General features: G+C 40.6%; 2 protein-coding genes across 2 annotated transcripts; both read right to left on the bottom strand.

Annotated features, from left to right (window-relative positions):
- Positions 1-17,266: 17,266 nt before the first annotated feature.
- LOC105035935 (signal recognition particle subunit SRP54 2) lies at positions 17,267-41,874 on the bottom strand. Its single transcript, XM_010911649.4, has 9 exons — positions 41,505-41,874; positions 35,374-35,473; positions 33,557-33,710; positions 31,597-31,747; positions 31,360-31,508; positions 21,981-22,081; positions 21,747-21,904; positions 18,187-18,301; positions 17,267-17,937 (listed from the first exon to the last, which is right to left on the bottom strand). The coding sequence occupies exons 1-9, from the start codon at positions 41,733-41,735 to the stop codon at positions 17,612-17,614; spliced, it is 1,485 nt and encodes a 494-aa protein (XP_010909951.1). The 5' UTR covers positions 41,736-41,874; the 3' UTR covers positions 17,267-17,611.
- A 5,860-nt stretch (positions 41,875-47,734) lies between these two features.
- Positions 47,735-101,680, bottom strand: LOC140852368 (scopoletin glucosyltransferase-like). The gene is made up of 2 exons (XM_073245305.1): positions 101,618-101,680; positions 47,735-48,067 (listed from the first exon to the last, which is right to left on the bottom strand). Exons 1-2 carry the CDS (start codon positions 101,678-101,680, stop codon positions 47,735-47,737), a joined length of 396 nt encoding a protein of 131 aa, XP_073101406.1.
- Positions 101,681-113,459: the final 11,779 nt, after the last annotated feature.

Raw genomic sequence — 113,459 nt, 5'->3', positions numbered from 1 at the left:
AGGACTCCGCCCGGACTCCTACGGAGCCGGGCTCCACCGCCGACATCAGCAACAGCGCAGCTCCGCCCGGACTCCTACGGGAGCCGGGCTCCACCGCCGACATCAACAACAGCACAGCTCCGCCCGGACTCCTACGGGAGCCGGGCTCCCCCGCCGACATCAACCACAGCATCAGCTCTGCCCGCGGACTCCTACGGGAGCCGGGCTCCACCGTCGACTTCAGAACAGCTCCGCCCGGACTCCTACGGGAGCCGGGCTTCCACCGCGACATCAACAAAGCGCAGCTCCGCCCGGACTCCTACGGGAGCCGGGCTCCACCGCAGACATCAACACATCACAGCTCCGCCCGGACTCCTACGGAAGCCAGGCTCCGCTCTCAATATGAACTGGCTGAAGCTCCGTCCGGACTCCTACGAGAGCCAGACTTCACCAACTTTGATTGCAGATCCGCCCGGACTCCTACGGGAGCCGGGCTCCCGCCGACATCAACAACAGCGCAGCTCCGCCCGGACTCCTACGGGAGCCGGGCTCCACCACCGACATCAACAAGCACAGCTCCGCCCGGACTCCTACGGGAGCCGGCTCCGCCGACATCAACTGCAGACAGCTCCGCCCGGACTCCTACGGAGCCGGCTCCGCCTCGATCAACTGCTGGTAAGCTCCGCCCGGACTCCTACGGGAGCCGGACTTCACCTTTAACTTTGATTGCAGAGGCTCCGCCCGGACTCCTACGGGAGCCGGGCTCCGCCTCCGACATCAACTGAGCACGGCTCCGCCCGGACTCCTACGGGAGCCGGGCTCCGCCTCCGACATCAACTGCAGCACAGCTCCGCCCGGACTCCTACGGAGCCAGGCTCCGCTCTCAGTATCAACTGCTGGTAAGCTCCGTCCGGACTCCTACGAGAGCCGACTTCACCTTTAACTTTGATTGCAGAGGACTCGCCCGGACTCCTACGGGAGCCGGGCTTCCGCCTCCGACATCAACTGCAGCACAGCTCCACCGACTCCTACGGGAGCCGGGCTCCACCTCGACATCACTGCAGACAGCTCCGCCCGGACTCCTACGGAGCCGGGTCGCCCGCAACTTCAGCTCCGAGAGGTTCCGCCCGGACTCCCACGGAAGTCAGACTCCACCCACGACCCCAGCCGCCAGGAGGACCTCTACAGAGGCGGGCTCCGACCGCTGTCGAGCTTCAATCAACAGATCCGCGCCCCCTGGCAGGCCACCAAAACGGCCACGACCCTGCTCCACTTCCTGTGGCGGATTCCGCACGCTCCATCATTCCCTGACAGCCGCAGTAACCATCGCCGCCTGCTCCACTTCCTGTGGCGGATTCCGCACAGCTCCACTACCCCCTGGCAGGCCACATAACGGCCACGAACCTGCTCCACCTCCTGCGACGGATACCGGGCGATTCTCCCATCCGCTGGCAAGTCACGACAACGGACGCTGCTCCACTCCCTCGTAACAGATTCCACGTGGCGAGCTGCGGTGATGGCCACGATTCCGCTCCACTACCTCTCGCAATAAATTCTCCTGACCAACGGGCGGCCCACTACCAGACGGTTACAGGTGTCGCCATCAATCCGTTACCTCCTCCGTCTATAAAAAGGGGGATCCAGATACGTTATTCTCTAAGCTCATTTTCTTATCTCAAAACTCTGCTAACTTCTCCGTTCGAGCACTCCATTCTTGTTGAGGCAGAGAACTGACTTGAGCGTCGGAGGGTCTTGCCAGAGCAACCCCACCTCCGGTTTAGACTTCCTTTGCAGGTCCCGGCGGTGACCGCGGCTTCCCCGACTCCAGCTTCTCCGGCGCAGACAGATTTTTGCACCAACAGGATTGGCGCTAGAGGAAGGGCTGAACCTTCGCAGCACCCTTGTTCTTAAAGGAGTGTTCAATGGAGCCGTCCCTGACCGTCTCTCCATCACCCGCTCCTAACCTCCTTCACGAGATCGACACTCGATGCCCTCCGCGCAGGCAATCCCACCCGACGGTCCTACGGCCTCCGCGGCCAGATCTCAGGGCTCCGGTCCCCCTCCAGTTTCTCAGCCTCCTCCTCCTCCTCCTCCGGCGGCGGCGGTCGGCGCGGAGCAATTTTGACTTGCTGGCACAGCAGGTCAGAGGCCTCGTCGAAGCCGTACAAGCAATGCAGCAGTAGCAACCGCAGGCGTCGGCGCATCCGGAAAGGGCATCTCCGGAATGCCAGAACCCGACGGCAGGGCGGGCCACCTGGGCCAGCCGCCCCGTCCTTCTCGGGAAAACAAATCCGAGGGTAGAAGCCCTCAATCGGATCACGACTCCACCCCTGGAAGATCCCTGCCCCCGTTCTGCCAAAGGACCCTCGAGACTCGGAGTCGAGAGGATTTCCTGGACCGGAGGCTCCAGGAGATGAACCGACGGATCGAAGAACTCCGCCACGCGCCTCCCACTTATGGTGAGGATATTTGCACTGACCCTCCCTTCTCCCAAATGATTATGCAGGAACTGATCCCGCCAAACTTCAAGCTCCCCCAGTTCGAAAGCTACGACGGGACTTCAGACCCGGTTGATCATCTGGAGGCCTTCCGGACGATGATGCTGCTTCACGGCGCTCCTGACGCCATTTTATGCCGGGCTTTCCCGTCTACTTTGAAGGGAGCAGCGAGGAACTGGTACTCGGCTTTGAAGCCGGGTACCATCTTTTCCTTCGATCAAATGAGCCACCAATTCGTGGCCCATTTTGTCAGCAGCCGACGTCCCCGGAAGGGTTCGGAGTCCCTCATCAACATCAAGCAGAGGGAAGGGGAGTCCATACGGGCCTACGTCAACCGCTTCAACATCGCGGCGTTGGAGGTCCGGAACTTGGACCAGTCAGTTGCCATGGCCGCCCTGAAAGGTGGCCTTCAGAAGAATGATCTTTTGTACTCCCTGGAGAAGAAGTACCCCAGGAATTTTGTCGATTTACTGGCTCGGGCTGAAGGATACGCCCGAGCGGAAGAAGCCTTCAAAATGAAGGACGAGGAGACAGCAAGGGAGCGTCAAGCGGGAGATTCGAGTAAGCCCGTAGTAGAGAAAAGGCCAAAGGAAGCCCGGCCACGTTCCCGATCCCCTCCTGGACATAAGCGCACCCTTACTCTACCCCGGGCACGCAGGCAGAGAAGCCCGGACCGCAGGGTTCGGCGGGGCTCCCCACCAGGGAGATTTCGCAACTACGCCCCCCTCAACGCCTCGAAGGCCCAGGTACTGATGGAGGTTAGGGAGCAGCTCCCTAGGTCGGAGAGGATGCGCACACATCCGGGAAGTGCAACCCCAACAAGTTCTGCCTCTACCACCGCGACCACGGCCACAACACCGAAGAATGCATCCAGCTCCAGGACGAGATCGAGGAGCTCATTCGGCGAGGTCGACTCGACAGATTCATCCACCGTCGGCCTGAGGGTAGAGGAGACCAGCCAAGAGCCCTCCCACCGCCTGAACCGCAGAAAAGGGAGGAGCAGCCCGGGGACTGGCCTCCCATCGGGACCATCGACTCCATCACCGGAGGGCCTCAAGGAGGAGCGGAAAAACTGTAAATGTATCACTTACGATTTCACCTTGAATCTACTTTTCTTTCTACCTAACGTGCCCCTCCCACCTAGCGTGGATGTATTATGACTGGATATGATCCCTTCAAAATACAGCCATGTCAGGAACAGGAGGAGAACCTCGTCCTGACGTGAGCAAAGTCAAAGGCCCGGTTCTTTTAGACCGGATGGGGGGAGAGGCCTTACAACGCCCTAATGTGCCCCCACAGCCTTGTTAGGGACAGGAGGAAACCCTCGTCCTAACTTGACCAAAGTTAAAGGTCCGATTCTTTTAGACTGGATGGGGGGAGAGGCCTTACAACGCCCTAATGTGCCCCCACAGCCCTGTTAGGGACAGGAGGAAAACCTCGCCCTAACTTGAGCAAGGTCAAAGGCCCGGTTCTTTTAGACCGGATGGGGGGAGAGGCCTTACAACGTCCTAATGTGCCCCCACAGCCATGTCAGGAACAGGAGGAGAACCTCGTCCTGACATGAGCAAAGTCGAAGGTCCGGTTCTTTTAGACCGGATGAGGGAGAGGCCTCGCAGCGCCCTAAAGCACCCCCGCAAGCCAGGCTGGTAACGTGAGGAGGACCTCACGCCGGCCCGAGCAAAATGAAAGGTCCAGACTCCTACGGGAGCCGGGTTCCAACGCCAAGGCAGACTTCATCCGGACTCCTACGGGAGTCGGGTTCCAATGCCGGGTAAGACTTCACCCGGACTCCTACGGGAGCCGGGTTCCGACGTCAAGGCAGACTTCATCCGGACTCCTACGGGAGCCGGGTTCCAACGCCGGGTAAGACTTCACCCGGACTCCTACGGGAGCCGGGTTCCAACGCCAAGACAGACTTCACCCGGACTCCTACGGGAGCCGGGTTCCAATGCCAAGGAAGACCTCGCCCGGACTCCTACGGGAACCGGATTCTGCCTACAAGGAAGACTTCGCCCGGACTCCTACGGGAGCCGGGCCCCATCCGCGACTTATGCAGCCAGGGTCAATGGCGACGAAACTCGGCCGCCTAACAAGATCGGATGAAAGGAAAAAGTCCCCCCATGACGTCTACATCAGACAAGTCAAACGTCAAAGGTTCTGCAGACAACGATATTAGCGCGGCGCACGGACGAGGTAACGCAAAATGCTCTTTCCATTTCATTTTCGATATATACATACTACAAGACCAGGACGGCCAAGGAAAGAAGGACAAAATGACAAAAAGAAAGCAACTACATGATAAGACATAAAGACAAAAGAGCTCTAAGGAGGCCCTGCTCCCTCCGACCTAGGGTTATCTACTTCATCCCTCAACCAGGACTGCCTCAGGTTCTCCATTGCTTCTTCTAGTTCTTTCCTCTTCCGCAGCGCATCCTGGAGCGCCCGATGAAGTTGCTGGCTCTCAGCCTCCGCTTCTCGACGCCACTTCCGCAAAACTTCGGACTCCACCTCCGCGTCTGCGACGGCCTTCTGCTCAAGTGCCAGTTGAATCTTCACTTGTGCAGCTCGGCTGTCTTCTCCCCAAGGGAGACAGAAATCCCTTCGACGGTGCCTCTCAGGGCTTGGAGCTCTTCGGTATCTTGGGCGGAAGTAAGCTGTGCCCTATTAACCAGCTGCCTCTGGAGACGAACGACCTCGTCAGCCACCTTTCGGAATCTCCCTTTGTACTCTTCCACTTACCGGCGCCAGCTGGCCCGCTGCACGTCGTGGCTCATCTCAGCATCTTGAAGCTGCTTCTGGAGGTCGGAGACCTTCTGCGACCACTTCTGTTCATCATCAACCCGGGCCAGGAGCTGGGATGAGTTTCCCTCCGACTGGCCGATCTTCCTCTTCGCAGCTGATAGCTCCACCTTAAGGGCGCTGATCCTGGCTTCTTGAGCCCAAATTCGGTCGCTGGTACTCTTCTTGCATTCCTCGAGCTCTTTTGTGAAGTTCGCCTTCCTCCGACTGTAATCCATGATTGCCTTCACCTGGAGACTTCTAAAGTGGGCGGCCTCAGCGGCGGCTTCAGAATGGTCTTCTCTCGATTTGCGGAGCTCGCCTTCCGACTTCTTCAACTTCTTCGTCAGGTGGAGGACCTCCTTTTTCAACCGCTGGATTGTCGATTTCAGCGGGACCCCTAAGGGCAAGGGGAGTGCTTCGGCAGGGCACTGCCATCGGAAGGTGCAAGCATTAAAGATCGGCTCATTGCAAGAAGAAAAGCAGAAAGAAGGAGGAGGGGGAAGAAGAAGCCATCCACAACAAGAAATTCGACTTTATTGGTTGAATAATTTTGAAGACAAACAGAAAGGAAATATGGCGACAAAATAAGGGCGCAAGATCAGAGGTCTCAGACCTCAGGGGCAGGAGGTGGAGAACTCGGTGCGGGGGGTGCGACTGCGGTGGCGGCGGACGAGGGGCCGGCCTCGTCTTCAGACTCCTCAAGAAAGCCGAGGTCGAGTTCGGGGAACTTGCTGGCCACCTTCTCTTGGCAGAGCTCGAACCCCTTGGTGAACGCCTCCTGGCCGAACTGGACGTTCAGTTTCCTCATCTCCGCGGAGGCCTTGAACTCCTCCACCGCAAGGGCCCTGGCCTCCGAGACCAGAACCGAAGTTTGCTCGGCCAAATGGGCGACCTCGGCCTCCGCCTTCCTCGCCGACTCCTCCAAGCTCCGTCTCTCCTCTTCCCGGGCTTGTCTCTCCTCTTCCCGAGCTTGTCTCTCCTCTTCCCGGGCTTGCCTCTCTCTTTCCAGGGCCTCCTGGAGGGCGGCTACTTCGGCCGTCTTCGCTTGGAGGCGAGCCACCTCGGCCTGGCAGCGTTCCTCCGCCTGAAGGAGGTCCCTTCTCATGCGGCTCGTCGCCTCGACATAGGCAAAGAGCTGGTGCCCAATCTGCAAGGACGGATAGAGAATTACAACAAAGGCCGGGTGACCGTGTAAATAAATATCCGCTTACCTCGAGGAAGGACCCCAAAGAGTCCCAAGCCCGCTGCTCGGGATCGGCGCGGTCGATCCTCTCCACGACGTCGGACAGGATACAGCCATCGAGCAGCCGCCTGATCAAGTCCTTATCGTTGAAGGGGTTCTCCGATCCCCCCTCGGAGCAGACGGACTCGTCTGCAGCAGCTCGGTGGCTACTCGCCCTGTGAGCCACCGATTTCCTCCTCCTCCCCACGGCAGGTGCCTCCGTGGGGCGAACCCCCAGAGCGGGGGCCCCAGTCGGCGGGCTCCTAGAGGAAGCCCGGGGGGCCACTGGCTCGGCATCTAAAGGAATGTCGATGGCCGGGGCCGCCTGGACGGGCACGGCCAAGCTCGTCTCCTCCGCCCTGGCCCTCTTCACCAATCCGGAGGCCGCCGCGCCCTTTCTCTTCTGAGCTCTCATGCCCCTGGCGAGCGTCCGCGTTGCTTCGGCGTCCATTGCTAAAAAAAAAGAATAACAATGATGAGAAAAGAAAAAGGGAAAAGGAAGCAACACCGATCAATCAAGAGTCAAAAAGAAAAAAAAAAAAAAGAAAAGAAAAGAAAGAAAGAAAAAGAAGAGAGTGGGAAGGAAAAGAAATAAAGAGAAGGAGAAGAGGAAGGCAAGAAAGATAAGAAAAGATGAATACTCGCTGGATCCTGAGGGCTCAGGCCGATGTTGAAAAGAAGCTGCTCCCTCAGAAGATTAGGAAGGGAAGGAGCGGGATAACTTAGAAGCTTCTAGGCGGCCTGGAGGTCGTCCTCTCCCAGGCTGGGAGCCCGACGGACGGAATCCCTTAGAGACCCCCAAGGGGGCAGGCCCAGTTCCAGGGTCGGGCAGTGGACGAAGAGAAATTTCTCCTTCCAATTGTGAATCGAAGAAGGGGCGCCCTTCAGCAACCCCTTCTTACCAAACTGGGGGGAGAAATACCACTAGTCCTTCGCCGAAGGATGGCGTTTGAAGGTATAAAAATGCCTGAACAAGGAGAGGGACGGCTGGACCTCGACTATGTGGCAGAGGGAGAGAAACCCTATCAAAAACCTAAAGGAATTTGGGGCCTCGGAGGCGAGAGAAATGTCCAAGAAGCGGAAGAAGGCAGCAACAAAGACAGGAAGCGGAAGTCAGAGTCTGGCACGGAACGCTTCCTGATACAAACAGAAGCGACCGGGAGGAGGAGTGCTGGCCCGGTCAGAGGGGCCAGGTAGCTCCAGGTCGTACTCCGGAGGAACCCCATACCAAACCCTTATCAGAAGGAGTTCATCCGAAGTCGACGAACATGGAATAGCGCCCGGTGCAAAAACCGGGCGAGGCCCTACCCCGGACGCAGGTTCGTCCGCAGAGACAGCGACCTGGGGGTTTGAAGCGGAAGAACTCTCAGAACTGCCGGGAACAGAAGAGTCAGAAGACATTTTGAGTAGTTTCGAAGGGAGGATCTAAAGGACCCTAAAAAGACAGACCGAAAGGGGAACGAGACGCCGAAGGCTAACTCGGAGGGAGGCACAAAAGTAATGAAGAGAGGAGAAGCCCCTAGGCGGTGAGAGGAAGGTTGGCACTAACCTATATTGCTCTGAGGGACCTGGGAGACGAGAAACGGGAGGCGCCTACGGCTCGAGAAGACGTTCACTAGAGCAAGGCTCTCGAAGAGAAGACAGACACCAGCGAAAACTCAGGAATGGAGTAGGATGCCTGAAGGGGGGAGGATGGGTTTAAATAGACCCTGGGATCCGGTGCCATAATGATCGCGAATCCCCCAGGCCAGTCCGCATCCGACACGTGTCCCACTCCCCCTGACAGACGGCTAAAAATGGCTGACGGTTGGCAGGATCATAATTGTGCCATACCTAGATCAGTGTACCTACGGGATTTTCGAAGCGTCCCCTCATACCGCTCCAATTCGAAAAGACTCTGGCACGCGCTCATTTAATGCCAAAATATCTGGAGGCGGCAGTGCGCAGGATTCGAAGGGACGGTTCCGACTGTACCCATCTCTCTCTCTGTGTACTTCCTTCGCTTGAAATTCAAACTCAGAAGTAGGGGGACTGGTGTTGGGTATAAAATACCCACAGCTGAAACCCACGGCGGAATCGACCACAGCACAGCTCCGCCCGGACTCCTACGGGAGCCGAGCTCTGCCGCCGACTTCAGAACAGCTCCGCCCGGACTCCTACGGGAGCCGGGCTCCACCGCCGACATCAACAACAGCGCAGCTCCGCCCGGACTCCTACGGGAGACGGGCTCCACCACCGACATCAACCACAGCACAGCTCCGCCCGGACTCCTACGGGAGCCGGGCTCCACCGCCGACTTCAGAACAGCTCCTCCCGGACTCCTACGGGAGCCGGGCTCCACCGCCGACATCAACAACAGCGCAGCTCCGCCCGGATTCCTACGGGAGCCGGGCTCCACCGCCGACATCAACAATAGCACAGCTCCGCTCGGACTCCTACGGGAGCCGGGCTCCACCGCCGACTTCAGAACAGCTCCGCCCGGACTCCTACGGGAGTCGGGCTCCACCGCCGACATCAACCACAGCACAGCTCCGCCCGGACTCCTACGGGAGCCGGGCTCCGCCGCCGACTTCAGAACAGCTCCGCTCGGACTCCTACGGGAGTCGGGCTCCACCGCCGACATCAACAACAGCGCAGCTCCGTCCGAACTCCTACGGGAGCCGGGCTCCACCGCCGACATCAACTGCAGCACAGCTCCGCCCGGACTCCTACGGAAGCCAGGCTCCGCTCTCAGTATCAACTACTGGTAAGCTCCGTCCGGACTCCTACGAGAGCCGGACTTCACCTTTAACTTTGATTGCAGAGGACTCCGCCCGGACTCCTACGGGAGCCGGGCTCCACCGCCGACATCAACAACAGTGCAGCTCCGCCCGGACTACTACGGGAGCCGGGCTCCACCGCCGACATCAACAACAGCACAGCTCCGCCCGGACTCCTACGGGAGCCGGGCTCCACCGCCGACGTCAACTGCAGCACAGCTCCGCCCGGACTCCTACGGAAGCCAGGCTCCGCTCTCAGTATCAACTGCTGGTAAGCTCCGTCCGGACTCCTACGAGAGCCGGACTTCACCTTTAACTTTGATTGCAGAGGACTCCGCCCGGACTCCTACGGGAGCCGGGCTCTGCCGCCGACATCAACAACAGCGCAGCTCCGCCCGGACTCCTACGGGAGCCAAGCTCCACCGCCGACATCAACCACAGCACAGCTCCGCCCGGACTCCTACGGGAGCCGGGCTCCACCGCCGACTTCAGAGCAGCTCCGCCCGAACTCCTACGGGAGTCGGGCTCCACCGCCGACATCAACAACAGCGCAGCTCCGCCCGGACTCCTACGGGAGCCGGGCTCCACCGCCGACATCAACTGCAGCACAGCTCCGCCCGGACTCCTACGGAAGCCAGGCTCCGCTCTCAGTATCAACTGCTGGTAAGCTCCGTCCGGACTCCTACGAGAGCTGGACTTCACCTTTAACTTTGATTGCAGAGGACTCCGCCCGGACTCCTATGGGAGCCGGGCTCCACCGCCGACATCAACAACAGCGCAGCTCCGCCCGGACTCCTAGGGGAGCCGGGCTCCACCGCCGACATCAACAACAGCACAGCTCCGCCCGGACTCCTACGGGAGCCGGGCTCCACCGCCGACATCAACCACAGCACAGCTCCGCCCGGACTCCTACGGGAGCTGGGCTCCACCGCCGACATCAACAACAGTGCAGCTCCACCCGGACTCCTACGGGAGCCGGGCTCCACCGCCGACATCAACTGCAGCACAGCTCCGCCCGGACTCCTACGGAAGCCAGGCTCCGCTCTCAGTATCAACTGCTGGTAAGCTCCGTCCGGACTCCTACGAGAGTCGGACTTCACCTTTAACTTTGATTGCAGAGGACTCCGCCCGGACTCCTACGGGAGCCGGGCTCCACCACCGACATCAACAACAGCGCAGCTCCGCCCGGACTCCTACGGGAGCCGGGCTCCACCGCCAACATCAACAACAGCACAGCTCCGCCCGGACTCCTACGGGAGCCGGACTCCACCGCCGACATCAACTGCAGCACAGCTCCGCCTGGACTCCTACGGAAGCCAGGCTCCGCTCTCAGTATCAACTGCTGGTAAGCTCCGTCCGGACTCCTACGAGAGCCGGACTTCACCTTTGACTTTGATTGCAGAGGACTCCGCCCAGACTCCTACGGGAGCCGGGCTCCGCCTCCGACATCAACTGCAGCACGGCTCCGCCCGGACTCCTACGGGAGCCGGGCTCCGCCTCCGACATCAACTGCAGCACAGCTCCGCCCGGACTCCTACGGAAGCCAGGCTCCGCTCTCAGTATCAACTGCTGGTAAGCTCCGTCCGGACTCCTACGAGAGCCAGACTTCACCTTTAACTTTGATTGCAGAGGACTCCGCCCGGACTCCTACGGGAGCCGGGCTCCGCCTCCGACATCAACTGCAGCACGGCTCCGCCCGGACTCCTACGGGAGCCGGGCTCCACCTCCGACATCAACTGCAGCACAGCTCCGCCCGGACTCCTACGAGAGCCGGGTTCCGCCCGCAACTTCAGCTCCGAGAGGGTTCCGCCCGGACTCCCACGGAAGTCAGACTCCACCCACGACCCCAGCCGCCAGGAGGACCTCTCCCGGACCTCTACAGAGGTCGGGCTCCGACCGCTGCCGAGCTTCAATCAACAGATCCGCACCCCCTGGCAGGCCACCAAAACGGCCACGACCCTGCTCCACTTCCTGTGGCAGATTCCGCGCAGCTCCATCATTCCCTGACAGGCCGCAGTAACCATCGCCGTCCTGCTCCACTTCCTGTGGCGGATTTCGCACAGCTCCACTACCCCCTGGCAGGCCACAATAATGACCACGAACCTGCTCCACCTCCTGCGACGGATACCGGGCGATTCTCCCATCCGCTGGCAAGTCACGACAACGGGCGCTGCTCCACTCCCTGTAACAGATTCCACATGGCGAGCTGCGGTGATGGCCACTATTCCGCTCCACTACCTCTCGCAATAAATTCCCCTGACCACGGGCGGCCCACTACCAGACGGTTACAGGTGTCGCCATCAATCCGTTACCTCCTCTGCCTATAAAAAGGGGGATCCAGATACGTTATTCTCTAAGCTCATTTCTTATCTCAAAACTCTGCTAACTTCTCCGTTCGAGCACTCCATTCTTGTTGAGGCAGAGAACTGACTTAAGCGTCGGAGGGTCTTGCCGGAGCAACCCCACCTCCGGTTTAGACTTCCTTTGCAGGTCCCGGCGGCGACCGCGGCTTCCCCGACTCCAGCTTCTCCGACGCAGGCAGATTTTTGCACCAACAAGCATTTTAAAAGAACAAATAAGAGAAATTCTCAACAAATAAGGGTCAGTGAATTGGTTTGAAAATTATCTTCCTAAAATTAAGAACAGAGATGTGAACTACTTTCCAAAGATTAACAATAAAATACTAAAATTTATCATAGGCTATCTTCCTAAGATTGACAATCCAAAACCATTCAAATTTGTCAATCCAATATTTGATATGGGATAGGTGAGAGAATCAGCATGGTCTAGCTAAAGACTGTAAACTTAGTGCTTTCTGGGAGGCAACCCAGTTTCAATTTTTGCTTTTGCTTTTTGATATTTTTTAGATTTTGTTTAGATTAATCAAGTATTACTTAGTATCTTTTATAAGGATTTGAAGACAATATTGGCTAAGTTGGGGGGAGAACTAATTTTGAAAAGGCTTCTAAATCATGTGATATCTCTTTTTTTCTTTCTCTATACATGCATCCTTCATTTTTTTTACTCCATTGAGGACAATGTCGATTAAATTGAGGGGAAAGAATAATAAAAATTTTTAAATTTTTAAGTCCTCAAGTAAATTAGTATTTAATATTTAAGTACCTGATTATACTTAAGAATCGAATTAAACCAAGCATTTTTTAAAAAAAATTAATATATAGATCAGAGAGTTTGTGAGATATTGAGGAAATAAGTATTAAGAAAATTCAATAAAGAGTTAAGTTTAGAACTTAAATAGTTTTTTTGAGCATTTCTAAATTTTTCTACCAATATCAAAGAAGAGTTTACTTCCTATAAACTTGTGTAGAGTAACTATACATTTTTTTATATAAAAAAAAAGAAGAAAAAAAAAATTCAAGTACTTCATGCTAAGTAACCAGGCCTCTTTGCCTAAACAAGCATTGAGTTTTACGTCAAAAGGTACAAAGGACAAAGATGTTTTATTGTAAAGCTAGTTTTAACTCGTAGCCTGTTTGATTCAAGCAAGTAGGTCTGAGGGGTATTCTATATCTAGTGCCCTAAAGCCATCTGGTTTGAGAGTCATTGACTGAAAACTCACTACACGGATCAAACAGAAAGCTTAAAGGATTAAGACATTCAATAGCGGTACAACGTTAAAAAAAAAAATCTAAACATTGGTCTCCCACCGAGTAACTGGACCCCTTCGTCTTAGGTAGCGTTGTGGTTCACGTCAAAAAGTGGATAATGTGAAGATATTTTTTATAATAAATGAAGGATGGAAGTAACAATATACTTATCTATATGAAGGTTAATGATTTAGAGATAAAGGTAGGGGTAATTTAGAAAAAGTTCAGAAAAAATTTAGTGTTCTTAGTCTAACTCCTATATTGATTAGTATTAATACTCCAATGACATACTTCACTCACGCTCTACTGAATATCAATGGTCCTTTTTAAAATTACTTGATAAAATTCGAAACTCTAAGTTAAACGATACTTAATTCTAAATTTTTTCTTTACTCGAGGATGAGCAAAGTTCTAACCATAATGTATTATGAATGGATTATGGAACAATCAGAATAAAAACTATATATAAGAAGGATCATTATATAATACATATCCTTAACTATTTCATGCAAATAACAAAGTTTAAAATAGTGAGCAATCATAAAAAATCACGGCCTTACACCATTATTCAATGAAAGAGGAAAACAACGGCATGACTTTAGGTCGGCCACTAAAGAGACAAATAAGGAAAAAAATCGTTCAAAGATAGACTTTCACTTCCACTAAAGAGACAAACATGATTTAATATGCAAAAAATTGAAGAAAAAAATGTATTACCTGCCAACGGAGCAACACTTGTAGACTGAGAGAAATAGGACTTCCAAATGGGTACCACACTCATGCAAAGAGTAGGAGAGAAATGCCGAACCAAATGGAGAGTTGAATAGTTGTCTTCGCTAGAATTTTGCTGGCATTTTGTCGGAGGACTGACACCGAAAGCAACGGATGGAAGTCATGGGAGCGAGCCCTCAAAATTGGGAGCATCACGTCGAAAAACACTTGAAATGAGGGAGGGGTATCTCGATCTTTTCCTAACAGTGTTAGCACTTAAGTTGATGAAAGGCCACATTGAATTATTTCGTTAACTACAGAGATTCGATTGAGACATTTTAAATATAAGGGAGTGTAAATGAAATCGAATGAAACTTGAGGGGATATTTCTATAATTTTTTCTAAATTTTTGCATAGACTTTCACAAACGTACCATGAAAGATCCATTCTGATGATATGTTATAGTCATTCGAAAGTCTCTTTTATTAGCTTTATTTAGTTCTATTCTATACTGTATCCATATCATTTATCCCTATGAGATACCATACTAAAATATTTTATTTTAGAAGGAAGAGATATAATGAAATTCTTGATTGGATCTTCTCATAGGAACAATCTATTTTATTTGATTGATGGATCCAACACCCAATTTTAATGAATTAAACAAAATAGTGGTCTTATTCGAATTCGAAACGTTTCATGATCTTCAACCAATTATGTTCTTCAATATAACTACCTGGAGTAAGCGCTATAGCTTGTTTCCAATACTCAGCAGCTTGATCGGATCAAGCCTCTGCAATTTCGAAATCACCCTGTAGAATGGCCTGTTCTCCCCGGTCGGAATAGGTGGTTCCTTTCTTTAGAACCGATACAGTCCTTGTTGGGAGAATCCGAAGAAAAAGAATCGGACTACACAGATCATGAAAGAGACCAACATACTAAACAAGGTTTCTTTTCGAAGGGCATGATTTGCCCCTTGTGCTAAGGGTTGTGCCCCTTCTCATTCATAGTAGTCAAGTGCCGTGCCGATCAAAAATGAAGTGAGAATTTGTTCGACCTACCTTTCTTGCTTTCGAATCAGTGAACTTGAGGAGCTACTTATGCTGTAAGTGGTTAGGCTAAGAATTTGCTGCCATCATGGCATTGCAAACTTATACTTTTTCACCATATTTTGTCAAAAGTGACAAGGGATCCTTCATTAGATTGAACGGTGTGGCAGTAAAGGACTTTTCGTTCTGGTATTGTAAACGTTGTATTATAAGCTGAATACAATGAGTAACACACTACGGATGGAATGGACATTCGCAAGTGCACTCAGAACTGCCAGCTCCGGCCCCTATGTGGCTAGTTTCGTAGCTTGCAACTCGGGTTTAGGACAGATCTTAACCTAACCCAACCCAACCCAACGTCTGTGTCTCCCAATGATAGATCTTAATCCAACCCAATCTCTATACCTCCTAATGCTAATCCAGGATTTCTATAAACCAACCAAACTGTCTCAAGCTAAATTCAGATTGGATTGGATTGGATGGATCAAGTCCAGTTGTGACACATTAATTAAATAAGCATGAGACCCGTGTTGTGTAGTGGGTTTGCCTGAAATGGAAAAAAAAGATAGTCAAAATATTGTAGAAATTTTTTTTAAGAACATATAGTATATAATTTTATTGTAGAAACTTACATAAATGCTTATTCTTCTTGGATATTGTTTCGCTATTTATGCTGAAAAAATGAGAAACAGATATTGCATTAGTATATTATAGAATTATTAGTATATCATAGTAAAATAAAATATTAATTGCATTAGAAAGAAAAGGTTTAATCAGAGTTAAATTATATGGCACAGAGTTTTTTTATTGATGGCATTGTTAGTGGTTCTCAACACTTTTTTTTTTTTTTTTTTGGCAAAAATCAATAAGTAGATAATAAAATATCTGTGATAAAAGTTTGGTACCAAATTGTGCTAGGCGATGCTTTTGCAAAAGTGGCTTGCTAAAAGGTACTGAATGGATATGTTACTCCGGAGTCATAATTAACCTTTTTTCTAGAATTTGTAACGAAGAGGATCCAATACTAGAAGTTTGATGTAAGTTTTCCGTTTGAGGAAGTAAAAGAATTAAAAGAGGAACCAACATTTTTTGCAGTATCTTCTTGTTCCAACAAACTGATAAATAAAAGAATTAAAAGAGGAAGCAAAAAACAAAATAAATGCTAGATTTACCCTCCTTCAGTGAACTCTCATAATCTCACTGCATTTTCATGGCTCAGTTTTCCCCCCTACATATACCCAAATCCACTCTCTCTACTTCATCCCATAAGAGACCAATTTGGAAAATGATCCAATGGGAAGAACATCTAAAATGACCTAGATATGATCAGTCCTCGCATAAAATTCTCCGTGCAGGAAAGCTGACCAATCATTCTCCTTCCTTTCATCCTCTTTCATCCCTAGCATTCTGAGGGTGGAATACATATTTTTTATTCTTTTTTCTCATTCACTAGATGTCTTATTTCAGATTAAAAGATCCCTGTCCATTTAAAGTTCATTGACTCGAGGGGGTATTGGATGTCCTATTTCATATTGAAGGCCTTCCCTCCGTTTAAAGTCGGTTGATTGGATATGCTATTTAGACTAAAACCTCTTCTTCCGATTTAAAGCAGATTTAATTTAATAAAGCATTGGTCACTCACTTTAAATGCAGTATGACAGCACTGCTGCACCATACTCCCTTAATAATGAGGTAAAAGGCCTCTTTGTCACACCCTCTTCCAACTAACAGGTGGCTATTTTTTTTGCAGCGCAAGTGGCTAGCTGAGACAATCATCGAACAGCAGCAGATCACACGTGAAACATGTTGTGGACGTGATCGCAAATGTGGAACTTGTGATTACGATAATTCTCATGCAAGCGAAAAATGCTGATCTAGCAACTTAGTTGGAAAGGTGACATGCATCATGATAAGTTACTAATGTGGGTACGTGATAAGGAAGAATGGGCTAGTCAGATCAACTGACGTGAGCGCCAATAAATGTGCAACAGTTTGTGGATGACATGGATAAGTAGCCGATGTGCATGTTGCACCTATACATGTGGCTATGTTGATGTAGCAACTTGAGAGGTATGGTGACACGTGGTGTTACAGGAGAGTTTTGAACTCTCCTTTTATCCAGCAACTTTACAGAAACGATGACATGCACCACGATAGATTGTTGACATGGATATGTGACGTAGGAGAATAGACCGACTAGATCAACTAACATGAATGCTAACATTGAATGCCAACGGACACGCAATAGTTGGCGGATAACCTCAATCAGTAGCTGACACGCATGTTGTTGCTATGATGGGGCGACATATGGCATTATGAGGACTTTTGAACGCCCCTTTCTTTAAGAAAAGAAAAATTCAAGATCTTTTTTGTTAAATTAATTTGTTGGAGCTGTCAACCATTCATCAACTTCAGAAATACACTTGCATACAATTCAGTCAGTCTAAATATATAACTACATAACTATATAGGTCTGTATGAAAATATAAATATAAAACATTTATATATCTATATATTGATTTGTCTTAGGTTAAGTTACATTGGTTCACATCGAGTCGTGTTTGGTTCAGGTTAGGTCCACGTAACCTCAAAACCCGAGCAGTCAGTTTCATCAACAACCATCAAAGAATGAAACAATGATTTACCCAGTCTCTTATCATACTACTGAAAACACCATGCAATTATTTCAACTAAACTTTTGTGAGTTACATCCTGATTCAACAAATTTCTCTATGAAACTACTTTGAGGCAGAAGGAACCACTAACGCCAACTTGGTTATAGGAACGTACAATTCCTTGGCTACACCTAATTACAAAGCCCAAGGTTTCCCTGGTGAAGAAAACATGCATTCTAGTGCAACAGAATTCATTCAACCATTGCGAGATAAGCTAGATATACATTCAGATAATGAAGAGGTCTGACATCTCTGCAGAAAACTCATCTGGATGGCCATCTTGGCATCACAGCAGATCTCATGTCGATGTGTTGAGACAGCTGAATTAACTATCTGTCCCCTCCGAACATCCCACTCATCATGTCTTTCGAGCCCATCTGCTTCATCAAACTTTGCAGGCCACCGACTCCACCAACCTGCTTCAGCAACTGAGGGGGAAGGACTTTGCTCATGTGTTGGACATTCATATTCCGGGACAGCGCACTCATTTCACCTTTCTTTGGGATCTTGAGCCCCTTCATCTTACTCCAAATCTTGGCAAGGCGCTTGTATTCCTCCAGCATATCCATGACATCCCTGACAGGCCTACCTGAACCCCTCGCTATTCGTATGATACGTGATTCATTCATGAGCTTTGGATTCGTGCTGTCCAGCTCTGCATTGATGCAAAGTCAGAACACATCATCACTCCAGGCGTAAATAAAAGTTGCATATAGTGCAATATGCCGCAAGGATTCCAAATAAGCAACGGCAGAATTCTGGTTAGTGAATCAACCCATCCATGGGTGTGGAATACCAAGGAAACTAATGTGGTTTCCTCAAGGGAATCTTCATGATAGCATGGTGTCATCATTTTTCTCCAAAGATTAATGCTATATGGCTGTCTAACAAGGACCACAATTACCTGCATTTGTCATGGAATCCATCATTGTCATATAGCGCTTGATCTTAGCCTGACTTTCCTTTTCATGACCTTTTGGCATCAATTCTGCACTAAATCCAGGTAACATCGAGAAGACCTGCTCACAAAACTAGAAGTGAAAATTTTTCCCAATAAAAATAAAAATTATAAAAAAAAAAAGGACAGAGAGATACAAAGAGAGAGGGGGTGGGGAGGGGGAGACACACACACTCACACACACACACACAGAGAGCAAGCACAGAACCACAGACCATGAAGACATGCCAAACTGATGACTTGCACCTCATCGAGGTGACACTCTACCATTGAGTTATATCCCTTCCCAACCCCATCAAGAAATAAAACTAATCCTAAGATGAGGAGTCATGAAATTCTATATATATATATATAGAAAGGAGTGGCTAACTTGTTCCTAGGGTATATCCAATTTAGATCCTCGTTTTGCATAATGATACAAAATGACCCTGAAAATTTAATTTCCATGGATAATTTTCCAATATCTCATGCGATTTTTCAATATTTCATGAGATATCTGAAAGGGCCCCAAGACCTTTTCTCCACCCTTTTTCCTATACTCCTTCCACCTTCCATCTAAATCCCACCATCCTTCTTGCTCTTCTTTGTCCCCTTTATCTAGCACAACATCATATGTAGCTCTACCAGCATCTCCCACCAGATGAGTGCCTAAATGGAGGAGCCAGCACCAATGACCACTGCTGGGCTCATTCCAAGCCTCCCTAGATTAACATACCAGCAGTTTCCAATACTCCTCCCTTCCCATCTAGGCTGAAGTTTGACTTGGGGGAAACCAATTTTGAACTCTACCTTCCAAGTTGTCCCAATATCCAATATCAGCAACTCCAACCGCAAGCTCCCAGAATCCAAAATGGGTTTGCCCTCATGCTTGCATTAAGAAAATCATGTTATCTTATCTATATAATGAAACGTATTTTTCCAAGGAGTGATGGAATTTTGGTCATTTGCTAGGTTATTCTATCTCTGCTGACTGGTCAGGTATGCTGAAATCTATCACTCCACTGGAAAACCTGTATGTTCTGGTAACTTATTTGGGAGTGGGTTGTTATTGGACAATAGTAGAATTCACCAAATTTCTGCCCTTAAATCCTTGAATGCTCTTGTTCATTGGTTCTTGCTTTTTTTTTTTTTTTTTTGGTAGAATATCGGTTCTTGCTTTTAACGCATATGATTTCATGTCTAATGTTCTATAAGATTAAAATTTGAATTTTCTTTCTTCATCTAGATTTCAAGAGTTTTGTTTCAACGGTCAAGATCAAGAAGCTATTCTTATATAAATTTTTCACTTAGGAGAGTATGGTAAGATTGCAAATATGCAACTCAATCAAAGAATACTATGCTCCCAACCCTGCCTCTAACTCCCCACCTCGAGCCATGTCACTAGTGTTGTCATAGGAGAGAAAACTAACAAAGCTGAGTCAACAATTCTGTACTTCCATTCAAGGATTCAGGTCCTAGCGGGATGTCCCGTTAGACACCAAGATGGGATACCATTCCATGTGTTGGGACAAAACCACCCGCTAGCGTTAAATGAGATGTCAAGAAATTGAGACAATACCACCCAGAAAGAAATGTGAGATGATTTGAAAATTTAGGGGCAAACAATTTACCACTTTTTTTAGTTTAACAATCTTAATTCCTCTCCATATCCCACATCCTCAAACAAATTCAACTAGTTACAGTGGGTGAGGTATCAAAATTCTCTATGACTGATTTGAGTGATTATTTTGAACATCCTCTTGCTTAGTCTGATATTACCAATGAACTGAGCTCGTGAGTATAATGTGTAGTGAGGTTTTGTCCATAATATTTTGATCAATGTGAATCAATACATCCTACATAATTCTTTCATGTTTTGGGGATCTATGCTCTTGACTCACTGTGATCTATGTATGTTTGATCCACACGATACTTGAAGTAGGAATGCATGGATTGAGCAAAGGTCACAAACTAAAAGCTAAACTTCAGCCTCTTCTAAAGGTGACATTTTAGGAATCTCCTGAAGCTGTTTGTGCTGAGTTGGACACTGACCTGAGCAGAGCTTCATTATTTTTGATCACTTGGACTAGAATTTGAATTTCCAAATGGGTAGCATTTGCACATATATTTTACCCAAGACATGCTGTTAAATGGTATGATCATGAACCAGTGATTGCAAGGTTTTAGGTGTTCCGGTATCTCCATGGAAAGGAACGCCCCATTGTCTCATCCCATCCTGACAGTCGTCTTGGTTATGCATCCCAATAGATATTCTTCATCTCTCTTCCCTTCTTTTCTTTCTTTTTCTTCTACCTTTCTTTCTTTTTCTTCTTTCTTTTTATCATCCCTTCTTTTTTTTTTCCCTTTTTCTTCTTCTTTCTCTTTCTTTTCTACCTTCCTTTCTTTTTCTTCTCCCTTCCTTCATTCTTTCATTTTTCCTCTTACCTTTCACTTTTTTGTTTTTTTCATCTTCCTTTCTTTCTTTTCTCTTTCTTCTTCTTTTCCTGCATGGATGGGTTTCGGAGTTCCAACCCCATCCCGGTCCTATTTTCTTACACAAATGGAACAGGACGGCCGAGATGCCCCCCGTCCCATCGGGACATAAAACCTTTAGTGATTGTAATATTTGAAGAGGTGGGTAGTTTGAATATGAAATGCAAAACAAAGGGCCGATTAGAGTAACATGGGGTGGGAGAAGAGATGGAGCCTGGGTAGTTTGAGAAAGAAGGGGGTGAGAGAGAGAGAGAGAGAGAGAGAGGGCAAAAAGGAGGGTTTGGCTATTAGTGTTTGATAAGAGAACGGAGAGAGGCAAGAGGAAAGATGGCTTGGGTTGTATTGAAAGTTGGCAAGAAGAGTCAAGGTGGGTTTGGCTGGTGGGAGGAAGAATGAAGTAGAGAGGAAGAAGAATTTGGTTGAAGCTTGAAGTGGAGGGGTGGGAGGAAGAAAGAGAAAGGGGCACGAGCACCAGCATGCAGTGACCAGAACTGTGAATCTTTTGAATATCTCATGATATTATAAAATATCATGAGATGTCAGCATGAAAAAATTATGAGAACAAAGAGAGGCAAGAGGAAAGATGGCTTGGGTTGCGTTGGAAGGTGGCAGGAAGAGTCAGGGTGGGCTTGGCTGGTGGGAAGAAGAATGGAGAGAAAAAGGAGGATTTGTTGAAGCTTGAAGTGGAGAGGTCAGAGGAAGAAAGAGTGAGGAGCACAAGCATCAGTATCCAGTGACCAGCTCCATGAATCTTTGGAATATCTCATGATATTATAAAATATCATGAGATGTCAGCATGAAAAAATTACCATAGTTACCCTTTGTTAAACTTTCTCTGGGAAATCTCTGGGAACAATCAAATTGTATGTCCCCTGGGAACAAATTAGCAGCACCACACACACACACCCACAAAATTCCTCATGATGCTCAAATAAGATAATCAACAACTCATAAAAGAGCAATGCAGTATAAAGAAGAGAGAAGCATTATTTTCATAGAGACTGTAAAAGGTTTCAGAAATAGAATAGTTGAACCTGGCCTATGGGGCCCATCTTGAGTATGTTCTGGAATTGTTCATACATAAGTCGTAGAGTAAAGCTTCCTTCTGAGAGCTTCTGCAGAAGCTCAGGTTGTTGGTCAGTAGGCACAACTTCATGAATTTTGTCCATAAATCCGGACCAGTCACCCATGCCTAGAAATAGCACGAATGATGAGTATGCTAACCAGCAAAAGCAAAGATTACAATATAACCAGCAGTCATAGCAGACCTAAGAGACGGCTAACAAATGGCTTGACATCAAAAACTTCAAACTCATCTATGTGTTCTCCTGTTCCAATAAATATGACTGGACTTTTAGTGGCTGCAACCCTGCACACAATACAAGGTATAATAATATTAATATCTTTGCAAAAATATTAGCCACTGATCATACATTAGCACTAAAAACAAAATTCATAGATATCAAAAAAAAGAAACTACTAACTCAAAACGAAAGGTTAAATGTAGAAGAACAAAAGAAAATAAATAAGACAAGCGAATAACAAACAACAAAGATCTACTTGACAATTGAAGATGGCATCAGTCGAAAAGAATCATTGCCTTTATTGTTCATCCGTTATAATCTAGTCTCAACAGTTAACCAAGGATCCAAAGTCTTCGCAGAACGTCTTGTAGGACAATGGGATAGGGTACCATCCTATATGCCAGGATAAGATTGTCCCCCCATCATCCTAACATCCCTCTTCAGCCATCTCCTATCTCAAATGTCGGGACAGAGAGGGACAGCAACACATCCCATTCCATAGGACAACTGGGACAGCCCTGTCCCAAGAGATTTAAAACCTTGAATCACGACCAAGCTGTTTATCATTGTTATTATATAGGTAGCTCATGGATTCCTTTTGAGTTACATCTACTCTTATCAACCTCTTTAACTGAGATACAATTTCCTCCTTAGGATACGAGTCCCACTTCCTTATCAAGGTTGGTTCTCAATTTTCATTGCAAACTCAAGAATCATCTCCAATCATACTGCATCAGCTGTTATCATACCTATATGACCACTGATCCACCAAAAAGTATGCCTCCTCAAGGAGAAGCATGCAGTTTCCTTTTCTTTTTTTTTTTCACTTTTGTTTCCTGGTACAGGTTAGCAGGGTGAGTTACCTTCATGCTTATTTTGGATGGAAACTCCAGCATGCAGTTTTCCTTTTTTTCTTGCATTCGTACAATACTAGATTATCATGCTACCTATGTGCATTTGCATGACCGTAAAATTGTTGCACAGGTTTACCCCAAGATGACATGCACACAAATACAAGCACATGTGCACCCAAACATACATACACACATATGTATGTATGTACGTTATATGTAGGTATGCATGGACGTATGAATGTATGAACGAAGCAGTTATAGACTACAATGGTTTTACATGGGGTACTTCTGTCATTTGCCTCATGTCGTCAATGCACTTTTATTATGCATTATTGCTGCAATAACTGCTTCATGTTTTAGTACATTGATGGCATGGGGCAAATGATAGAAATACCCCATATATGCAAGGCTATCTAGTATAATACATGGAGGTATATTTGTCATTTTTCAATAGGAGAAACTTGCGCCCATAGAAACATCATAAGTACTGCATATATCGTGCACATGTGCGCACATGCATGCACGCACATCTATATCCATGTGTGCGTGCGCGCATGTGTAGACACTCGTATATGTGTGTGTTTGTATGCGTCTATGTATAAATAGTGTGTATGTATATGTACCCGTACCAACATCGGATCGATACAGTATGGTACCGGTACCGTACCAACACATGATACACTCTGGTGTACCCGTTCAGTACCAGTACAAATTTTATTTTTGTTTTGTTTCATTTTTTTTTTTGGAGATCTCCACGTTATTAATTCATAATTATAACCTCAAAATTACATTATATTGTATATTATTGACATATTTGGATTCAATTTTTGAGTTCGATAACGATATAGAGAATCTTGATCAAAAATTTTAAATATATATTTATTTACATTATATTACAATTCTATCATCCTAAAATTAAAAAATATATATATAAATATGCATTAAAATGTATCTAAGCTTTTAAGGTACAAAATACAAAGCACAAAGAATGATATACTAACTTCGAGATCTGCTCTGTATTTAATATCTCGTCAAGTGTCTGTAACGCTCGTAGATATCTGGATCACTGACATAGTCTGGAGGAACATCAGTCCATCCCTCTAACCAAAAAGCACTGTACTTCTGAATATTCATCACATAAAGTATCCTCTCTGGATTCTAAGATATCTCAGATCTCTCACTCAAACTCTGGCTCTGAAAAGTATTCTCAAGATGATGGTATGGCTGTGAAGGAGCCCATCCAAATATGCCGGTAGTAAAATCTGATCCGTAAGATGCTCCAGACTGCATAGAGTAGTAACCACTAGAAGACGATGTCTCGGATGCACCATATTCATATGGATCATAAAGTGGCTGCAGGTAATAAGATCCATAATATGAGGATAATCCAGATACATCCATAGATCCTACTCTACATGCAAGATCGTCTGCAGCTGCATCGTGTGCTGGATGACCTCTAGGAGCCCGTTGTCTATATGAAATCGACTCCCACGATCTCTACTGACTCATCCACCATGATCCCTATCTTGTGTGGCATGTGCAAACTGGAACTCACCGATGAATCAAATATCATCCTGCGACTGTCTCATAAGTAGTGATCTCCTGTCCTCTAGTTCCTCCCTGATCATCAAATCTGACTACTACTAGTACCATCATCACTTTCCTTGATCTCCGAATCTGAGCCAGATAGCTTCTGTACTCTCGAGAGTGATGCACGTGCAACTGTCTTTTCTTCCTCCCTTGTGCCTCTCTGTGACTAAGTTTCCTGTGATTAGAAGAATGGATATCTTGTTGCGGATCGCCAACCTCATCTAAACATTTCTCGCTCAAACCTCTGCGAGGATGTATCGGACATCGAGTCATGTGATGAATGAGTCCTCTGTCCCCTCAGGCAATGGCTGATCAGCTGAAACCTTATATGAAATATTTCTTTCTGCCCATTGCCCTGGATCCATCCTGATCTCCCTAGCTACCACACTGGCTGGTCGTAAAGAAGATCCCGACTCATCAAGCTCTAGCTCCTGCTGCTGACCTGCAAGCCATCCAATGATCAGATTGTCATCTTCGTCAGCATAATCATCTAGTGTCGGATCAGTGTACTTCAGTTGTACTTCCTTCTAAACGCATTTTAGCCTCAACCTCAGATTATAATGAATATATACAAGATCATTGAGACGCTTTTGTGTCAGACGATTTTTTTGTTTGCTGTGGATAATGACGAAAGTCGACCAATTGTGCTCACGGTCACTAGCAAAGACCGTCTGAAAAAAATACAGACAGCCACACCTCTCAAATGTTCTGCGGACATTCGAAAATGAACCACCATTCAGCTGCAAAAGTAAAATTATATATCAAATTTCATGATATTATTGGGCATATAATGTCTATCTATGCTGCTCATTATTGATATGTAATTTATCTGGATTTATCTTCTTTTTGCTTATGACAGCTGATGGGACTTCAAAACTGTCTGATCCCTCTCTAAATTGTTTCATCTGTAAAAAATATATTTATTAAATTTATAAATATATCGTTGAGTACAGATCGAATTCAATTGAATCATCACATCTTTTTTAAACTAGCATACCTCTTGCAGATACAAAGATGCAATTTCTGAATCGAACATCATCTTATATATCACATTACGAAGAGCAGCAAGAAGCTCGTTATCCGTATCTATCTCAGGAATGGTATACTGAAATCTCGGATTCAAATAATAAGCTGCAAATAAATTTTATAATTGATTAAATACATTTTTATAAATATAAGAAAAAAATATTTTAAAGTATTCTTGAATCCATGCTTACCGACTAGATGCAAATCTCTACACATCTGATAGTCCCAATGGTGCTAAATGATGTTAATGAATTCCTGAGCATGGTTTGGATCATTCTCATTGATCTGTTTTTTTACCCTCTCCATCATGTAATATAAGAAGCCCATTTGAAGATATCTTTTACTATCCATGATGCGAAGCACCTCGTATAATGACTTAATAGCTTTCACTATCTTCTCAACCCACTGCCAGAATGACTGAATCGTCACCAAATTCTCCACATGACTTCCATCAGTGCCGACCCTCGCATATCTGCTCTCCTATCACTCGGCACTGATAAATATTTGACGTAAAACTGCTTTCTTCTGAAGAATACTATCAAGTGCTATATAGTTAGTAGCAAATCGTGTGACATCCGGTCTCAAAATCTTCTCCTCAGTATACGTCCACATCAATGAAAGGATCCATGTGTGATTGTAGATGAATCTAGTAAGTCTGGACAATCTTCACTACCTGTTGCACCCTACGAATCTTTTCAGTATCCATCAATATAAGATCAATGCAATGTGCAGCACATGGGATCCAGTATACCTGCGATCGCCGCTCCATCAGCAACTCTCCGGCAATCTTATATTGTGGCCCATTATATGTGATGACTTGCACGACATACTGCTCACCCATTGAGTCAATCACCTCTTCCATCAGATCAAGGATATATGCGGCATCGTGCATCTTATCTAAAGCATCAATTGATTTGTGAAAAATATTTTTCTATCACAATATATCAAAAAATTAATGATGCTCCATCTAGTAGGATCGGTCCAACCATCACCATCACTGTCAGTCCGTATGTGGATCATTTATTCTTGTAAGAAGCAATCCATCTCTGCAGATCCTCCTTGTTACTGTCAAAAAGCTGACCATAGATGTCCTTAGATCCTGACGGATCTACATCCTGACCGACAGCCTCTATGGCTGAAATAACAGATCGATAGTAAGGATTGCCTGCTGCATTTGTTGAAGTATGGTTGAAATGAAACCATAATCCAATAGCTCACCACATATTCTTCTTCTTATCTTTTTTCACTTAATGTCAATCATCTACTGCTTTGAATCTTTGTTGGGAAAAATATGTGAATCCAAATCATGGATGGTGACTCCTGCTGAAATATCTCTAGAGGACTCCTACTGCCAAAAGCTCCAAATAAAGATGAAATAGTGTCTGCTCCCTCTACCACCAGACTCTCTGACTGAGGTAGTCTTTCTGAACTCGAATTCTCCCCTATCGATCGCTGATCTAGATCTCAATTCGTAGCATGATGGTCCAAATCGCTCTCTTTATCTGACCATCTCTTCCTACCGATACTAATCATCCAAGCTCACCTGAATGGCAGCCTCAATCTATACCTCCTTATTATCTAGAGCGGAAGCCTCCTCTGACTCTCTAGAGTAATAGGAAGATGACTCTGCAGCTTGATGGTCCACCTCCGTCCTCTTCTGCTTTGTCTTTTTCTTCGCTGCTTTCGAATCAGCGTACTTCTTAATCAACTGTCGAACCTCCTGTAAGCATTTCCGACACAGACACATCAGGATAACCACCAGTCAGATGCTGTTTCAACCTAATCATCCCTTCTCCCTTGAACTCTGTGTTGCATCATTTACATTTCCAATGATGCTGAGCCGAAAGCATCTCACCATGATCCCAACCAATGTCACACTCTGAATCTTTCTCCTTACTCATTTCTACAAATATAACAACACACGACAGTTTAATAATTATTAAAAATATTATATATAAATTCAAAAAAATTCAATAATAATTTTAAAACTCATAAATTCAAAAAAATATGTTATATACTTCAAATAATATTTCTAAATTAGCTAAAATATAATAATAATTTTACATATTTTTTATTTGATTATATTTTTTTAATTATTTAAATAATTATAAAAATATTTTTTAATTTTAAAAATAAAAAAAAAATCCAAGATTAGATTCAAGTAGCTTGAATCATTCTAAACATGATTCTGAATCTCTGATTTTATATTTTTTTGAATTTATTTTTTAATAATCTTTTTACGAATAAATATATATATTTAAAAATATATAATTAATGAAAATCAACAATTTTAGTGTCATTATGTAGATCTTCCAAAGATCTATCACATATGATCAAATCATATCAAAATCATAAAATTTTGACATAATTTTTTTTTATTTTCTTCTTCGTTCTTATCCTTTTTTAGCCATAAAAACATAAAAAATAAAATATTTACTAAAATAATAATACATTACCTTACTTTCGATCGAAAATTATCATCTCCTCGAAGAAGTGCTGCAATTTAACAAAATTCTCTTTTTCTAATTTTTTCGGCTCATGTCGTCGAAAGCCTGAGGTGAGAGCGCTCGGGAGTTCTCTGAGAGAGCTCCTGGGTTTCTCTCAGAGAAGCAATCTTGGGCTGCCACTAAATGACAGCCCAAGTCCCACCACATCCCCATGTGATAATGTCGATATGGTTCGGTTCAAGCAGAATCATACCGAACCAAGCCATACCGTCCGATTTTGGGCGGTATGGCTCCGAATCATGTCAAACCGTCCGGTTCGATGCGGTTCGGATATTTTTTCCAAGAAAAGGTCTGAACCAGATCGACTGGCCATCGATCCAATTCGGTACGTCCCGTACCGAGTGGTTCGGCCTGGTACGGCATTCTTTGGTACATATATTATATACATACAATATATATTATTTGTGTATTTATATGTGTGTACATATATACACATATATTCAATTTGAATGGCCTACTTCAATTTTAAAAGCAATGACTCCTTTTACAAGGAGTTAACATGAAGTGTGTAGTCCAAGTCACACATATACACAAACACACACACACACATACATATCTATATACATGTAGTGATACATATATATACATATACAAACACATATATATGTATGTATGTACATGTGCATAAACACATACATAGAGGTGAATTGGGTTTGGCCAACTAAATTTAGGGCCCCAACTTACTGACTCCCTAGCCACAAGATCCTATGTGCATCTTGAAATGCTAACCCCAAGTCAACTCCCACCATGTTCTGCTATAGCAAAAAATAGAAAAAAGTGTGATTGGACAAATCAAGATAGAGGCACTCCCGGGTTTTCTCTACCTGCCACATCTCTCTCCCCCTCTCATGTAATGCATAATTAATAAACCCGTATGGAGACCAACCTAGTCAAGGATCCAAGTCACTACTCCAAATGGATTTATATTCAAACAATAAAATCAAAAACTATTTAAGATAAAAATACAATACAAAATATTAACAAACTTTTTGTATCAAATACCATTATTACTCTTTAATTACATCATAAACAAAAAATAATCCTGAATTGTCTATTTTTAATGGTTTGCAAGAAAAAGATATATATAACATGGGAATATATAAAAGTTATTAATATTTTTAAATATTTTTAACCAATAAAATTTTAAAATATCATTAAGAATAAAATAAAATATAAGATAAATTATAAAAACAGACCCTCAATTTTAGTCCAATTTCACTCACTCCCTTGATTTTAAAAAATGTCAAACTAATCCTTCAAGTTTTTGAGATGTTCCAATGTGGTCCTACTGTTCACTTACCAACAAACGATGTTTGCTTTCTATTTTAATGGACGAAAATGCCTTTGCTTATAAAGGAAGGGTACAGGTGGAGGAAGCCATCGTGGAGGGGGAAGGCATGGTTGCGGAGGTCAGTATGGAGGGAGAGGACAACATCAAAGGCCTCATATGTGAGATTGGAGAAGGAAAAGGAGGAGGAGAAGAGGTTAGGATGAAGGGGAGGGAAAATGAGGGATGATCGGCAAGGAAGAGCTGAAGGTGGAGAGAGAGGCCTCATGGGTGGGCTTACAAGAGGAAGACGAAGAGAAGTGGGTGATGAGGAAGGAGAGGAGGGAGAAAGAGAGCCTACCGGCAAGGATGGGCAGACGAGGGAGCCAGTGAGGAAGAGGAGAAGGAGAAGTGGATGAGGAGAAAGAAAAAGAGGGAGAGGGGTCATGGGCGGGCTTAGAGGAGGACGAAGAGATGTGGATGAGAAAGAGGAAGAGGAAAAGGAGAGGTCGCAATGAGAAAGGAGCAGAAGTAGAGAGCCATCGTGGAGAGAGACATGGGTGGGTTTGGAGGAAGAGAAGAAGTGGGAAAGGAGGAAGAAGAGGGGAAAGAAGGGGTTGCTAGTGAGGTAGAGGGAGCCACCATGGATGGGGAGGGCTCATGGACGGGCTTGAAGAAAGAAAAGTAGGTGAGAAGAAAGGAGAGAAGGAATGAGGGATCACCAACAAGGAATAAACGGAGATAGAGGGAGCCGTCGTAGAGGAAGAAGTCTCATAGATGGGCTTGGAGGAGGAAGACAATGAGAAAAGGGTGAGAAGGAAGAGGATGGGGAAGGAGGGAGGAGAGACATCAGCATTGGAGGTGAAAAAAAGAAGAAATCAGAAAGGGAGAGAAGAGATGAGGATAAGGATAGTTTGATCACTTTATAAAATAATGATATCATGTGATAGTCACGTGATATTATTCCGTTAACGGAGATAAATTATAAAACCATGTTAGAATATCTTGAAAATTTGAAGAACTAATTTGATACTTTTTAAAGTCGAGGTATAAGTGAAATTGGACTAAAGTTGAGGAGTGTTCCTATAATTTATTCTAAAATTTATTTTCCTTTTTTCATCAAAAAGAGAAGGATTTATTTTTATAAAATAATGAAATGTCACAAAATACATCAAATGGTTACTTAATGACCTGGATAATATGAATAAGTAAAGTAAATTACTTATATAAAATAGAAATGCATAATGTAAGTTGGTGGTCTAGTGCTCGTCATCCAAGTGAAAAGTGATTGGTTCGAATTTCGAGTGTGACAGCTTATTTTAGAGAATTTTTTATTAGACCTAAATCCAAAACATCTTTAAAATCCAAATTTCTAAGTGTTATAGTTTATTTTAGAGAATTTTTTACCATATCCAAATCCAACAAATCTTTAAAATCCAAATTTCTAAGTGTTACGATTTATTTTAGAGAATTTTTTACTGGATCCAAATCCAAAACTTCTTTAAAATCTGAATTAGAATCAAGATCCAACAAGATTTTCAAGAAGATATCTGAATTCATATCCAAATCCAAATCAAATACCAGAATTTTTATCCAATTCAATCCAAATCGGATTCAGAAATGCATAAGATCGGATTTTATCCAACCCATTTTCAGCCCTAGGATCCATATGAATTTAATCAATGAACCACCCCAAGCACAATATACTAAGAGATGATTATTACGGTCCTGTCTTATCATACATAAGATGAACAATTACAATTCCATAAAATGGATGTACAAATTGCAACTGAGTTACAGGCTTACAGCAAAGTGAACTTCATTTTTTTGGGTACCATATTCTGAAAGTTGGCTTTAGAATCCTTTCAACAACATCAAGAATCAGCTTTCAAGACATCTCCATAACCAAAAAAACATCTAAAGATAACTATGACTAAACCACCAAGAGTTGTAGAGTACATGTGCAGGCATGCAAGCATGAGCATACAAACATGAAGCATCATTTTTTCGGAAGACAATGAAAAAATGATATCTTGAAAGTATGTTGAAAATAAAAATCCAATGTGAAGAACTGCTCAAGTATAATCAACTGAACTTACGCGCTAAGTGCACCACCACCTTTTGCATGACCATCCATTTTCGTAACAATCACAGCTCCAACTGCAACACTTTGTTTAAAAGCTTGCGCTTGATCAAATGCAGCTTGGCCAATACTACTGTCCATGACAAATATCACAAGATCGGGTTTCTGAGACAAGAAGCTAAAAAATTAGTGCACTTCAGCCAATATATTATAAAATTTGTGTGGGTATACTTGGAGGTAATGACATGTGTACCGTTGCTTCTGACACTTGACGCATTTCCTCAAAGAGGGCAGCTTCCTGTTTGTGCCGTCCACTTGTATCCACAATAATTAGATCACAGTTCTCTTTCTTAAATCTTTCCACACCCTCAATAGCAATTTTTACAGGATCTGATTCTGTGTAGCTGTAGAAATAAGTGACTCATCAGCGGTAACTCAAAACACAAAGTGATATGACCTCAAGAATATTATAACTTTGTTGCAGGATAACAGACTTGCTTCTGATTTGAAGCAAAATCATGCAATTGATGGTACTCATATATAATTCAGGAGAAAAAATGGGATAAGTGGAAGAAGAAGAACAAGAAGAAAGTTTGCATGGTTGAAAGTGTGTACAGTTTAATTAACATGATTTGCTCACTGCCCCAGATAAAGAAACACAAAGCAGGGCAAAACCATAAGTAGCATCATACAATCATGAAGCAATCAACCACCAACCAACACCAATCTAACCACCATCATTGGGTAATGAGAATGCCCACAAAGTTTGCCTTCCTGCGTGAAAACCCCCCATCCCCATCGTCTCCACCTTACTCGCCCCAGCCACCAACACTATCTTGCCGTGTGAAAACCCCATCCTCCCCATCACCATCAATTCAGCGACATTCTATTCTTTTGTTGCAAATTCCAACATAATCAAGCCAGTTTGAGTCCTAGTCAGGCTCAACCTAGGATTTGGGGCTCTGGGCTAGGCTCAAGCCTGACTTTGTAGAACTTCCTCAGGCTTAGGCCCAATATGAAACCTAGTAGTAGTAGTAGTTTGGGCCTTGGTCATCCAAGGAATAGGTAACACAAGCCCAACCCACCCTCAGTCCTAGAGTTGTCTTCTAGGTCTAGAAACATTATAAACCCAACTCAATCCTGCTAAAAACATATAAACTAGTACTCAATTTTCATAGCCACAGAAATTTTCCATATAAGAGAGGCTTATCAGACATAGATAGCCAACAGGTGGTTTGCTAGTTCTAACTTATTGGTACACAATTCAGCTCATCCTTCAAATCTACATGAAGAGAAGGCACATTACATGTTAAATATTCTAGCTGGAAAGCACTGTCCACATCCATCTTGAATAATCAAGTACACCAAAAGGCAGAAGCGGCAGGCTAGCAACAAAAGGCTCAATCACTCAAGCGGTAAATTAGACACTAGTTGTGTGTAAGACAGCTCAATATTACAACAGAATTACCAATGCAGCACCCCAAATCCAAAGCAAATAATCGACATAATAAGACTCTAAACTCACTCTCTATCAAGACTGAAAAGCTGAAGCACTCCAAGAGTTATCTCACTGCATACATGGAACCACACCTCAGCTAAAATTGTATTGTTGTTCTTCAAGTTTTCCTTACCAACAGGTGTGTTTCTGAAGCAACTACCTCACTTCATAATACTTTTTCTTTTAGCAATTATATGTCCTTTAATTAATTTAAAAATTGCTTGTGCTACATTGTTCCTATAATTTCTTTAATATATGCAATTTAAGCTTGCAAGCATTCATTATTTTGATTCTCCAACAAGAATCAAACATGCATTCAAATGCACCTATATACCAAGATCACACAAACAAAAAAAATATATAAGATGACTCTAACATGGAGACAAGGAGTTGCAACATGTGACTACCACATATAGTCAGACCCATTCAATAAACTTATCAATACCATAGTACTATCTAAAAAGTGATTATGTTGCTCGTAATAACAAAAATACATTTAAAGCAGGAAACAACATAAAAACTAGAGAAAGTTTCATTAAAGATTAGATGGGAATATTCCAACATGAGAAGCAGCCTTAATAATTCCTTTTCTTAACACGTTGAAACATTGTACTCGGTGAGGGATCAGAGAACTATTGCCAGCATGCAATGAACCCAACCTGATTCTAAAGCACACAGCTTGTGCATATCACAAATAAAGTAGAATGAGTAATACCTTCCATAAAAAGGAATTTTAGCTTTAGTTGCATTTTGCTTTAATTGATCGAAAGCACCAGCTCTAAATGTATCTGCACAAACCAGTGCAGGTTTCCATCCCTTCTTTTGATGATAATATGCATATTTGGTACAAGTTGTGGTCTTTCCAGAACCTGGATAGACAATATTGAGAGCAAAGCAAGCAATAGTGCAATCAGAGAAAGTGAAAAAATAAAACAAGAATCTGCAAATAAAGTCAATTGTGAGAACTGAAAGCAACAATCATGGGCAATTAGGTTTAGCAAAAATATTTGCAAAATAAAGAATTATAACTTAGCCTTGTTTAATTTAAAATGGCCTAATAACATTCAGAATATTTATCATGTCACATTTTATTAACGATGAGCATTATAAATGTAGCTTTTGCTTATTCATGTGTTCATGTCTAAATATACATATTTAAAGTTATGCAAAAGGTTGAAAATGGCAAATATATATTGAAGAATAAAGGAAAAATGCAAACAACCATAACATAACATAAATCTTATAATATGTAAAAATGCTGATACTCCAAATCAAGCTGACATTATTTGCCCAGTCACCTCCTTTTCAGAAAAGCATTCACAATGAAAGATATATAGACCGAAGTAGGCTACACCCTCAAGCATGTGGAAATTAAGGAACATGATGTATCAAGCAAGGATTTAGGTTGCGTTTGGTGCATTACCAGGCAATCTTGGAAGGTAATGTGAATTGCCTTCAGGATAAATTGCCACCATTAAATTTTTAGTAATATTGATTACTGTGTTTGGTACACATAGGTAATGTTGCAGTAAAATTACTGAAAATCTTGATTGACATATTTGGTATGACAATCAGATTATCAATAATGTAAAATCAAATTTTCAAAATACCCTCAATAATTTTATCCTGATGCTCTTCTTTTTTCCTGGTGAGAAGTAACAGGAGTGATGTGAGTTTGGTGGTGGCACAGAGAAGTGGCGGGCCAAGAGATGTGGAGAACCGTGGGCACTAGGGGGTGGGGAGGAGGCGGACGCATGTGGAGCCGTGGGGGTGGTGAGGACGGGTGTGAAGGAACCACGGAAGGTGGTGGGAGACAAGGGCGGAGGAGCCGCGAGCAAGCAAAGGGAGATGGAGCTGCGGGCCAAGGGCACATGCGGAGAGAGGTGAGGAGGAGGGGGGAGAGTTGGGCAATGGATTTTGTGTGATTTTTTTGAGACATAATTTTGTCGAAAAGTTTAATTGCAACATTGCTAAAGATGTAGTAATTTGGATAGCCACCCCTCTCCAAGACAATCCAGATTGCTTCTCATGAAGCAATCTGGATTACCACCCAAAAAGCATACCAAACATAATAATCCAGATTACCACATTAAATTGCTAGCAATCTGAATAGATTGCCAGCTACCAAATGCAACCTTAAAGATTTGAACAATGATATTGCATGTGGTTTCATGGGCATTATGGAACAAAGAGAATACATAAATTATCAAGAATAAGTTTTCGAATATGTAGTGCACAATTTTTCCTACATGACCACCAACTGGAGAACTCATGGCCAAACTGTACCATCTTCCTGGCAATCACAGATTCAAAGATTTCGTAGAGAGGCACTAAGGGCATCTGTCATGTCTTCTACTTTTAGGCTGCCAGCATTTACACATAATGGCTGACTAGGTGTTCTTTTTTCTTTTTTCTTTTGATTGGAAATTCAAGAGGTTAAGTATAAAAGTTTATCTGAAATATTTAGTGGTGTAACCACCTCTCCACTATAATGATGATGCAGTATGTCTGGATGATTGCCAAGTAATTTACCTTGTAAACCCACAAACATAATCACGCTTGTTTTTCCCTTCTTGGGTGTGAAGGAAGGCTTCCCAGGATCCAACATTTTGCAAAGTTCATTAAAGATAGCCTGAGAAGAAACTGACATTGAAATTTACTACAACAAGGCAGGTGAAATGAAAATAAAACAAATCATATTGGCAAGCAACAAGACAAAAGGGGATAACACAACAAAAGAGACGTAAAATTGCCACACTTGCAACAAATCTTCACAGAAAAAAAGCTTCCAAGAATGAGTTACTAATGATTTACTTATTTGTGGAATTGTGATCTCTACTAAACGATAATATAACCTTTAAAGGTTCAGGGAAGTATGACAGAAGGCATGGTAAAAATAATTACTAGAAGCATGAAGAAGAATAGTCCAATCCGAAAAGGAGAAAAAGTTAACAGAAATCATTCCCAATCACAATCAAAAAATATATGACAAATAAATAAAAGTAATCAAAAGAAGAACCAACTAGCCATGACAGCAGCTAGTCAAGATCCACAAAAACAAGTCCAATCACCACTAAACTTAAGTTCCAACTAGATGCATCTTAGTGTCTTCAAGAATTCCTTAGTTTTTTCTCCTCCAACCCCAATTCATAAAGCAAGTGGGCCAAACAAACAAAAAATCCTCTCGCAGTAATATTATTTGAAGCAATCAACCATTTCTCCACGTAAGCAATCAATAAGAGTAAAGTCATAGTTCCTCATAGTAAAGTCATAATGAAAGAGCAGAAAAATTGTTCCTTTCTCCTTGAATAATCAACAAATACCACATTAATTTTGTTGCTTAAGTTCCATAGTTCTCCACAAAAATTACCAATCAAACAGTAAATTAAAGTCTTAAGGCTGTTTGGTTGTCTGTGAGGTTTCTTAAGACAAATAACAATAAACATGATCTTCTCTAGAATAGGTATATAAAAAAAAGGGATGCCCTTTTCTCAAAGAAATACTTACTTTCAAACCTTATGACCTGCCAATTTGTACAAAACTAGCTTTGCAGGAAGTAAACAAGCATGTTTATAAAACTCATTCATTTCATGCTTTATATAAACATTTTTAGTAAAAGCTGAAAACTAGTGTTACCGGGAAACTTGGAACAGGTCTCGAGTGGCTAACTATCCCATAGTGTCAGACATGGCAGGGTAGTGTGCGTGCGTGCGTGCGTGCGTGGGTGTGTGTGTCTTGGACTAAGAAAGAGAAATGGGAAAGGAGAGACAAAGTACATATGTACATACATAGTGTCCAGATAACAATGATTTGACTTTATATAAAGAACATGATAATAGCGTGTGTGCGTGTCTTCGACTAAGAAAGAGAAACGGGAAAGGAGAGATAGAGAGTCCATACGTACGTATATAGTGTCCAGATAACAATGATTTCACTTTATATAAAGAACATGATAACAGCATTTCATACATACATACATACATATATGCAGATGTATATGTATATGTATGTATGTATGTATGTAATGATAATACACTGTGGTGTCCAGATAACAATGATTTTACTTTATATAAAGAACATGATAACAGCATTTCACTTAAAGTACCCAGCACTTGAAACTAAAAGTCACTAGAGACATACAAAGTGTTGGTACTTCTTGCTGACCACTTCAAAGTGCAATGTCCTGTTGTGTCCAGGTGTCCAGAAGTGCAGATGCTTCCAAAACCCTAAAAAATGAAACGTTGAAGAAACATAGGCTCCAACCAAACAACCCCTTAGATTCCAAGTGAATCATGCAATTAGGCCCTCCTCTCCCTAGAAGACTCAATCTACGTGGGGTCCATAAAAAAGGATATCAATGACATCTCTCCTCCTATCCATCTGTAACATTTCATCTACTTCATCATTGTTCAAAGACTCATCATAAACTACCCCTAAGAAAATTAGGCCCGGCCCACCCAGCCCAATTTTCAACAACCTTGGGCAGAAGTTTCCAGCCCATCAGACCAAGCCAAATCCAAATTTAGCAGTCAACTAATTCTCAAGCCAAGCCTGTCAGCTGGCTAGAACTTAAATTAGCATGGCTCAGCCCAAACAGAAGTGAGATAATTATTTTTGTTCAACTTTAGACTAAATCATGTTTAGGATTGTTTATTAGAAAGCAAAGAATTTAGTTGCTTGCTAAGTGCTTCAGTTAAAAGCTTGTAGACATATTAATTTAGAGAAAAGATAAAAAAGTGTTACTATTTTTTTCCTTTCTTTTTAGTTATTTTTAGTGATCAACCTGCATCACAGCAATTGCAATTACAACCTTCTTTTCAGAAAACTTAGATATGCTAGAACCCTTATTCAACATTATGGAAAAACATAAATCATATTGGTTGGCCATGATGATTATGAAAGACCATTATCTCTCATATATTTTCAAAATGACATTTTGAATTTATGTTCTAGTATTCTCTGGCAATTCATGGTAGGTCCCATGTAATTATCTCCCTAACCTTTATTATGGCATTGACCAATGGTCTAATCCTCGATTTGCCTTGTTTCTCAAAAAATAATTTAGTCAAGTATAATCTTCAAGTGAATTAGACTAACATATCCATTTAACAATAATAGACATCAAAGCAAGCCAAACAAATATCATGATTTTGTTTTGAAACTATTAACAAGTTGCAAGAACAATATGTCATGTTGTCATTGGAAGAAAGATGGTGGTTTTTACTTTTTACAACTCATCAATGTTAGTGGTTCTGAAAAAGCAAATATCTGATTTTGTGGGGAAAACTTTGACAAAGTCAATTTGGAGGACGAAGCAAGATCCTTTTGTTCAGGAACCTCACAAAGAAAATCCTAAAGAGATGAAAGATTAAGGCCATGTTTGGTACGGTTTTTTCCCTTTTTCTAATAGAACATGGAATCTGACGTAGAAAACATGTTTGGTTATCCCGTTTCTGTTTTTATTTAAACAACTTCCATTATTTTTGGAAAAGGTGGAAATGAAAATTTTTTACTACCACTTTTTTTAAAAAAAGTGGGTTTTCACTCCTCTCCTCTTGACCCCTTTTATTCCGCCTAAGCTCACGCTCAGCCCCATCGCCATTAATCCGACCGTGTCAGCTCCCCAAGTTTCGCCGGCCGCCTCTCCACCCAATACTGAACTATGTTTTATCCCTAGCCATGTGGCCAGCTCCATGCCCCCTCCCTCTCCCCCTATTGCTCCCTCAGCCACCTCTCTGTGTAGCGCTGAGCTCTCCCTTGTCCCTAGCCACATCGCCGGCCCTATCTCCCCCACCCCCTAAAATCCCTTGCAGGTGAACCCATTCACCTTCGTGGCTGCCTTTCCTCCCCTTCTCCTCCAAAGAATTCCATTGTTTAAAGAAAAAAAGGAGTGAACCGAACACGGTTTCTATTGTCAAAAATCTGAAAAAATGGAAATAGAATTCTTGTTTCCAAATTTTTTTTAAAGAAAAGTACAATGCCAAATGAAGCCTAAAAGAATAAGCAACAAGCTTTGTCATACCAATGTGCACCACTCCGTACAAGCATACTATACCAAATTGGTGTTGAACCGAGACTCAGTATGGGGCTTACAGAGTCTTGGTATATGCCAAAATGACTAGAGAATACCTATACTAGAGAGAGCAAAAGAGAGATCAAACCAAAAGAGTGCAGCTCATCAAATCAAAGTAGTCCTGTTTGTTTTTGTAGCACTTAAGAGAAAAAATCAGTAGAAAACCAACTTGAGAAATAAGAAGAGGTATGAATCTGAATTGATCACGACGTCAGGAAAACAAGGCATGAGTTTGGACTAAATATTGTATGACATTAGCAACAGGCATGTGGTAAAAACGTGACATAATAGCATTATGAAAACCACGAGGAGGAATAACATCTAACACGACATTCAAGAAAGCATGATGTAAGGATAAAGAAGATGATGTTTGAGAACCAACATGGACAGCAAAATTCACATAAATTTCAATAAACAAATTGTGTCCCTTGACTCAAATGAACAGTGTTATCTTCCACATTCAATAACAAAAATGTCTATGTTTGTGAAGGATTTTCCATCCAATATGCAGTGCAAGGATATCTTTTATCTTCCCATGAATAGCATAAGGGCCAGGCATCACTTTTGTTAGGTGTGCTACTAGGAGCACATAAGATCACTACACAGAAAAGGTGGATTGCAGATTTGGAGCCACGTCAAATTTCCAAGAGAATCATTGCTTCTTGCAAGTCAGATGACTAGATTAGATTTCTTCATCCCATCCATGGAAAATCATCAAAGAATATTTATTGTGGGAAAGAGATACCAATTCATGAAGATCCAAAAAGCCACTAAACCAATCCTTTTTCTGTTCACTCTCACTCTTCTTTATCTGAGCATGTCTCTCCATTCAACATCATCAAGCTTCATAATCTCTACCAGAAAATATTCTGTCAAATTGATACATTAAACTTAAGCTAAACAGATCCCATCTAGCCCCTCCCTCCCCCACCCCCCCTCCCCAGCATGCCAACCCGAGAGAGAGAGAGATCCCAAGAAACATCTATCCCTTAACTCCCTTATTAGTCTAGCACTGTCCCTGGACCTAGGCCCAACTCAAGTTTGATAGAGTAAGAAAAGATCTCAATAATTGGATCAGATTGCTTATAGGGTACATAATGGAGATAAAAAACCTCCTACATAACAAATGCTCTAGCACCCAAAAGCCAAGCTCATAGAAGATCTGAAAGATCAAAAAGCAGCCAAATTAGCAAGTTCAGAAAGGCCTGTAATATGGTATAACTTGGTAGGCCTTGAAAGTACCTGATGCAAAATCAACAGCATAAAATAACACCGTAGATAGCATCAACATCCAGACAAAGTTGGCGTTAGATGAAGCAACATCCAATAAATCCAATTCTAACACCTTCTAGAGCCAAATTGACAATATCATGACATCAGCTAGAATATTTCACTCATCAATTTTGGCTTTTTTTTTTTTGGTTCTTAATGCATTAAAGAATTTAGTCAATTGCTAAATGCTTCAATTAAAAGCTCACAGATCTATGAATTTAAAGAGAAAAAAAAGGTAGGATTGTCTTTTTTCCTTCTTTCCTTTTTAGTGATCAGCCTTGCACCATAGTAACTGTATTCAGATCCCTAGAAAACTTGGACATGTTAGAATCCTTCAAAATAATGGAAAAGCATAAATCACACGGGTTGACAACGGTGTTCTTAAAAGATTATCTCTCATAAATTCCCAATCTGAAATTTTAAATTTATGTTCTGGTTTTATTTGCAATTCGTAGCAAATCCCATGTAATTATCTTCCTAACCTTGATCATGACCTCGACCAATAACCCTATCCTTTCTCTTTATTTGTCAAAACTAATCTAACTCGGGTTAATGTCCAAGTAAATCATATGGCCATATTTACTTAACAACAATTGGCAGCAAAGCATGCCTAAATGATATCATGAATGTTTGTTTTGAAAAGCTATTATGAAGAACCGCTGCAAGAACAGCACCTCTTGTAATCCTTATCCCCCCAAAAACCCTTAAAGGTCATGATTCCTTTTTGGCAAGCCATTAATTCTTTTAATTTTTTTAACTCTGAAGTTCTGAATAAAACAAATCATGGCAGATCCAGCGTAATTATAACATTCTTCTTCTGATACCGTACTCAATTAAAACAACACACCTCTCATTCTTTTACTATTCTCAATCTGCGAAAAAAGTTCTTCGCCCTCCTTTTCCTTCCAACAAGTCAAATTCAGAAGAAAACATCGTGATCCGAAACCGTTCGAATTGCAACAGAATAACATACCCATCACCCAAAAGGAGATACAGTTCCTAACACCTCAACATAATCCGTGCACCCAATCCCAAATAGCAAGAAGAAAACAAAAAGGGGATCTTTTTCACTTCATCGGTAAATTGCGGTAGTTCTATGTGGTTACCCAGTATTTCCACCTCAAATTTCAGATGCAGCATACGAAATTATTCCATTTTTTAGACATCAAAAACGGTGTATAAAAGATATAAGAGACATCAAACTTTGGAATAAAACTGAATCCAATTTCGGAAGGGTTAGAGAGGGATTGAGGGGATAAAATTTTGGGGAACGAGGACGATAGTTAAAAATAAGAACAGGAATAGGGATAAAGCGTACCTGCTGGATGATGCGGCGCTTGTTGTGGCCGGCGGCGAGGTCATCAAGGTTGACGATGCGCTTGATGTTGGCCTGCATGTCGCGGACCATCTTGAACTGGACATCAGCCTGCAGCAGCGCCCGCGAGATCTCGTTCAGGCACTCGCTCAGCACCTTCTCATCGATGATCGTCGCGTTGCTCATATGCTGCAACGCGCGGGAGATGCTCCCGCCCAGCTGCGCAAGAACCATCTTTGCCCACCTCCGGAAATGAAATTAGGGTGTTTATTTTTTTTGCCGATCGGAGTTTTTTTTCTTTTTTTTTCCTTGTAGAATCCCCGATCGGAGTTCCGAAGGACGATACCGAAGGGAGGGGACGGAAGGAACGGGGGGGAGCAGGAAGGGAGTTTTCGGAGGCTGCTCTTCTTACACGCTACTGCTGGTCACGTGCGATCCGCGTGGATTATTAATATGATTAGCGTTTTCTTTTTTTTTTTCTTTTTTTTTTTGTTGGTTAAAATACCGCTCTCCTTTATTGCCGACTCGACGGTTGCCTACGCGAGATTCATTTTCTTGCTAAACTAGCTTGCAACTCGATGCTGGGATCTAATGTTTTAGAAAAAAATATTTTATTTTATTAATTTAATAATATTAATTTATAAATATTTTAAAAATAATTAAAATAATAAAAAATATATATCATACATAATATGGATTATAAGTTATTTTATTTTTTTCTAAAAATTGAGTTCTCCCATTTTATTTTTTTTTCAAATTTTATTTTTTTAAAAAACAAGCATTATTTTTAACTAGCTTAAAACTCCGTACGATGCATGGCATATAATTATTTTTTTAAATAATATTTTTATAAAATAAAAATTCAAATGATATAAAGGACATGGATGATATCAAATTTTTTAAATAAAAACATAAAGTCGGATTGTTTAAATAATATTATAATAACCAAAGAAGATAGAAAAACTTGCGGATCCTCTACTTGCATATTATTTTTTATATAATATTTTATTTTTAAAATAATATTTTTATTATTATTATTTTCATCTCTTCTCCCTCCTCTACTTTTATTTTTTAGAATATTTTTTTTTCTATTTTTTAAAATTACTACTTTATTATTATTCAAAAATAATATTTTTATTATTATTTTAAAATAATATTTTGTTAAATAATATTTTATTTAAAAATATATTATTTTTATTAATTTATTTATATCTATTCTTTATATTTTTAAAATAATTAAAATAATAAAAAAATATATTCCATGCATAATGTGTTTCTCTCGTTGCATTATCAATTCAATTTCTAATACTACACTAAATTTCAAACATCAAAGTAACTGATTATAAGCACGCAAAAAGGTTTAAATACATTGAAAGAGTTTTTATCTTTCCCAATAGTTCAAAATCTTTGTCGTACCAGTACCTTTTATGCCTCAACTTGTGCACTGATATCAAATACCCCAAAATCTCATCAAGCTCTTCCTATCTCAATGGTTGTCCATTGACGATCAGTTGCTCAGGTCTGAGCTAGTTTGCAGAGCACTTTCTTTTCGTCTTTATGATCTACTAGATCTCCAATAGACTGTATAACTTAGACAGCATTTTTGAACATTTACCAAGACTCATCGATCAGACAATCAGTACAGCTCACACACTTCCTTCCTTCCAACATAGACCCCATAGCCTTCAACACATAATTACTGTAGTATCTCACGTTGCTGACCAAACCGATCTTCCTCTCTTTCAAGATGTTACCTTTCCTGCACTTGCTATAGACCCCTCTCCTCTCCCTCGATGGAGTCGTCGATGCAGTGCAGCCATTGGAGAGTCACCAGAAAGGTCCTCCTTCTCGGACTCCTCTGGAATAATATATTTTTAACAATATTTTATTTTATTTATCTATTCTATATATATTTAAAAATAATTAAAATAATAAAAAATATATTTTATACATAGTGAGAATTGTAAGTTATCAAGAAATCTTGTGAAGACCGACGATCTTGATTCTACAAAACTTCTTAATAAACCCATTATTTTTTATTATTTTTATCTTTAACCATTTTTAAATCTTTCCATCTCTTCCTCTTTTCCTTTGATCATCTTCTCATACACTCCCAACTCTCTCAATAGTAAAGCCGACAATGTTGCCGATGTCCTTTGATCATCTCCTTGCACACTCCCTAAATCTTCCAATAGTAAAGCGGACAATATTGTCTAGCAGCTATCACTGCCACCAATGACAGCAGCATCTTCGTGCTTAGAGCAGAGCGAAAATATATATGAATGTGCCTCCAACTGATGGCTCGTGAGAGATTTAAACATTAAAAATCGAGAAAAAATCTTTCTTTTTTTTCGATATTGAAATTTTAGTGATTTAAATTTTATTTTTTTTAAAAATAAAAATTTAAACTTTAAAAAAAAATTCTTTTTTCTTTTTTTTTCTTTCTTTTCTTTCTTCCATCTTCTTCTTCTCTCCTTTTTTTTTTTGATGCTTGCTCAAGCGTTGCCGCCCTTGGCGGCGCCCGCCCCTTCCCGCCTCGCCTCACCCCACCCCTCCTACTATCGAGGTCCCACCACCTCCCGCTTTCTTTTTCTTGCTTCCTTCCTCTTCCTCTCTCTCTCTTTTTTTTCCGATGCTCGCTCGAGCATCATCGCTATCGCCTTTGGCCGCATCCATCCCTTCCCTTCCTGATCTCAGAGCCCCACCACCTCCCACTCCAGCATGTAGTACTCCTCTAAGCCTCCTCCGGCACCAACAGATCCCTCGATAACCCCTCTTCCTCCAACGGTGGCGATGAGCTCCACCACACCCTCCCTTGTCACCGCGCTCAGAGAAGGGCACATCGGTTTTCGTCACACTCCCCATGGATGCCGTCGAGGCGATGGGGTAGATGGGTTTTTGCATCGTCTCAATTGGGGAGAAAGTGGCCAAGGGAAGCTTAGGCACAGATAGGTTTTTGTATCATCTCATTCGGGAAGGAAGCAGTCGATGGAAGCTTAGGCAATGGGCTACAATTTTGTGGCGTCTAGCTCCTTGTTGGCCCGTCCATGGCTCTCTATCGTACCAAAGTCAAAGAAAAAAAAATACTGCCTTGGGCACGTGGCAATCTATTATTCAAGAAAAAATACATACATGGCGAACAGAGGCTTCTCCTCCGAGAGGCCTTCGATGCATGGCCATATATTTAGTTTTTCTTGAAATAATATTTTTATAAATTAAAATTTTAACATAACATAAAAGACATTATGGATGATATCAAATGTTCTAAATAGAAATATAAAGTTAAATTGTTTAAATAATATGATAATAAGAAGTTACATAATCATTTTTGTTATTTGCTGACAAAGAAATCATTCTTTGAATCATTATTTTTATATCAGTTATTTTGGAATCTTCATCATTAAGCAAAGCACGACTATTTATTTGCATCCCATGCTTGTCTTTTTTCTTTATAGTCATATCAATACCAGAAATTTCATCCTCATCTACTTCAATATGCAAAAAAAATAATTATCAATTATTAAAATAAAATATATAAATATAATTATCTATATGTAAAAGAATAAAAATATATCACTCACAATGGATTTTTTTTGATTTATCTTATTTTTCGCTTCATTGCATGCATTATTCAAAATCTAATTTTCTTGTTTGAGATTATATTCATCAACTTTAATTTGAAAGATATAATTTTTTTTATAACTTTTTTAATTTTCAAGGGAACCATAGAATCATCATCTTTCTGCATGAAGAAAAACACATGATGATAAAATCTGATAAAAATTCAATCAAGCAGTCTCCATCTCCATCACCAATATCATCATTGTCAATTTCAATATCTAATTACTGAATTGAAAAATATCTTGAGCATTCGTGATAAAATTTTCACCGTTTACTAATCTCATATTAATTTATAGTTTGAATACATGACAATGGTTCTATAAATATGATCTATTAATAAAAGCTTGAACAATATCTTCTCTTCGATCTTTAGGAATAACAGGCAGAATCTACCTAAAATCTCTACAAAAAAGTATTACCTTTCTTTCAAAAGGTTTATATGTATTCTCAGGATTTACATGTAGTAAAATATCTCTTAAAATTCTATCTACAGCTTCGAAACAATATCTGTGAGTCATTGGAGCTTCATCCCAGATAATAATAATAATTTTTATATTTATGATTAATTCTGTAATATGACTATCATATTTAATCTCATAAATTGAATTCTTGTTGATAATGGTTTCATAAATATGATCTATTAATGGAAGCTTGAACAATTTCTTCTCTTCGATCTTTAAATATAACAGACGAAATCTACCTAAAATCTCTACAAAAAAATATTATCTTTCTTTCAAAAGATTTATATGTATTCTTAGGATTTACATGTCGTAAAATATCTTTTAAAATCTTATCTACAGCTTCGAAACAATATCTGTGAGCCATTGAAGCTTTATCCCAGATAATAATTTTTGTACTTATGATTAATTCTGTAATATGTCTATCAAATTTAATCTCACAAATTGAATTCTCATTGATAACTATCAGAATACAAAATCTTGAATGTGCAGTTCTCCCAAAAAGGGATGCATTTCAAAGGGTGAACGACGGTGGCTGCCCCAACCTGGCGGCCCCCCCTCCTCCGACGATGGTGAGGATGGATCGATGAATGACGGCTGACGGCCGTTGCCCCATCCATCCATGTGGTGTTTTTGAAACCCAGTCCGGCCTTAAAACAAAAGAAAAAAAAATTAAAACAGGGGAAGAAAGAGCAATGTAAGAATCTCAAGGTGGGCTGGGTGTTTCCTTTTTTTTCCATTCTTGGAGTCAATTAAATGGGAGGCTTGGAGAGGCCGAACGGGGAAGCTTAGATGATGGCTGGGCGCATGTTGGGTGTTTCCTTTGCTATTTTCATTCTCAGGGTCTCAATTGCGTAGGAGGCTTGGAGCGGCCAAATAGAGCTCTCAGGGTGGGAGGATTGGAGCAGTTGGAAAAGAAAGCTTAAACGATGGCAGGGCTGGGTTTTTTTTTTGTTTTCCATTCTCGAGAGTCAATCAGATGAGAGGCAAGGAGAGGTCGAACAAGGAAGCTTAGACGATAGCTGGGCTTTTGTGTTGGGTATTTCTTTTGTTTTTTTCATTCTCAGGGTCTCAATCACGTAGAAGACGTAGAGATCTAGAAGTCCAGTTGAGCACTTTTTTCACTATTCCTTAGGCCACGTGGCTGCTTTTCTTCGTTCCCAAGATCTCATGCGTCAAACAAAGGCTTCTCCATTGTGAGACCTTCATTTTAATATATATATATATATATATTAGATTTAATTTTTTTTTTAATATTTTTATATACTATTATTGAAAAATTGGAGAAATATTTGAACTTAGCTAATTTGTGTTGGACTCATTCAAATTTACATCTGCCTATTCTTACTTTTCTTTCGTTTATCTTTTTCTTAACAAAAAAAATTAGTTTGGCATCTTTCATTATAATCAATCTATAAACATCAAACAAACTAATGGATACTTCCACTAAGAAATAAAATTCAAGAAGCTATTGCAAGAAAACTAATCATTTAAATCATATCCATGATCTCTCAAGCAGCTATCTATCCATCAATTCTTGTATCAGATTTCTCATATCAACATAGGATAACCCACCCTCCTCCATCGCCTTCTTTGCCATTTTTTTAACTCTTAGTGTACCTCTTCATACCTTCTATCTCCTCTCCATCATCCACCAATCAAAATGGATTCTCTGCGGTACTCAAAAAGTATCGTAGGTACTGGTGTGTATGTTGGTGCCATCCATCATAAGATAGACGGATGGCACGTTCTGTCTAAATTGTCCAAATACCTCTTGAGATTTATAAATTTTTTTTTCTAATATTTTAACATGTATGCGTGATTGTCCAGCTTATGATGGATGATGTCCAGCTATACATAGCGTCCTACAATATTTTTGAAATACCTTGGAGGATCCATTCCCTCGTCAATCACCTCAAGGCCCTCTCTATCCGTGGCACCCCAACCAACTCCCTGTAATCGAGCTTGCTCCATAATTCTTGGCCCCGACCCCAACTCTGATCCACAGCACCTCCACGACCAGCTTCTCATTGTAGAATTACTCGGCAAAAAGCAGCCGCGTGATTGGGCTGCCGATGGTCATGCTTTCCAGTGTCAAATTCCAGCCATAATGGGTCATGAAATACCCGACGCCTCATGGTTCAGAATTAGTATCTACGGTGCCCATCCCGTCGCAATCAAGCCCCTCCCTCCAATCCTCTCCTTGTATCCATCCGGCATCCACCCATCCACCTGGCTTCTCACCACCCAAAGGCAAGGATGCCCACAGTTGTTGAGGCCCAATGCTCGCTCACGCAACTCAGCACTGCTGAACAGGCACAGGCTCGCAAAACAAACATAAACAAACCATTCGGGCTCCTTCTTATTCACCCATTTCAAGCACTTGCCATGGTCCACGGGACCCCCGTTCCCTCTCAAAAATTTGTCCTCCAGCTCCTTGTTGCACGAGGCCACAGGGCTGACGTGCCAAGCCTTTTTGCCGTGGTCCTTGCAAAACGATCATGCCACCGAAGAAAGCGATAGCGGGACGGAGAGAAAAATCGGAGAAGAAATACGGACACCTATCTCGATATATGTTGAAGGAAGGTTCTGACGATGCAGAATCTTTATTTTAATATATATATATATATATAATTTATTTTATTTTAAAAATAAAAATATTAATATTAAAAATTTATGAATCAAATATATTTAAAAAGTATAAATATATCGAAAAAAAATCAGTAATAGATAGAAGAGCAAATATATCAGTTCTTATCTTTATCAACAAATTATATATCTAAACACATTTTAGCTGCTGAGCAAGTTTATCAAAAATAACAAATTAATTATATTAAGATCATCTTCGATAGTAGTATTTAGTTTATACTTTCTAAGATTTGTTAAACAGTTATTAGTTTGATCAAATATAAATATTTTTTGGTTCTTAACAAATATTTTTTTTCAAAAAAAAAAAAAGATCATGCTATTTTACCATGGTTCTGATCTTTTTAACCTATTAACTGCAACAGAAAGTATCATCATAAATTTTAGCTATAGTCCTACAATAATAATAGGTTTGTACTACAAACTATATGAGCTATCAAGTACTTCCAATTTTTCTTTATAGATGAATTTCTTCTCCTTAAAAAAATAATAACTATGTGAATTGTGTCTCATTTTTCTGGTGATCTAATTTCATTAATCCATCAATTTTTCTTGTGCTGATGATAGCTTCTTATCAAGGACCAATAATTGTTTGATGCTCCTATGCCATAAATATAATCTGAACCGCAATAATTTTTAACCTATACATGAGTATGCAGTTAGTTGTATTTAGATTATAAATATAGATTTTGATATCAGCTTAATACAATTTTCTGAAATGTTGCTTAAGGACCCATTCCAGTACTGTGCAATTTCTAGAATTTGCACATCCATGTAACATATGGATGCAAGAGGATATAGATAAGCACAATTTTTCTGGAACGTAGAAGAAAAACAGACTTTAGTGATCATAATATTAATGTCAATAAAATTAGGAATCTATGTAAGAAAATTATCTCTATATATTGGTATGATCATCCCCACAAAAAATAATAGCAATAGGGCCAGTTTTTCTTTTTGAATAACAGGTTCATTAAATTCTAACAAGTTTGGCCTATAAGGTGATAGATATTTTTTACATACTACAAATTAAAGGTAATAGCTGTTGATATTTGTGATTCCATATTGTTCAAAGTCAGTTAACAGGAAAAAAAAATAAAACACCCAAATCTAACAATAGCATACCTCAAATTTTGTATCTCCAAATTTTTTTATAGATCAATTTTTGTCTATCACTGGTTCACTCTAGAGGTCCAACAAAAGCTATATGGCATATGATATATGCAGAATAAATAGATGAATATAGCTAAGTTATAAATTTTTTTAGCACAAACACTGATGGATGAAGTGCACATACACCTATTAGACAAAGGTCATTATAATTTTTCAGACCGAGTTTGCTAAAATCAACAAAATTAAATATTTGAAATAGTATAGCGGTGGTGTCATTATCAACTTCTTGCATGGTTGTCCATCTATTAAATTAGTTATGTGGTGATGGATAGTTACTCCAAATTTTTTTCAGTTCAAAGCAACATTAGACTATTCAAATAAATATATACTTCCTTCAGTAAGCTGAGCTCTAAACTGCATAGTATCTTCCTTATTGAATATAAACCCCCTATACGTAAAAAAAATATATTAGTATCGTATAACTCATATATGAAAAATATTGATGAGAATTTATATAATCAATAGTTCATTAATTTTTCCTACATCAAAAAAAGAATTGCTTCTTCCACACCCAAGGATGGAAAGAAGATTGCATAGAAAAATTGACATCATGAAATGACATACTGGAATATTTAGCTGAACAATTTTTAATAAATGATCGATCAAATTCTTGATAACCAATTGAAGCAACAGTAAGATCTCAATTTTCACGAACTTTTTAAGAAACAATAATATACATGAGCATCTTAAAAAAATTTATATAATATCTAAAATAGCTATTTAGATTGCAAATAAATAAATTGTACCTTCATCAGTTGTTGATGCCACAGTCATGGATGAAATATTTTCTTGAAGACCAAAATTGTTGGTAGCCATTCCCTTGCTCCTAGTGTCAATAGTGGTTTCAAAATTATCAAATCCAAATATTGATATACTTATTTTTCTTTGAATGCTAAATGGGTTATGTTCATCATGGATCATAAAATCTTCATACCTAACTATATTGAAAGTTTCTTTACTATTGACCATCAAATTTCAATACAAATATAAAGCTGTTTGTTTGCTACAAATATGAGTCAAGCAATGCTTTTCCTTTTTTGTTCTCTGAACTTTTCACTAATAATATTTATTCTTCTTGGTCTATTTTGCCTACCTACTTCGGAGGAGTAAATTATATTTTCTAAAAAAAAAGGTTCATAAATCCAATAACAAATAAAGGCAATTAGAATTTAAATATATCATTATTTTGCCCTGAACTAAAGCATCCTCTTTTTTCGACATTACTCATAAAAATATATTACAAAAAGGTTTCAAATTAGAGAGGAATAATACTCTAACATAGTAGAAACTTTTTTTTTTTTTTTTACATCATAAAAGGTCAAAGCTTTCTATGGGGAATGCTACCCCTCGAATGACTCTGAATCTGATTTAATCATTTTTATTATTTATTGACTTCCCTATATAGATCCTGAAATTCACTCATCAATTTTTAGACCTCTCAAGCAGTAACTGATGTTCCCAATTTAATTGATTGTGCTTTGCTTGAAGATCTTACTCAACATTATAAATCATCCCAATCAAATATTTACAGTATTTTTTATCTTCAAATTGAAATCTATAATTTCTAAATTAAATTTGTTCCTTAATTTTTTTATCCCAAAGGCCGCAAAATCTTCCTCCATTAACTCTCTCCGATCTCCTCCTATCTGACCCCATGCCCTGGCCACCCAACCACTTCTTCCTTCTGACATGGTATTATGTTGACAAAAGACATTGAATATTAACCATCACATACTTCGATGCCATAAATTGGTCTTGGGAGAGATATTTTTTTATAATTTATTCTAAAATAACTTTGGATGAAATTTGAATCCTTTGCATCTCTGCAACTCTATTTAATGAAAATACAAAGATAAATGTTTTTCAACAAATAGAAAAAAAACTATGGTGAAGAAAAATCAAACCACAAATTTTGCATTAAAAAAAAGATTGCTATAATAAAAAATCAAAAAGAATATTAAGAATAAGCATAGACCATAATATACTCATTCCTTATTATATAGACATAAATATTTTTTTATCTATATATTAATTAATAATCACCAAAAGAATACCTCAAAGCAACAACCAAGCTATTGGATCAATTGTAATTCAAAGATGTGACCTATATAAAAAAATATCTAAGCCAGTATTTTTTCTTCAAGATAGCTTATACTGTTGGGAATTGTATCCTAAAACCAATCGTATGATGATTGAGTTCTTTTTGTATATGAATTATTCACTAATAAATAAAAGTTATTTTAAAATTATTCATTACAAAATTGCATCTTCTTTGTAGAACTCTTGTGTTGTGATGAAGTTCTTAGAACTATCTTAGTAAGCGATAAAGAGAAGATTTATCGTATAGTTCTTAAACATATTCGCGATCAAATGATACATCATTATAGGATGATAATGTTTATCAAGTGGAGATCGTTGTGTGCCATATGGGTTGGTTGTTCTCTTAACCAAGGAGTATGATAACACTAGTATGGTATACAGATGAGATTAGGGTACATCATCACTGAATAGATGACTCACCTACTGAATATTCTGCTGTCAAGAGCTATTCGCAAAACATATGAGTATAAGTATCCCTCAGACCTAAGATTACCACAGTGACTTGCTAACAACTCACTGTGCTTTAGTGTCGGACCATCTGAATTTCTAATACAGTGACTTGCTAACAACTCACTGTGCTTTAGTGTCGGACCATCTGAATTTTTAATACAGTGACGGAAGGCTATTGGGTATAGTCAAGTACTTATGAAGTCTGTGTGTGGATCAAGATGGGATTGACTCCTTTGGATTATAAGAACTGATGTATCACTGTATTTCAATTTAGTAAAGCTTTAGCCAAGATAATCCATGAGATAGATTTGAAAAGTTCAAATACAATATGGATGAAATACTCAGGGTTAACGGTTAACCCTTGGTCATCCTAGAGCATTCAGGATCAAAGGGATGAATTATGCAGTAACCATATGTATAGGTTCTGAAATATTTCTTTATGATTATTCGACCTATCTAGACGTCAGAAATCATTGCTACATGGTATCTTCGATTAGTGCAAAAAACTATTCCTACACTACCGACTTAGTGTTCGAATGTATGGAGTCACGCACACAAGTTAGACGACGTAGAAAAGTATTGACCTATATTTATATATTCAATTTTGAAGTACTTGACTTGATTGAATATATAGACTAACTTGATTGAGAATTAAATTATGGGTCAAATGAGATTGAAGAGTTGACTATATCTAGCTAGCACTATACATGAGGTTCAGGTTCAATCTCGAAGATGAACAATTTTTGATCTATGATCTAAGGAGCCTATGAGAGATTGGATTAAAGTACTAATTAATTTTAGATTAGATCTAAATTAATTAGACTTAATTGAGTTCAAAATTTTAAATTAGACTTGATCCTAAATCCTAAACAGTTTAAGATCGATAGCTTTTCGAAACTATTTCAAATCAGCTTCGAATTGGATTCGAATTGATCCAATTTTGGATGAGATCCTTAGAGTTCATTTTCACTGAAACTCTCTCACCTTCATGACCAACCAGCATCTGGTATGGTGCTGGTTGTGGGCCATCCCACATGGGTGTGGGCGTGGCTGCAAAGTGGGTGCCATATTAGGTGCCAATCTTTTCTCATGTAGGAATTAGGGGTGGCAATCAGATCGGGTCAGATCATAAATGGATCAGATCAAAAAATTATCAATTCAAATCTGATCTATTTATTAAATGAGTCAAAAATTTAAGTCTGAACTCGATCTGTTTATTAAACAGATAACTCGATCTGATCCATTTAATCCGTTTATTGAATAGGTCAAATTAGGTTAAACGGATTAAGTGAATTAAACAGGTTAAATAGATTGGGTTAAATGGGTCAGAAATAGGTTAAACAGATCTTAAATAGATTAAACATGTTAAGCAGATTAGATTAAATGGGTCAGAAATAGGTTAAATAGATTAAACAGATTAAATAGGTTATCTGACTTAACCCTATCTGAATATTAAACGGGTTAAACGGGTTAAATGGATTAGATATATAAAATTTAAATCTGACCCACTTATTAAATGGATTAAATGGGTTTAAAGACCTGTTTATGATCCAAACCTATTTAGCCTAAATCCAAACCTATTTATGATAGGTCGAACATGGGTCGGGTTGGTGGGTTGGGTCATATTTTGTCAGTCCTAGTAAGAATCCTTCTTTGATAAGTTGTAGACTGATTTAAAGCTTGTTTGAATTAGGAGTTCTATTCTTATTGGATCATGAGAATCATCTATAAATAGAGAGGGTCTCTACCTATGGATGCATAGCAATCAAAGTATGAGAAAAGAAAGAAAGAGAGAGAGGCATCTGGCAGTGTGGGTGTCCCATCCTTGGCATGTCTCCCTCCTTGCCGCCCCTCTTCTCCAAGTCATGGGCCCTCCTTGGGCATCCTCCTTGCTGGTGTGAGGTGTCACACCAGCACTTCTCTCCCTTGGTGGCCTTGTGAAGGTGCTTCAATTCGAAGTTTCATCTCGCTTTCCTGCGAAGCTTGGTGTGCGTGCGAAGTAGAAGGCCTGCAGATCCAGGCCTATACGAAAGTTTGAATCTAGATTCTGAAGATTTGATCCTTATTTCATGATAATTCGGATAAAAATTTGATCTTTATTTAGTTAGATATATAGAAAATTTTTAAATGCAATCCTGGTTATCCATGAGAAATAGGCTTTCTTTCCCTTCAATTGGTATCATAGCCAGGGTTTGATACATGGATACATAACTAAATTTTTTTAGATTATTTATATATAATTAAAATTTTATATTAAATATTAAATCTAATTTAAATATATTTAAATAAAATTTATGATTTGATTTTGATTGGATTATATGAACCTAATCAATGGTTGATTAAAGTTGCTATAAGTTAGTTATAACAGAATTTTATTGTTGCTGAATTTTATTGGAATAACAATCTAATTTAAAATTTATTTTAAATTAATTTTAATAGAATTTTAATATTGTTATTTTTATTATGAAGTTAGACTAATTTCAGATCTGAATTGAATCCATTTTGATAGATTTTCAGATCTAAATTCTAACAAAATTTTGTATTATATCAAAACAGATTTAACCAAAAAATTAATCCTTATACGTTCATGTTTGTATCTAATTAATTTTTTATATGATATTAGATCTGATATAATTAGTATAAGATATATTTCATATCTGATATGATGTATATGTGCATCAAATCTAATTAGATTAGATAAAGAACATGATTGATAAGATCAAGAACATATTCATGACATAAATTATTTTATCAAAATTAAATATTGATGTGATTGCATATGAAATTAGATTTCAGATCTTAGTAGTCTAGTACTCGAATTAATGAGATCATCAGATCGTCTGATCATAAGAGATCGAAAGAATTAATCTTTCGCTCTTACCCATTTGATGGATTCTCTTATGACGTATAGGAGTATCATTGTGATCTAGTTTTATGAAGAAGAAAAGTGAACAGATTGTTATAAATTATTTTGATCATAAATATGTTTAGATCAGATCTAAAGTGATTTATTATTTATTACAATAAGATAAATTCAGATATAAAATTATTTTAAAATTTGAATAGCATATTACATTAGATGTAATCGATATTGATCTAAAAGTTATCATGATGCATATGATGTATGTATGAAGCTTAGATTATACCTACACATGTTTAATTGTTAAATATATTATGAAAATTTATTTTCATGAGTTGAAACATATGGTATGCTTCACTTGAAATCTTGGTAGAATAGTTCTACAAACTGAAACACATGTTTCATACATTTAATTTTGAATTAAGTTTGAATGATCTAAATTTGAGAATTGAAGATCATTAAGACACCATATAAATCGATGGGCTATGGGTCGGCATGAATCAGATCCTTCTAATGGGTTAGACCTAGGGTTAGAAACATATATGGATTTAGTAGAGAAATTGATTAAATCTAATCAAGAGTTAAATTAGATTAGATCAGAATTTCTTTAGATCAACCTAAATAGTTGAAGTTTGATCAAGTCCATATTTTTGACCTTAATAAATGGACCATGATCATAGCTCTGTGGTTGAGCCTGAATCTTCTGGTGGATCAAATTAAAACTAATTAATCAGTTGGTGTCTAAGGTAAGTTTGACAAATTCAATCAAGTGGTTATTAATTGGGAGCTACTCATCTAGATGCATCTACGATGAGTTAATGGTATATCCCTCCCACTAATCTCACTTACCTGGCCAACATGATAGATTATATTTTGATTAGTTCACTAGTCGAATCGTGCTAACCCATGCCATCAAGATAAATCAGTATGACTGATTTAGATGTCTTTAGATCAGCTTATGTCGAATCCTCTACATGACTTGGTGAAGTCAGTGAGAGGATTTACAGCTTGCGGGTCAATTTCTTCTCTTATTCTCAAGTCAGTAAAATCAAATCCTTTAAATTATTAGGTCCATAAAATGATACAGTTATGGTGATAACTTGTTCATAGCCTCTCATTAAGGTGCGTGATAATGAGTCTAATATTTCAAATAGACATTGGACGTGCCACACGCCTAGTATCTATTACGTATTGAAATTATCATCCATCATATGACCATCATATTGTACCTTTAGATCAATGCTCAGTTGGCCGAGCTATATTCGGATCTGCACATCCATTTATTGAATGTACTTGGTGTTGCCATGTTAATGGTTGGACCTAATCAGGATTTTCAGTGGAGGTGCCACATGCCTATTGAAGAAATGCCTAGGGCAAAATCTAATTGCTAGAAGTTATTTAGAGAAATAATTGGTTATGAACCTACCATGGATGTATTAGGATTGATTGAGCTACACTCGGATCTGAATACAGTCTGTGGATTCTAGTATCCGCTAAAAAATTAATGTAATTCTTCGAATTGAAGGTAGAGGCTATCAGTTCGTATAAAATAGTGAGAGAATTTTTAGACTAAAGTCTATATTTTTGGGATTAAAAGTAATTCATATACTAATAGACTTTTATTTTTTCCTTTCAACTATGGCCAACACACTATCCCTTCATTCGCTGTTGGACAGTGACAAGCTTATCGGATCCAACTTCGATAGCTGATATCAAAAATTGAAAATCGTCTTGGAGCATGATAGAATTCTATACATCCTTATGGATGAGGCATCTAAAGAACTTGCTGTCAATGCTCGTGCCACGAGAGACACTTACATGAAGTGGCTCAATGATCGTACAACTATACATTGTGTGATGAGGACAGCTATGAACAACGAACTTAATCATAAGTTCAAGGATGCACAGTCAGAGCAGATCATTCAAATGTTAAATGAGTCCTTTGACATCTCTGAGGATGTGGAGGGATAAAACCTCCTGCACAGTATTCAATGCCTGTATACGAGAGAAGAATTCAGTCATCGATCATGTACTATACATGATTGAGTAGATTGAATGCCTAAGCAAACTTGGCTTTTCATTGCATGAATAATTAGATAAAGATGCTATCCTCAACTCGCTATCGAAATTCTATCTATCCTTTCTCAGTTATTACAGAATGACGAAGCCTGCAGTAAACTATCATGGTTTGCTAGGGTTACTGCAGACTTTTGAGAAGAACCACCAGCTCAAGAAAGAGTCGGTGCATGTTGTAGGAGGTTCATCTATAGGTCGTCGATCTTCTAAAAAAGAAAAGAAAAAGAAGGTGTAGAAATTTTGTGCCGTCGATCCTAAATAGAGCAAAATATCGAAAGTCAACAAGAGCCAGATGGAATACTTCTTTTACAAGAAGCTGGATCATTGGAATAGGAATTGTCCAGCTTATATAGCCATCCTTGGCCCAAATAGGCCTAAGAACAAGAGAAAAAAGTAAACAGTTACTTCACAAGGTACTTATATGATAATTCCTTATAATTTCTCTGTTTGTGATACTACTATCTGGATATTGGATACCAGAAATTTGATTAATATATGCAATTCATTGCAGAGACTGTAAGTAAGTAGGAAGTTTCGAGAGGACGAGCAATTTTTGAACGTTGGAGATGGAAGCTTTGTTTTAGTTTTGGCTTTAAAAATTTTACAGTTTGTCTTCGAGTCCAGTAGTGTCATGTTAGATGATTGTCATTATTGTCCTTCATTTTTTATGAATGTCATCTCTGTAGGCCTTTTGATCAAATTTGGTTTTAAGTTTATAATAAAGGATGATTTTTATGATATCATTATGAATAATACTGTAATTATACGTGGACAATTAAGATATGATATATACATAATATCACGATCTGTTGGTGTAATGTACACATCCAATAAATATCCTAAAATAGATAATATCAGTGAATCCTATCTTTGGCATTGTAGGCTTGGTCATATGAATAAGAATATGATTGACAGGTTAATCAAGGAGCGTGTCCTTAAAATAGATGATTGTGAATCATTACCAACCTACAAATTCTGTCTACTTGATAAGATGACTAAGTCACCTTTTAAGAAAAAAGGTGAAAGAGCCAATAATGTCCTAGGTCTAATATATATCGATATATGTGAATCTATGAACATAAGTACCAGAGGAGGATACTACTACTTTATTATGTTTACAGACGATCTATCGAGGTATGGATATGTCTATCTTATGAAGCATAAATCAGAATCATTTGAAATGTTTAAACGATTTCGTACTAAAATAGAGAAATAAATTGAAAAGAGTATTAATATCTTTCGATCAGAATGAGGAGGTGAATACCTCTTTAGTGACTGCTTGATATATCTAGAAGAGAATAAGATTCTCTCACAGTGGATCTCTTTTGAAACACCATAATATAACGGGGTGTCTGAAAGAAGAAATCGAACCTTGTTAGACATGATCTGATCTATAATGGACTTTACGAGTTTGCCAATCTCCTTCTGGAGATATGCTCTAGAAACTACCTGCTATATTCTGAATAAAGTGTCAAGCAAGTCTGTTAATAAAACTCCATATGAGATATGGACTGGGTGTAAGCCGGTGCTCTCACACCTTAGGGTCTGGGGGTGTTTAGCTTATGTCAAGCATTTAAAGATAGATAAGCTAGGACCTAAGTCCGATAATGCTTATTCGTAGGGTATCTAAAGAAAACTAAAGGATACTACTTCTACCTCGCCGAAGAGCAAAAGGTGTTTGTCAGCAACAATACAGTCTTTTGGAAAAGGAGTTCCTTAGAGAAGAAGCTAATGTCTGTAAAATTGAACTTGGTAAAGTTCAAGAGATGGAAGGACCAACACACACATAATTAGATTTGATTAGATAATCAAATTCGAAGCCAGTAGAGGCACCATTGAGAAGATCCAATAGAGTGAAGGAACCAGATCTAGGGTTTCAGGGTTAGATCTTGAAACTTTTTCAGATCAAGCAGTAGAAGACTAAAATAAATCAAAATTTATCTTATAAAATCAGAGAATCCCTAGATCTAAGATCCTATTACATGATTATTACATAGCATTAAATCAAAAATTAAAATATAAAAACAAGAACTACATGTTGATCATATCAACATGTTTCTATACTACATCTAATGTATGTAAAATATAATAGATCAGATCTATTACCTTGCAAGTTAGATGTTCTAACTTTGCTGATCCAGACTTGAGGATGATGTTATGAGCCGCACATACATCCGACCTCCAGAAGTCATCCACATAAGCCCACGAATCACGATCAGAAGTTTTGGTCCATGAAATCAACACAGTATGCTAGTACTGTGTTGATCCTTCTTCGATGGTCGATCAGATGCCTCCTTCTTCTTGATTTGGATTCTTTCAAAGATAAGAAGTAGGAGAAGAGTTTTAGATATGAGACACTCTCAGAAAACTCACAGATGGAGGAAGAGAAGAGGTGAACACAGCAACCCTAGAAGAAGACCCTCTTCTTCTTCTTCTCTTTGCTCTAACCCAGACACATAGTTTTGTGTTTATTATATCTCCACGCCCCTACACTCTTTCTCCCTAATTTTTACATGCCCCAAAGGTCTGAGGGTAGGTTCATAACCAATTGTACATCTAAGGGTAGATTCATAACCAATTATTTCTCTAAATAATTTTTAGTAATTTAAATTTTGTCCCATCCCTAATCAGTAGGCTTTGGCCTCCACTGAAAAGGTCTGGTTAGGTCCAACCATTAACATGACCATACTTGATCCATCTAGCCAATGAATGATTAGGTCCAACTTTGGTTGGCTAATCTAACCACTATTTAAAAAGATGCAGTCAAAAAATCATATTATGAATGACAATTCCATCAGTCGATAAGCACCAGGCCTTTGGGCCTCCAATGATTATCCAACTGATGGATCCATTATCATCCACTTAATGGAGGCTATGATCTAGTTATCACCATAACTATTTTATTTTAAAGATCTAATAATTTTAAAAGATTTAATTGATTTAGAGGAGGAGGTCAGATGAACCAGCTTATCATGATCCTTCCACTGGCTTCACCAAGTCAGCTTTAGAGAGACCATTAAAAGGGCTGGTCCAGGAGCACCTAAATTAGTCACACTGATTTACCTAGCTGACATGGGTCAGCTCGAATAGTCAAGTGATCTGATCAAAATATAATTTCACCAAGAGGTCAGATAAGTTCGATCGATGGGAGGGTCTGTCAAAGCTTGCCTTAGACACCATCAAAAATGGCTAGATAAGCGGGCTGCCAATTAAAAATCATCGGTCTAGTTTATTTTAGACACCAATTGGTTTAATTAGTTTCAATTAGATCAACCTAATAGTTCGTGCTAGACTGCTTAACCAAGAATCAAATCCATTTGATTCTCGTTAAAGATATGGACTTGACCAACTACAACTATTGTAATTGATCTAGAGAATCTTTGATCCAATCTAAGACAATAATTGATTAGATTTAGTCAATTCTCTAATTAAGTCCATCTTTAATCTAACCTTAGGTCTAACCCAATTAATGGACCTAATTCCCACTAACCCATTAACCCAATGTGTTATGGTTTGTGTCTTAGGTTCTTCAATTCACAATCCTAGAACCTAATCAAACAACTTCTTAAGGGTTGAGGTTCGGCTTTTCGAAAATAATTTTCATGTTTGTAAAATACTTTTACAATATGATTCTACCAACCAAGTTGTATGTTTGATTTATAATCAAAATGCAAGTGAAATAAGCATGAAACTATTTAGATCTAATCTAAACAGGTTCATGTAATTGAAACAATTTTAACTTTAAACTGCGCAAATTTTTCAAACAAATATATGATGGTTCTTTATATAAAAATTATTAACAAAGAGATTTTATTTTATATTTAAATATTTTTTAAATCTAATAAATTATAAATTTAATCTAGATCACATCTAACAAATTTATGATTAAAGATAGATCTACACGAACTAGGACAACCTTTGCACTGTAAGGGATAAACCTTACAGCAGGACAACCTACAGTTCGTGATTGATCTAAAAATTTTTATTTAAGATTTAATAATTAGATTATAAATTAGATCTAATCTAAAAAATAATCTAAGCATGTATTAATAATCATGTAATAAATAACCTAGGCTCTGATACCAATTGAAGGAACCAGATCTAGGGTTTCAGGGTTAGATCTTGAAACTTTTTTCAGATCAGACAGTGAAAGACTAAAATAAATCAAAATTTATCTTATAAAATTAGAGAATTCTTAGATCTAAGATCCTATTACATGATTATTATATGATATTAAATCAAAAATTAAAATATAAAAACTAAGAACTACATGTTGATCACATCTAATGTATGTAAAATATAATAGATTAGATCTATTACCTTGCAAGTTAGATATTTTAATTTTGCTGATCTGGACTTGAGGATGATGTTACGAGCTACACATGCATCTGACCTCTAGGAGTCGTTCATATGAGCCCACGAATCACGATCAGAAGTCTTGGGTCAGGAAATCAGCACAGTATGCTAGTACTGTGCTGATCCTTCTTCGATGGTCGATCAGATATCTCCTTATTCTTGATTTGGACTCTTTCAAAGATGAAAAATAGGAGAAGTTTTAGATTTGAGTGTGGGAAAAATCAGTGCAGGGGTAAAATGATAATTTTAAAATTTTTTCAAAATTATGATTTTATAGTGAAAAAATATTAATTAATCTAATTAATTAACATGAATTTACCCTACACTAGGATCTAAATATGATATATAGCATGCATGTATTTAAATTTGAAATTCGAATTTGAACAGTAAACACTTTACTGTAATGTGTTCAGAACATAATATCTTTGTGCGGGTAGTAGATTACCACAATCTGATCACCGTCGAGAGAGTCTGATTATCGTGATATAGCTACACAGTGTGTCTGAACTCTGTGGATCATCCACACGAAGCTCTCAGTTTGATCGACTCCTCACGAGTGCTAGCTCGTTGTAGAGCCCTTTCGACGGTCGATGCTGATCGAACTCCTTCGATCGATGTTTGTCGATTTTTTGGATACTCTGGATCATCAACAGACATGCTTGAGAGGATGTTGAAGATCTCTCTAAAATTTGGTGGGCTCACGACACTCGTAGCTCACCTTCTCACTTTTCGAACTCCAGGCTGAACCCTGAAGAACTCACTGAAATCCTGCGCATACTTTTTCTTTCTTTTCTTTCTTTTTCTCTCGGAAGGATTTAGACCTTCACCTTGCACACAAGGATTTCTCACGCCCAGATTTTCTCTCCAAAATTTTTCTTACACACGCCCCACTCTTCTCCTCCTTTTAAAATAATGTCAAACATCTTATCCACGTGAGAGGATAAAGATGAGTAATTGCACATTTGAATTCAAATCAAATTTTGAATTCAAATAAAAACAATTTATTCCTATCCACTAAGGGTGTGAGAAGAGGAGGTCGTGGCTTAATTTGTCGTGAGTGATTTCATGAGAAATATTCTCTCGTGTAATAAATAGGGCGTTAAAAGAGGATAAGGTCAAGGCTCTAAGATTGGTTGCTCATTCAAATTCAAACTTTGTTTTGAATTTGAATGGCCAACCAATCATCCTTATCCGCTCATATGGTGTATTAAAGTAGGACGTGAGGAGGGCTTTGTGAGAGAAAAAATTCATGAGAACTTCCTTCTCGTGAATTCAAAAGGGCGCAATGGAAGTGAGGTGGCACAGGGAGAATAGGTCAAGGTGGTTTCATTATTTAAACCAACCTAATTGAACCAAATAGGTTAGGCCCAATTAGACTAATTTAAACCTAACTAAATTAGGCTTAATTAGACTTAATAAAATCTAATCAAATCAGAAATTGATTAAGCCCAACCCCTGATCAAATCAGGGACCAAATCATCTCGACGATTAGGTCAACTCTTAACCTAATCGGGTCAAACCCAACTGAATCCAATTCAATTGGACTTGATCCAAAAATAATTACTTAATCAAATTGAGTTAATTAATGATCAAATCACTAATTAAACCTCTCATAAATATTGAGTCAAATCCGATGGATAATCGGACATCAGAATTCATCGATATGTAACCCTGATCGAAGAGTCCCAAACCAGTGGGACTCTTGATCCCAGTATCCAAAATGTGTGGAATTCATGATCAGAGAATCCTGATTCTCGATCACAGAATCTCAGACATAAAGGACTCTTTACCAGCTATCAAATCAGATAGGAACCTCTAATGTGTGTGACTCCGCAGGTTTGAACCTAAGCCGGAAGCACAAGAATCAATTCCTGTACTAATCAAAGTGACCATCTAGTATTGGTACTCGATGTCCGGATAGGTCGAATAGTCACAATCGCAACACTCAGAACCTATGTGAATATGGTTACTGTATAATTCATCCTTTTGACCCCTGTGTTTAGGATGACTCAGGGTTAAACTGTCAACCCTGATCAGATCATCCGAATCGTGCTCAACTCAAACAGTCCTGTGACTCCTCACTAGGACTACCTTGGTCAAGATTTTGCTAAATTGAAATACGACTGTATACAGCTCTTAAACTGAAGTGATCAATCCCATCTTGACACACGCACCGACAAGTCAAGTACTTGACTACACCCAGCAGCCTTCTGTCACTGAATTAGAAATTCAGGTAGTCCAGTGCCTAAGTGCAGTGAGTTGCTTGCAAGTCACCGTGGCGGTCTCAGATCGGAGGGATATTTATACCCATATTCCATCGGAGCAAATCTTGACAGCAGAAATAGCTCCAGAGTCGGTCACGTTCAGTGCAGATGTACCCTTACATCTCATCTGTATGCCATACCAGTGTCTCTACACTCATTGGTTAAGAGGACAACCAACCTATATGGCACACAATGACCTATGCTTGATAAACGTTGTCGTCCTTGGTAACAACGTATCATTTGGTCACGAACAGATTTAAGGACTAAACGATAAATCTTCCTTTGTCGAGTCTAAATAGTCCTAAGGACTTCACCACAACATAGGAGTTCATTAAAAGATGAAACATTTTGTGATGAAAAATACCAAAGTAATTTTTATTAATTCATAATTCATGTACATATACAAAAATGAGCACAACCATCAACAGGCTGACGATTGGCTTTGGGACACTATTTCCAACAATCTTCCACTTGGCCTAAAGCTAATCGGTGCAGTATCTAATACCCATCTTCGACTTGTAGTCGTCGAACTCCTTCACCGCAATGGTTTTAGTGAATGGATCGGTCAGGTTCTCCTTTTCGTCGATCTTCTGAAGGTTGACGTCACCTCGATCCATAATTTTTCAGATGAGATGGTAGCGGCGCATAATATGCTTCATCTGCTGGTGTGCCTTAGGTTCCTTCGCCTGAGCAATGGCTCCAGAGCTGTCATAGTAGAGCAGAACTGGACCAATAAGGGAGGGTGCTACTCCGAGCTCGATGATGAATTTTCTCAGCCACATCACTTCTTTGGCAGCATCTGATGCAGCAACATACTCCACCTCGCAAACTGAATCAGCTACTGTGTGTTGCTTGAAACTCTTCCAGCAGATAGCCCCACCATTAAGGGTAAAAATAAATCCCGACATACTTTTGCTGTCATCATGATTAGACTGAAAACTAGAGTCTGTAAATCCTATAAGTCTCAAGTCTGATTCACCATAAACAAGCCACTGGTCCTTAGTATTTCTTAAATACTTCAGGATGATTTTAACAACCTTTCAGTGATTCTCTCCTGGATCAGATTGGTATCTACTCACTACCCCTAGTGAGTATGCCATATCTGATCGTGTACATGTCATGGCGTACATGATAGATCCCACTGCCGAAGTATATAAAATTCTACTCATACGCTCTCTCTCTTGAGGTGTTGTCGGACAATCCCTCTTCGAGAGAGAAATTCCATGGCCTATCGGTAGATAGCTTTTCTTGAAATTCTTCATGCTAAACCTCTTTAGCATAGTATCTATGTACGTAGACTGGGTTAAACCAAGCAACCTTTTAGATCTATCACTATAGATCCTCAATCCTAGGATGTAGGAAGCTTCTCCCAGATCTTTCATGGAGAACTGTGACGACAGTCAAACCTTTATTCCTTGTAATGTAGGGACATCATTCTCGATTAAGAGAATATCATCCACATACAATACAAGAAATACCACTACTGGACCATTAGCCCACTTATAAATGCAAGACCCTTCTCCATTCTTAATGAAGCCATACGTCTTGATCGTCCTATCAAAATGTATGTTCCAACTCTGGGATGCCTGCTTAAGTCCATAAATGGACCTCTATAGTCTGCACACCTTAGACTCATCAGTGGATGTGAATCCTTCAGGTTGTATCATATACACCTCTTCATCCAGCTCTCCATTTAGGAAAGCTGTCTTCACATCCATCTGTCAGATTTTATAGTCCAGATGGGCAGCTATCGCAAGCATAATCCGAATGGATTTGAGCATTGCCACAGGAGAAAATGTCTCGTCATAGTCTATACCATAATGTTGACGATATCCCTTGGTAACCAGACGGGCTTTATAGGTTTTCACCTTTCCGTCTGCGCCCCTCTTCCTCTTGAAGACCCACTTACACCCTATGAATTTTACTCCTTTGGGTGGGTCAACCAATGTCCACACATCGTTGACCTTCATGGATTCTATTTCAGATTTCATGGTCTCTACTCATTTCTCAGAGTCGGGTCTCTGCATTGCATCCATGTAGGTGATTGGATCATCATCATTTTCATCAAGTTCGATAGAATCGTCATCCTGGATCAAGAAACTATAGTATCTATCCGGTTGACATGGTACTCTATCAGATCACCTTATGGGTGCTTGAACAATGGGCTCCGGATCTGATCTAATCGAATCTGATTCAGGTTCAGTAACTTGTATCAGTTTTTTCACCTGTCGAACTTCGTCAAGTTCGACCTTAGAGGCAACAGTCCCTTCACCAAGGAACTCTTGTTTCAAAAAGATTGCCTTAAGTCTGACAAACACCTTTTGCTCATCAGCCAGGTAGAAATAATATCCTTTGGTCTCTTTTGGGTATCCTATAAAATTACACTTGTCAGACCTAGGTCCTAGCTTGTCCGTAATTAAATGTTTAACATAAGCCAGACACCCCCAAACCGTAAGGTGCGAGAGTACTGGCTTACGTCCTATCCATATCTCATATGGTGTTTTGATTACCGACTTATTCGGAACTCTATTTAGAAGGTAACAAGCCGATTCGAGCGCATATCCCCAGAGGAAGATCGACGAACAGCAAACCCCATCATGGATCGAACCATGTCCAACAAGGTCTGATTCCTCCTTTCAGATACACCATTATGCTGTGGTGTTCCAAGAGGAGTCCATTGAGAGAGAATTCTATTCTTCCCAAGATATGTCAGAAACTCATTGGAAAGGTATTCACCTCCTCGATCAGATCGAAGAGTTTTAATACACTTCTTAGTTTATTTTTCTACCTCATTTCAAAATAGTTTGAACATTTCAAATGACTCCGACTTATGCTTCATTAAATAGACACACCTATACCTCGATAGGTCGTCTGTGAAGGTTATGAAGTAGAAATATCCACCTCTTGCACTTGAGCTCATGGGTTCACATACATCAGAATGTACCATAGCCAAGAGTTTACTGGCTCGCTCACCTTTTCCAGTAAAAGGTGACTTGATCATTTTACCAAGAAGATAGGACTCACAGGTTGGAAGTGATTCACAATCACCTACTTCAAGAATTCCTTTTTAAGCCAACCTGTTTATCCTGTTCTTATTGATATGACCTAGCCTACAGTGCCAAAGGTAGACTTCTGACACATTATCTATTCTAGGACATTTACCGGAGATTTGAATCACATTAACAGGTTGTGATAGAAAGTAAATTTCATTATTAAGTTGTCCAACAAATATTGTAATATCATTCAAAATAATATTGCAAATATTTTTTTTATTAAAAATTGATAACCGTTCATGGCTAAAAGGCCTACAGAAATAATATTTAATAAAAAATTTGGACAATAGTGACATTCACTCAGAATTATATTTCGAGAATTGATTACAAGGTTCATGATTCCTAATGCTAGAATTGGAACTTTGCTTTTATCTCCAACGTTCAGGAACCTCTCGCCTTTATCAAATCTCCTACTGACATGCAGACCCTGCATCGAATTGCAAATATGATAAAGGCTTTCGGTATCCAATACCCAGGCAGTAGTATCACAAATGAAAAGTTGCAAGGTGTTATCATATAAGTACCTTGCTTCTTCTTTGGCCTGTTCGGATCCAGTGAGGCAATGTATAGAGGACAGTTCCTCTTTCAGTGTCCCTGCTTCTTGCAAAAGAAGCACTCCACCTGGCTCTGGTCGGGCTTATGCTTCTTGGTCTGACCCTGTACAGACGTCCTAGCATGCAGCTGCATCTTCTTATTCTTCTTCTTCTTGTTCTTCTTCCCTTTTTTAAAGGATCGACGATCAGAAGAAGACCCTCCCACAATATTCACCGACTCCTTATGAAGCTGGTGATCCTTCTTAAAGTTTTGCAGCAATCCTAACAAGCCGTGGTAGTTCACTGCAGGCTTTGTCATTAGAAAATGAGTAAGGAAGGGAAGGAAGGACTTGGGCAGAGAATTAAGGATCGCATCCTTACCGAGCTGCTCGTGCAGGAAAAAACCAGTTTACTTAGGTGCTTAATCATTTCGATCATGTACAGCACATGATCAGTGACTGAGGCTCCATCCCTCATCCGAGCATTGAAAATTGCACAACTAGTTTTGTCCTTTCAACGTCATCAGGCGTGCCAAAAGAGTCGTTCAACATTTGAAGCATCTCCTGTGGCTGGGCATTCTCGAACCTGCAGCTGAACTCATCATTCATTGCCGCCAGCATAATGCACCGAACGGTGGTGCGGTCATTGAGCCACTTCTGGTAAGTGTCTCGGACCACCCCTCTAGCATTCGGAGCTGGCTCCTCAGGTGCCGGATCTGTTACTACATAAAGGATCCGCTCATGCTCAAGGATGATTTTTAATTTTCGATACCAGCTATCGAAATTAGGTCCCATGAGCTTGTCATTATCTAATAATGATCGGAGCGATAGGGTAGTGGCCATAGCTGCATAAAAAAAAATCAGACCTATATTAGTACATAAATTATTAATACTAAAGACTTGAACTTTAGTCTAAAGTTTCTCCCAGTATTTTTACGAATTGGTAGCCTCAACCTCCAATTCGAAAAATTATTTTAATTCCTTAGTGGGTACTAGAATCCACACAGACTACACACGAGCCCAACTTTGGTTGGTCAACCCATGTGCATCTATGGGTAGGTTCATAACCAGTTGTTTCTCTAAACAACTTCTAGTAATTAATTTTGCCCCTGAACCTAATCAGTAGGCTTTGGCCTCCACTGAAAAGATTTGGTTAGGTCCAACTATTAACATGATTTGATTTGGTGAATCAGATCAATAAATGATCAGGTCCGACTTTGGCGGCCAACCTGACCACCATCAGAAAGACTCAAACCAAATTATCATATTATGAATGATAATTTCATTAGTCAATAAGCACCAGGCCTTTGGGCCTCCAATGATTATTAAACTAATGACTCATTATCACTCACTTAATAAGAGGCTATGATTTAGTTATCAATATAACTTAATTATTTTTAGGGACCTAATAATTTTTGAGAATTTTATCAAAGAATCGAAGAGAAAAAAATATTCAGTCAATTTTAATCCTCCCACTGACTTCACCAAGTCAGATTAAAAAAGATTTAATTAAAGCCGGCATTAGGAGCACCTAAATTAGTCACACTGATTTACCTAATGACATGGGTGAGCCCTAATCACTAAGTGATCTAATCAAAATCTAATTCACCAGATTGGCCAGGTAAATGAGATCAGTGGTGGGGATAAGCCATTAACTCGTTAGAGATCAAATCACTGCGAGTAGCTCCCACTTAAAAATCACTGGTCAAACTGCCAAACTTACCTTAGACATCAACCGGTTCATTAGTTTCAATTTGATCAATTTAGTAAATAGGGTTTCACCGCGTAGCCATGAATTAAGTATATCTTGGTCTAGTTAAAGACATGGACCCATTCAACTATAACTATTGGAGTTGAGTCTAGAGTATCCTTGACTTAATCTAATTCAACTTTTGATTAGATTTGACCAATTACTCTAATTTAGTCCATTTCTTTAAGCTAACCTTAGGTCTAACCCAATTATGGACCTAATCTATCTAACCCATTGACCCACAAGTTTATGCAATTGTCTTAGATCTTAATTCACAATTCTAGACCTACTAGACAATACTTAATTCTTTTAATTAAGTATTTGGGCTGATGGATCAGGATTTGATATTTCAAAAATAATTTTTAAATTTGAAAGATTTTATTTTCTGTTCACCAAATATGTTGACTCATTATACAAATATATCAACACATTTCATAAATAGCAATCATATTGCTAATTACATAATAGAAAATAACTCAATCAAAATAAATCATGAATATTCTTTTAGACTAATCTAACACATTCATGATAAATTTCACAATTGAACTATACAATTAATTTCTTTCGCTACTTCATCTGCATGGGATATAATTGCAGCGGCACCCTTATCGCCATAGGAGACCCCATCGAATGGGAGGAGAGGGCCTTTAAACCCTACTTTTTTTCTATGATCGGACGGTTATGGCAACCAACCCAATTCGATTACTTGCTACTTGGATCAAGTATTTCTAAATATACCAATTTTAAAATTTAAATTTTAAATTTAAATTTTAAATTTTAAATTTTGAATTTCAAATTTCAAATTTTAAATTTCAAATTTTGAATTTTAAATTTTGAATTTCAAATTTTAAATTTTAAATTTTGAATTTTAAATTTAAAATTTCAACCAAATTTCAAATTTCAAATTTTTGAATTTCAAATTTCAAAATTTAAATTTTGAATTTCAAATTTTTTAAATTTTGAATTTCGAACAACTTTCAAAATTCAAATTTTAAATTTTAAATTTTAAATTTCAAATTTAAACTTTTAGATTACAATTTAATCTACGCATGCAAATATATATATCATATCTAAGAACCCGTTCTGATACCATTTGTGGAGAAAATCAGTGCAGGGGTAAAATGGTAATTTTAAATTTTTTAAAAAATTATGATTTTATAGTGGAAAAATATTAATTAATCTAATTAATTAACATAAATTTATCTTACATTAGGATCTAAATATGATGTATAGCATGCATGCATTTAAATTTGAAATTCGAATTTGAACAGTAAATACTTGACTGTAATGTGTTCAGAACACAATACCTTTGTGCGGGTAGTAGATCACCATAATCTGATCACCGTCGGAAGAGTCTGATTATCACGATACATCCACATAGCATATCTGGCCTCTGCGGATCATCCACAGAAGCTCCCGGTCTGATCGACTCCTCATGAGTGCTAGCTCGTTGTAGAGTCCTTTCGACGGTCGATGCTGATCGAACTCCTTCGATCGATGTCTGTCAATTCTTTGGATGCTTCATATCATCAACAAACGTGCTTGAGAGGATGTTGAAGATCTTTCTAAAATTTGGTGGGCTCACGACACTCGTAGCTCACCTTCTCACTTTCCGAACTCCAGGCTGAAACCTTGAAGAACTCACTGAAACCCTGCGCACACTTTTTCTTTCTTTTTTTTCTTTTTCTCTCGGAAGGATTTAGACCTTCACCTTGCACACAAGGATTCCTCATGCCTAGATTTTCTCTCCAAAATTTTTCTTACACACGCCCCACTCTTCTCCTCCTTTTAAAATAATGTCAAACGTCTTATCCATGTGAGAGGATAAAGATGAGTAATTGCACATTTGAATTCAAATTAAATTTTGAATTCAAATGGAAATCAATTTATTCCTATCCACTAAGGGTGTGAGAAGAGGAGGGTGTGGCTTAATTTGTGCATGAGTGATTTCATGAGAAACATTTCTCATGTAATAAATGGGACGTTAAAAGAGGATAAGGTCAAGGCGCTAAGATTGGTTGCTCATTCAAATTCAAACTTTATTTTGAATTTGAATGGCCAACCAATCATCTTTATCCACTCATATGGCGCATTAAAGTAGGATGTGAGGAGGGCTTTGCAAGAGAAAAAATTCATGAGAACTTCCTTCTCGTGAATTCAAAAGGGCGCAATGGAAGTGAGGTGGCGCAGGGAGAATGGGTCAAGGTGGTTTCATTATTTAAACCAACCTAATTGAACCAAATAAGTTAGGCCCAATTAGACTAATTTAAACCCAACTAAATTAGGCTTAATTATGCTTAATAAAATCTAATCAAAACAGAAATTGATTAAGCCCAATCCCTGATCAAATCAGGGACCAAACCATCTCGATGATTAGGTCAACTCTTAACCTAATCGGATCAAACCCAACTGAATCCAATTCAATTGAACTTGATCTAAAAATAATTATTCAATCAAATTGAGTTAATTAGTGATCAAATCACTAATTAAAACTCTGATAAATATTGAGTCCAAATCTGATGGGTAATCGGGCATCAGAATTCATCGATATGTAACCCTGATCGAAGAGTCCCAAATCAGTGGGACTCTTGACCCCGATACCCAAAATATGGAATTCATGATCAGAGAATCCTAATTCTCGATCACAGAATTTCAGACATGAAAGACTCTTCACTAGCTATCAGATCAGATAGGAACCTCTAATGTGTGTGATCCTGCAAGTTTGAACCTAAGCCAGTAGCACAGGAACCAATTCTTGTACTAATCGAAGTGACCATCTAGCAATGGTACCCGATATCCGGATAGGTCGAATAGTTATAATTGCAACACTCAGAACCTATGTGAATATGGTTACTGTATAATTCATCCTTTTGACCCCTATGTTTAGGATGACTCAGGGTTAAACTGTCAATCCTGATCAGATCATCCGAATCGTGCTCAACTCAAACAGTCCTATGACTCCTCACTAGGACTACTCTGGCCAAGATTTTGCTAAATTGAAACACGACTGTACACAGCTCCTAAACTGGAGTGGTCAATTCCATCTTGACACATGCACCGATAAGTCAAGTACTTGACTACACCCAGCAGCCTTCCGTTACTGAATTAGAAATTCAGATAGTCCAGTGCCTAAGTGCAGTGAGTTGCTTGCAAGTCACCGTGGCGGTCTCAAGTCGGAGGGATATTTATATCCATATTCCATCAGAGCAAATCTTGACAGTAGAAATAGCTCCGGAGTCGGTCACGTTCAGTACAGATGTACTCTTACATCTCACCTGTATGCCATACCAGTGTCTCCACACTTATTGGTTAAGAGGATAACCAACCTATATGGCACACAACGACCTATGCTTGATAAACGTTGTCGTCCTTGGTAACAACGTATCATTTGGTCGCGAACAGATTTAAGGACTAAATGATAAATCCTCCTTTGTCGAGTCTAAATAGTCCTAAGAACTTCATCACAACATAGGAGTTCATTAAAAGATGAAATATTTTGTGATGAAAAATGTCAAAATAATTTTTATTAATTCATAATTTATGTACATATACAAAAATGAGCACAACGTCAATAGGCTGACGATTGGCTTTGGGATACTATTCCTAATAGTAGACACTCTCAGAAATCACAGATGGAGAAGAAAAGAGGTGAACATAGCAACCCTAGAAGAAGACCCTCTTCTTCTTCTCTTTGCTCACATATAGTTTTGTGTCTATTATATCTCCACGACCCTACACTCTTTCTCCCTGATTTTCACATGCCCCAAAGGTCTCTCAATGCTCCATAATCCATAATAATTTAAAAAAAAAATTCATCTTAAATAAAGAGATATAAAAAATCCTTGTCTAGATCAAATACCTAGTCAAAAAATAACCAAACAGGGCAAGACAATGGGTGCCCAACTCATAGGCGCCTCCTCCTTCTTTTTCTATCATGGACCACCAGCAAAGGGTGCACAATATGTGCCATAAAAGCCACAAAAATTCTAAAAAAAATCTGGATAAAATCAATACCATAAGGAAAGAGTTTTGGTTTCCTAAAATTCTATCTCATAGGATTTGAAATCAAAACTAATTCCTACTTTGACTTGGTCCACAACCACATTTCATGTAAAAGAAAAAGAGTGAAAAGCTTTAGGCATGCGTGAAGGCCTGGGAGAGAAGATTTTGTCGCACAAAATAAGAGAGAGTGGGCATGGGGGGCTAAGGTGGCGTAAGGTAGAGTCCTAGTCTTACTAGGATTCAATCTATGACTTGTTCAAATTTGATTTCTCAAACCAAATCAAATCAAAACTAAATCAACCCAATTAAAATAGGTCTTAATCCAATTAAAAATTTAATTTAATTAGATTAAATTAAATTTAAATCTGATTTAATTTTCTAATCGAATTAGAAATTAGGTTGATCCAAGTCCTAATGGACTAGGACTAGTTTTTTCTTGCACTTGCTTATCCAATAAACCAATTGGACTTGATCCAATCAAGTCCAAACCAAATCTGATTAAATTATATTCAATTAGACTTAATCTTAGCCCATTGGCTCAATTAAATTAAGCAAATTAGCAATCGAATTGCTAATCGATCCTTTTGTAACACTTGCACTAGGTTAAATGTCAATCGTATTGATCATTTAACTCTAGAATGATTCTTAATCGTTGATCAACCATCCAATCAGATCGTGAATTCTAATGTGTATGATCTCATAGGTCTGAACCTAAGTTGGTAGTATAGAAATAAATTTCTGTACCAATCGAAGTGACCATCTAGCAATGGTACCCGACGGTCGGATAGGTCGAATGTGTAGAACAACATCCTTAGAACCCACGCGGATATAGTTTTCATAATTCATCTTCTTGACCAAAATGCTTATAGGACATCTCAGAGTTCAACTGTCAACTCTGATCAGGTTGTCCACATTGTATTTCAAAATATCAAATCCATCTGATGGATTATCCTGGCCAAGGTTTTGCTAAATTAAAATACAGCGACTCATTCTTCTCCAACTCTTGGAGTGGTCAATTTCATCTTGATCACACTCTGACTTCGCAAGTACTTGACTATGCCCAGAAGCTTTCCATCACTGAATTAGAAATTCAGTTAGTCTAGTACCAAAGCACAGTGAGTTGCTTGCAAGTCACTGAGACGATCTCAGGTCTAAGGGACACTATACCTATATCCCATCAGGGACATTCTCGACTGCAGAATACTCTGGAGTTGGTCACGTTCAATGATGATGTATCCTTATATCTCACTTGTATGCCATACTAGTGTCTTCACACTCCTTGATTAAGAGGACAACCAACCCATATGGCCTACAGCGACCTATGCTCGATAGAAGCTGTCATCCTTATTAACAGCCTATTATTTGATCGTGAACAGTTTTAAGGACTAATCGATAAATTCTCTCTTTATCGAACCTAAATAGTCCTAAGGACTTCATCACAATAATGGAGTTCATTAGAAGATGAAAATTTATGATAAAAATACTAAAAATATATTTTATTTATTAACAAATCAATTACAATATAAGGTTGCTCAACCGTCAACAGGTTGACGATTGATTTTTAGGACATATTTTCCAGCAGAGAGTACCATATCAGTCGGGCAAATACTATGATTTCTTAGTCTAGAATGATGACCCCATGGAACTAGATGAGAATGATGAGGATTTGATTACCTATATGGAAGCCATGCAAAGATCCGACTCTCAAAAGTGGCTTAAGGCTATGAAGTCCGAGATGGAGTTCATGGAGATCAATAGTGTATGGATACTAGTTGATCCATCCGAAGGGATAAAACTCATAGGGTGAAAGTAAATTTTCAAAAGAAAAAGAAGAGCAGACGGAAAGGTAGAGACCTGTAAAGTCTGTCTAGTTGTCAAGGATTAGTGTCAGCATTATGGTATTGACTATGACGAGACATTCTCTCTATGACAATGCTCAAGTCTATTCGGATTATGCTTGCTATTGCTGCACACTTAGATTATGAGATCTGACAAATAGATATCAAAACTATTTTTTCTTAACAGAGAGATAGAAAAAGAGGTGTATATGATACAGCCTGAAGGGTTCACATCCATAGACGACTAAGGTGTGCAAATTGAATAGATCTATTTATGGACTTAAACAGGCGTCTAAGAGTTAGAACATGCATTTTGATAAGGTAATCAGAATGTATGGCTTTATTTGGAATGGAGAAGAGCCTTGCGTCTACAAATGGGCTACTGATTCTATAATCATTTTTCTTATACTATATGTAGATGATATACTATTAATAGAAAATGACTTCTTAACTTTACAGAGTGTGAAGTTATGGTTATCATCACAGTTCTCCATGAAGGACTTGAGAGAAGCATCCTACATCCTACGGATGAAGATCTATAGGGATAAATCTAGAAAGTTGTTGGGACCGTCCCAAACCACATACACTAATACCATATTGAAGCGGTTCAATATGAAGAATCTCAAGAAAGGCTATTGTTGGTGCAAAAATCCGCTTGCACCGGAGGAGCTGGAGTTAGAGAAGCCGCGGTCGCCGCCGGGACCTGCAAAGGAAGTCTAAACCGGAGGTGGGGTTGCTCCGGCAAGACCCTCCGACGCTCAAGTCAGTTCTCTGCCTCAACAAGAATGGAGTGCTCGAACGGAGAATTTAGCAGAGTTTTGAGATAAGGCAAAAGAGCTTAAAGAATAACGTATCTGAGTCCCCCTTTTATAGGCGGGGGAGGCAACGGACTGATGGCGACGTTTGTAACCGCCTGGTAGTGGGCCGCCCATGATCAGGGGAATTGATTGCGAAGGATAATGGAGCAGATACGTGGGCATCACCTCGACCCGCCACGTGGAATCTGTTATGAGGGGTGGAGCAGCGTCCGTTGTCAGCGGACAGGAGAATCGCACGGTATCCATCGCAGGAGGTGGAGCAGGTTCGTGGCCGTCACTGTGGCCTGCCAGGGGATAGTGGAGCTGTGCGGAGTCTGCCACAGGAAGTGGAGCAGGGCGGCTATGGTTACTGCGGCCTGTCAGGGAATGATGATACTACACGGAGTCCACCACAGGAAGTGGAGCAGGGTCGTGGTCGTTTTGAGGGCCTGTCAGGGAGCGTGGATCTGTCGATTGAAGCTCGACAACGGGCGGAGCCCGATTTCTGTTGAGGTCCGGGTGAGGTCCTCCTGGCGGTAGGGGTCGTGAGCGGAGCCCGACTCCCCGGGGAGTCCGGGCGGAGCTGTTCTGATGTTGGCGACGGAGCCCGACTCCCGTAGGAGTCCGGGCGGAGCTGCGCTGAGGTCGTCGGGGGAGCCCGGCTCCTGTAGGAGCCCGGGCGGAGCTGTGCTGATGCCGGTGCTGGAGGCGGAGCCCGGCTCCCGTAGGAGTCCGGGCGGAGCTATGCTGATGTCGGAGGCGGGGCCCGACTCCCGTAGGAGTCCGGGCGGAGCTGCACTGATGTCGGCGGTGGAGCCCGGCTCCCGTAGGAGTCCGGGCGGGGCTGTGCTGATGTCGTCGGTGGAGCCCGGCTCCCGTAGAAGTCTGGGCGGAGCTGCACTTGCTGTCGGCGGTGGAGTCCGGCTCCCGTAGGAGTCCGAGCGGAGCTGCACTTGCTGTCGGCGGTGGAGCCCGACTCCCGTAGGGGTCCGGGCGGAGCTGCACTTGCTGTCGGCGGTGGAGCCCGGCTACCGTAGGAGTTCGGGCGGAGCTGCACTGCAAACAAAGTTAAGGGTGAAATCCGGCTCTGATAGGAGTCCGGATTGGGCTTACCAGCGGTTGATACTGAGAGCGGAGCCCGGCTCCCGTGGGAGTCCGGGCGGAACTGTTCTGATGTTGGCGGCGAAGTCCGACTCCCGTAGGAGTCCAGGCGGAGCTGCGCTGATGTCGTCGGTGGAGCCTGGCTCCCGTAGAAGTCCGGGCGGAGCTGCACTTGCTGTCGGCGGTAGAGCCCGACTCCCGTAGGAGTCCGGGCGGAGCTGCACTTGCTGTCGGCGGTGGAGCCCGGCTCCCGTAGGGGTCCGGGCGGAGCTGCACTTGCTGTCGGCGGTGGAGCCCGGCTCCCGTAGGGGTCTGGGCGGAGCTGCACTTGCTGTCGGCGGTGGAGCCCGGCTCCCGTAGGAGTCCGGGCGGAGCTGCGCTGCAAACAAAGTTAAGGGTGAAATCCGGCTCTGATAGGAGTCCGGATTGGGCTTACCAGCGGTTGATACTGAGAGCGGAGCCCGGCTCCCATGGGAGTCCGGGCGGAGCTGTTCTAATGTTGGCGGCGAAGTCCGGCTCCCGTAGGAGTCCGGGCGGAGCTGTGCTGATGTCGGCGGTGGAGCCCGGCTCCCATAGGAGTCCGGGCGGAGCTGCGCTGATGTCGGCGGTGGAGCCCGGCTCCCGTAGGAGTCCGGGCGGAGCTGCACTTGCTGATGTCGATTCCGCTGTGGGTTCCGGCTGTGGGTATTTTATACCCAACACCTGTCCCCCTACATCCGAGTTTTGAATTTCAAACGAAGGAAGTACAAAGAGGTACAGCCAGAACCGTCCCTTCGAATCCCGCGCCCTGTCGCTCCCAGATATTTTGGCATTAAATGAGCGCGTGCCAGAGTCTTTTCGAATTGGGGCGGTACGAGGAGACGCTTCGAAGACCCCGCAGGTATGCTGGCCTAGGCACGACGCAATTATGACCCTGCCAACCGCCAGCCGCCTTTAGCCGTCTGCCACGGGGAGTGGGACACGCGTCGGATGCGGACTGGCCTGGGGGGATTCGAGATCATTATGGCGCCGGATCCCGGGGTCTATTTAAACCCGTCCTCCCCCCTTCAGGCGTCCCACTCCGTTTCTGATTTCTTGCTGGCGTCTGTTATCTCCCCGAGAGTCTGCTCTAGCGAACGCCCTCTCGAGCCGTAGGCGCCCTCCGTTTCTCGCTCCCCAGGCCCCTAGAGCAAGATAGGTTAGTGCCCACCTTCTTCTTCTTACCGTCTAGGGGCTTCTCCTCTTTTCACTTCTTTTGTGTCTTCTCCTGAGTTGACCTTCGGCGTCTCTTTCCCTTCTCGGCTTGCTTTTCTAGGGCCCTTTAGGTTCTCCCCCCAAAGAAAAATGTCTTCTGATTCTTCTGGCCCCGTAAGCTCTGGGAGTTCTTCTGCTTCGAACCCCCAGGCCCCTGTCTCTGCGGACGAACCCGCGTTCGGGGCAGGGCCTCGCCCGATTTTTGCACCGGGCGCCATTCCATGTTCGTCGACTCCGGAAAAACTTCTTCTGATAAGGGCTCGGTACGGGATCCCTTCAGAGTACGACCTGGAGCTTCCTGGCCCCTCTGACCGGGCCAGCGCTCCCCCTCCTGGTCGCTTTTGTCTGTACCAGGAGGCATTTCGCGCCGGACTCCGGCTTCCGCTTCCAGTCTTTGTTGCCGCCTTCTTTCGCTTCTTAGACATTTCTCTCGCCTCTGTCGCCCCGAATTCCTTTAGGTTTTTGGTAGGGTTTCTCTCTCTCTGCCATATAGCCGAGGTCCAGCCATCCCTCGCCTTGTTCAGACATTTCTACATCTTCAAACGCCATCCTTCAGTGAAGGATTGGTGGTACTTCTCCCCCCAGTTCGGTAAGAAGGAGTTGCTGAAGGGCGCCCCTTCTTCGATTCACAACTGGAAGGAGAAATTTCTCTTTGTTTTTTGCCCGACCCTGGAACTAGGTCTGCCCCCTTGGGGGTCTCTGAGGGATTCCGTCCGCCGGGCTCCCAGCCTGGGAGAGGACGACCTCCAGGCCGCCCAGAAGCTTCTGAGTTATCCCGCTCCTTCCCTTCCTAACCTTTTGAGGGAGCAGCTTCTTTTCAACATCGGCCTGAGCCCTCAGGATCCAGCAAGTATATATCTTCCCTTTTCTTGTCTTTTTCTTCTCTCTCTTTCTTTCTCTCTCCTTTTTTCTCTTTTCTCTCTCTTTTTTTTTTTTTTTTTTTGACTCTGGACTGATCGGTGCCGCTTTTTCCTTCTTCTTTTCTTTTCCTGTTATTTTTTTTTTTTTTTTTTAGCAATGGACGCCGAAGCCACACGGATGCTCACCAAGGCTATGAGAGCTCAAAAAAGGAAGGGCGCGACGACTTTCGGTTCGACGAAGAGGGCTAGGGTGGAGGAGATGAGCTTGGCCGCGTCCGTCCAGGCGACCCCGGCGATCGACATTACTTCGGATGCCGAGCCAGCGGCCCCCTGGGCTCCCTCAAGGAGCCCGCCGATTGGGGTCCCCATTCCGGAGGTCCGCCCCACGGAGGCGCCCACCGTGGGGAGGAGAAGGAAATCGGTGGCCCGCAGGTCGAGCAGCCACCGAGCCGCTGCAGACGAGTCTGTCTGCTCCGAGGGGGGATCGGAGAACCCCTTCAACGACAAAGCTCTGATCAGGCGGCTGCTCGATGGTTGCATTCTGTCCGATGTCGTGGAGAGGATCGACCGTGCCGATCCCGAGCAGCGGGCCTGGGACACCTTGGGGTCCTTTCTTGAGGTAAGCGGACGTTTGTTTGCATTGTTGCTCGGTCTTTGTTGTAACTCTCAATCCATCCTTGCAGATCGGGCACCAGCTCTTCGCCTATGTCGAGGCGTCGGGCCGCATGAGAAGGGACCTTCTTCGGGCGGAGGAGTGCTGCCAAGACGAGGTTGCTCGTCTTCAAGCGAAGACGGCCGAGGTGGCCGCCCTCCGGGAGGCTCTGGAGAGAGAGAGACAAGACCGGGAAGAGGAAAGACGAGCCCGGGAGGAGGAGAGGCGAAGCTTGGAGGAGTCGGCGAGGAAGGCGGAGGCCGAGGTCGCCCATCTGGTCGAGCAAACTCCGGTTCTGGTCTTGGAGGCCAGGACCCTTGCGGTGGAGGAGTTCAAGGCCTCCACGGAGATAAGGGAGCTGAACGTCCAGTTCGGTCTGGAGGCGTTCACCAAGGGCTTCGAGCTCTGTCGAGAGAGGGTGGCCAGTAGATACCCCGACCTTGATCTCGGCTTTTTGGAGGAATCTGACGACGAGGCCGCCCCTTCGTCCGCTGCTGCCGCAGTCGCACCCCCCGCGCCGAGCTCTCCACCCCCTGCCCCCGAGGTCTGAGACCTCCGATCTTGTATCTTTCTTTTGTCGCCATATTTTCTTTCCGCTTGTCTTCAAAATTAATCAATAAAATTGAATTTCTTATTATAGATGGTCTTTTCTTCCCCCTGCTCCTCCTTTTCTGCCTTTCTTCTTGTAATGAGTTGGTCTTTGACGTTTGCTTCTTCCGATGGCAGTGTCCTGCCGAAGCACTCCCCTTGCCCCTGGGGTCCCGCTGAAGTCAACTATCCAACGGCTAAAAAAGGAGGTCCTCCACCTGACGAAGAAGTTGAAAAAGTCGGAGGATGAGCTCCGCAAGTTGAAAAAATGCTATTCCGAGGCCGCCGCTGAGGCCGCCCACTTCAGGAGTCTCCAAGTGAAGGCAATCATGGACTACAGTCGGAGGAAGGCGAACTTCGCAAAGGAGCTCGAGGAATGCACGAAGAGCGCCAGCGATCGAACTTGGGCTCAAGAAGCCAGGATCAGCGCCCTTAAGGTGGAGCTGTCAGCTGCGAAGAGGAGGATCGGCCAGCTGGAAGGAAACTCATCCCGGCTCACGACGCGGGATGAGCAGATATGGTCACAAAAGGTTTCCGACCTCCAAAAGCAGCTTCAAGATGCTGAGGTGAGCCATGATGTGCAGCGGGCCAGCTGGCGCCGGCAGGTAGAAGAGTACAAAGGGAGATTCCGTCAGGCGGCGGACGAGGTGGTTCGTCTCCAGAGGCAGTTGGTTACTAGGGCGCAGCTTGCTAACGCTCAAGATACCGAAGAGCTTCAAGCCCTGAGAGGCACTGTCGAAGGGATTTCTGTCTCCCTTGGGGAGAAGACAGCCGAGCTGCAACAAGTAAAAATCCAACTGGGGCTTGAGCGGAAGGCCGTCGCGGATGCAGAGGCGGAGTCCGAAGTTTTGCGGAAGTGGCATCGGGAAGCGGAGGCTGAGAGCCGGCGACTTCGTCAGGCGCTCCAGGATATGCTGCAAAAGAAGGAAGAACTAGAGGAAACGGTGGATAGCCTGAGGCAGTCTTGGTTGGGGGATGGAGGTGATCACCCTAGGTTAGAGGGAGCGGGACCTCCTTAGAGTTCTTTTGTAGTCACCCCCCTTTTGTAGCTGCCCCCTTTTTTCCTTTTTTTTTTTTTGTCGTTTTGTCCCTCTTTCTCTGGCCGTCCTGGCCCTGTAGTACATATATCAGAAATGAGGAAAAAGCACTTTGTGTTACCTTGTCCGCGCGTAGCACCGATATTGTCGTTCGTTGACCCTTTTTCATCGTTTGGCCTGTTTGGCTTAGAGGTCGTCGTGGGAAGGGGCTCTTCCCTTCCATCCGATCTCGTCACGTGGCCAAGCCTCGCCACCATTTTTAACCCTTGCTGGCGAAGTATCGGAAGGAGCCCGGCTTTCTTAGGAGCCCGGGCAAAGTCTTCCTTGGCGGCGGAGCCCGGCTCCCGTAGGAGCCCGGGTGAAGCTTACCTTGGCGGCGGAACCCGGCTCCCGTAGGAGTCCGGGCGAAGCTTACCTTGGCGGCGGAACCCGACTCCCGTAGGAGTTCGGGTGAAGCTTACCTTGACAGCGGAGCCCGGCTCCCGTAGGAGTCTGGGTGAAGCTTTCCTTGGCGGCGGAACCCGGCTCCCGTAGGAGTCCGGGTGAAGCTTTCCTTGGCGGCGGAACCCGGCTCCCGTAGGAGTCCGGGTGAAGCTTTCCTTGGCGGCGGAACCCGGCTCCCGTAGGAGTCCGGGTGAAGCTTACCTTGGCGACGGAGCCCGGCTCCCGTAGGAGTCCGGGTGAAGCTTACCTTGGCGGCGGAGCCCGGCTCCCGCAGGAGTCCGGGTGAAGCTTTCCTTGGCGGCGGAACCCGGCTCCCGTAGGAGTCCGGGTGAACTCTTCCTTGTCGTAGGAACCCGGCTCCCGTAGGAGTCCGGGTGAACTCTTCTTTGGCGTAGAAACCCGGCTCCCGTAGGAGTCTAGGTGAACTCTTCTTTGGCGTAGAAACCCGGCTCCCGTAGGAGTCCAGGTGAACTCTTCTTTGGCGTAGAAACCCGGCTCCCGTAGGAGTCCGGGCGAAGCTTACCTTGGCGGCGGAATCCGGCTCCCGTAGGAGTCCGGGCGAAGCTTACCTTCCACATCGCTCATGTCAGGATGAGGTTCTCCTCCTGTTCCTGACATGGCTGTGGGGTTACATTAGGGCGTTGCAAGGCCTCTCCCCCCATCCGATCTAAAAGAACCGGGCCTTCGACTTTGCTCAAGTTAGGGCGAGGTTCTCCTCCTGTCCCTAACAGGGCTGTGGGGGTACATTAGGGCGTTGTAAGGCCTCTCCCCCCATCCGATCTAAAAGAACCGGGCCTTTGACTTTGCTCAAGTTAGGGCGAGGTTCTCCTCCTGTCCCTAACAGGGCTGTGGGGGCACATTAGGGCGTTGTAAGGCCTCTCCCCCCATCCGGTCTAAAAGAACCGGGCCTTTGACTTTGCTCAAGTTAGGGCGAGGTTCTCCTCCTGTCCCTAACAGGGCTGTGGGGGCACGTTAGGGCGTTGTAAGGCCTCTCCCCCCATCCGGTCTAAAAGAACCGGGCCTTTGACTTTGCTCATGTCAGGATGAGGTTCTCCTCCTGTTCCTGACATGGCCGTTATTTTTGGAGGGGTCATATCCAGTCATAATACATCCGCGTTAAGTAGGAGGGGTGTGTTAGCTAGAAAGAAGAGTAGATTCAAAACGAAATAGTAAGTAATACATTTACAGTATTCTCGCTCCTTCTTGAGGCCCTCCGGCGATGGAGTCGATGGTCCCGATAGGAGGCCGGTCCCCTGGCTGCTCCTCCCTTTTCTGCAGTTCGGGCGGTGGGAGGGCTCTTGGCCGGTCTCCTCTACCCTCAGGCCTGCGGCGGATGAATCTGTCGAGTCGACCTCGCCGGATGAGCTCCTCGATCTCATCTTGGAGCTGGATGCATTCTTCGGTGTCGTGGCCGTGGTCATGGTGGTAGAGGCAGAACTTGTTGGGGTTGCGCTTCCCGGGGTGCGTGCGCATCCTCTCCGGCCTAGGGAGCAGCTCCTTGACCTCCATCAGTACCTGGGCCTTCGAGGCGTTGAGGGGGGCGTAGCTGCGAAACTTCCCTGGCGGGGAACCCCGCCGAAACCTGTTGTCCGGGCTCCTCTGCCTGCGTGCCCGGGGGGGAGTATGGGCGCGCTTATGTCCAGGAGGGGATCGGGAGCGAGGTCGGGCTTCCTTTGGCCTCTTCTCAACTGCGAGCTTACCAGAATCTCCCGCCTGACGCTCCCTCGCAGTCTCTTCATCCTTCATTTTGAAGGCCTCTTCCGCTCGGGCGTATCCTTCAGCCCGAGCCAGCAGATCAGCAAAATTTCTGGGGTACTTCTTCTCCAGGGAGTACAAGAGATCATTCTTCTGAAGGCCACCTTTCAGGGCGGCCATGGCAACCGACTGGTCCAAGTTTCGAACTTCCAACGCCGCGATGTTGAAGCGGTTGATGTAGGCCCGTATGGACTCCCCTTCCCTCTGCTTGATGTTGATGAGGGACTCCGAACCTTTCCGGGGACGTCGGCTGCTGACAAAATGGGCCACGAATTGGTGGTTCATTTGATCAAAGGAGAATATGGTACCCGGCTTCAGAGCTGAGTACCAGTTTCTTGCTACTCCCTTTAAGGTAGACGGGAAAGCCCGGCACAAGATGGCGTCAGGAGCACCGTGGAGCAGCATCATCGTTCGAAAGGCCTCCAGATGATCGACCGGGTCCGACGTCCCGTCGTAGCTTTCGAACTGAGGAAGCTTGAAATTCGGTGGGATCGGTTCCTGCATAATCATTTGGGAGAAGGGAGGGTCAGTGCAGATATCCTCACCGTAAGCGGGAGGCGCATGGCGGAGTTCTTCAATCCGTCGGTTCATCTCCTGGAGCCTCCGGTCCAGGAAATCCTCTCGACTTCGAGTCTCGAGGGTCCTTTGGCAGAACGGGGGCAGGGATCTCCCATGGGTGGAGTCGTGGTCCGATTGAGGGCTCTCCACCTTCGGATTCGCCTTCCCGGGAAGGACGGGGCGGCTGGCCCAGGTGGCCCGCCCCACCGTCAGGTTCTGGCATTCCGGAGATGCCCCTTCCGGATGCGCCGACGCCTGCGGTGGCTGCTGCTGCATTGCCTGTACGGCCTCGACGAGGCCTTTGACCTGCTGCGCCAGCAAGTCAAACTGCTCCACGCCGACCGCCGTCGTCGGAGGGGGAGGAGGAGCTGGCTGAGAAACGGGAGGGGAGGCCGGAGCCTGAGATATGGCTGCGGAGGCCGTGGACCGTCGGGTGGACGCCCTGCGCGGAGGCATCGGGTGTCGATCTCGCAGGGGAGGATTAGGAGTGGGTGACGGAGAGATGGCCGGAAGCGGGTTCGTTGAGCGCTCTTTCAAGAACAAGGGTGCTGCGAAGACACAGGCCCTTCCTCTAGCGCCAATCCTGTTGGTGCAAAAATCCGCTTGCGCCGGAGGAGCTGGAGTTGGGGAAGCCGCGGTCGCCGCCGGGACCTGCAAAGGAAGTCTAAACCGGAGGTGGGATTGCTCCGGCAAGACCCTCCGACGCTCAAGTCAGTTCTCTGCCTCAACAAGAATGGAGTGCTCGAACGGAGAATTTAGCAGAGTTTTGAGATAAGGCAAAAGAGCTTAAAGAATAACGTATCTGATTCCCCCTTTTATAGGCGGGGGAGGCAACGGACTGATGGCGACGTTTGTAACCACCTGGTAGTGGGCCGCCCATGGTCAGGGGAATTGATTGCGAAGGATAATGGAGCAGATACGTGGGCATCACCTCGACCCGCCACGTGGAATCTGTTATGAGGGGTGGAGCAGCGTCCGTTGTCAACGGACAGGAGAATCGCACGGTATCCATCGCAGGAGGTGGAGCAGGTTCGTGGCCGTCACTGTGGCCTGCCAGGGGATAGTGGAGCTGTGCGGAGTCCGCCACAGGAAGTGGAGCAGGGCGGCTATGGTTACTGCGGCCTGTCAGGGAATGATGATACTGCACGGAGTCCGCCACAGGAAGTGGAGCAGGGTCGTGGCCGTTTTGAGGGCCTGTCAGGGAGCGTGGATCTGTCGATTGAAGCTCGGCAACGGGCGGAGCCCGATTTCTGTTGAGGTCCGGGTGAGGTCCTCCTGGCGGTAGGGGTCGTGAGCGGAGCCCGACTCCCCGGGGAGTCCGGGCGGAGCTGTTCTGATGTTGGCGACGGAGCCCGGCTCCCGTAGGAGTCCGGGCGGAGCTGCGCTGAGGTCGTCGGGGGAGCCCGACTCCCGTAGGAGCCCGGGCGGAGCTGCGCTGATGCCGGTGCTGGAGGCGGAGCCCGACTCCCGTAGGAGTCCGGGCGGAGCTGTGCTGATGTCGGAGGCGGGGCCCGGTTCTCGTAGGAGTCCGGGCGGAGCTGCGCTGATGTCGACGGTGGAGCCCGGCTCCCGTAGGAGTCCGGGCGGAGCTACACTTGCTATCGGCGGTGGAGCCCGGCTCCCGTAGGAGTCCGGGCGGGGCTGTGCTGATGTCGTCGGTGGAGCCCGGCTCCCGTAGAAGTCCGGGCGGAGCTGCACTTGCTGTCGGCGGTGGAGCCCGGCTCCCGTAGGAGTCCGGGCGGAGCTGCACTTGCTGTCGGCGGTGGAGCCCGGCTCCCGTAGGGGTCCGGGCGGAGCTGCACTTGCTGTCGGCGGTGGAGCCCGGCTCCCGTAGGAGTCCGGGCGGAGCTGCACTGCAAACAAGGTTAAGGGTGAAATCCGGCTCTGATAGGAGTCCGGATTGGGCTTACCAGCGGTTGATACTGAGAGTGGAGCCCGGCTCCCGTGGGAGTCCGGGCGGAGCTGTTCTGATGTTGGCGGCGAAGTCCGGCTCCCGTAGGAGTCCGGGCGGAGCTGCGCTGATGTCGTCGGTGGAGCCCGGCTCCCGTAGAAGTCCGGGCGGAGCTGCACTTGCTGTCGGCGGTGGAGCCCGGCTCCCGTAGGAGTCCGGGCGGAGCTGCACTTGCTGTCGGCGGTGGAGCCCGGCTCCCGTAGGGGTCCGGGCGGAGCTGCACTTGCTGTCGGCGGTGGAGCCCGGCTCTCGTAGGGGTCCGGGCGGAGCTGCACTTGCTGTCGGCAGTGGAGCCTGGCTCCCGTAGGAGTCCGGGCGGAGCTGCGCTGCAAACAAAGTTAAGGGTGAAATCCGGCTCTGATAGGAGTCCGGATTGGGCTTACCAGCGGTTGATACTGAGAGCGGAGCCCGACTCCCGTGGGAGTCCAGGCGGAGCTGTTCTGATGTTGGCGGCGAAGTCCGGCTCCCGTAGGAGTCCGGGCGGAGCTGCGCTGATGTCGGCGGTGGAGCCCGGCTCCCGTAGGAGTCCGGGCGGAGCTGCGCTGATGTCGGCGGTGGAGCCCGACTCCCGTAGGAGTCCGGGCGGAGCTGCACTTGCTGATGTCGATTCCGCTGTGGGTTCCGGCTGTGGGTATTTTATACCCAACAGCTATCTTCCGATAGGTCACGAAATTATTCTCTCTAAGAAGTATTGTCCGACAACCCCTTAGGAGAGAGAGCGTATGAGTAGAATACTATATGCTTCGATAGTGGGATATATCATGTATGCCATGATATGTACGAGGTCAGATATGGCCTATTCACTAGGGGTAGTAAGTAGGTACCAGTCTGATTAGAAAAAAAACTATTGGAAGATTGTGAAGACAACCCTTAAGTATTTGAGAAATACTAAAGACCAGTGATCTATGTATAGAGATACTGATCTGAAACTTATAGAATATACTGATTTCAATTTTCAGTTAGATTATGATAATAGCAGAAATGTGTCGGGCTATGTTTTAATCTTGAATGGAGGAGCTGTTTGTTGGAAGAGTTTCAAGCAATACACAGTGGTCGATTCTGTATGTGAAGCGGAATACATTGCTGCATTGGATGCTGCAAAAAAGACGGTGTGGTTGCAAAAATTCATCATCGAGTTGAAAGTTCACCTTCTTTTAATAGGCCCATCTTGCTGCATTGTGGCAGCTCTAATGCTATAGCTTAGACGAAAGAACTAAAGTCATACGAGCGTACCAAGCATATTCTGTGCTGCCATCACCTGGCATGAGAGATCGTGGATTGAGAAGACATCGAGCTTCTGAAGATCGATGAAAAGGAGAACCTTGTCGATCTTTTTACTAAAACTCTCGAGATCAAAGAGTTTGATGACTTCAAATGGAAGATGGGTACAAGATACTGCCCTGATTGGCTTTAGTCCAAGTGGGAGTTGTTGAAAATTATATCCTAAAATCAATCGTATGACGATTGAATTTTTTTTATATATAAATTATTTAGTGGTAAATAAAAATTATTTTGGCATTATTCATCATAAAGTTGCATCTTCCTTGTAGAACTCTTATGTTGTGATGAAGTCTTTAGAACTATGTTAGTAAGCGATAAAGAAAGAATTTATTGTATAGTTCTTAAACATATTCATGGCCAAATGATACATCATTACAGGATGATGATGTTTATCAAGTGGAGGTCGTTGTGTGCCATATGGGTTGGTTATCCTCTTAACCAAAGAGTATGGTGATACTGGTACGGCATACATGTGAGATGTAGGAGTATATTATCACGGAACAGGTGACTCACCTACTGAGAATTCTGTTGTCAAAAGCTGTTCGCAAAGCGTATTGGGCATAAGTGTCCCTCAGACCTGAGATCACCATAGTGACTTACAAGCAACTCACTATGCTTTGGTGTCAGACTATCTAGATTTTTAATGCAGTGACAGAAGGCTATTGGGTATAGTCAAGTATTTACGAAGTCTGTGTATGGATCAAGATGGAATTAATTCCTCTGAATTATAGGAGCTGATGTATCGTTATATTTCAATTTAGTAAAGTTTTGGCTAGGATAATCCATGAAATGGATTTGAAAGGTTGAAATATAATGTGGATGAAATACTCAGGGTTGATAGTTAATCCTTGGTCATCTCAGAGCATTCAAGATCAAAGGGATGAATTATGCGGTAACCATATACATAGATTCTGAAATATTTCTTTACAATTATTCGACCTATCCAGACATCGAAGACTATTGCTAGACGGTAAATTCGATTAGTGCAAGAAACGGTTCTTGTACTATCGGCTTAGTGTTCGAATCTATGGAGTCACACACACAAGTCAGATGATGTAGAAAAGGATTGGCCTATGTTTATATATCCAATTTAGAAGTACTTGATTGAATATATAGACTAACTTGATTGAGAATTAAGTTATGAATCAAATGGGATTGAAGAGTTGACTATGCCTAGCTAGTACTACACATGAGATTCAGGTTCAATCCTGGAGATGAACAGTTTTTCATCAATGATCCAAGGAGCCTATGAGAGAGTGGATTAAAGTGCTAATTAATTTTAGATTAGCTCTAAATTAATTAGATGTAATTGGATTCAAAATTTCAAGTTAGACTTGGTCCTAAATCCTAAACAGTTTAGGATTGACGGTCTTTTAAAATTATTTTGAATCAGCTTCGAATTGGATTTGAATTGATCCAATTTTGGATGAGATCTTTAGAACCCATTTTTACTGAGACTCTCTCACTTTCATAGCCGATCAGCACTTGATGTGGTGCTGGTTGCGGGCTGTCCCACGTGGATGTGGGTGTGGGTGCAAAGTGGGCACCATATTAGGCGCCAATCCTTTCTCATGTAGGAATCCTTCTTTAATAAATTATAGACTAATTTAAAATTTATTTGAATTAGGAGTCCTATTCTTATTGAGTTATGAAAATCATCTATAAATAGAGAGGGTCTCTACTTATGGATGTATAGCAATCAAAGTGTGAGAAAAGAGAAAAAGAGAGAGAGAGAGAGGCATAAGGCAGTGTGGGCATCCCATCCTTGGCATATCTCCCCCCTTACCGCCCCTCTTCTCCAAGCCGTCGGCCCTTTTTGGGCACCCCCCTTGTTGGTGTGAGGCATCACACCAGTATCTCTCTTTCCTCCCTTGATGGTCTTGTGAAGGCGCTTCAACTCGAAACTTCATCCCACTTTCCTACGGAGCTTGGCATGCGTGCGAAGTAAAGGGCCTATAGATCTAGACCTATGCAAAAGTTTAAATTCAGATTCTAAAGATTTGATCCCTATTCCACTGTAATCTAGATAAATATTTGACCTTTATTTAGTTAGATATATGAAAAATTTTTAGATGCAATCCTGGTTATCCGCGAGAAACAGACTTTCTTTCCCTTCACATACGAAAATTGAATTTTTTCTAGAAGGCAATTATTAAAAAATAGAAGAGGTGTTTTCTAAAAGATTATATATGGAACATGCATATAGACACCTAGCTTCTAAGGGCAATTTAGATAAAATAAAATATAAGAAATTTTCTATAAAATTATATTTTATGCATCAACAACTATATGGTATCTACATAAAATATTAGAGGAGATGCAGTCTTATAGCCTTCCTAAACAAACGACTGTATGATACATAAAGTTGCACATTTATGCAGTCGCCCATCATCATCTTGGATAAATGGGAGAAGCATAGCCATGTGTCCCTTTCCTTCCATGATGAAACCCTAGCCTCTACACCATCTTCATCATTTCTTTTCCTTTTCTCCCTCCTCCATGATCAATCCTGTGCTAGCACCTCTGATCCATTATCCTAGCTTTGATGACCTATAAACCTCACCCTCCATGCCATCTTCCCTATTTTTTCTCTCCATCTGTTGCCCAGCTATGCAACCCAAGAAGGGGAGGGGGTGAATTGGGTTTTTGAAATTTTAAGGTTAATTTAGAACCATAAGGATTAAGTAATAATAAGCAAGTTATATGTAGTAAGTGATTTAAGCAAAGTGTAGAAATGAGATGCAAGAATACAAAAAATAAAGAAATTTAAATAGAGAGCAAGTAAGCACACTACAAACAATCAAAGTTTATAGTGGTTTGGTGCTAACCTTGTACCTACATCTACTCTCCAAGCTCCTACTTGAAAATTTAAATCCACTAAAACGTATTCAACAAGAATACAATGTCGGTACCTCCAACTCTAGCTATCCCAAGCTAGAACACCTATTTTTTGGATACAAGACAATCCAATACAATCTGATTCAAAATTCAGATTAATCTATCCAAGTTTTGGAATCCTCCCAAAACTAAAGATCAAGACAAAAACAGAATATAAGAGTTAATGACAAAGAAATACAAGTTTAGCTCCTTTAATGAGCAAATAAAACCTTAAATACACTTTATACAACAAGGAAGAAGCTTTTCTGATTCTCCTCAAGGTTGTTGAAAACTTGAATGAGCTCTTGAGAGGTTGGTAAACTTGAAATGAAAGCTTCTTTTGCTTGAAGAAGGCTTTTTGCTTAGGGTTGAAATGAATGCTTGAAAATCTTCTCTTTTTTCCTCCTTCAAGTACCTTTATATCTTCAATAGAGGCTAGAGAAAAATCTGAACAGGATTAGAGCCATTGGAGTACATTAAATGAGTATTAAATACTGTCAAAATGATCTGAAAAATTAGTCATTATGGAGATTTTTTGTCACAAGGATCGACTCATAGGGTCGACCTCTGTGGCGCAGAACAGAAAGTGACTGTTCTATATCTTTGGCTTGCACAGACAACAGAGGTTGACCCCTAGGGTCATCCTCTTTGGGTGTGCCAGCCAAAAATAGCATGCCATTTAGCCTCTTTTGACAGGGGTCGACTCATAGGATCGATCCTTTTCTTTAAACTTAATTTTCTCTCAAAATATATGTCCAAAAAATATGAAATTACCTCCAATAGATCACAAATCTTTTGTTCTTGCTCTTGAGGCTTTCGAATCAGAATTTGATAAAATTATGATTTTGCCCTTGAAATATAATAAATCTTTTTTCAAGCTAAAATCATTAGTAATCCCCTCAAATATTTTGTAATCATCAAAATCAATTCATGGAGTAATAATCTTTCTCTTTTTGATGATGTCAAAATACTTAAGCAAAAACAAAATATAACATATATAAAGCATTGATTAAGAATTTTAAATTTATGAAGATATATCACTTAAACATTATAGCTAATTATTTGAATAAAATGCATTATGAGTAGTTTGAAGATTAGTTTGAAAATTGCTTATAAGATTATTTTCTTTGACACATTTGATTATTACCCAATTTTATTTCTCTACTCTCCCTTTTTATCAACATCAATTAAGATCTTAAGAGATTTTTAAAGAAAAAATAAAAAAGACTCCCCCTCACTATAGCAATCATAAAGGATATTTCAATTTGCTCATATAAAAGATATTGCCATTCATAATATTTCATAGCACATATATGAGGTATTTTTCATATCACATAATTAAGATATTTCAATTGATGTCATTCATAAAAATCAATCCAAATGACATTCATAGAAGTTAAAAGTATATATATATATATATATATATATATATATATATATGTATGTATGTATGTATGTATGTATGTATGTATGTATCCAAAATATGACTGAATACTTAAGTGACACAATACATAAAAGTCAAGTCAAAATACATAGGCTATACAAAAATCATGGGTAACAAAAAATATAACTATCCATGAGTCAATCAGCCAACAAATACAAAGGCCATAAGCTAGATCCTAGACATAAAAGACTAACTATGCCAAATCTAATAAATATCATGACTAGAGGCATCAGAATCAGAGATATGATGAGGAGTCACAGGATCAAAGCCATGGGCACGTCCTTGACCACATCTGCCTCAGCAACGGGTAGAAGTATTGGCACGAGCAGATGGGTGAGAAGGCCCTGGAGCCTAGGAGGATATGGACTCTACTAGGAGAACAATTATTTCAAAGCTCTCGACATGGACTGCATCAGGGTACCAATCTGAGTAGAGACAGCCTCACTGGAGTCCCTGATCTCTCTTCTCAAAAAATCAAAGCCACTCTGCAAAATGCCTTGAAGCCTAGCCGCCTCTGCAGATAGGTTGGAGACCTCCATGATGTCCTCTTGCGGCTGGAGATAGGCTAAGACTAATACCTGTCTCTGCAAATCTAAAACTCTGTCTGTCAGTCTCAAAATATATCTCTCAAGCTGCTCAAGTCGTGTGGACTAAGCTGTAAGCATCTGAAAGATAGTAGAGATATGAGGGATCATAGTCTGGTCCAAAACAGTCTGAGATATCATCCTCTGAGTAATACCTGAGGTGGCAAACTGCTGAGATAAAATGGAAGCAACATGTTGGGACATCAACTCAATCTGATCATTTACAAGTCTGATCTCTGAAGGATCTACTCTGCTCCCTGACTATGGTACAGAAGCATCCCTCCTTACTGACTTTGAGGGACCAGCCTCGTGATCAAACCCGAACTGAATATCAGAAGATACTCTGTGATCATGAGGAGGTGAAGATGGTCCCTCCTCCTCTGCTCTTTCCTCAACACCCTTCAACCAACCACCATCAATCTTTGAAAAATCCATGCAATGCAGTGTGTGGTGGTTGATGATGTCAGAATGTGATAAGCTGGTGACTGCCTCCCCCTCAAAACAGACTTCAAATCTCCTAAAGATCAGGGTGAGTGCCATACCATAAGGCAAGTGAGCCTTAGACCTATTTAGGGTCTCTCTCATAGCCTCAATCATCAGAGTAGAAAGATTCAAGGGAGTCTCGATGATCACATGGTACATGATGCATATATCCCTACCAGATAAGAGGTCATGCCTGCCACTCCTAGGGATAAAAAGTTGGGTCACCATGTGATGCAAAAGTCTCATCTTTACTAAAAGTATCCTTGCTTTTAATTTATTTAAATTTTCTGTAAATGCTCTCCCTAAAATAACACTTAGTCCTCCTTCTTTGATTGGGAGCTCCATATGAGTATAACCTTCACAAGGCAAGTGCAAGATTTGTCCCAAATGCAATGGATCAAGAACAATGTTAACACCTTTCACTGAAGACTTTACTGTTCCATTGTAGTAACTTAAATTTAAATAGAATTCTCTGATCAAATCAACATAAATATTTTTCTTCAATAGATAGTAAAACTCCCATCCTTGACTTTTAATTTTTGATCCAATTGAGAAACTCTCTTTTTCAAAAAACTTAAAATCTATGTACTTTTCGGGTTCTACTTTTCGATTGGAGAGAGGTACCTTGCTTGGACTAAGTGGAGATTGTGAAGAAGCTGGAGTAGGATCTAGAACTGGGGTTGGAGCAGGAGAGGGCTCGGCTGTCATTCTTTTTCTGCGCACATCCTCCTCTAACCCACGAACAGACTTTCTTCTCTACGATAGCTTCAATTTAGAAGCCATTTCGGATAAGAGAGACTTGCAAACAGTTTATAAGACCTAATGAGAGGTAGAGTGGAAAGAATTTTAGAGGAAAAATAAGGATTTTGGGGAGATGGACCGTTGGTTTGGAGAAGAGGGTTTGAAACTAGGGTAAGCTTGATTCGCCCAAAGAAGAAAAAAAAGAAAGGGGATTAAGTTCCTAAAAGGACGATTTGAAGGGGGAAACCCGATGGAAAAGAGATTTTAAGAGATTTTTGCAGTTGAGAAAGTGGAGAGGGAGGAGATTTTTGTTTGATGGGATGGGGAAGACGAAAGGCAAAGGATCGGCTCCTTTACAAATGGAGATTTTCCAATAAAATAGAACGTCCGATGGATTTTAATGAAAATTACAAGTTTATCCTAGGTCGATCCTATGGGTCGACTCATGGCTAGAAAAATTCAAAAAAAATAATAAAAAAAATTAAAAAAATTTAAACTTGAGAGAAGGGTGTCTATTTAAGAGATTGATCATATGAAGGATAGTTTTGAGCTTTTAAGAAAGGAGAGATGAGAATTGAGCTCAAAATTTGATTCAATGAATTTTTGATAAAAAGAACTTAAAATTAGAAAGATACTTAATTTGATGGATCAAGAATTCTTAGTTCTCTCCTAATTTCACAAAATTTATCTTCACTTAAGGTCTTGGTAAAGATGTCAGTCAATTATTTTTCAATACATACATAATCAAGAATTATATCATGATTTTGGATATGTTCTCTTATGAAATGATGTCTAATTTTAATATACTTTGATCTAGAGTGCTGAATTAAATTTTTAATTAGATTAATAGCACTAATGTTATCACATCTTATAAAAATTTATTGAGTTTGATGCCAAAGTCCTCAAGTTGTTGCTTAATCCATAAGATTTGAGCACAGCAACTTTCGGCTGCAATGTATTCGACCTCGACCGTAGACAGTGCCACCGAATTTTGCTTCTTGCTAAACCAAGAGATTAAGTTAACTCCTACAAATTGACAAGTTCTATGAGTACTTTTTCTATGTAATCTACATCCAGCAAAATTGACATCTGAATATCCTATTAAGTCAATTGATGAGTCCTTAAAATATCATAATCTTAAAGTTTATGTACCTTTTAAATATTTAAGAATTCTTTTAACTATATTTAAATGTGATTCTTTTGGATTTGATTGAAAGCGACCACATAGACAAACACTAAATATAATATCTGATCTACTAGCAGTTAAATACAATAAAGAACCAATCATGCCTCTATAAAATTTTGAGTCTATATTTTTACCTCCTTCATCCTTGTCAAGCTTACATGATGGGCTCATGGGGGTACTAATTACTTTGGAGCTCTCCATTCTAAATCTTTTTAGTAGTTCTCTTGTGTACTTGCTTTGGGTGATGGAGATCTTTTTCTTTGTTTGTTTGATTTAGAGTCTGAAGAAAAATATAAGTTCTCCCATCATGCTCATCTCGAACTCCTCCTGCACGAGCTTAACAAAATCTTGACAAAGAGTTTCATTAGTAGACCCAAAAATAATATCATCAACGTATATTTATATAACTAATATATCATCATAATTTTTTTTAATAAAAAAGATTGTATTTATATTTTCTCTTGAAAAATCATTATTAAGCAAGAATTTACTTAACCTTTCATACCAAAACCTAGGTGCTTATTTTAAGCCATATAATACTTTATTTAATTTAAAAATATGATTAAGAAAAGTATGATTTTTAAAATCAGAGAGTTATTCCATATATACTTCTTCAGCAATAAAACTATTTAGAAAAGTATTTTTGACATCCATTTGGAATAACTTAAAATTCATAAAGCATGCATATGCAAGTAAAAGCCTAATTGCTTCTAATCTAGCAACAGATGAAAAGGTCTCATCAAAATCAATTCTCTCTTCTTGATTATAACCCTTTGCAACCAATCTTGCTTTATTTCTAATTATATTTTCATGTTCATCTAATTTATTCCTATATATCCATTTTGTGCCAATTACTGGATAATTTTTAGATCTTGATACTAAAGTCCATACATTATTTTTTTTCAAATTGATTAAGTTCTTCTTGCGTTGTATTTATCCAATTATAATCTTTTTCAGCTTCATCTATGATTTTAGGTTCAAAATGAGAAACAAATACAAAATGATTGTATGCATCTCTAAGTGAAGAATGAGTTCTTACTTCATGTGTAGGATCACCAATGATTAATTTTTTGGGGTGATTGTGATCATACCTCCATTCTTTGGTAGATCATTTGTACCTTGAGGTTGTTTTTGTTCTTCACCTTTATCCTCTTATTTGTTTTTATATTCTTTTTCATTTTGAATTGTTGAGTCTTTTAGGGTGAGCTCCTTCATCCCTTCTATATAAGAGGATCTGCATCATCAATATCTTCGCTCTTCCTTGAAGATAGATCATTAGTCTCATCAAAAACATGTATTGACTCCTCTACTACTAAAGTTCTTTTGTTGAAAACTCTAAAAGTTTTGCTAGAAGAGGAGTAACTAAGAAAAATAGCTTCACGAATTTTGCATCAAATTTTTCTAATCTCTCTTTACCATTGTTCAAAACATCAGCAACCAAAAATATGAAAAAAATATAATGTTTGGTTTTCTTCCTTTCCAAAGCTCATAGGGTGTTTTCTTTAGAATTGGTCTAATTAAAGCACAGTTTAAAATGTAACATGCCGTATTAATTACTTCCGCCCAAAAGTATCTTGGAAGGTTGCTTTCATATAGTATGGTACGGACCATTTCTTCAAGGGTTCTATTTTTTCTTTCTACTATCTCATTTTATTGGGATATCCTAGGTGCTGAAAAATTATGATCAATATCTTTTTATCATAAAATTTTTCAAAATCTTAATTTTCAAATTTGGTTCCATGATCACTTCGAATATTTTGAATAGAAAAATCTTTTTCATTAGTAACTTTTCGATAAAATTTTGAGAACACATGAAAAGTTTTATCTTTATGTGCCAAAAAGAAAATCTATGTAAAATGAGAGAAATCATCAATAATTACAAAGCCATATCATTTTTCATCAAAACTAGTAGTTCTAGTGGGTCCAAATAAATCCATGTGCAATAATTCTAATGGCTTAAAATTTGAAACAATATTTTTAGATTTGAATGAGACTTTTGTTTGTTTACCTAGTTGGCATGTATCACAAATTCTATCCTTTTCAAAATTTAATTTAGGTAAACCGGTAATCAATTTTTTTTTAATAAATTTTGAAAGTGAATGCATGCTAATATGTGCAAGCTTACAGTATCAAAGCCAACTAGTCTTATTAATTTTGGTATTCAAAGCTACTAGATATTGCATGTTTATCTTGAAAAGATCATTCAAATCTACTATATAAATATTACCATATCTATGCCCAATAAATTTAATATCTTCATCATTGGGACTAGTTACTATGTATAATAAAGACTCAAAAATAATTTTGTACCCTTTGTCACAGAATTGACTAATGCTTAATAGATTATATTTCAAACCATTTACTAATAAAATATTTTCAATATACTTGGAGGGTGTAATACCAATGTTACCTATACCGATGATCTTTCTTTTGCTATTATCTCCAAAGGTGATCATCCCTCCATCTTTTGCATCAAGTGTAATGAATTGAGATTCATCACCGGTCATATGCCTTGTGCACCCGCTATCAAGATACCATTTTCGATTTGTTTCTTGGGATGCAAGATACACCTACGTATAAAATCAAGTTTTCACTTTAGGTACCCAAGTTTTCTTGGGTCCTTTTTGGTTAGTCACAATGATTCCTTTCGAAACTCATATTTTCTTCACATTAGAATTTTCAGATTTGTTAGAGAAATATGTGTAGGATTTGTGTCATACTTTGCTACATTTAAAGCAAGTAATATTTAAAAACTTGTTGCTTGATGAGTTCATAAAGATATTTTTCAGAAATTTTTATTTTTTTAAAGGGTTGTATTCAAGATCGGCTTTATCATAAACGGTATTTTGATTATCAAGTATCATTTGAAGTTTATTTGAACTTAGAGTGAACTTTTCTATCATAGATTTTAACTTAGCAATTTCATTTTTCAAGTTCAGATTTTCTTGTGTCAAGATCAATTTTTTATTTAAAATAATCTCATTTTTTTTTAGTAAAGATTGATTCTTTGATTTCAATTCTTTATTCTTTACTTTTAACTTCTTTAGATTATCAAGTAGATCATAAAATATTTCTTGAAGTTCTTCAAAAGTAAAGTCATTAGGAGTTTCAGTGTTTACCTCATTTTTATGTGCCATAAGGCATAAGTTGGCTTATTCATATGAAACTTCTTCTTCGGAGCTTGACTCATCACTATCACTCCATGTAGCCACCATAGCTTTTTTCTTATACTTCTTGAGGTCCTTCTTAAGTTGTGGACATTCGGACCTAAAGTATCCCGACTTCTTACATTCATAACAAATAAGGGGCTGCTCCTTATCCTTCTCCTTGTAATGCTCTCCTTTTATAGGTGGCCTCTTTCTTATCCCTTATTATTTTTCTTCAAAAATCTTTTAAACTTTTTAGTGATGAGGCCTATTTCTTCATCTTGCTCTTCATTTTCTGTTTCATCAGATTTCTCATCGAGTTGAGCAGTGGATTTGAGGACGATTGTCCTCTTCTTCTTGACATCTTCTTCTTGATATTGTTTCATACTTAGCTCGTGTGTCATTAGCGATCCTAGAAGCTTCTCCAAGGATAAAACATTCAGATCTTTGGCTTCTTGGATTGCAGTCACATTGGCCTTCCAAGTCTTTGATAAAGACCTAAGAATCTTTCTCACAAGATCGCTGTTAGAATAAGACTCACCAAGATTTTTTAGACCATTAATAATATCCATAAAATGAGTAAATATTTTAGTTATTGATTCATCATTCTCCATTTTAAAGAGTTCATATTTGTGCACAAGCATGTTAATTTTTGATTCTTTAACTTGATTAGTGCCTTCATGTGTTACTTCTAATCTATCCCATATTTCTTAGCCGACATGCATGTTAAAATGCGATTAAACTTATTAGCATATAAAGCACAATAAAAAATATTCATGGCTTTAACATTGAGTTGAGCCATTTTCTTGTCAACCTCATCCCATTCTCTTTCGGGTTTGGTTGATTCTACACCATCAACTATCTTATTAGATGTGTGTAGTCCATTAACTATGATACTCCATATATCATAGTCAAGTGTTTGAATAAAAATTTTCATCTGAGCTTTCCAATAGATATAGTTTGATCTATTGAAAAGTGAAGGTCGGTTTGTGGACTGCCCCTTGGCTAGTAAAACATCAACTTGAGTTGCCATAGATATTTAGCTCTTTGATGATTAAATTAAAGTAGGACTAGAGCACCGAACTCTGATACCACTTGTTGTCCAGCTATACAACCCAAGAGGGAGGGTGAATTAGATTTTTAAAATTTTAAAATTAATTTAGAACCACAAGGATTAAGTAATAATAAACAAGTTATATGTAGTAAGTGATTTAAGCAAAGTGTAGAAATGAGATGCAAGAATGCAAGAAAATAAAGAAATTTAGATAGAGAGCAAGTAAGCACACCATAAACAATTAATGTTTATAGTGGTTCGATGTCAATCTTGCACCTACATCCACTCTCCAAGCTCCTACTTAAAAATTTAAATCTACTAAAATGTATTCAACAAGAATGCAACATTGGTATCTCTGACTCTAGCTATCTCAAGCTAGAACACTTATTTTCTGAGTACAAGCTAACCCAATACAATTCGATTCAAGGTTCGGATCAATCTATCCAAGTTTTGGAACCCTCCTAAAACTAAAGATCAAGACAAAAACAGAGTATAAGAGTTAATGACAAAGAAATACAAGTTTAGCTTTTTTAATGAGTAAATAAAATCTTAAATACACTTTACACAATAAGGAAGAAGCTTTTCTGATTCTCCTCAAAGTTGTTGAAGACTTGAATGAGCTCTTGAGGGGTTGGTGAACTTGAAATAAAAGCTTCTTTTGCTTGAAGAGGGTTTTTTGCTTAGGGCTAAAATGAATGCTTGAAAACCTTCTCTTTTTCCATCCTTCAAGTGCTTTTATATCTTCAATAGATGCTAGAGAGAAATCTGGACAGGATTAGAGCCATTGGAGTACATTAAATGAGCATTAAATGCTATCAAAATGAGCTGAAAAACTAGTCATTATAGAGATTTTCCGTCACAGAGATCGACTCATAGGGTCGTCCCCTGTACAGGGATCGACTCATAGGGTCGACCTCTGTGGTGCAGAACAGAAAGTGACTATTCTGTATCTTTGACTTACACATATAATAAAGGTCGACCCCTAGGATCATTTCTTTTGGGTATGCCAGCCAAAAATAGCATGCCATTTAGCCTCTTTTGACAGGGGTCGACTCATAGGGTCGATCTTTTTCTTTAAACTTGATTTTCTCTCAAAATATACATCTAAAAAATATGAAATTATCTTCAATAGATCATAAATTTTCTATTCTTGCTCTTGAGACTTTCGAATCAGAACTTGATAAAATTATGATTTTGTCCCTGAAATACAATAAATCTTTTTTCAAACCAAAATCATTAGTAACCCTTTCAAATATTTTGTAATCATCAAAATCAATTTATGGAGCAACACCACCCCCTTCTTCTCCATGATCGATCTCATATCATATCTCCAAGCAATCCCTCCTTCGGTTACCATAAATTTTTGCTCCCTTTCTCCATAGCTTTTCCTTCTTTCCCCTCCCTCTACATGCTCGATCCATGTGAGCACCCATCCTCCAGTTTCGATGACCTCCAAATGCCATTTTTTATACCCTCTTCCTATTTTGTTCCTTCCCTCTCCCTTTATATGTCCGATCCTATGTTAATACCTCTTATCAACTACTCCTTCGATTCCAATGAGCCAATACTATCTTTTCTTGTAACTCTTCCTTCTTCCCCCTCCCTCTCTGCTCGATCTTGCACTAGAACCTATCTTTCTTCTTCCACTTCTCAGTTTCTTCCTTCAACCTCTGCATTCTCTTCTCTCTCTCATAGCTTCCCCCACCATACCTTATGCCTCCATTTTCCTCCCTTTTAGTCTGCTTAAAGCTCCCCCCATGCTCTCTACTCCCATGCTCCTCTACATCTCTCTCTTCTCGATCACTTCATCCTTCGCCAATAATGGAAAGAGGATGGTTGGCTTTCTTTAATAGCAATCTCTTATCCTAGTGCCTCTCTCTACGAGCCACTATAAGAGAATGGCTAGCACCCCCAACTGGCAGCTGGAACAAAGCCACCATTTGAGCTAATTTCAATATTTTTCTCTTCCAATTTTAGCTACCTTTGCTATTTTTATTCACTAAATTTTTTCATGGTTCTTGAATAATCATATTTCTATTTTTCCACCCTCTACAGTATTTTTTCTATTATTTTAAGGGAAAAATGAACCAAAATATCTCTCTCTAAAGAAAGAGAAAAAAACAAATTTATAGTATTTCATATATCTTCCATGTCACTCTTTTTTTCTATCCATTTCTTTCTGAGAAAAAATGCATGAAAAAAGCAAATGCCCACCTTTTAAGAGATAAAGAAAAAAATGTATAATTTTTCTATCCTCTGTAATGTTTCTTACTTCTTTTTCAAGTGAAAAAATGCATGAAAGAAAAACTCCAATGTATGCCTTTCACCTAAAGAGAGAAGGAAAAAAATAAACATTTCATCTATTTTTGAAACCACTCTCTCTTTTTACTAAGAATTTTTTCGAGAAGAAATGCATGAAAAAAGAAATGCTTGCCACTGAAAGAAAAAGGAAGAGATATATATTTTTTCTCATATTTTCATCTGTATCTATGTTTCTTTCCACTGTTAATTTCTCTTACCACTCAATGTTTTTTCCTTTACTATTCTCCACTATTTTGTTTAAAAAATAAAATTCAACATATTTTTTTGAAAAAAAGATTGTGACATTCAATGTCATTGTCCCTAACATGAAAAGTAGTCTAAATCCATCCATAAACAAATATTGGCATTTAGCCTGAATGTCTTACGTTAAGCAATGAATGATACATTCTCTCTGCTTATTTTTCTATATTGTGGAATACGAAAGGCAAACCCTTAGGAGCAACACCCCACATACACTCAATCTTTTTTGAAGTGGAGGAAAAAAAGAGTTGGGACTTACATTATAGGCTCAGAAAGTAAAGGGCACGATAGCATGTCCATCTTAAGAGGAAGAAATATCTACAGATCCTGACTAATGCGGTACACATCCACCAACCCTAGTTATGTAACTACAATCAGGTTAATGACCTTAAACAGAGATAAAATATATAACCCTATTAGTGAGTTACTAACCTCTGTCTCTCTCCCCATATCGAAGATGGTAAATTTAAGCCATCTGTATTATATAAGTTAAGTCCAAGCCTTTGACATTTGCAGCCCTCTCTCATCCCATATAGACATATTTTATATAGGCATGGTGGTTTATGCACCTAGTTGTATGGCCATTTATAAGCATTCACTCACCATGACATCCATGATCCTCTCTTTCTCATCCATGTCCCATATGAGCCTTATTAATGAGCCCATGGCCGACACATGTAAAAAAAATAAAGAGAAAAAAAATTTGATGATGGCCTAACACTATGCCATCCTCTGCTCTTCTCACACCTACCCATGTTCCTCTTCGATGAACCCACATCTTGACGCTTGAACTCAGAGATAAAGTAAAGGAGCACAAGTGCAATATATAAACACTCGATGCTCTAGAGAATCCACTATCTTAGACATGAGCACATTTGCCACCACAGTAGAATCCACCAACACAATAGCTTCACATAATGATCAACTCACTTTCCAACAAGTAATATAACTCTACATTTATGTATGTGATAAGTCCCTATACCTCTCGGGCTCTGTAACTACTTTCTTAATTAATTACCCCCACTTCCATCAACCCATCATAAAATCAAAAAAGATTTTTATGCATGCATGAAAGTAATACTACTTTTAAAACAAAGAAAGATGGGCATGCATACTATGGTGTCATTCTCCCTCGGTTGGAAAAAACTTATCCTCAAGTTTGGCTTGCACGTCACCTTCATAATATCGTAAAGAAATCTGCAATATTAAAAGTCAATGAAACATTGTAGTCATCGAACAACTCGATCTTGTAGGCATTCTTTCCAATCCTCTTGAGCACCTTGAATAGCCCATCTGCCCTCGGTTTAAGCTTGCCATGCCAGCCTTGTGGAAAATACTCTTTGCGATGATGCAGCCACACTAATCTCTTTCCTTGAAAGCTGTCATTTACGATGTTTGTTGGCTGCCTTTTGATACTTCTCATTGTACTGAATGATATGAGCTCGAACTTGCTTATGGAGTTGCTTAATGTGCTTGGCTTATTCATCAACATCATTGCTAAAAGGATGAGTAATAGGGAGGGGAAAAAGGTCAAGCAGGCTAATAGGATTGCGACCATGACTACTTGAAATAGATTTGCACCAGTTGTTTGACTAGATGACCGGTTGTAAGTAAATTCGGCTTGCGGCAGGACTAAATCCCATTGTTGAATATTCTTTTCCACGAAACTCCATAGAAGATTGCCCTAGCTTTGGTTGACGGCTTCCGTTTGGCCATCAATTTAAGGGTGATGGGAAGAACTAAATTGGAGGGTAGTGCCCAACTTTCTCCATAAAGTACGCCAAAAATGACTGACGGACTTTAGATCTCGATCGAAAGTGATCATCTTAGGGATGCCATGATGTTTAATTATCTCCCAAAAATAGAGGTCGATGATATGAGTAGCATCCATCATCTTCACATTAAAAAATATACTATTTTAGAAAATCGATCAACGATCACCATGATAGAGTTCTTATTCTGTTAAGTTAGCGGTAGACCCAAAACAAAGTCAAAACTCACATCCTCCCATGGTGCATTTGAAACATGCAATGGAGTATTGAGATCGGTATTTTGAACATGGCTCTTAGCAATATGACAACTTCATAATCTTGCAATATAGTTAGAAATTTTTTTATATTGATGTGGCCAATAAAAATACTCTTGTAATGTAGCTATTATCTTGTCCATACTGAAGTGGCCACCAAGTCCCCGCTCATTAGCTTTCCTAATAATAAAATGATGTAGAAAATATTGAGGAATACATAGAAGGTTGTCTTTGAAAAGATAGCCATCATGAAGAATAAAGTTGTTGTAAGGCCCACTTGAACATTTTTTCCATAACTTGCCAAAGTATAAATCATCCTCATAGAGCTCCTTGAGCACCTCAAAAACTAATACTTGCACCTGCATGGTTAAAAGCAAAGAATAACTTTGGCTTAAAGCATCCACCACCTTGTTTTGCTCGCCCCCCTTATGTTTAATATGAAAAGTATAAGCTTGTAAAAACTCCACCCACTTAGCATGCCTCCAATTGAGTTTATGTTGGTCTTGAATATGCTTCAAGGCCTTATGATCGAAAAAAGCACAAATTCCTTAAAAATAAGATCGTGACGTCAATGCTCCAAAGCTCGAACAATAGCATGAAACTTCTTATCATAAGTAGAATATTTTTGTCGAGAATCATTTAAGTTTTTCACTAAAGAAGATAAAGGGTTTACCTCATTGGTGAAGTACCATACTGATTCCTACATTTGAGACATCATACTACACCTCAAACACTTTGTTGAAGTCGAAGAGAGTGAGAAGAGGAGCTTCCACCATTTTTATTTTGAGAAACTCAAAGCTCTTTCTTGAATCATCCATCCATTTGAAAGGATCTCCTTTCAAGCAATCATTGATAGGGGCAATGATGGTGTTAAAATCTTCGATAAAGTGCTAGTAAAAAGAAGTGAGACCATGAAAAGTTCGAATGTTATATAGTAAAATAGGTTCAACTACGTAGCAATAGCCTCAACCTTCACTGGATCCATCTTGATACCTTCGACCGAGACAACATAGCCCAAAAAGACCAAGCTAGTTGTCGCAAGGTTGTATTTCTTTAAGTTGGCGTATAGCTTTTGCTCCCATAGAACTTAGAATACTTGCCGAAGATGCATCATATGATCTTCAATACTTATACTATAAATCAAAATATCATCAAAATAACTAACAAAAAATTTGTCAATAAAGGGTTTGAATACATAGTTCATAAACTACATAAACATACTCAGAGCATTTGAGAGGTCGAATGGCATGACCTATCAACTCATAGAGACCATCATGTGTCTTGACCATTGCCTTCCATTCATTGCTAGGGCACATATGAATTTAATGGTAGCCACTCCTTAGGTCAACTTTAGAGATGACCAAGGCACCATGAAGTTGGTTAAGAAGATCATTGAGGCACGGAACAGGAAAGTGGTGCTTGATAGTGATTGTGTTAATCACTCTATCCTATCCACACATGTGCACCAAGAACCATCTTTCTTTGGCATAAGTAGCACCGACACTGCACATGGGCTCATACTTTCCCACACCAAATCCTTGTGAATGAACTCTTCAACTTATTGTAGCTCTTTGTTCTCCTTTAGACTCATCTGATAGGTCACTGTATTAGGGATAGCAGCGTCCAACACAATATCGACACAATGTTGGATCTCCTGTATAGGTAGAAGATCAGGTGGAATCTCTTCCGAAATCACATCTTCAAACTCATGAATAAGGGGTATGATAATAGAAGGTATTTCATTCTTTATTTTATTTTCCTCCACTAGAAGTAAAATATAGGCCTCATTAGACACTGTCAACTCCTTAAGAAACAAGGACTTAGCAAATAAGGTTTTATCTTCCCCTGCAGAAGATTTGGACAAATACTCAGATTTGGAAGGACCTAATGTCACCTTAACTCCATCCTTGGTAAAGGATAATTGTTTTTAAAACTATCATGCATGACCTTTCTATCATACTGTCAATGATGTCCAAGAGGCATATGACATGCATCCATCAGGATGACATCACATCACACCTCATCCTTATAGCTTTTACCAATAGAAAAGCTAACAAAGTACCTTTTCTCCACTTTCATATCATTTCCCTTTTTAAGCCAAGAGAGCTTGTAAAGTTGGGGATATTTCTCCACCTGAAGTTGTGACTTTACCATGGTAGTAGAGACTATATTTTCGCAACTACCCCCATCTATAATAACATTGCATATCTTGCCATGAGAAGTGCACCATGTAAGAAAAATATTATTGCAAAGCCAATCATCATTCTCAACGAGTGTAGCTTTTAAGGCTTGCTGAACAATAAGAGCCTCACCCTTATCGCCATAGGTGACTTCATCTTCTTCTCCCACCTCTTCATCATACACAAGCAAAGTGGTTTCGAGACCTTTCTCTTTATCAGGTGTCTCCTCCAAGAGAGTAATAACTTTGTTACTAGGCATTCAAAGACAATGCTCCGAGGCCTTGACATTTATAGCATCACCACAGGTTGGACTTGGAAGAACTCGAACGACTAAAAGTAACAATCGCATCTTGTTTTGGATAAGACTTTCAAGATGTGACCTTAGAAGCTTAAGAAGCACTCTCCAATTAGAAATGTCCTCATGGCCTATGAATCAAGTACCACTTGCACTCGATGGTCGATATGCCTCCTTCATCTTGAATTGCCTTTCCACCTTAATTGTAAGCTTCTAAAGATCATTGTATGTCCAATAAGGTTGAAGGTCAACAATGTCAAAAATCTCATGTCGAAGCCTGCCAAGGTAGGGAGCGATGGTTTGCTCCTCCGGTTGGATAATGCCACACTACATCATAAAGTGATCAAACTCCTTTGAGTACTCCTCAATAGAGTGATTTTCTTGCTTCAAGTAGTTAAACTTGAGAAAAGCATCTTACATATAGCGCTTCGGTAAGAAGTTCTTGAGCTCTTTCTTTATTTTCTCTTAAGATTAGATTTTAGATTTTCCTTCACTAGCTTGTTGAGCTTGAAATTAGTCCCACCAAATAGATGCATGCTTCTTAAGCTTGATTGCCATAAGCTTTACTTTGTAGTGTTCAAGATACATCTTCATATTCAAAGATTCACTCCATCGTGTGAAGCCAATCAATAAACTCATCGGGTTGGATCCTTCCTTTGAACTTGGGGATGTTGACTTTGATGCCGATGTTCCGATGGAACTCGTGGTTCCTTTGAGGTTGCCAATGTAAAGAACCCTCCTCACTAGGTACTCATCTATAAGCATCGTGAAAAGGGTTGATATCCTCGTTGTCTTCATTAGGTAATTCATGCTCCGAACCATAATGAGAATTGTCATGTGCCAAAGCTTCAAAGTGAGCAGGTTGCTTCTCAAGAAGTCACATTTGTCTCCATGAATCATCCATCTCAACATCCCACAAGTCATGCTCATGCACCAAAGGATCCTCCATACATGGACTACACCCATAATTATTGGCCATCTCGAACCAAGGGTTCTGCTACAAAACTGATGCCAAAACTTGAAGATGGAGTGAAGTAGCATAAGTGCAATATATAAACACTTGGCCCACTATAAAGTCCACTATCCTAGATACGAGCATACTCGTTGCCGCACTGGAATCTATCAATGCAACATCCGAGCAGTACCTTCTCCCACTTTGAATCCACTAAGAAAAGAGCTAGGCTCGTACAAGAAGAACTCTTTTCCAAGTGAAGGTTGAGAAAACTCTTAAAATGAACTGTCTTCATTGACATAAGAATAGATACATATATTTTCATGCATTTTACTTTCCCAAAACTATCCAATATCCAAAATCCATAAAGAGTCTAGAAACCTATGTACTTCATATAATGATCAATCCACTTTCCAATAAGTAGTACAACTCCACATTTATACATGTGACAAGTTTCTATGCCTTCGAGACTCTGCAACTACTCTCTTAATTAATTATCCCAACTTCTATCAACCCATCATAAAATCAGAAAAGATTTCATAATGCATGAAGGTAACATTACTTTTAAAACAAAAAAAAGTTGGGCATACACACTATGGTGCCACATCTCCTTTGAAACCTGTCAACAAAGGGATCACTGGCATGTGTATCTATAAAAAAGGATTAGCCTTTGATGTTGGCCTACTGCCATAGCAATCTTTGCTTTGCCCAAACATAGCCTACCACCACACCATTTTATGCTTTGCTCACACCCCTCATCTGCCAAGAAAAGGGATCGCTTGTAGATATCTCACTTGCTATATAAGAAAAAATTATTTAATGTTATCTCCATATCCATCCAATGTAGACTTCACATTATTTTTTAACATTACTAATACTTTTTTTTTTACTCTTTTCTTCATCATGCTGAGCCACCGCCACATCATCATGTCCACTACACCAAACTTCTACACGATAGCAACTTTGGCACCAGTATCATTACACACATGTCAATGAAAACAATAGCTAAGAAATATAGGAAGAGACTATACGATAGAAGGGACCAACTAGAAAATGTAGTCCTTCACTTATCAAACACTTATCATGTGCAGAAGTCCTCTGTATTATCCTTTAGTGTATAGGATAGATTATTATATTTTTAAAATTTTAACAAAAATTATTTAAATAAAAAATGATAATAAATATTATAAAAAATAATATAAACCTTAGATCTTCTAGTTATAAGTAACAACTAGCATATATCCCACATAATGCAGGATACTTTTTTGTATTATCTAAAAAAAATACCTTCTATAAGATATTATTTTGTTATTAATTATATATTTTATTTTAAAAATAATATATATTTATTCATATTTATTTAAATATAATTTATTTTATTAAAAAATGTTTTTAATAATTTTTAATAAAATCTATTTTTATTAATATATTATTAAAAATTAGCAATCTTTATTACTAAAATATATTATTTTTATTAAAATACTATTTATATTATTAATATAATTAATATTATTGATTTTACTATTTTTATAAAAAAATTATTACTTTCAATAAAAATATCAAAATATAATCCTCAAGGTCTACCATCTATATATCCTCTTTTGAAGTCATCCAGCCTAATAATATAAATTGTCAAACCTCAAAAGAATTATATTTTCATCCCATACTACTTTGTGAAATAAGTAGTTTCCCTTGATAGGCATGTGAGGAGCATGTTTTGTTGCTTTCACATAAATTATTTGAACACATGGCTTAATAACACAATATATTTTATTGGATTTTTTCAAAATTACCTATATACCCTTACTGGTATGAATAAAAGTAACGTATGGGAGTAGAATTGTATAAGATACCATAATATTATTTTTGGATTATATGACTATTATATTGTGCTTTGAAAAGTATTTGATTAATGCGTGATGCGAAGACTCTATGAAATGCCCTTCCTTTACTCCTTAATTACAAAAATACCTACCACTCTATGAAATGCCATAACATTATTTTTAGGGTTATATACATATTATGGTATACTTTGAAATGCCCTCTAATTAACGCATGATAGGATAGCATTCCGTATAAGAAGCATTCAATGTGGGATTAAATGCTATTTATGTAGTGGATGGAGGCTCTATATTGCAATGTAGAGCCTCCATTCTAATATATACTTGTACGTAAGTGTGTGTACATATATTAGATGAGATGCGAGAAGGATAGAAGAAAACTTAGGGCCACGAATGTGAGTCTTGGCAATATAGTAAAATAGATGCATATACTTTTTTAATTCTTCTCTTAAATTTTAAATTTATCGTAGATCTTAGATACTATAAATCATAAAAAATTTCTATCACAATCACCAATTGCGAGTTTATTGGTTGATAAAATGTCACGGCCATTCATCCTACTATTTTTTTGATTGTGGTTTATCTAATGATATAGCACCTCACTCTCACTATGCTCTTTCGCTGCCTAATGGCCACAAGCATTATCAAAAGCATGAACTCTACTAGCTTGTGGTAAGGTTCATCCTCGAGCACCATCTTTGAGGATTTTATCACCATATAACTTTGATTTAGTTTTGTTTCATTTTTTTATGAGAAATTTCTTCAATTCCAATCTTCATAGAGTCTTCCAATCTGAAGAGATGTAGAAAAAAAAATCAATAGTCTAATCTCTCTTCCTCCCTCCCCTCATTTCCCTATCATGAGTTTGCTCCAATAAGAGTACTCATATTGACTACCTAACTCTTTCTATTCCCTCTATTATATTGTAGAAAGATTGATAAATTTGTTGGTGGAAATTGACCACAAACCCAAGAAGCTTTAATAATTATATTTCAAAATTAAAATAAAATTCTCTTAAATATTTTAAAATTTAAAAATTATAAAAATAAGTGGACATGCTTGGATTAGAGCATTGGGATAATCGGATCTGCTCTCTCCGATTCAAGATCGACTTTCGATTCCGCATCGGCAATAGAGTATGATAGCATTCTCAAAAGAAGGAGGCTCGAAAGGGAAGAAACTTTCATGATTCAGTTCTCATAAGGTGAGGTTCTAACACCTTCACCGATCATCCCATTTTTTTTCTAAGTTTGCAAGTCATGGCTGAAGCAGAGTCATCATGATCGACTGACCATTATGATTAAACTAGCATCATAATGACCGACCAACCATCATGATTGACTGACCATCATGACCAAAGTAGCATCTTCATGATCGAACCAGCATCAAAATGATGACTAACCATCATGGCCGATTGACCATGGTCGAAGCAATATCTTTATGATCGAACCAGCATCATAATGACCGACTGACCACCATGGCTGACTGACATGATCGACTGTCATGACCGACTGACACGATCGACTGCCTAATTTACAATCATGATACCATAATCATGAGCAATGACTCCACACCACAACCGTTAATGGGCATAAACTGCCCACTAACTTTATAATTATGACCTGATAATAGGGATTAACTACCCTTTAGTGCCATAAAAAGCGAGACTCCATGTGTTCAGCGGTTACATCCGAATTATCTATAAAGGGAAGATAACAGAACAACAATGGTAAGAGACATCTAGGCTAAAACTCTCTTAAATTCTACACTAAATATCTTGTTCACCACTCCCCACTGACTTAGATATTGGAGGATCTCTGTCAAATATAATTTCGATCAATGGACTTATTTTACATGTTGCTCTTCACTGGAGTCAGGCGCACTCGAAGATTGGCCCAACAAATTGACATGCTAGGTAGGGGGAGAAAATCCAATCATCATAGTGAAAATGAGAGCCCAAAATATTTTCATCAGCTCCACTCGATAGTCTTTCTGTCGGAAAGATCTTCTACCGACAGAGCCAAGATTCTTACATCTGATCATCATCGTAGACGCTCAGTAATTTGCTGCATTAGTACAGCAGGAAAAGATACTGACAGAGACAGTTCATAGCCTCTGACAAATACGGCCAATAATTGATGGTGGCGCAACCTCAACGATAGTCTCATCGATGGGATGGGCTATACTACTCAGTCCATCACTCTCAATGCATCGATCGCTACCTATTTTTTTTCCATAAAGCTGATAAGGGAAAATGAAGATGTTCTTTTTTTCCTCATCCAATGAAAGTTCTACTCCTGAGTGCTCTCTTCGAAAGAATTCCCAACATATGGATAACTACAAGTGAAAGCTCTAGAAGCTATATCGTCAAATTAAAAGGCTACAAAATGACTAAGCAATGAGACTTTAGCGGGTAGACGATTCAAAAAACTTCTTCAAATGATGAATCAATTGTGATTAATGATTCGAAAAGCTTCTCCAAATGATAAACCGATAGTGATCTACGATTCGAAAAGCTTTTTCAAATGATGAATCAATCATGATCTACGATTCGAAAATCTCTTCCCAAATGATGACTATGTTTCTCTATAACGAAATAATCTACGATAATATTCTGATAGAACAATGCAATATATAATAATATTTCTCTATGATAGAACGACTGTTCCTCGAACATGGAATATCGATAATCTATAAATATCTTCAATTATTTAGTCAGCTTTTATTCGATTGACTAAGGGATCCATATCCCAAAAAAAATAATGAGTCAATAGCTCATCCGACGACTATGCAATTCGATGACAAATATGAGCTCCGACTCAAGCTCCGAGAGGCCAAAACAGAAGAATATCGATCTCCAGATCGAGATGAATCTTAAGAGGATCAAAATATCGATTTGACTACGATCGGATGGAAGAATATGTCAATTCAACTACGGTCGGATGAAAGAATATACCGACTTGACTATGGTCGAACGAAATAATATGCCGATTCGACTATGGTTGGACAGAAGAATATGTCGACTTGATTACGATCGGATGGAATAGTATGCCGACTCGATTATGATCAGATAGAACAATATGCTGACTTGACTACGATTGGACGGAATAATATGCCGACTCAACTATGATTAGATGGAATAATATACCGAGTTGACTACAGTTGGATGAAATAATATACCGACTTCAGTTGACAGTCGAAACGATTGTAGAATCGAAGCTCAAAATCATGATAGAAGATATGCTGACTCCTATCATCCAACATGTCAAGTCATTTTGGACTTGAGAGTGAGAGACAACTAATGGGATAATCAGATCCACTCCCCTCGATTTAAGATCGGCTTCCAATTTTACGTGGACAGTAGAGTATGACAATGTTTCCGAAAGGAAGAGACTTGGAAGGGAAAAATTTCTACGATTCAGCTCTCATGAGGTGAGATTTTAACACCTTCACCAGTCATCCCTTTTTTTCTAAGTTTGCAGGTCATGACCGAAGCAGAGTCATCATGATCGAAGCAGAATCATCATGGCCGACTGACCATCATGATCGAACCAGCATCATAATGACCGATTGACCATCATGATCAAAGCAGCATCTTTATGATCGAACCAGCATCATAATGATTGACTGCCTAATAGCCAACTGACCAAAATAGTCGACTAACCATCATGGTCGAAACAATATCTTGATGACCGAACCAGCATTATAATGACCGACTGCCTAATAGCCGATTGACCACCATGATCGATTGACATAGCCGACTGCCACGATCAATTGACAAGGCCGACTGTCTAATCTACAATCATGATACCACAATCATGGGCAACGACTCTACACCACGATCATTAATGGGTATAAACTGTCCATTAACTCCATGATTATGGTCCGATAATAGAGGTTAACTATCTTTTAATACCATAAAAAGTAAAACTCCACGTATTTAGCGGTTACACCCGAATTGCCTATAAAGGAGAGGTAAAGGAACAGCAATGGTAAGGGACATCTGGGCTAAAACTCTATCGAATTCTACACTAAATATCTTATTCACCACTCTCCACTGATTTAGACATTGGACGATTTTTGTCGGATATAATTCTGATCAGTGGACTTATTTTGCAGGTTGTTCTTCACTGGAGTTAGGCATACTCGGAGATTGGCCGCAATAGGTTCGATACCACTTAAACATCTCAATAGAGCCATTAACTAGGTTGCCAACCTAAGTGGGATATCTTGCATCATTTTATTTTTGTTCGAGGTATTACTCTTCTAAACAAATCAATTTATGGAATGCATCCTATAGAGCACTAGGAATTGTAGTATCAAGTGGAGGATTTGATTAGCAAAAGAGCATCACTACCAGAAATCAACCTTTTAGTGAGGGACAAAATCCCTTGGTGAAAGTCAAAAATCCCTTGGTAAAGTGATTCACCGAGGGATTTTCAAGAGAAATCCGTTCTTTGAAATATATGATGTTGGTGAAAGTCTTCCTCAAAAATCTCTCGGTAATTACCAAGAGATCGAAAAATTTTAGTGAGAGAATTTTTCTTGATGAAACTGAAGCCCAGTTGCCAAAAATCGATCATTTTCCAAGGGATTCACTAATCAAAATGCACTCAAAAATCTCTCGATAATTAACAAAGGATTCATCAAGAGAATATTCCTTGCTAAAAATTGACCAACTAGATGATTTGTGAAAAACTTATCCTTTGCAGATCCCTTAGTGATAACCTTCGACAATCCCTTGGTGATAGTTTAAGGTTTGTTAAAAAGTCCCTTAGTAATCTCTTGGTAAAATTTTTATTTAGCATTCTATTTTTCTCACAAATCTCTTAGTAAAGCTTTCTCTTGGAAGATTATTTTATAAATATATTAGCAGACCTATATATATCATAATTCTTAATATATCAATCATAACCCAATATTTTATAACACAAAATAACACATCAACACATTTGAGCAAACACATTTCTATAAAGCTTCCACAAAATATAAATTTAGTATCCATCAAGATTTCAATTCATAAACAAGCACAATATATCAAAACATTAAACAATTCAACTCCAATTAGTTTCTAGCATTAAATATAAGACTACATCTAATAAGTTCATATCCAAGAATCAATCACATGGAGGATCAATTGGAGGGATATCT

The sequence above is a fragment of the Elaeis guineensis genome, chromosome 11 (genome assembly GCF_000442705.2).
Source record: "Elaeis guineensis isolate ETL-2024a chromosome 11, EG11, whole genome shotgun sequence".
NCBI classification, from domain to species: domain Eukaryota; kingdom Viridiplantae; phylum Streptophyta; class Magnoliopsida; order Arecales; family Arecaceae; genus Elaeis; species Elaeis guineensis.
Note: the sequence above shows the minus strand (reverse complement) of the source record. Positions and strands in the feature narration are given on the sequence as shown.

Bases quoted from the DNA above. Each gene is read 5' to 3' on its own strand.
- LOC105035935 (XM_010911649.4), bottom strand. From the start codon at position 41,735: ATGGTTCTTGCGCAGCTGGGCGGGAGCATCTCCCGCGCGTTGCAGCAT. The intron at 33,711-35,373 runs GTAAATTACTTG...TTGTCTATCCAG, and splicing joins TATGTTTGTGGGTTTACAAG to GTTCTGGAAAGACCACAACT. The intron at 18,302-21,746 runs GTTCAACTATTC...TTTTGTGAGCAG, and splicing joins AGATGGGCCCCATAGGCCAG to GTCTTCTCGATGTTACCTGG.
- LOC140852368 (XM_073245305.1), bottom strand. From the start codon at position 101,680: ATGGGCTCATTAATAAGGCTCATATGGGACATGGATGAGAAAGAGAGG. The intron at 48,068-101,617 runs GTGAGTGAATGC...TCGTTTTGCAAG, and splicing joins AGAGGATCATGGATGTCATG to GACCACGGCAAAAAGGCTTG.